Source organism: Somniosus microcephalus, chromosome 3 (assembly GCF_052327205.1).
Source record: "Somniosus microcephalus isolate GS21.2 chromosome 3, FLI_Smic_1.0, whole genome shotgun sequence".
Taxonomy (NCBI): domain Eukaryota; kingdom Metazoa; phylum Chordata; class Chondrichthyes; order Squaliformes; family Somniosidae; genus Somniosus; species Somniosus microcephalus.
In genome coordinates this window covers 32,575,168-32,719,346 of record NC_140989.1, presented here as the reverse complement: position 1 = coordinate 32,719,346, position 144,179 = coordinate 32,575,168, and the positions used below count along the sequence as shown (strand labels likewise).

The following is a 144,179-nucleotide window of genomic DNA, read 5'->3' as shown; positions in this document are numbered from 1 at the left end:
TGTGGTGGGGAAATTATTGGAAAAAATTCTGAGGGACAAAATTAATCTCCACTTGGCGAGGCAAGGATTAATCGGGGATAGTCAGCATGGCTTTGTCAAGGGTAAATCATGTCTAACAAATCTGATCGAATTTTTCGAGGGGGTGACTAGTGGGGTGGATGAGGGAAATGCTGTGGATGTGGTGTACATGGACTTCAGTAAAGCTTTTGACAAAGTCCCGCATAGGAGACTGGTCAAGAAGGTAAGAGCCCATGGGATCCAGGGTGCCTTGGCGCGTTGGATCCTAAACTGGCTGAGTGGCAGGAGGCAGAGGGTGATGGTCGAAGGTTGCTTTTGTGACTGGAAGCCTGTGTCCAGTGGGGTACCTCAGGGATCGGTGCTGGGTCCCTTATTGTTTGTGATCTACATAAATGATTTGGATGAAAATGTAAAAGGTATGATCAGTAAGTTCGCAGATGACACGAAAATTGGTGGGGTGGTAAATTGCGAGGAGGAAAGCCTCCGGCTACAGGACGATATAAACGGGTTGGTCAGATGGGCGGAAAAGTGGCAAATGGAATTTAACCCTGAAAAGTGCGAGGTGATGCATTTTGGACGGACAAATAAGGCAAGGGAATACACAATGAGTGGTAGGACCCTAGGAAGTACAGAGGGTCAGAGGGACCTTGGTGTACATGTACATAGATCCCTGAAGGCAGCGGAGCAGGTAGATAAGGTGGTTAAAAAGGCATATGGGATACTTGCCTTCATTAGCCGAGGCATAGAATATAAGAGCAGGGAAGTTATGATGGAGCTGTACAAAACGCTGGTGAGGCCACAGCTGGAGTACTGTGTGCAGTTCTGGTTGCCTCACTATAGGAAGGATGTGATTGCTTTGGAGAGGGTGCAGAGAAGATTCACCAGGATGTTACCTGGGATGGAGCGCCTCAGCTATGAAGAGAGGCTGGACAGGCTGGAGTTGTTTTCCTTGGAGCAGAGAAGGCTGAGGGGGGACCTGATTGAGGTGTACAAAATAATGAGGGGCATAGATAGGGTAGATAAAGAGGAACTTTTCCCCTTAGTGGGGGGGTCAATAACAAGGGGGCATAGATTCAGGGTAAGGGGCAGGAGATTTAGAGGGGATTTGAGGAGGAACTTTTTCACCCAGAGGGTGGTTGGAATGTGGAACTCAATGCCTGAAAGGGTGGTGGAGGCAGGAACCCTCACAACATTCAAGAAGCATTTGGATGAGCACTTGAAATGCCATTGCATACAAGGCTATGGACCAAATGCTGGAAAATGGGATTAGACTGGACAGGGATGGATGGGCGGCGCAGACACGATGGGCCGAAGGGCCTCTTTCTGTGCTGTAAAACTCTATGACTCTATGTATGAGGGCCGCAGACTGGGAGAATTAGGCGAATTCCTTAGCCCGGAAATTCTGGCCGTACAGTGGTGCTGCTGGCTTTGAGACAGGCCAGGACTCCTGTCCACCCATCTGGCCTCGATGTTGTCCCCTCCCAAATCCTGGGTCATGGTGTCCTATAAATGTTCGGGGCGCCCCGTGGACCTGATGGGATTCTGGAGTGACACCCAGCGTCTCACATTGTTTTCAGTGCAATATATCAGCCCCACAGCACCCCGTCCCACTAACTTCCTGCATAAGTGCACAAGTTTCAGTTCAAAGGGCATTTAGCTTGCTTCTGGAAACTTCCCCTCTGCTCTGAGTGCTGGGAGAAAGTTCAAATTGTAACAATCACCCACGGTAAAGTTATTAGGAATGCATGTTATTTTCTGGCCGTTTATTCAGTGGATTAGCAAGACTTGTATTTGTATTCATACCTCTACATTGTGTCCCTCAGAAGTGTCTCAAAATGCTTGACATTCAATGAATAACTTTGAAGTACAGTGACGGTTATATAAACAAACGCAGCGGCCATTTTGCACACAGCAAGATCCAGCAAACAGTAACGAGGTGGATGACCAGCTAATCGGCTATTGGTCATGTTGATTTAGGAGGGCGGGGGGGGTGGCGGGGTGGGGGAGAGGCGGATGTTAGCCAACATACTGGGAGAAACTCCTTGCTGTTTGAATAGTTGTACGGGATCTTTAACATTTAGCTGAACCACAGGAATGGGCAGAGGGGGCCATCTCAGCTGCAGGAAAGCACTTCAAACCATACAGCACATCACTGCTACACCGGGGTATGAACCTCACAACCTTCTGACACTGAGGTGGGTATACTACCAGCTGCGGCAAGCTAACGCTCAAATATGCAATAAAGGAATTCTCCTTTGACCTTAGGGACCCGGATTCAAACCCAGCACAGACTGACGGGACAATGAAAGTCTTCCCAAGCACAAAACACTCGGAGAGTTGTGGAGATCGGGAACGCTCTATCTGAAAGGGTGGTGGAAGCTGATTCCATAAATGATTTTGAAAGGGAGTTGTACTTGAGGATGAGGAACTTACAAGGTTACAGACACAAAGCGGGGGACTGAGCATGGCAGCCCTTTCAAAGTTAATTTTATTGTATACTAATTTCTGATGAGAGTCCCTGAATTAAGGGGAAAGATCACAGACAGCGGTTCTTAAAGGGACACTGCAGCCCCGAGAATACAATCGGCTATATATCCTGAATATTAAACACCAGCCAAGTTATAGGGGTTATTAACATCAGCAGAAACAAACCCCAACTGTCGGAATGAACATGGTTCCTCCAGTGCTGTAAGTTTTTGTAATTCTTAAAAAAAATATCTCTCTACATTGGCTGCAGGGTTCCTATGTGAAAGGAGTGTGGGTAGTTTCAACCCAGGTCTGAGCCACAAAATTGGCACTTGATATCAAATTGCACAGAAGCCGTGACCAACCTCTTACTGTTGCAATCCAGGAGCTCCTCTAAGTGGGGTTAACAGCATCTCGTTGGCAGCACAGTATATGTTCGACGCCTGGCCTGTGTGGTACTTGACCTGATGTCAAAAAAAGACAAGAATATTCCATTCCCCAATACTAAGACCCTTGACTTAGTTAATCTAAAAAAAAACACACCTGTAAATTTAAGGGAAGTTTATAGTTCTTGTCCAACTGAACTATCAGGTTCCCCGCACCACTGCGATCTCGGCCCACTGATGGTACAGATACTTGTTTAGCAAAAAAATTAACAGTTTTACAGTCCTAAATTATTTTATTCAGAAGGAGGTCCAGTCCATAAAAATGCAGATTGTCGTACAGTTTTCTATACTCGAGCATTGACTCCGAGGGTGGAAAACAATATCCATAATACTTGAGGGAGAAAAAAAAGAATAGAACATGCTAGAAATGCCCAGCACGTCAGTCAGCAATTGAAGGAAAAATGGGTCTTGTGGGACTCTTAATCACAAGATACATAATTTGTTCTGCTCACAAATCATCCGTACACACGTAGTGGAATAGAAAGCACAAACTCACCTTTAAGAGAATAAGAAGCTTAGTAAATTTTAATTTGGTCTTTGACCTGAGTAATAATGACTATAAGAACATTAGGAGCAGGAGTAGGCCATATGGCCCCTCGGGCCTGCTCCGCCATTCAATAGGATCATGGCTGATCCGAATCTAGACTCACGTCCACTTCCCTGCCCTCTTCCCTGCCACACCTCTATTTCATGTTTTCTTCTGTGTTCTCTCGTTTCATTTCTTCCACTTTTAACTTTTTGCCCTGCACATGATTCTTATCATCAACTGCATTTTTACTCAGGAACTCAAGAGTGGAATTCTTGAAATAAATCGATGCATTCGTTACTAAACCAGGCCCGGTGCAGTATATCAGAGAAGCCAGCAGGGGCCAGAAAAATGTCATAGAAACTACTGGAACTGTGGCCTCTTGCTCCACCAAATGGTAAAAATTCACATTTCCCTGTACAGTAGGATCACAAAGATAAGTACTGTACTGTACTGATGAGGGAGGCCGAGCTCATTTCCTTCTATAGGAACTGAAGGTTCTCCCATTGTAGCATTATTTGACTGATCCCAGAATTTTTGCTTCCACTATCCTACCCAGAAGACCATTTCAGGTCTTTGTAAAGAAGAATTTCTGACATCAGGTTGGGGTTATTTGAATCATAAGCACAGAAGGAGGCCATTCGGCCCGTCATGCCTGTGCCAGCCCTGTGAAAGAGCGATCCAAATTCGTCCCGCTCCCCCTGCTCTTTCCACATAGCCCCTGTCATTTTTTTTTCCTTTTCAAATATCTATCCAATTCCCTTTTGAAAGCTACCATTGAATCAGCTTCCACCGCCCTTTCAGGCAGTGAACTCCAGATCATCACAGCTCGCTGCGTAAAAAAAGTTTCTGCTCATCCCCCCCTCTGGTTCTTTTGTCAATTATGAAACAAATATAGAGGTATGCACCCTTTTGGAACAGGATGTATCAGCTTGACACAACCAATGCAGCCTTCAATGATTTAACTGACTTTGAGTCGGGCAGTACTTGCTTTGTACAACAGTGACAAATTGCTCGAGTTGATGCTGGAATAGATTTTACCCACTGCTTTCTTGGTTTATTGCACCTCTGGAAATGAGCAATCAACACAGTGTTGTGATTAAAAAAAGCACTCCTCATTACTTCTCCAATTTAGACTATTATCATATTACTTATAATGGAGGCTACTAATTGAATATTTAAATCTGCAATTTTAAATGAATAAATATTCATGGCATTGTTAGCTGACAAATATATTTTAACTAAAACAGCTTATTAGACAAATGTTTAGCAGCTGTACTAATCAAGTATATAATATACCCATTTTGCTGAGCGAATGCCCCATTATAAAATAGGTAACCTAGACTTAAAGACTATCGCTGGTGGCCAGCCGTAACTTCTTTGCGGTATCTTACAGAAGCAGCCTATGCTCTCCTGCAGCTAGGCTTGGACAACGTGCAAAGATGTGGAATCACAAGCGGCAGATAACAATCAAGTCACACAAGTGCCAGGCCATGACCATCTCCAACAAGAAAAAGCCAAACCATGAGCGTTCAATGGCTCCACCATCGCTGACACTCCCATCATCAATAGCTTTCAATTCAATTCAATTCAATTCAATTCAATTTTATTTGTCATATATGCAGCAGACGTGTGTACTGCACAATGAAATGTTGATTTTTACGAGTCCTCCCAACATTGGAATAAATATGGCATAACAATGATAAAAATACTAATAGAAATACTAATAGAAAAACAGTAATAATAAATAAAACAACAGTAATAAATAATAATAAATTAATCGTTCATGAGTCTTATGGCCTGGGGGTAGAAGCGGTTTCGAAACCTGTTGGTACGAGACCGTATGCTTCGGTATCGCTTGGTGGTGGGGAGGGGGTGGTGGGGGGAGTCACTATTGACCAGATGCATACATTGACTGGCAGTATCAACACCATGACTACAGGAGAAGAGCAGAGGCTCGGTATTCTGCATCGAGTGGCTCACCTGCTGATCCCTCAATGTCTCTCCACTATCTACAAGGCTGAAGTCTGGAATGTGATGCAATAATCACCACTTGCGAGAATGGGTGCAGCCACGGCACTCAAGAAGCTCCACCATGCAGGCCAGAGCCGTATACTTGATTGGCACCCCTGCCACTAGACTCAACATCCACCCCCCTCGATCACTGGCTCACTGCGGCTACAGTGTGTATTACGAACAGAATGCACTATAGCAACTTGCCAAGCTTATTTCAACAGCCCCTCAGAGCTCCACTACCTCTACTACAGAGCGGGACGAGAGCAGCAATGCCAAGGGAGCACCGTCATCTTCCAGTCCTCTTCCACAGTCACACACCATCCTGACTTGGCCATATACTGTTGCTCCTTCAACTTGGCTGGGTCAAAGTCCTGGAATTCTCTACCTAACACCATTTTAGAACACCATCACCACAAGCACTGCAGTGGTTCAAGAGGGAAGCCCACCTTCCCAGGGCAACAAGGGATGGGCAATAAATGCAGTCTTGCCAGCATTGCACACATCCCAAGAACAATTTTTTAAAAATCCTTCAGTGTGGAATAGAAAAGTTTCATACAAACACACACACGCATGCTCCCAGGAGATATTTAAATTCATAATTTAATGCTAAACATAGTGACCATAACTCCGTCATCTGCATCATTGGAATAAATGTACTCATACTTTGGCAAATGAAAGAAAACTTTGTTACACAAAATTAATTGCAAATTGCTGAATTTGCCTTATGGTCTCAATAATATGAATGTATGGTGTACAACTTGTAATCAAACAGATGAAAATGACTGAAGTTTAATTGTTTGGTTTAGAAACAATAATTTTTTTTTCCTGAAAATTTCACCTCCTGCCTTCCCCTGGCTCACCGAGTGGGTAATCATCTGGTTAGCTCAGTTGATGTGTTTCCATTAAACAGCTCATCAGTGCAGCTTATACTACATCAGGCTGATGGCGTCAGCTTTGCATTCGCCTGATACGTATACGGCAATTTTCTCCAACTAAAACATTGGCAAGACCGAAGCCGTTGTCCTTGGCCCCCGCCGCAAATTCTGCATCCTCACCACCAATTCCATGCCCCTACCTGTCTCAGCTTGAAGCAGGCTGTTTGCGACCTCAGCATCCTATTCGACTCCCAGTTGCGCGTCTGACCACGTATCTATCAGAAAGAGCACCTGCTGCCATCTTCAGTAGCCTCCACACTCACCCAGGCCCATCTGCAGCTGAAGCCCTCTGTCATTTCCAACCTCGCCTATTCCAATGCGTTCCTGGTTTACCCGCCGTAAACTTTAGCCCATCCAAAGCTCTGTTGCCCATATCTTATCCCACACCAAGGTCTCGCTGACCTACATCGGTTCCCCATTCCCCCAATGCCTTAAATTTAATATTCGCTTCCTCATGTATTGATCCCTTTATTACCTTACCTTTCCTGTTGCTGTAACCACCTCCAACCCTACAACCCCCCAAACTCTCCATTCCTTTGACTCTGGCCTCTTGTGCATCCCTCCCGCCCTTTGACCCACCACTGGTGGCCATGCTTTCTGCTGCTTCCGCCCTAATGTCTGGAATTCTCTTCCTAAACCTCTCCACTTCCCTCTCTACCTTCAGAAACTGATTCAGCTACTCCTCCTAATCTCTCTCCCCATTGTCTTTCCTGATCTCGTTATCCCTATCCCAATTAATACATGGCTCGCATAGTAATCTGGAGATAACCACCCTCGAGGTCTTTCTTTACAATTTAGCGCCTGGCTCCTGATACTTTCTGAGCAGGACCACCTCCATGTTCTTTCCTATGTCGTTTGTTCCAACATGGACTGACGTAATAAAACTCACTACGCACTTGGTTCGAGTAGAAAGCAAGGCTTTAATCAACTTGTTTCAGAACATGGAGGTCTAGTTGTACTTCACTAGTTCCTGTCTTACAAACTGTCCCTGGGCAAGCTGGGCCCACGCCCGAGTATTTATACTCCTTGGATGGCGCCACCAGCTGGCCGTCCAGTGTTATTTCATGAGTCGTTTCTTCATGATGATGAGATTTATAACATGGACCATGACAACTGGCTCTTCCCCCCTAACTTTTCCAAGTTCCTTTCCAGCCGCTTTGAGATATCCCTTACCCTGGCACCCAGGATAGACAACACACCTAGATGTGCTCTACTCGGAGCTCCGGCACGGCAAGAGAGCCCCAGGTGGGCAGAGGAAACGCTTCAAGGACACCCTCAAAGCCTGCTTGAAAAAGTGTAACTTCCCCACCGACACCTGGGAATCCCTGGCCCAAGACCGCACAAAGTGGAGGAGAAGCATCCGGGAAGGCGCCGTACACCTCGAGTCTCTTCGCCGGGAGCAAGCGGAAGCCAAGTGCAGGCAGCGCAAGGAGCGCACGTCAACCCAAGCACCCCACCCACCCGCCCCTTCAACCACCGTCTGCCCCACCTGTGACAGAGGCTGTAGGTCCCGCATTGGACTCATCAGTCACCTGCGAACTCATTTTTAATGTGGAAGCAAGTCATCCTCAGTTCCGAGGGACTGCCTAAGAAGGGGAGAAGAAGAAGATGTGGGTAGTGACAAGTGGCAGCCACACACATTTGTTTCAATGAAAGAATTAATGTGATATTGGTGCATGGACTCATTTCCCACCATGAGTCAATGGCAAGAATTGGAAGAAAATGAAAGATCTTATTTATCCCTACTTGTTAATGACTGTTCATAGATTTCCACACAGTGTCTTTTATATTGCATATTTTATAGACTGAAAAAAGCTTCTGATTTTCTCCTTTTCAAGGTCTCTCACAATGTGCATCCCAGATTTCAACTGAGTGTGTGAGCAGTTGACCATGGACCTTTCTTATGGTGCAACCTGGGCAGCCAGTAGAGGCTGCTAACAGGAATAAGAAGTGAAACATTGGTTGATTTTGCCATTTTCCTGCCGACTGTCTGGAGTGGTACATCTAACAACGCCCGCAGAAATTGGATGGTACATCTAACAACCCAGCAGGTCTGGAGTTGCCGACTGTACTTAAGCTTAAACTCATCCTAAAACTCGGCTGCCCGTGTCCTAACTCGCACCAAGTCCCGTTCACCCATCACCCCTGTGCTCGCTGACCTACATTGGCTCCCAGTTAAGCAACACCTCGATTTTAGAACTCTCATCCTGTTTTCAAATCCCTCCATGCCTTCGCCCCCTCCCTCTCTCTGTAACCTCCTCCAGCCCTACAACCCTTTGAGATATCTGCGCTCCTCCAATTCTGGCCTCTTGCGGATCCCCGATTTTAATTATTCCTCCATTGGCAGCCGTACCATCAGCTGCCAAGGCCCCAAACTCTGGAAATCCCTTCAAAACCCTCTCCGCCTCTCCACCTTTCATTCCTCCTTTAAGACGCTCCTTAAAGCCTACCTCTTTGACCAAGCTTTTGGTCACCTGCCCTAATAGCTCCTTATGTGGTCGGTGTCAAATTTTGTTTGATAATACTCCTGTGAAGCGCCTTGGGATGTTTTACTACGTTAAAGGCGCTATATAAATACAAGTTGTTGTTGTGCATCTCATCTAAATCCGCTCTGTGACACAGCAACATGTGACGTCATCTTTTTTTAATTACAGGAAAGATCAATCACACAAATACACACAGAAAGATTATATCCTACAAGATACAAGCTTTGTAATTATGTGCAAGCGTTGAGCTGCCGAATGGGAAGAATTTAATGAATTATAAATGCTGAAGTAAACATCAGCCATTACTTCTCCTTAGCGGAAAGGAGGGATGGGATACAACGTGGTTTTTCTCCTCTCTCCTACAGACTGAATGTTGTCGCTTCACACTGCAGGCAAAGAAAAACAAGATTAAAAATGCAAATTCCAAAATAAAATAAAGTGGCATCATTTTATTTTGCTTCCTGCAAACTCTGGTGGAAATTTAAAGTAAAAGAGAAAAAAAAGTCGACTGAGCTGGGCATTTGACTCCGAGCTTGAACGTCATGAGCTCAAGTTCCATAGCTGCCCCATCATTCTAACCCTGTGCTGGGTGTGGTGCTGGAGAGAGTGCTGCGAAGGGAAGGTGTTCGGTTTCAAAAGGGGGAAGAAAAAAACTTTGCCTTGCTATTATCACACCTCCCAATGGCTTCCCTTAGACTGGCACAGCTGGTCCCTCCTGGGTGCTGAATGATGTGTGATGTCAAGTTAACATGATTGGAGAGGGGAAACAGAAGTAGAAATAAGGCGTCAGTAACGTGTGCTCTAAAATGACCAAAGCTTCAATCGATTGCTGCTACAGTAATTTTAAAAGCCTTTCACTGTATCGTGTATCATTTCAATAAATCAGACTTCAGTCAGGAAGCGAAAGATAGCTGCCACTAAAAGAAAATCAGATTACACATTTTGATAAGGTGCTTGTTCGCATGATTCCCCGTTTTGTCTGGAATCTCAGGGGTAGAGTGGACTGAGGCCAAGTGTTTCCCATGGGGAGAGAGGGTGTTTAAATAAAATGCCAAGGGGCAAGTTGCCAACTACTAGTGGCTGCTTTGAGCAACATTGACGGAGCCCACAAAACAAGCCATCTGAAATAAAAACAGAAAATGCTGGAAATACTCAGCAGGTCAGCATCTGCGGAGAGCGAAACAGGTTTCAGGTCGATGACCTTTCGTCAGAACTGGAAAAAGTTAGAGATGTACCAGGTTTTAACAGGGAAAAGGGAGGAGGGGAGGAACGAACAAAAGGGAAGGTCTGTGGTGGGGTGGAAGGCAGGAGAGATTAAAAGAGAAAAGGGATGATGGTGCAAAGCAAAAGGATGATGGTAATGGGACAAGAAAAGATGGGTCTAGAAGAGGTGTAAATAAGCGAGTCATCTGGCTGTTATTGGAGGAATTGTACATGGGGAGGGAGGGGAATAGATAAAGTAATGTTCAGCAGAAAGTTGTGTAGTCATAAGACAGGATCATGAGTTCATATCCCACTCATACCTAACATTTCACTCATTGCCTAAGTTATGACAATTCTTAGCCAAGTTACTATATGGAATGTCATGCTGCAGCCATATGTTCCTTGACCAAGGGAGGTAACAACAGACGGGACCAGTCATCTGATCACGGGCGACAATGACTGTGTGACCACGATGAAGTCTGTCTTCCAGACTGTTCTGCTATCATAATAAGAAGAGGGAACAGCGGGAGGAACTAAGGCAAATAATTGAAAGCATGGAAAAACATAACTAAGGAACAAAACGTGCTCAGAGACACTATATATGTGCATGCTCCAGATAAAGAAACTGTTATATTTCAATCCATGTTGATTAGCAACTGATGTCACGTTGGGCTGTATTGATTTGTTGGTAAATGATACAGCCAACAGCTGCTTGAAATAGAAGCAATTACCCAGATTCTCTTCAAATGTTTCACTAGTCTGGTTCAATTAGCTTGGGTTTGCAGTTAGAAATGCTTATTGAAGAGCCCAACGAACCTCGTACAGTTTGCTCTTGTCCATTATATGAGGCAAGTAAAGCAGATATTATTCAGTTTATGGACAGGTTTTGACATCATTAATAATCCTAATCCATGATGGGCTGTGAAGCTTTCAATGAAGATTTTTCACTGGGATAAAATTGTTGGAAAAAGGTCAATTTTACATGAAATACTACAATACAGAACCAACTTTAAAGAGGAAAGAGGACAGAAATAACTTTAGAAAAACATTTTAAAAAACATTTGATATTGCATTTATGCTAACATATGGCACATAAGAGTAAAAAATGAGCACTTCCAGTAATATTTATTGCAAGTCATAAATTAAGCTCACTCCCTTCCTTAATCCATTACAGCTAAAAAAAGAGGCATTGCATCAGAAGTATTTTTCAGTTGGCAGTATATAGACAATAACTAGAGTGAGGTCATTTAACTCGATTGTGCAATCCTTGATCTATGCAGAATATGAGCCTGCAATAATTAGGATGTAAGTGCACCTGTATTCATCCATGGCTACTGTCTCTTTCAACGCAAATGTGGCACCGACTGTGCTGGAGTTGCCCAATGTTCCAACTATGGGTTGCCAACCTTCTGCCAGCAGCATTTGGTATCAAGTGCCTTTGAAGTCCTTTGGAGTGATCCTCAAGGAAAGGGAAGCCCTCTTGGGAACAGGTTACCCGCCATCTGTTGCTAATTCCATTTTTATCTGTCTGTCACATACCATTGGTAACCCTGAGATGTGTCATTCTCTCATCAGCAACTCAACTGTCATCATAAGGACTGCATGGTTAGCAAGCCAAAGACCACCATGATCATATTGCAGCTTGCTTTCCATTCTCCAATGCCTTACCCAGACGATTGTGCCGCAGCTGGCGATATTGCTTACCTTGATCTAGCGTTGACTTATTCCCCTGGTCAGTTGAAAACAATCAACAAAGCATATCTGACCACTACCTGGTCTGCATACAAGTAGTCTTTTGTTGAGATCTTGGAAAGGAACACCAAACACAACGTTTGCCTTTTAGACTTGGCCAACTGGAATGGTGTCAAGCAGCAAGTTGTTAATTTGGACTGGCCGCCAATCTACCGATCAAAAGTTCCACACTTTAGCTAGGCTTACATCAAACAGATCATATCAGGTACAATATGAGTGCAACATCCCATTCAAGCAGCTGGTTTAATGAAACACAATGTAGTATGGTCCAAAAAGCACAAATCTCTTAGTAGATAGAGAAGATTATGCAGCCAAAAGGAAAGGAAAGCACAGATTAATAGTTCTGGTAAGAAAAGGTACTATTAGATCTCTAGAGGTACAACTCAAAATGCATGATTCTCAGATAGTCTTCAAGGAGTGGTGGAAATTGGGTTTAACTCCATAACCCTTACTGTTCCTTCAGGAGGGAATCAATCAATCAATCAATCAACTTTATTGTCATTGTTAGTGCACAAGTGCAGTACAACGAAATGTAGGCTTGCGGCTCCCGAGAGTGTACATTTAGATTAAGACATTTAAACATTCAACATTCATTTGTCTTGTAATACATTAACATAAACATAATAAAGTGCATTGGCAGATGTGCAGGCTTTAGAGTTTATTTGTGGAGTTCAGTAGGATGACAGCCCTGGGAAAGAAGCTGTTCCTAAATCTGGTCGTTCGGGTGCGAATGCATCTGTAGCACCTCCCAGATGGCAGGAGGGCGAACAGACTGTGGCTGGGGTGGGTAGGGTCTTTGATGATGGTCCGTGACCTCCGTAAACAGCGTTTCTGGTATATGGTCGGTAGCTGGGTGCCGGTAATGCGTTGGGCAGTTTTGACTACCCGCTGCAGGGCTTTCCGGTCATAGTAGCTACAGCTGCCATACCATACTGTGATACAGTTCGTCAGGATGCTCTCTATTGTGCAGCGGTAAAAGTTAGAGAGGATCAGGGGTGACAGGTTACATCCCTTCAGCCTCCTTAGGAAATATAGGCACTGCTGGGCCTTCTTCACCAGAGAGGAGGTATTGAGGGACTAGGGCCTAGAAATTCAGTTGCTTGCGCCAGCCAGTAGCGCCTTAGGAGGAGGAGATGTTGGGCGCTAGGCGGCTAGCGGCCGGGCGCAGCGCGATCTGCGCCTCTCCCCAACTTCACTAGAGATTTAGCGTCGGCGCAAAGTCTTTGCGCGCGCTCAGCTGCGTGCGCAGACCCTGACGTCATTTCATCATGCAACGCCCTTTGTGCGCCCCAAACCGGAACTTCAGTGGTGCCGCCCTTCTTTGCGCCTGGCGCCCCCAGCGACTGGTAGAGGGGAACGGTTCCCAGTCGCTGCGGGGTGCGGGCGGCGCTATTTAAAGGGGACTCCTCCTGCATTATAAGTGACAGCCATTTTGTGCCAATCCTTCTGTGTGAGAGACAAAGGCAGAGAGCTTTCTGCTTTGACTCAGCGCTCGCACAGGTACTTCTGGCTTCAGGCCAGAGCTTTGCACTTGGATTTCACTTTCAGTGCCATAGCCTTGAGTCGCCACATATACTGTAATGGGGGCTACAATGGGTGGAAACGTTGGCTTTCTGCATTGCATTCAAAGGGATCAGAGACGCCGTGAGAGAGTGCCAGTCATGGCCAGATGGAGAAGGGCCAACAGGTGTCGGCACAGGAGGCCTTATCCACCCAGGGTATACCGCCAGCAGTTCTCATATCTGAACATGTCTGAGGAGCAGTGTGTTCGGAGGCTGCGATTCAGAAGGGAGGTGGTCACTGAGATCTGCCACCTGCTTCGCAGAGATCTGCAGCCACAGCTGAGGAGCAGGACGTCTCTGTCGGTGGCAGTGAAGGTGATGGTGGCTCTCAACTTCTATGCCACCGGCTCCTTCCAATCCGCTACTGGGGACATTGCCAACATCTCCCAGTTCGCGGTACATTGCTGCATCCGACAGGTGAACAATGCCCTTTTCAGAAGGAGACGTCAGTACATCTCCTTCCCCATGACCCTGGACAAGCAGCAAAAGCGTACAATGGGATTTGGAAGAATAGCGGGCTTCCCCATGGTCCAGGGCGTAGAACTGATGAACCAGCATTGGTCAGGCCTTGCTTCAGGGCTGCAGTGCGCAGGGCATGGCAGCCAGACAAGTCCACCCTCCCCCTTTAAGAGCTGACCGGCGCCAGAGTGTCTGCCGTCAATCAGCAACTCGCTGCACCTGCGCTGCGCCCGCCCTCGGGGGTATCGCCCCGGACCACCGGCTTAGCGCCTAATGATAGTCGTGCATCACCTGTTTTAGCGCAGCAGCAACCTCTTGGGGCGATGCGACTGAATATCAGCGAAGGTGCTGCGAACTTGCGCCGGGCGCAAACTTTAGCGGCCGCCCGACTGTAGCGCCCCGAACGTGGCTATACTGAATTTCTAGGCCCAGGAGAGGTCTTCCGTGATGTGGACTCCGAGGAGCTTAAAGCTGTCCACCCTTTCCACCACAGCCCCATGGATGTGGATGGGGGTGTGACTTCCGCCTTTAGACTTCCTGAAGTCCACAATGATTTCTTTGGTTTTCTTGATGTTGAGGGCCAGGTTGTTATCGGCGCACCACTTCACGAGATGCTGGACCTCCTCCCTGTAGGCTGACTCATCATTGTTGGTGATCTGGCCTACCACCGTGGTATCATCCGCAAACTTGATGATGGTGTTGGAACCATGAACAGCAACACAGTCGTGGGTGAAGAGGGAGTAGAGGAGGGGGCTCAGCACACATCCTTGTGGGGCCCCCGCGTTCAGGGTCGGGGGGGGGGGGGGAGGTGTGGTTACCTAATTTGACAGACTGGGGTCTGTTTGTTAGGAAGTCCAGGGTCCAGTTGCAGAGGGAAGTGTTCAGGCCAAGAGTGTGGAGTTTGGTGGCCAGCTTGTTGGGGACGATAGTGTTGAATGCTGAGCTGTAGTCTATGAACAGCATTCTGATGTAGGTCTCTTTACCGTCTAAGTGATTCAGTGCAGAGTGTAGAGCAGTTGTGATTGCATCCTCCGTTGATCTGTTTGCACGATAGGCAAACTGGTGTTGGTCAAGAGAGGCGGGAACACTGGCTTTGATGTGAGCCAGGACCAGTCTCTCGAAACACTTCATTATGATGGGTGTGAGTGCGACAGGTCGATAGTCGTTCAGACACGTCACAGCCGTTTGCTTTGGCACAGGAATAATGGTAGCGGTCTTGAAGCATGTAGGGACTACTGCCTGGGCCAATGACAGATTGAAGATGGCGGTGAAGACATCAGCCAGCTGATCAGCACATTCCTTGAGTACCCGTCCAGGGATGCTATCAGGTCCAGCAGCCTTACGTGTGTTTACTCCGCGTAGAACACCCCTTACGTCGGAGGTCGACAGAGTGAGCACCTGGTCTTCCAGGGGTGGCAAGGCTTTGGTAGCCGGCTCCCTGTTGTCCCTGTCAAAGCATGCGTAGAAGTTGTTAAGCTCCTCCGGAAGGGAGGCATCGCTGACTGGGGGGCTGGTGTTTTTACTCTTGTAGTCAGTGATTGACTGGATGCCTTGCCACATGCCTTCCACTCCTCTGTTCAGAAGATGAAGCTACTGCAAGTCATCTATTTCCCAAGGTCAGTAGCAATGACTCAATTAGGAGAATGGAAATCAAGCACAATGAAGTTAAACTTCTGTAAAAGATTGATGCCAGAAATGTTTGTGCTCCCAATGGTATAGATGACCTCCCGGCTTATAAATTGCAATTATCCCTCTCAGATGATTTTGCTTCATCTGCAAAGAAATCAATAACTTCAGACCAGTACCTTAACTGCTCATTGTGTCAAAGCTCACTGAAACCATATTGAATGAAAAACTAATTGCACATCTCAAACACAAGTAGATAGTTTGTCACCCAACTGGCTTCAGAGCAAATTGGCATACGTGGTAATTAATCCTGTACAAGGTTATGGCCAGAGCAGCAGCAGAAGACATCCGAAAAGTTAAGCTCTATCTCCATGTTTACACCAGGAACACAAGAGCTGCTGTAGATGCACCTTGACCTCCTGTACTAATTAAAAATGCCTGTACTAAATACCAGTGATGAAACTTCACACACTTCTTCGACTCACAGAATTTCACAGCACAGAAGGAGACCATGCAGCCCATCACGCCAGAGCTAGCTCACTGACAGGGCTGTCCTTGCAGTTCCATTCCTCAGCCCTTTCCCCATACCTTTTTAAATGTTTATTTTAGAAATATTTATCCACTTCCCTTTTAAAAACTACAGTGGATTCTACTTCCCCTGCAGTTTCTGGTATGGCATTTCATGTCCCAACAATTGTCTAGAGATCTTGCAGCTTTAAAAAAGTTATCTTGAAAATGAAGACATATATATTTTGGAATGTGGGCGTCGCTAGCAAGGCCAGCATTTATTGCCCATCCCTAGTTGCCCTCGAGAAGGTGGTGGTGGGCCACCTTCTTGAACTGCTGCAGTCCATGGGGTGAAGGTACTCCCACAGTGCTGTTAGGAAGGGATTTCCAGGATTTTGATCCAGCGACGATAAAGGAACAGCGATACATGTCCAAGTCTGGATGATGTGTGACTTGGAACTGATGGTGTTCCCATGCACTTGTCGCCCTTAACCTTCTAGGTGGTGGAGGCCGTGGGTTTGGGAGATGCTGTCGAAGAAGCCTTGGCGAGAATATACGATTAAGAATTACTATTGGTGATATTAGCAGACATATAGCACTCCCCTTTCCGCTCCTTTAGTAAAGATACTAATCCATTCAAAATAAACAGGTGAACTCCTGTGTTAAAATAGCTGACAAAGGAATGTCAACATATTAATCTTTTACAATTGAAGCTGGATCTTGCTAGTTGTAACAGACTGTGGATCAAATAACCATAGAGGTAACTTCAGCATCAAATATCCATACTGCCATGACAAAGGAAACAGCAACAGTTGATGCAGTCAGTGTCCTGTTGCTTGATAAAGGAGGACTAAAAGAAAATACATCACTGGGAGACTTTCCTGTGTCTTCCTCAACTTTCACAATTTTCTGCACACAAGTCGGCTGAAATCCTGGTCGTGATCTTCTCTACATAATTTTCTCTTGGAAAGGATGTCAGGACCAGGCAGGGCAATCAAGTTAAACAAATCCAAAGACCAGGTTCCCAACACTGCAAGCAACGTATCCATTAGGTGCAGTCTTTTACATTACATTGACCATTCTGGCATATTTAAAGGTCGTCATACATGGAGGTTTTTTTTTGCTACGTGAATGATATTTAGCAACCAGAAAACTCGAGGGATCAACCTGATGACTTATTGCAGTAGGCACTGTTGCCCTTGGGTGTGTCTCATCTAATTACCTACTTTTTTGTACAATTGTCTTTTTAAAACATGAATGTCTCTTTTGGTAAATAATGAGTTAACGCACGGTTGCTGGTTTAGACGGGAGCTGCCAAGTATTTAAAGACTGGACAATGTTGGGGTTAGCTTGCTGACCATGAAAATACTATTTTGATGCTTAGTCGCAGGATTAAAGTGGAGCTGTAAAGGTTTCGCTGATTTAAGAAAAAGAAAAACTCTGAATATTTATGGATTCCAAGAATGATGCAGCATTTGGTTGCACTGTGTGAGGCAGAGGGAGCGAGTTCGCAAGGGCTGCAGGGTGCCGTGAGCTGCAGCACACATTTTGCATTCAGTATCAAATTCTCTCCGTGGTTTTTGAGTGCGACAAATACCTGTCATTTTATGAGACCGTGCAATAAATTACATGTCACATACAAGAGTGTGACAAATTCCACGAGACAAAATAAGGTTACGAAAACCTTCCTTTATTAACATTAATTTATGCTCTCCTATAATGTTCGGAGTAGCACATTTAATACTTTGGGTTGCAGAACTTTAGTTAAGCACGTGGCACTTTTAAGCACAGTCTGCAGGCCACGTGTTGCCTTCTGCACGTTCGTAAGTGTTTATTTTTCCACCACCTCTAGCTTCCCCCCCCCCCCCACTCATTGCTTATTTCCTGGCTGAGGGGCAAGCAACCTGCTCCAAGGTCTCTGACTACAGCAGGTTTTTGATCACACTCAGAGCAAAGCACATGGCACACTTTCCTTCTCACCCAACAGGGGAAAAACATCTGGGGTCCAAAATTTCTGACGGCGAATTTTAGCAGGAAAATAGATGTGAGTTAAGAAGTAGAGATAGAAAGTGCAAATTGATTATTCATCTATGTGTAGCGCTGCTCTGATGGATTCAAGAACATTGGCGGAAAATTAGTCAAATGGAATTTTGCTTGATGTGGAAGCACAAATCAAAAAGTGAGTCTTTAATTACTCCGGATCGGAGCTGGCATCAGCTGGGTAGTATCACAGCAGCCAATCCCGTATGGCAGAGGAGTTTGGTGGTAGTACATTTATTTCCACGGGGAGCCAGAAGTGACTGTGTGCTTATATTTGTAAATGTGACCAAGCATCTAATGTGTGAGAGAAAGAAACTATGGCGAGTACTTTTGTTGAAAGTACTCTCCCATTTTATAGAAGATATAAATATTTTTCCTCCCCAACAGACATGTAGCTCTCAAGTTGTTTCAGTGATGTGACCAATGGGGAAAGTTCACGTGCATCCTGGAGTGACTCCATAGAAAGCAGCTCATCACTAAAATAACTCTTCTTAGTCAGTCCCTTGGAACCGAGGATGACTTGCTTCCACATTAAAAATGAGTTTGCAGGTGACTGATGAGTCCAATGTGGGACCTACAGTCTCTGTCACAGGTGGGGTAGACGGTGGTTGAAGGGGTGGGTGGGTGGGGTGCTTGGGTTGACGTGCGCTCCTTGCGCTGCCTGTGTTTGGCTTCCGCTTGCTCCCGGCGAAGAGACTCGAGGTGTTCGGCACCTTCCCGGATGCTTCTCCTCCACTTTGTGCGGTCTTGGGACAGGGATTCCCAGGTGTCGGTGGGGATGTTACACTTTTTCAAGGAGGCTTTGAGGGTGTCCATGAAGCATTTCCTCTACCCACCTGGGGCTCTCTTGCTGTGCCGGAGCTCCGAGTAGAGCGCTTGTTTTGGGAGTCTCGTATCGGGCATGCGGACAATGTGACCCGTCCATCAGAGCTGATTGAGCGTGGTCAAAGCTTCGATGCTGGGGATGTTGGCCTGAGCAATAACAATGACGTTGGTGTGCCTATCCTGCCAATGGATTTGCAGGATCTTGCGGAGGCAGCGTTGGTGGTACCTCTCCAGTGCTTTGAGGTGTCTGCTGTACATGGTCCATGTCTCTGAGACATACAGCAGGGCAGGTATCACTACTGCTCTGTAGACCATGAGCTTAGTGCCGGGTTTGAGGTCCTGGTGTTCAAACGCTCTCTTCCTCAGGTGACCGAAGGCTGCACTGGCACACTAAAGGCGGTGTTGGACTTCGTCGTTGACATCTGCCCTTGTTGACAGTAGGCTCCCAAGGTATGGAAAGTGGTCCACGTTGTCCAAGGCCTTGTCGTGGATTTTGGTAATCGGGGGGCAGTAGTGTGTGGCGGGGGCAGGTTGGTAGAGGACCTTTGTCTTACAGATGTTTAGTGTAAGGCCCGTGCTCTCGTACGCTTCAGTGAAGGTGTTGACGATGGTTTGGAGTTCGACCTCCGAGTGAGCGCAGACGCAAGCATCATCTGCATACTGTAATTCAACAACAGAGGATGGGACGACCTTGGATCTGGACTGGAGGCGACGGAGGTTGAACAGTTTCCCGTTTGTTCTGTAAATTAGCTCCACTCCAGCGGGGATCTTACTGAGGGTGAGATGGAGCATTGCAGCAAGGAAGATCGAGAAGAGCGTTGGTGTGATGACACAGCCTTGCATGACCCCGGTTCGTACGTGAATTGGGTCTGTGGTGGAACCGTTGGTCAGGATCACGGCTTGCATGTCATCATGAAACAGGCGGAGGATAGTGACAAACATTTGAAGGCAGCTGAATTTGAGGAGGACACTCCATAATCCCTCACGGTTGACAGTGTCGAAGGCCTTTGTGAGATCAAAGAAGGCGGTTGGTGCTGTTCTCTGCATTCTCTTGTAATTGACGTGCGGTGAAGATCATGTCCATTGTGCCCCTTAGTGGGCGGAATCCGCATTGTGACTCTGGGAGGAGCTCTTCGGCCACTGGGAGAAGGCGATTGAGGAGGATTCTTGCGATGACTTTCCCTGTGGCAGACAGCAGGGAAACTCCTCTGTAATTACCGCAATCGGACTTGTCACCTTTCTTGAAGATGGTCACAATTACAGCGTCTCTGAGATCCCCTGGCATGCTCTCCTCCTTCCAGATAAGAGAAATGAGTTCATGAATTCATGCCAGTAGTGCTTCTCCGCTATGCTTTAGTGCCTCGGTGGGGATTCCATCTACTCCTGAGGCCTTGTTGTTCTTCAGTTGTCGGATGGCCTTTTCAACCTCATGCCGGGCTGGGGTTGTACTGAGATGATGACGGGTATCATGCTGTGGGATGGAGTTGAGGACACTCGTGTTGAAGACAGAGCTGTGGTTAAGGAGATCTTCGAAGTGCTCCTTCTAGCGGGCACTGACTGCCTCGCTGTCCTTGATGAGTACCTCTCCGTTCTTGGCCCGCAGTGGGGTAGGACCTTGGGTGCTTGGGCCGTAGATGGTCTTGACTGCGCTAAAGAATCCATGCACGTCGTGGTTGTCGGCTAGCTGCTGGATCTCCTGCGCTTTCTCCACCCACCATCTGTTCTTTAGGTCACGAGTTTTTTGTTGGACTTCGGCCTTCAGGCTTCTGTAGAGCTGCTTTCTTGCTCTCGAGTTGTATTGCTGTTTCCAGATCAGGAATGCCTTTTGTTGTGTCTGTGTATAATAAGACACAGACTGCAGGAGAACGGTACAACAGATGTTTACTCAACGTGGCTCACACGGGAACTGATCTGTACAGATTACTACTCAGTGCTATATACAGGTATGGTCACTGCTGGTACTGCAGTATACACGAGCTGTAAAAGATAGTTCCCCCCCTTAAAGGTATATACATTACAATTCCTCTCCTTTTAGATTAACAGTACTATGTCACTCATTTAACAATTAAATATCAAACTAATTACAATTAACACTTTTAACATGCAACATTAGCTGAAAATAGTCTATTTATATATTCAGTCTTTGGGGAGGCTTCCTGATCCTTTCTGGATAGCGCCTTTCCCAAGTGTCTTGCTCTTGGTGCGGAGGCGATTCTGGCCCCCTGTCGTCGGTTGGTTCATCAGCTTCCGATGCTACTGTTTCTGGGGTAGATGCGACCTGTACATCGGGTTCATCACCAGGTACGTATGGGCAAGGCATGGGGTTGACTTGTTCCTGTGACTCTAGGATCTGGTCAGCATGGCGTCTCACGATGCTCTCCCCAACGTCCACTGTGTACATTAGTGGGCCCTGCCGTGTGCATATCGTTCCTGGCTGCCATTTTTCTGTTCGGTAGTCGCGGGCCAAGAGTGGTTGCCCTACATTGAAGCTCCTTGTTGGCTTCTCATGGCTGTGCTGGAATTGCTTACTCTCAACATCTCTTCGTACGTTTGGTCAGAGCAAATCCAGGCGAGATCTTAACCTTCGGTTAAAGAACATCATGGCTGGGGCCTGGTTGGTGACTGCATGTGTCGCATTCCGGTAGGTGAACAGGAAATTGTCCACCTTGTGCTGCAGCGGAATGTTGTCATTGTACATAGCCTTTATTGCCTTCTTAAAGGTTTGTACGAACCTCTCAGCCAATCCATTTGTGGCTGGATGATACGGGGCGGATGTGTAATGCCTTACCCCATTCTTTTTCAAGAACCTCCGGAACTCTTCGGACACAAACTGTGGTCCGTTGTTGGAGCAAATCTGTTCTGGCAAGCCATTCCTGGCAAAAATGGTCCGTAGGACTGCAATAGTTTTCTCCGTGGTGGTGGAGGACATTTTGATGACCTCAGGCCATTTTGAGTGCGCATCCACGGCTATTAAAAACATTGAGTCCGTGAATGGACCAGCAAAATCAATATGCACCCGTTGCCATGGAGATGAGGGCCACTCCCATGGGTGTAGAGGGGCCTGTGGTGGTGCATTTTGAACTTTCTGGCATCCTGAGCAGCTCTTGGTCAGGTCCTCGATTTGTTTATCGATTCCCGGCCACCACACATAAGCCCTGGCTAGGCTTTTCATTTTTACCCCTCCCAGGTGACCCTCATGAAGCTCATTGAGCACTCTATCCCTTAACTTGGGTGGAATTACCACTCGGGATCCACACATCAAGGTCCCCCGGCACACTGACAGCTGTTCTCTCCTTGTCGAGAATGCTGGCAACAGTGAGTCGCCATGTGCTGGCCATCCCTTCACCGTCAAATCATATACCCGAGACAGTGTCGGGTCATTTTGGGTTTCCTTTTCGATATAAGCGTTAGTTACTGGTAGGTATTCAACTATAGTCGAATGGAATATTTCGACAGGATCCACTGCTGGTGCTTCCTCCACAGTAGGCAGTGGCAGGCGTGATAGCCCATCAGCATTTCCATGCTGTTTCGTGCCCTTATATTCAATCTCATAGTGGTGCACCCCTAGAAAAAGTGACCATCTTTGTAGTCGTTGCGCAGTCATCACCGGAACGCCCTTCTTCGGATTAAAAATGGAGACAAGAGGCTGGTGATCAGTCAGCAAGGTGAATTTCTGCCCGTGCAGATAGTGATTGAACTTTTTCACTCCCCACACTAGGCTGAGGGCCTCCCTGTCAATCTGGGCGTAGTTATGCTCGGCTGAGGTTAGTGATCGTGACGCAAAGGCTACTGGCCTCTCTGAGCCGTCCGAGAATTTGTGCGACAGCACCGCTCCAATGCCGTAGGGAGACGCATCACATGCCAACCGAATTGGTAATGCCGGGTTGTAATGGGCCAATACCTCTTTCGATGTGATTAGTGTTTTGCTCTTCTAGAAAGCTCGTCTACATTCGTCACTCCACTTCCATGGCACCCCAGTTTGCAGTAGGGTGTTCAGTGGGTGTAGTATTGTAGACAAATTTGGCAAGAACTTATGGTAGTAGTTTACCAGCCCGAGGAACGACCTCAGTTGTGACACATTTTCCGGTGCTGGAGCCTTGACTACTGCCTCAATCTTCTCTGGGGACTTATGTAACCCCTCTTTATCGATAACGTGGCCACAATACGAGATCTGTTTTCTAAAAAACTCGCATTTGGGGCGGTTAGCTCGGAGCCCATATTCCTGCAATCTAGTGAGCACCTGCTCCAGGTTGGCAAGGTGATCACTGTCATTTTTGCCCGTGACCAGGATGTCATCCAAATAACACTGGGTCCCTGGGATCCCTTGCAGGACTTGTTCCATTGCCCTCTGCCAAATAGCCAGAGCTGATGCTACCCCGAATACCAGCCGGTTGTATTGGTAGAGACCTTTATGGGTGTTGATTGTGAGGTATTTTTTTGATGCTTCTTCTACCTCCATTTGCAGATACGCCTGGGCCAGATCAATCTTAGTGAAGCGTTTCCCTCCAGATAGCGAGGCGAAAATATCTTCAATCTGCGGAAGTGGATATTGTACGGTGTGAAGGACCGGATTCACTGTTACCTTAAAGTCCCCACAGATGCGAACCTTCCTTGGTTCCCCAGGTGTGCTGCTCAACGACTTTTTCATCACAGGGATGATGGGTGTAGCCCACTCGCTCCAGTCTACCTTGGACAGTACACCTGAACATTCCAGGCTCTCCAGCTCTGCTTCGACGGCTGGGTGGATCGCATAAGGCATGAAAAAAATTTGGGGCTTGCGTTTTCTTCAATTTTAATCGTTGCTGTCATGCCTTTTAGTGTTCCAAGTCCTTGCTGGAACACTTCTTTCGCGTCAGTTAGGATCTTTGACAGCCACCCAGGTGTGATGTCGTCATCCTTTTTGTCAGCCACAGTCAGTGCCTGTATGAAATGCCAATCCAGTTGTATTTTCCGGATCCATTCACGTCCCAGTAATGGTGGTCCTCCATCTTGCAATACATACAGGTCTAGTTTTTGGTGTTTCCTTACCGTTATATATAACGGTCACCCTTATTTTTCCTTTGGGGTAGACTTTTTGCCCCGTGTACGTCTTCAAAATAATTTTTGTGTCTCTCAAGGGTATGTGTGAGAATAGCCACTCGTAGTCCCGTTGGTTTATGACTGTTAGGGCTGATCCTGTGTCCAATTCCATCTTTACCTGGACTCCTGCTATCTTGAGAGTGACCCAAATGGTTCGGTGATCCTCCATTGTGATCACATTATGTAGTTTCAGACAACTCAGTTCCCTGCTTTTGGAGTCGTTATCACTCTTTTGTTCGTCTGAACTATTCTCCGTCATCTTATGTACCTTCTTGTACTTTTCTTTGGTAGGTTTCTTATTGCTGGTTTTCTTTCCCGACCTGCAGACTCGTGCTATGTGTCCTACTTTTCCACACTGTCTGCACACTTTGTCTTTGAACCAGCAATCATTCTGGTCATGTGTTGTTCTGCCGCAGCGAAAGCACTTCTCTGTTCTATATATTTCGTTTGTGCCATATTCTTGCGGTCTCTGTTGTATCTCTGCAGCGCCCCGTGCTGCTGCTTCATATGATACCGCAATGCTGAAAACCTTTTCCAGCGTAAGGTCCTTTTCAGATAAAAGCCGTTTCTGGGTTCCTTCACTTTGAAGCCCACACACAAACTTGTCCCTTAAGGTATCTGCCAGTCCCGCGCCAAACTGGCAGTATTTCGATAGTTTGCGCAGTTCTGTTAAATAATCAGCATTGCTTTCATCCTTATGCTGGTTCCGTTTGTGAAACTTGAATCTTTCTGCTATCAGCAGCGGTGTGGGGTTTAAATGTTCCTGTAGTATCGTTACTATGTCTTCAAAACTCTTTTCCATTGGCTTCGTTGGGGTTACTAGATTTCGTAATAACCCATACGTCTTTGCACCCATTAAATTTAACAATACCGACGCTTTCTTGTCATCTGACACCTCATTTGCCTTGCAGTATACCTCTATTCGTTTGACATATGTAGTCCAATCTTCAACTTCATTGTCAAATGCGGTGATACTGCCACTCTTCGGCATTTTGGGTGTGGTTTAAAATGGTGTCTCCCATTGGCTTAAAATGGCATCTCCCGCGCTTTCCTTCCTCCCCCGCTGCTGCCAACGCCGCTCCTGGCGGTTCTCGTAGCAATGGCGGCGCCCTGTAGGTTTCGCGCGCTTCTCCTGCGCTGCTGCCAACGCCGCTCTCGGCGGTCCTCGTGGCAATGGCGGCGCCTCGCGGGTTTCTGCGCGTCTCTCTCTCCCTCTCTTCGACGCTGCTCGGCCCCTGAACACCGGCTGCGCCCTGTGCGCTCTGCCCTCTCTCTCTCCCCTGTCGACGCTGCTCAGCCCTTTGCTGTGCCGCTCGGTCGGGCTCTAGCCCGCTGCTGTCCGGGAAGGGTCTGCGCACTACCTGTTGCCAGCCCGTTTCGCTGGACCACTTCGACTGGAAAGCCAAGCCTGGCTCTCGACAGCCTCCCCCGCAATTCTCGAGTCTCTGCTGGATGACTGGGCGGTTGCCCATGGTCGACGCCCGAGTCTCTGGCTTTGACCTCCAATCCACTGATCTCCAGGAACGAATCCCCGGGAGGTGATGCAGAGTTGCAGGTAGGTTCAAACTTGCCTTGTCGCCAATGTTGTGTCTGTGTATAATAAGACACAGACTGCAGGAGAACGGTACAACAGGTGTTTACTCAACGTGGCTCACATGGGAACTGATCTGTGCAGATTATTACTCAGTGCTATATACAGCTGTGGTCACTGCCGGTACTGCAGTATACATGAGCTGTAAAAGATAGTTCCCCCCTTAAAGGTATATACATTACACCTTTCGCTTGCGGCTTATTAGCTCCTGGTCATTCTCGTCGAACCAGTCTTGGTGTTTCCTGGTCGAGTGACCGAGCGTCTCTTCACAGGTGCTAATTATGGAGGCCTTGAGTGCAGACCAGGCGCTCTGAATCACTGGGAGTTGTCAGGTTGTTTGTGAGGCGCAGGCTGAATAGGGCTTTCTTAGTGGGGTCTTTGAGTGCTCCAGCATTAATAAGGCCATAAAACAATGCCGCAGGAAAATTAACGCAGGTTAATAAGGTCATAAAAAAGCCAGCAAAGCACTTCTAGAGGGATAGAATTGAAAAGCAGAAAAGTTATGTTAAACTTGTATAGAATGTTGGTTAGACCACACTTGGAGTACTGTGAACAGTTCAGGTCTCCATATTATAAAAAGGATAGCGAGGCAATAGAGAAGATGCAAAAAAGCATTACTAGGATGATACCAGAACTGAGAGGTTATACTTATCAGGAAAGATTGAACAAGCTGGGGCTCTAGTCTTCTCTAGAAAGGAGAAGACTGAAGGGTGACCTGATAGAGGTCTTTAAGATTATGAAAGGGTTTGATAGGGTAGACGCAGAGAAAATGTTTCCACTTGTGATGGAGACCAAAACTAGGGGCCATAAGATAGTCACTAATAAATCCAATAGGGAATTCAGGAGAAACTTCTTTACCCAGAGAGTGGTGAGAATGTGGAACTCACTACCACAGGGGGTGGTTGAGGTGACTAGCATAGATGCATTTAAGGGGAAGCTGGATGAGTAGAAGAGGGAGAATGGAATAGAAGGATATGTTGATGGGGTTAGATGAAGAGGGGTGGGAGGAGGCTCCTGTGGAGCAGAAACACCAGCGTGGACCTGTTGGGCTGAATGACCTTTTTCTGTGCTGTAAATTCTATGTAACTATGGGTGGGTGGAGAGGAGAATGCAGGTTTTCAAACTGGCCTCAGCTACAGAACCTCCCCCCAAAACCACCCTAAAGGCAGGGAAATCATCATCCCTCGTCTATAGCACGGCCTGCTGGGTTCCCATGTTCCTGGAGCAACTTTGCTCCTAAAGATTTAATGGCAACTTCCCAATCTTTGCTCCAGAGTTTTCCCTTCCCTAACATTTTATCCCATAGGCTTCGAAAGAAACCCGAGATATAAAGCCAGATGTGCCCAGGGAATGGGAATCCTTGGACAGCTATCACGATCTTACTTTGAGAGCAGTCTTTTGTAGCAGCTTGCCCACTCTTCACAAGTGGTAGTGCATTGTCCCTTTAGAACAAAGCACATTTCTATCACTTGATGCTGGAGCTGGAAGAACTTTACCCAGTTCATTTTGTATGTAGCCATCCTCTCATTTGCAAGTACAAGTACAGAGTTCATTACCTGTGCAGTGAATTTTCCAAACTTAATCTGTACTGGGAATCACGGAGGCCAGAGTTGGATGGGCTGGCATTTAGGGCTCGATGAGGTAAGCAGGGGCGTGGCTATGGAAGGATTTATGACGAGGACAAGAACAAAGATTTTGAATTCAATACGTTGGGGAATGGAAGGAAATGGAAGGCAGTCCGGACGTGGGTAATAGGGGAGTGTGACACAGTGCGGAACAGGATTTGGGTGGTGAAGTGGTGGAGTTTATGTAGCATGGATGCAGGGAGATGATTGAGAAGTGTTGGGAGAAATCAAGCTTGGGGCTGGTAAATCTTCTAGAAGCAACTTGGGAAAACTGCGAATATAACAAATGGCCTCTGCGAGGAGGCAGTAAAGTCTGATGCTGGCACTTGTGGGAAAACCTACTCGTGACAACAGTAAAAAAAAGTCAACCATCTCTTGTCTCTGGTAAGGAATCACCATCCACTCAGAGTTGTGGCTAGTTTTGTTCCAAAAAGACTAATGAAGATACAATACAAACATATTGCTCCATCATAGTCCCTTCGCCAACATAGTTATTTCTTTTGCCTTGAGTATTTGTGCTGAGGTTCAACTAAAAAACAAACTTACTGATGAGCAATAAATCCACCATTTATTTAGCGAGGTATACCCAATAATTACTCATACTTTCTTCACTTCAGTATCTGTCGAGCTATTACAGGGTACATAGTAGTAACAAACGCATGTGCACCTCTGGTCAAACATTTCATAATGGCCCTGTATTTGTGGTCGGTATGACGGCGTACTCTCAGAGTACGCCATCATACCGCCTTTGAAATTGACTGCAAGTAAGCGCTAAATCCTGACCTTGCAATCTGTCAAGTTCTGATTAGACAGATGATCCGTTGCAACTTTCAAGTCCTCATTGAAATAATGTGCTGGTGAAAAGTTGGGCTAATTACGTTAGAAAATTTTATGGCTGGTGCACACAGGCGCAGGAGCCGGTTTGCACACTGTAAGGAGGTGGGGATGCAAAAATTGTATAATTAAATACAAACAGGTAAAAGAACCTACCAGGCAGCTGCAAAGGCTCGGTTTGAGGGATGAGATTGTTTTAATCATTTAAAAAAGAAATCTTGCAGTCTTCCAGTAAATAACTGTACTTACTCCAAAGTATTCCCTGTGCTTTTTAAAGCCAATTACTGTACTTGTCAAATAAATATAACTAGTATCTAACCGTTTGATTTACAAGTTCTTTGACGTCGAGTTGAAATGTTTCCTGATCGGCTAGTGAAAGGAGCACCGCCCCATGTGATCCCAGGTGTGCTTACGCACAATGGTGCGCCCCTGGGATCTGTGACCCATTATGCTGCGCACAACTCTGCAGCGTTTCAAAGCAACTTCTCGAAGCGGGGTTCGCAGCAGTTAAGTGCGGAGGTCGGTGCTGTACTCCTTAGCTAGGCCGCCGACCGCAAATTCAGAGCCGGTATTTTGAAGTTTGGATTGTCTTAACTGCTTATAATACAACAGACATTTTGTTGTTAAGAATGTGTTAGAATCTATGGATGGATGTTTCTTATTCTCGACAGCGCGAGCCGGCATGGGAGAGATGTCTGGGGCATGTATCCTGGTCAGATAGGCCGAGTACACGTTGCTTGTTCACAGGGGAATAGGTAAGGCAACCAACGCATGTACACATCGCCCTAAGAAAGCTACAGAATTGATCCTCTTCAGAGTGTGCAAATTCAATTAGTGTCCTTCTGATAACTCAGTTGTTACTGCAATAAAAAAAAATGTAATTATCCAATAATTTTTAATTAAACAGCCTAAATAACACAGCAAGGCAGGAGTTTTGCATTTAAAACAAACGATCAGTTCAATTAAATTTAAAGACTTTGAATTAAGAATAGAAAAGGGAATTGCGTGATCTAGAATATTGCCTCTCTCTTCTGGGACCTGTGTTTAAATTCGGCACAGACAGAAAGGATGAACATCTTCCATCTCTTGGGGCAATTAAGAGCAAGTAAAGTAAGCTTGAACAAGACCCAGGCACAAACTACCTATAATTCAGCACTAATGGGACAACTTCCTCAATGAAGGCATTACGAATGCTGTGGAAACTGGAATTAGTGCAATAGTGGATCAGGTAATGCTGCACATTGTCGCCAAGGAAATTCTGAACTGTATTTGATACCTATTTATGTTAGGCTTCATTATAAACAATTTCCAGCAATAGTTTAAAATATCTGTACTCAGCAGAATTTTACAGGTTTTTGTTTTATAGGGATTATTAAGGTAGACCTCAGCAGCAGATATCACTGACTGGGTTTATTCCTAAACTTGAGTCCCAGGCTTGTCCTGCCTCAGGCCTCCAACACAGTTAAGATTTCAGAATATTTAAACGCTTACAGTTACTTACTCTTAAATGGTTAGAATTCTTTCCACTTAACCTCTCAGTTGGTCCCGCCTACATTGTCCTGGATCTGATTTGTGGACTTTTCTAACCACTTGACTGATATCCTGTGGTTAGCAGAGACCAGTCAGAAGGCAAAGAAATCCAAGAGTCATATAGAAGATACAAAAAAAAAACAGCGGGGTGGAAAATTTGCTGGACACAAGCCCAACAATTACACCAGCGTTGCCCCTTCTGGTGTTTTCTGGGTGATCGAGAGGGCACCACATTTGCATGAGGTTGACAGGCACCCACATCACCCAACCTGCTCTATGCTGCCAGAAACTCTGTCGTTTGGCCTCCATGGAGATCTCTTACAGCCTCCGCCCACACCTTCAGCCCCATGTAAGAGGGCCCTTTGAGACTAAAAAAGATTTCCTCATCTTCAAGGGTCCAGATCATTTGTTAAACTATTATGTAGAGTTACAGCATAAAAACAGGACATTCGGCCCAACTGGTCTATACTGATGTTTATGTTCCACTATAGCCTCCTTCCCCCCTACTTCATCTGATCCTATCAGCATATCCTTCTATTCCTTTCTCCCTCATGTACTTGTCTAGGTTTCCCTTAAATGCATTTATGCAAAATTTCCCTAGCCTAGACTCCTGATGGGGCCCACCTGCATTCTTTAGGAGGCTGGTAGGCCTCATCTGACTTGGCATACCAGCCTCCTGTATTATCAGGTCCCTTATGAGCCTGGGAAGTGGAAACTCCCAGTATAGGGAGTCTCAGCCCCCAGCCCCACCTCCTCCAACACGACCAGCTTTGTAAGGGAGGGGTGGAGGCTCTGCGACTAGCAAGGCCGGACAGGATTTCTCAACCAAGGTCGGGACTCTGCACATCCAGCCCTTTCCCTAGGCAGTTCCATCGGATTTACGCTGGACATTTTGCGGCAGGAAAGAAAGTTTTAACTCTTACCCCATATAATTCAGGGCCATTTTTTACACTAGAAAAATTAGAATGATCCAATGATTTGAACTAAGTAGAGTAGCAAAGTGTGATTTTAGTGCTAACAAAATGAAATTTTCAGAATTTGAATTAATCAAGTTTGAATTAAGAGTAGATTCCATTAACTAGTTATTAGTTAGTCTCTAGTCAACACCATATAGAAGTTAGCTCAATAAAATGTTCCATTATTCATGGATAAACAGTGGAAAGCTGAACTCCAAAAGTTTCCAAAGGCCAACTGTACTGAAGATTTATCAGAATTTGCCTACATCAGAATTTTGAAAGAGCAAATTAGAATCAAACACCAATTGGGATTACACCAATTTAAAAGCAGATTGTTCAGTGATCAAAGTAAATCAAATCACGAGGATTACTGTGAATCCATCTGGGGTGGACTGCACATAATAACAAGCAGAGTCAGTTTTAATATATATGCAGTTGGGACCTTTAACAAATTAAATAGCAGTTTTGCAATGGTCTATTATGACAATTTTAATTGTTTTGAAAGAATGTTGCAGATACTCGTCTTCCATTTTACTTTGATTTCAAGGACTAAACCAGCAAGTTCTGTGGTGCAGTCGCAGTTGACCAATGCAGTTAAACACGCTTGTAGCTTCGACCTGCAAACTTTACGCAATGTTCAAGTTTGGAAAGATATTTATAGAACAAGCAGCAAGCAGTGGATCCAGACAACCTACCAGGAAGCTTTCAGCTTCTATCTCAACCCTGGTAAATACAGTAAGAGTACCTCGCCTGCCTTGCAGTCTGTGTTATTTTCCAATTGAGGCAGTCTTCATGTACTGCAATAGTAAGTCGGGGCTGACAACAGGGAAGGGAGGAGAGAAGTCGTAGGACATTGTCCTTCTGAAAAAATGTTGACATTATAATTCAGGGACAGTGCCTACAGAACTCTTAGTCATTGTATCGTAACAAGGTTTCTCTCCTGGGTTGTTTTCCAAAAAGAACATAAAAACTACTTTTGTGATAAGCACAATAACACAAGAATAATGTAACCAAAGGATAGAAGCACGGGTTGGGGTGATCTTGGAATACAAAGAATGTTTACATTTGAAGGTCAGAGACAAGCCCACAAGGTAATACCCCCCAATAGCATCTTCCACGTATCACGGGAGTCTAAACCAGGTGAAAAGTCTTCTTAGCTAAGATTCTGGGCTGAAACACCCACTGTCAGAACAAATCGATCAAACTGTCGGTCAACCTTGTCTGCTAAATCCAAGTCATATAAAATTGTTAAAAGCAAAAGAACGACTCCAAGTGTTAGTCTGCAAGAAACTATGTAATGTGACCACTTTAAGGTTAGTCTAGGAATGACCCGTGCCCCTACCGGTGAATTGATGGTGATGTAGAATACACTCAACTAGCCATTTTGCCAATTCCTGAATCAAAATGGAAAAGACAAGACACTAAAAGCCCCATAAGACAAGCAAGTATCTCATTTTATAGCTTTGTTGCATCTACATTATGTTTTTCCTCCCCATTTGTATAGCAATTTTGCAGTAATCCAATTTGCATGGACAGAGGTGAAATGGCAACATGTTGACTTCCTGTTGTGAAGTAAATTAACAGCAAAAGTTTTGTATTCAGTGAGGAGTAAGCCAGGTGATAACACTGAGGGAAAACAGCAGATTTTCAGCTTATGATACTGTCTCTATAATGTGAGAAGGGACAGTTATGTAAATGCCACTATACAATCACCAAAGTAAAATGGCTCAAAGGGATTGCGCCACTTGACCCATGTTTTCAACTTGGTTATTGCTGTACATCCAAAGTGCTGCAGAAAATCAGATTTTTTGTTTTAAATCAAATTTATTTAGTTAAAATGGATCTTAATCTTGTAAACTGTGCCTTTAATTTGCAGAATGACGTACACACCGACACCACACACTGATCCTCTCCAACATTCTTAAAATCTACAAAACATCTGGTGCCCATCAACTAAGCAAAGAACATTACATTTTCTCCAAGAAGAACTTGCATGTCAAAATATGAAAATGTAATAACTAGATGTTGAAGGAAATTCTTAATATAATAACTTTACAAACTAGGATCCACAGGGCTTGCGTTTTGCAACTTGGCACCACACCATTTCTGTTGTACACTATTTAAAAGAAAAAATTATTGCATGGATAAGAGTTAACTTTTGGGCAGTTGTTTTTGGGAGATTAGGAGAAAGGTGCGTGATAGTTCCAGGGGATCCGACACATAGAAAAGTTTAAAAATCACTACCTAACATGGAGAACTTTTTTGTGCAAGTCGTTCATCTTTCGATATTGAAGACAGACAGAATATCATCTCATTTTCTGTAGTGAGTTCTTTGATGGCTGACGCATGTGATTTTTGCTGGGAGCGAGTGCCCGCAGTGAACAGTGGATCCCAGATGTAGCAGGTTGGGAATCTTGATTTTACGACCGAGTCTTCCTCAGATGGCGTTTACATTCAGCATCAGCAATGGGCCTCATGGATGTTTTCTTTGTCATGCTTTCTTATCTGGAGCAAGTTGTTCCCACTTATGGGCATCTTTAAACTAACATCATGTATCATTTGCAAAGAATGGTAAAACATTTTACCACATCAGCAGTCTAGTAACTGTGAACATTTTAAAATCTGTGCTTTTGGCACTTAAACTAGGAGGAGTGGTTCCAACAATGAACACAATATTTTCAAGACTTTTTAGTTCTTTATATTGCAGGGTTGTATTTTTCTGCATTAGTTTTAGAGGTTTGCCTGTTGCTACAGTTAAGAGTTCTGTTCTGTTTCTTGGGCTGGGGGTTCGTGGCGTGGTGACAGGTAGACTGCCGAAACAACTTATACTGGGGTAGCAACAGAAAATGCTGGAAATACTCAGCAGGCCAGGCAGCATCCGTAAAGAAACAGGGTTAACGTTTCAGGTCTGGGACCCTTCATCAGAACTGGAAAAAGCTGGACATGCAAGAGATATTGAGCAGGTGCAGAGACGGGGGGGGGGGGGGGTTTAGGAGGGGAGGAAGGAATTGAAAGAACATGCTGTGAAAATGTTGCAAATGGGAATGGCAAAATCATACTGCATGAAAAATGGGGGCAGGGATTATTACGATGCGGTCTCCTCTACATTGGGGAGACCAAACGCAGATTGGGCGACCGCTTTGCGGAACACCTCCGTTCAGTCTGTAAGGGTGACCCTGAGCTTCCGGTCGCCTGTCACTTTAATTCTCCACTTCACTCCCACTCTGATCTCTCTGTCCTCGGCCTATTACATTGTTCTAATGAAGCTCAACGCAAGCTCGAGGAACAGCACCTCATCTTTCGATTGGGCACTTTGCAGCCTGCCGGACTCAACGCAGAGTTCAACAATTTCAGATAATAATCCCTGCGCCCATTTTTCATGCAGTATGATTTTGCCATTCCCATTTGCAACATTTTCACAGCATGTTCAATTCCTTCCTCCCCATCTAAACCACCCCACCCCCCTGTCAGTCTCTGCACCTGCTCAATGTTACATTTCCAGCCTTTTCCAGTTCTGATGAAGGGTCCCAGACCTGAAACATTAACCCTGTTTCTCTCTCCACAGATGCTGTCTGGCCTGCTGAGTATTTCCAGCATTTTCTGTTGTTATTTCAGATTTCCAGCATCCGCAGTATTTTGCTATTATTATACTGGGGTAGGCTTGGTGCACGCTTGTCTCTGGAGTGCATATACAACTGAACTTAGGGTTGCTGGATGCTTTCTGGTGAGGGAGCATTTGGGAAGGTGGAGAACTGGACTGAGACTATCACTTCCAACACAAAATCCCTTCCATAAATTTGAAAAGTTTACATTGCAGTATAAAAATGTTCCTTTTGTACCAAGTGGTATCAACATAAGTGGAAATTCTCAAAATATTTTGCAAAATGATTCAACAACGCAATTGATATCCTTAAGCCCATTAGGTCCCCACCAACACAGCTCCTTCTCCAGCTTGCCCAGGGTGGCTGGGGGGTTGCACGAGGAGGAAATCACTCTGGGCTACGGGCTTCTCCGCACCAGCTGAAGTTGCTCCGATCAGCCAACAGGTTGCCCACTTCTCTCTCGGCCCAGTTGCAGTGCTGTTACAATGGCGTGCTCCTTTTTTAACCTCACTCATTCTTCAAGACCTCAAAAATCCTTACCTCCCTCAGTCTTTCTTTCCTTCTACAATCTTCAAACTTTTAAAATCTAAACTTATCCACCCAATCACTGCCTCCTGATTCATCTCATCTCTTCCCAACATTGATGTTGTCCTCTACTATGGGCCTTAACCCGTCTCCCGGTTTTCCCAATTAAAGAATAAAAATCTAGTGGACCAGCCAAAATCACAGAAATTTGTTTGGCAGCGGAGGCTGGAGTTTGAATTGTAACCTTCTGTAGATGGTCATCCAGTGACTTGGTGCCAGAGACAGAAGGCCACTTACATTACCTTACTTCTGTTCCGCATCAGCACGACAAAATATTTTCGTAAAAATGGGACAGAAATCTGTATTTTGAAAACTGGAAAAAAAACTTAAAAAACAATGTTTCCTTGATAGTAGAATTATTGAAGCAACGTTGCTGCTACTATTTCGGTTTCTCAATCCATACCCTATTTAATCATTTTTAAGTGGACTCTTGGCTTTCTTGGCGATTCTCTTTAAATAAAGTAAAGCAAGCTATTTAGACACCCTGCCAATTCAGCTGGATATGTCTGGAATAAGATTGGCGTGTTTTGATATTGAATTTGATCTCAAGGACAAGTAGTAACAGACTGGGGTGTATGCAATATCTAATACATTGCTTTTGGAGCTAGACTGTTCAGTTCATGGCAAGTCAAGTCTCTGTATGGTACAGGAAACTTTGGTTTATCCAGAGGTTAACTGTCTGGAACGCTCGAGCCACCGGCAAAAATCAGGAGCTGTTTCGTTAGCTTTTTTTTCCAACCAGTCAGGCTCTGCAAGGTCTCGCTGAAGCTGTTGCTAAGCTACAGAGACGCTTGCAAGGTACGGCCGACTGTTTAGAAGCTGAGCAACAGGGTTTGTTGCCAGATACGGAGCTCAAAATCTCCGTATGTTTCAACATTAGCGCTGGTTTGTCCGGCAGTTTTGATGGGACGGCAACAGCTCGGTCCCGTCAGTGCCGGATATCACAAAGTTTCCTGTATGTAGGTGTATTTGTATTAAAGATCACCTTGTAAAGCACTTCAAACCAATTATCCTTCTTGGTATGTTATAAATGGGATAGTATGTTTAAGAGTTATCACTGCAGTTTCCATATTTCAGACAGACACGCACGCACGTGAATATATGGTGGTTCTCTCATTCTGCGCCGTAGCTTTGGCAGAAGAGCCACTAAAACCTCAGAAAAACGATGTAAACACTATTTATACTGTTTTCCCCAGGTTTTCCTTAGCTCTTCCAAGGAATGAAAGCAGACAAGTGGGAGAATCCGCATACGCACACACATGTGCACACATACCAATATATATTATACATACATACACACACACACAAATATCTATTATACATATACACATAGTAGGTATACCCAGTTGCTCTAAAATCATTGGCTGACCTAAAACAATTAACTAATGTTCAACAAAATAAGAGGAATGACGGGAGAAAATTTACATGTAATAATTTTAGTTTCTGCAAAATGCACAAGTTGGTCAACAGCAGAATGAGAGATACAGATAAACCAATCACAAAACCAATCTGACATGGCCATTACTGCAATTAAACCCATGTACACATTTTAATGCAATCCCACCAAGCGACTGCAATGTTAAAAAGGAGCTCCAACACTTGAGGAACGTTGCTTACATAGCACAATGCAGGACATCCTTGGCTTCAAGGACCACAGGTCAAAATAAACAGAGACAAAGAGGGTTTTACGTTGCAGAATTTATTTTCTGTAGATAAGTTCTTACTAGCCTACCGAAAATTTCAATAGTTAGGTGTTTAAAAAGACAACAGTTGCATAATTTACAAAGTAAAACACTTACAGCCTGTACACATACAATTTAATCATCCATGCATATTATACATGGATCCCCACCCCTGCCCGAGAACATATCCTGCACACCAGCCGTCTTAAGTATTTACAGAGCAACAGAGTTACCGACATGTTCTTTACATTCTCCCAAAGAACAGGTCAGTAGGCAGAAACATAGGAAAACATAATCTTTAGAGAACAGTTAACGTGGCAAAGAAACTGTGCAAATCTGCATTAATCTCTTGTGTAAATCTGATGAAAACAAACCTGTGGGACAGACCAAATTGGAAGGGTTTTTTTGAACAAAAAAAGAACACGGACAAGTTTCACCGGATGAAGTTTACCAGGTTAAAAATGCTATGCAGGCTGGTGCAGGCAACTAACCATCACTTACAGGCCCCAACCGTCCTCATCTTCAAGGATACATATTTGCTGAATTCTGCAAGATTGGGAAAGTGACATGCGTACTGGTCCAGCGTTACAAATAGTACTGAAGTGTTCTTCTGCGCGAGTGCCAGTGCTGGGAAAGATTCGAATTTTTTGCAATTAAAAAAAAAAGTATACACAGGAGGCTTGTTAAAACTTGGAATACTCTACCAGAAGCTGAATCCGTAATAGCTTTTAAAACGGAAGTGGAAAAATATTTTTAAAATAAAAAAAGCTATGGGGAAAAGGCAGGGGAATGGGACTAAGTGGATAGCTCCTTCAGAGAGCTGGCACAGGCACGATGGGCTGTAAAATTTGACGATCTTAATGATTTTGAGCTGTTGTGGTTCAACACTGAACTGGGAGCACAAAAGAGCGAATGGGAAGGATTGGACAACACCACAAGCTTGGAAAGCAAATCAGTTGTTACAAAGTTAGAAGGAAAAAGGCCTATTTAAATTGGGACTTTCCCAATACATTCAATAGTTCAACATTGACCAGTGATTTGTCCATACAAAAAGGTACATATTCCACAAATGATTCATAAACTGGAAACTTTTAAGTGACTAAGTTATGTTGAATTGCCAATATTTTCCTCTCTCTCTCTCCCCTTGGTGAAACTCTGCATTGAATTCTGAATCACATTTCCACCCTCCTTTTACCTTCACTTCCTAGTTTGAGTTTCTCACCGCCATCAAACAGCACTTTGACATCAGTAAAACACCAAACAATGGGGGCCAAAAAACACTGAAGGACTACTGTATCGGGCAGGGGGAAGCAGAGACTCATTTGAATCCTTTCTAAAGGATCAAGTGCTGCCGACATCTCACCGGCAACCTGAAATATTGCCTTCTTGGAAGAACCCCCACCACTACTACCTGTGTCATTTTGAAATTTGCAGTACATTGTTATTTAGGATTTTAATAATTAACGAGTGTATTGTTCCCAGTAATCAACTGTTGACAATCATTCAGTTTATGCTGGTCATTAATCCTTCAATGCAAATGTTATTATGCTTCAATGGCATGCAGCACTCTGCTCGCTAACATCTGTCCTGACTGCTGGTGCCAGCAAAACGAAATAACAGAATTAAATTAAACCTCCCCCACGAACGACACACCAGATACCCCCACAGTTTGATCTCCACCTTGTAATCATTCCTGGTTACTAGCATAAAAGAGGGGGTCAGTTACCTTTCTGGAGAAACAGAAAGTGTGGGTGGAACAGAATTTTTAAAGAAATAAAATAGTACAATTTGCTTCTTCCTTGCACATGACCTTGAGCAAGAATCATTGAAATAAATCTGTCTGCGACAAACACATGATCCCTTTGGTCACACGTATTGACCCTCTAATCCACTGCCTATAGTCTGAAAATTATTGCAATTTGTGTCACTTGTACCATAATTAGGTTTTGCACCATTTCCCACAGTAAAAGCTCAAAAAAGGTCAATACAGCAACTGCAGAATAAAGCGAGGAAATGATAGTCAACCCCAGCCTGAGAAACCAATGTCAGAGGGGTCTGGCCAAAAAACAATCACAAACTCCTACATTCTTCCAAAGTATAGGGAATAATTTTTCATTTAGTTTGATTCAATGTTATTAATTTAATAAAAACATTCAGCAATTCGGGCTAGATTAAAAAAAAACTCCAATGTACATCTAAAAATCAAACAAGTGCCAGTAAGTTATATTGAATCTCAATATGTCAGAGCAATGAATTCTTAACACTTATTGACAGCAGATTACTAAACCATCCCCGAATAAAATGAAATGTATAAGGTTTTTGAATGTTGAATGCAGTTTCAACAAGTTACTTTTGAAATAACTCCCACATCGAAAATCAGAGCGTGTGCTTCCCTACATTTCTGACAGATACAAACAATACTAATTTTGGTATTTGAAGACCCAACATGTCCAGATCTCAACTCGCTGAAGTTAACTCTGGGGATAGCAAGCTCCTCTTGGCAAGACCAATCCTAAAACAGCTGGATCATCAACTCTCTTGACTTGCCGATCCCAATCCATTTAACTGCAAGCACAAAAGCATTATTGTATTAGAGGACACATCAGCTCTGCTCAAGTTAACACATTTTAACACGGAATGAATCTAGAGCAACAAAGAGAATGGAGAAAGAATTTGCATTTATATAGCGCATTTCACAACCTCAGTACACCCCAGATGGCTTTACAATCAATGAAGTACATTTTGAAGTGCAGTCACTCTCGTAATGTAGGGTACATTGCAGCCAATTTGCACACAGCAAGATCCCACAAACAGCAATGTGATTACTGACCAGATTATCTATTTTATCAATGCTGGTTGAGGGTTAGATATTGGCCAGGACCAGGATATCGGGGGGGAGGCCATGGAGGGATTTGAAAACAAGGATGAGAATTTTGAAATTGAGGCGCTGCTTAACTGGGAGCCAATGTAGGTCAAACAGTGTGGTTCAGCCTCAGACAGATGTTAGGGAGGGGGATGGAGTCAGTGGCTAGGGAACGGAGTTTGTGGCAGGGACCAAAAACAATGGCTTCGGTCTTCCCAATATTTAATTGGAGAAAATTTATCCTCATCCAGAACGGACAAGCAGTCTGACAATTTAGAGACCGTGGAGGGGTCGAGAGAAGTGGTGGTGAGGTAGAGCTGGATGTCATAGAAACATAGAAGATAGGAGCAGGAGTAGGCCATTCGGCCCCTCGAGCCTGTTCCGCCATTTAATGAGATCATGGCTGATCATCCAAATTCAGTACCCTGTCTCTGCTTTCTCCCCATATCCCTTGATCCCTTTAGACTTAAGAAATATATCTAACTCCTTCTTGAATATATTTAATGAATTGGCCTCAACTGCCTTTTGTGGTAGAGAATTCCACAGGTTCACACCTCTCTCTGGGTGAAGAAATTCCTCCTCATCTCTGTCCTAAATGGCTTACCCCTTATCTTTAGACTGTGAACCCTGGTTCTGGACTCCCCCGCCATCAGGAACATCCTTCCTGCATCTAGTCTGTCTAGTCCTGTTAGAATTTTATAACTTTCAATGAGATCCCCTCTCATTCTTCTAAACTCCAGCGAATATAAGCCCAATCGACCCAATCTCCCTTCATAAGTCATTCCTGCCATCTCAGGTATCAGCCTGGTGAATCTTTGCTGCACTCCCTCCAATGGCAAGAACATCCTTCCTCAGATAAAGCGACCAAAACTGCACACAATACTCAAGGTGTGGTCTCACCAAGGCCCTGTACAACTGCAGCAAGACATCCTTGCTCCTGTACTTGAATCCTCTCGCTAGGAAGGCCAACATACCATTTGCCTTCTTAACCACCTGCTGCACCTGCATGCTTACCTTCAGGGACTGGTGCACAAGGACACCCAGGTCTCGTTGCACTTCCCCTTCTCCCAATCTATTGCCGTTCAGATAATAGTCTGCCTACCTGTTTTTGCCACCAAAGTGGATAACCTCGCATTTATCCACATTATACTGCATCTGCCATGCATCTGCCCAATCACCCAACCTGTCGAAATCATACTGGAGTTTCTCAGCATCCTCCTCACAGCACACACGCCCACCCAGCTTTGTGTCAGCTGCAAACTTGGAGATATTACATCTAGTTCCCTCATCTAGATGATTTATATATAGTGAATAGCTGGGGTCCTAGCACCGATCCCTGCGGTACCCCACTAGTCACTGCCTGCCACTCGGAAAAAGACCCGTTTATTCCAACTCTTTGCTTCCTGTCTGCCAACCAGTTCTGTCATTAGCATACATGTGGAAAATGACACTGTTTTCGGATGATGTCACCAAGGGGCAGCATGTAGAGGAGAAATAGGAGGGGGCCAAGAATAGATCCTTGGGGGTCCAGAGGCAACGATGCAGGAGCGGGAAGAGAAGCCATTGCAGGTGATTCTCTGGCTACGATTAGATAGATAAGAATGGAACCAGGCGAGTGCAGCCCCACCCAGCTGGATGACAGTGGAGAGGCGTTGGAGAATGATGGCGTGGTCAACCGTGTCAAAGGCTGCAGACAAGTCAAGGAGGATGAGGAGGGATAAGCTTACCTTTGTCACAGTCACAAAAGATGGTAAAAAAGAGAAAGGGAGGCGAAATAAATCAGTGATCTTGTTCTTTGCAAAGAGCACACTGGGAAAGAGGGACGTTGGCAGCACGGTGGCATAGTGGTTAGCACTGTTGCCTCACAGCGCCAGGGACCCGGGTTCAAATCCGGCCTCGGGTGACTGTGCAAACTCCACACAGACATTCTCCCAGTGTTTGCGTGGGTTTCCTCCGGGTGCTCCGGTTTCCTCCCACAGTCCAAAGATGTGCGGGTTAGGTTGATTGGCCATGATAAAAAAAAATTGACCCTTAATGTTAGGGGGGATTAAATACGTGGGGTTACGGGGATAGGGCTTGGGTGGGATGGCTGTCGGTGTAGGGACCGGGTGCTAGGGTTTGGATGATCAGCCATGATCTCGTTGAATGGCGGAGCAGGCTCGAAGGGCCGAATGGCCTACTCCTGCTCCTATCCTAGCTTCTATGTTTGGAAAACATGGTTTTGCTGTAAAACCATCATTGGGATTTAAAATAAAAATCCCTGAAATCCCTCTGGTTGAAATCCTGGCAGTTTTGCTGGGATTGCACCTAGACAGCACCCAGTAGCACTGACACCACTAGCGTGTGCTGGAGGGCACAAGCAGGTGTAAGCACCAGCGAGGGGGAATTACCTCATGCCTGTCCTGGACCACAGTGGTGGGGGCCCACCTACACCCTCACGCAGCCTGGGATTCCTCCACTTGCTCAGCGTAGCAGCTGCCACTTATACACTAGGCCCCTTTCCAGACTTGGGTTCAAGAATTCCTGGCTGAGGGAGTCCCCATTCATGGCTCTTCCCTGTCCGTCATTTGCCTTGTAAGGGGCTGACGGAAGTTTTCCCCTTATACGGCAGAGGAAACTCCGAGACGCATTGGATCGCCTCCATTTTCCTTTTGGGGGGGGGGGGGGGGGGGGGGCGTGGTTCTGCTGGTCTTCTGCTGGAGCTACAATGGGAGACTGAAGTAAGCCCCTCTCGCTCCCTGCGAATCTCAGCCCAATGATATTTAAGCTGAAGACGCTTCTCAATATAATGGACTAAGCAAGCCAGCTGTTAGCAATTACTTCAATACATACTTAAAAATATATTGCTTGCATTAAATTATAATTCTTGGAAGAAACTTCCAACAGCATTGGGCCAGAAATTCGGGTCGGAGGCTTCCCGCGGGTGCAAGCCCCCGATCTGCACTTACCTAGCGCGCCTGCCGTTGTGTTGTGGGCCCGCGTTTTTAACGGGGCTAAAAATAAACTCACCTTTCTTTAAAGTATTTAAAAATAATAAACCTGTGGAAATTTTTTAAAATTTTACTTAATTCACCACTTACCTTGTTAAAAGCAGGCCTTGCGACTGCTTTTTAAACGCGCAGCTGCTGGAGACTTACCCTCCCGGTGAAACCTATAAAAAAAAAAATCGGAAGTTCCAGGCGTACGCGCTGGACCTCCGAACTCCTTCCGTCAAGGGAACGGAAGTTCCGGTTTCCAGCGCATGCACAAAACCGGCACTTTCGTTGGCCCGACACGTGAGTACACAGCGCGTACTCACCCACGGGGACCCGAATTTCTGGCCCATTATTGTGTCTTTCAGTAATTTGAGGGCTGTAATACTGGGTGATTGCGACACTTACCAGGCACGTCAAGGTGTCCTTCGATAAACTGGACATAGTTCTGTGCATTTGCAGGCAGATCTTCGAATGTCCTCGATTTTGCTGTGCTGGTGCTCCAGCCAGGCAGAGACACATACTGAACTTCCACCTTGTTCAAGACCTCTTGGTTAGCTGGGAGACAATTGACACACGTAATCATCATTAATGGAAAACCCGCATAGCAATTATTATTATTTTTTTTGTTGAAAAAGGTCCTCGTAACATTTCAATGAATATGTATTTTTCAGTTTGCAAAGTTGGACATTAGTGCCACTCAAAAGAGCACAATCTTCCAGAGACTGATTGCAGTCAAGAGTCAAAACTGCTTCGCATTCCAGTTTCCTTTCTTTGTGAAAAGCCTTGCATTTGCTCAGCACCTCCTACAGATGGCATGGTGGAGTTCTGGGACATACTGCATGAACAACCACCAAACATCATTTCCGATTTCAACTTCGGCAGCAGTAGAATTCCAAAGCAGCTTCAACGCCTCAGCTCATCTGCTGCTGAAACCCATATCCCAAGCCTCTGTCCCCTCCAGACTCAACTATTCCAATGCACTCCTGGCCGGCCTCCCATCTTCCTTGCTCCGCAAACGTCAGCTCAGCCCACACTCTGCTGCCTGTATCCTATCCCGCACCAAGTCCCGCTCACCTATTGCTCCTGAACAAGTGGGACTCGGTTCAACATCTTATCGGGGAACGGCACCTCGACAATGCAGCAGTCCCCCACTCTGCTGCCTGTATCCTATCCCGCACCAAGTCCCGCTCACCTATTGCCCCTGAACAAGTGGGACTCAGTTCAACATCTTATCGGGGAACGGCACCTCGACAATGCAGCAGTCCCTCGGTACTACACCGGGATGCCAGCCTAAATTCTGCGCTCGAGTTGTGATGATCTGGAATGCGCTGCCTGAAAGGGTGGCGGAAGCAGATTCAATAGTAACTTTCCAAAGGGAATTGGATAAATACTTGGGAAGAGGGAAAAAAAAATTGCAGGGCTATGGGGAAAGAAAAAAGAGTGGGATTAATCGGATAGCTCTTTCAAAGAGCTGGCACAGGCACGATGGACCGAATGGCCTTGTCCTGTGCTGTATCATTCTATGAGGCCTTGGTGTGGGGCTCAAACCCACAACTTGAAGCAAGAGTGCTGATAACTGAAGTTGTGTTGACACACAGATCCATTAAAAAAAACCTTAAGAAGGTAATATTGCTTCAAACGCCAAAAAGTTGTAATAAACAGCGAGACTGAAGCCAAATAAATCCTAAACCACACAGCGTATTTACATTCACTTACCTGGAAAATGTGGTATTACTTTCTCATCAACCTTGTAGGCCACTCCGACTTTAATCTCTGTGAATACATCCAGGATGTCCAGTTTGGTAAGTGCTAAACTACACAAGGAATAAACCAGAAAACAGAGTATTAAAATCTTACTTAGGCAAACTAATCTTAATTTAAATAAGCCAGCAAGCTTCTCTTCATTAAGTTAAAAGCCGTTTAGAACCAGCTGCACTTCAGCCTAAATTAATTACTAAATTTATTTCAATAAATTCTGCACAATCTTGATCTTTAAAGTCTGCCAAGTTTCCAAAAGAGAGAAAAAAGTCCCCAGCGAAATTACTTACGCAGTAAATCCATTGATCATGTGAGCATACTTGAGCAAGACAAGATCCAGCCAGCCACACCTCCTCTTTCGACCCGTGGTGACCCCCACTTCCGATCCTCGTGACTGCAGCAATTCACCAATATCCTACAAATTGCGACAGAACACATCACAGCAACAGGCCATTTATAAGTGGGGCAAATAACAACAGAAAATGCTGGAAAAACTCAGCAGGCCAGGCAACATCTGTGGAGAGAGAAATAGAGTCAACGTTTCGGGTCGAAACCCTTTGTCAAGACTGAAAAAGCACAGGAAATGAAACCGATTAAAAGGCCAGGCTGGGAGAGAACAAGAGAGAAGTGAAGAGACATTAAGAGGTATTCAAAACGAGACGAGATGGTGATAGGACTAGTGGAGACAAAAGACGGCTCTAGATTAGGTGTGAAATGCGCTGGCAGAATGGGAGACAGCTGCCATGCGGGAGAGAAAAAAAAGTGGGGCACGTTGGTGCTATCTCAAACAGAGAGCATTCAATGAAATGCAGTCCTGACACCTGCATCATTCCCTCACTCCCTCACCCCCCCAACCACCAAGTGCTTTAACTTAACATAAGAAAATAAAAAAGGTCAACACGGCAAGGGGAGATCCGACATCCTGTAAGGGTCACGGAGGGTGCCTAAAACATCGCATGAAGCAACGATGTATGCTTTAGTACACAGTAGACTCTAAATAGAGGCATCGTGATGAAGGGTAAATGCACGATGGACAATGTCTTCTTAGTAATGAGGACGTTACTCCAGACATGAAAAGTCTACTCTTTGTGCGCCTGGGACTGTATACCATTATATCCTGAAGTGAAGAGAGATCACATTTCTGTGACCACAGCCTCAGTCACACTGCAGTGGATGGTCTCAAGCACGTAGAGAGTAGATTTATTCTCCATTGTTATCAATACACTAATACTTTTAATGCCACTTCCAGAATCAGCATGAAATACAGAAAATACACAGTCCATTTCAGTTAATTCAAGGTCACTTTTTAAAATTCAATGTCTCAAGTTAATTTCTAATTTGAATTAAGCGACTTTAGACATAAAACAGGAGTTTAATGCTAATTTAGTTATAATCTCCAAAAAGATTGTTCTGTAAAATCTGCAGACAGCCGAGCAACATAACAAGATGGCATTTAATGAAGTGGTAGGAAATAGATTCTACAAGCAATTTTCCCCGATCTCTCACTGGGGCGACAGGAAGAGGACAAGAGCTGTCCTCAGCACCCATGGGTGAGACAGGGGGAAAAGTTCGGCGAGGTTTGCATGCCTAATGATTATCCACCAACCCACTCCTGGCAGTATACGTGTGGGGTTGTTGGGCAAGGACCAGGGTAGATAAGGCTTTTGCCAGTCGAACAGCCTGCTAACACTAGTCAACTAGTGGAGATTTGGGTGAGGTACGAGAGGATTCCCACCATCCTTCGAACCATCCCCCCCAGCAAGGAGAAGAGAGTGGGAGAGAAGGCACGAGAGGAAAGAAGTCAACTGCCAACTGTTGAATGTGTTATGGCTTGTACAAAAACCTTCAGCAAAGATGCTAGGCCATCTGACTGTTCAAATGATAATGTCTCTGTTCAGATTACTTCAACATATAAAATTACAACAGGGGGTTTGGGGAGATGGAAGTGATGAAATGCATGAGTTACAGTGGCCCGTTACTTGAAGACTTACGTTATCTTGTTCTGTCGGGAAAGCACCGATTCCAACCCTTGTTGTGTAGGCTTTCACTACTCCGTACACTTCGCCAACATTCTGAGGCGGGATTCCCAGTCCTGTGCACACACCACCCACTGTGCAGTTCGACGAAGTCACAAAAGGATAAGTACCTTTGAAGGAAAAAAATAAAGTACATTTCTGTCTTCTACAGTACAGGTAGAACGTCCCGAATCCGGCAACCTTGGGACCGAGGCCGAGCCGGTTTTTGTGTTTTTCCAGACTTCGGAACGTGTTTCTGATGTCCGAAGTCCGGAAACACCCGAGCCCAGGTTGCGAAATTTCAAGACTTCAGACATCAGAAACAGGTGCAGAGTCCGGAAATGCCTGGGCCCAGGTTCCGGTTTTTGGTAAGCCTCCCTCAGGGTGTCCAGATTCCGGACCCCGGCCACCAATCGTCCTGGAGTCCGGATCATTCCGGATTTGGGATGCTCAACCTGTATTACAATTCAGCTGTGCACACCACAAATGGTCATTATGACTTTTAACATTTAATGTGGATATACAACTACTTCCACAAAACAACAAGACCGCACTTCAAACGTAATACATTGGCTGCGAAATGCTTTGGGACGTGAAAGACGCTATATAAATGTAAGTACTTCCTAGTAAATGGCATTTTACGATTTCCCCGTGGCGCCTATTTAGCAGATACCTTTTGAAACCCATTTTTTTGGGGGGTCAATTTTGCCCTCTTTAAATGGAAGAATGTTAATGCTGGGGAATGGAAAAAATTTCCAATTCAAGAGCCCAGTGCCAGCATCAAGCCCTCCAGGTCAAGCAAAGCAGTTGAACAGCTCCCTCTACTCTGCCCCCACCAATGTCCTTTAGCCCCAAATCTCTCCCTGCTGTATTTTCCGCATCAGCCATCCCGTGGCATCCGATTGGGATTGCCAATTTAGAGGCAGTTTCTTGGTGTGGGCTCATCCCAGTCGCAACTGGTTTGAGCCGGTCTAAACTCACTTCAACTGGGACCCTTACAACCCACGGACAGAGGAATCCTTTATCAGTCTGCGCTAGATTTGAACACAAGTCCCAGAGGTTAAAGGCCGGGGATACATTTCTTAATATGCATTGCCACGCCACTGTCCTCTCCACTTGCTGGATGGTTGCCTGCCAATCACAAAGCTGAAACACAGAGGGTGCCAAGTATAATATTACACCAATGGAAGGGACCCATGCCAGAAAAACGTTAACCATGTACTGAATGGCTGGTATGAAGCATACTTCTATAGCGACAGGTTTGCTTAGCTCTTAACTACGTGACGGAACGGTTTAATTATAAGGCAGTGCAGGCTAGCCCCTGAACAAAATTGAGATAACTGAAATAGAGATCTGGAGGTAGCAGTTTGAATTCAGACACATTGGGATCGATTTTCCTTAAGCTGTCGGAAGGAGGTGGGACTACAACTTTCGTGTTTTAGTCCCGCCTACATCGACGTTCGGCCAATCCGCGTGATTTTCCCTTGATTGACCTTGTTGAGTCCGCCCAGTGGGCTCAGCAGGCCAATTAAGGGCCACCCGGCAACAGGTGACGTCACAGACTGAAATTTCATCTGTCAAGAGTTCTTGACAGATGAAATATCAGTGTTTCACAGCTGTTTGAAGCTGTCAAACACTGACAGTCTGACTTCTAACCTGAGTCCTTCTACACAGACTCAGTTAGAAATCTCACCGGCAATGAAAGCTGAAGGCTGTCACTTTTGACAGATCGCAGCCATTTTGCTTTCAGTGCCGGCTGAGTGATGGACTCCCGAAACCTAGAGGAAGAAAGGCTGTTAAGGTAAGTACAGGTAATTTAAACTTCTTTACACACATTAGAAACATAGAAGATAGGAGCAGGAGACACACCAAACACACTTACCTTTGCACTTATGCACCCATCACTCACCTGAACACCGACATCGCGACTTCAACCCGCCTGCTCTAACCTGGCGTGGTTTGGAGCCGTCGGGAATCCCACACGACACCCCTCAAAATAGGGATTAGGCTAAAAACTGCCTGTTAACTACCTGTTAACAGGCAGTTAATTGGCACTAATCCCTTCCCGCCTCAGGTCGGCGGGTCCCAGTGCGGGGCGGGTACCCGCCTCCTGTGAAACTTACGTGGAGGCGGGTTTTGGGCGGGATGGTGTCGGGACCCCCGAATTCGGGATATCCCCCCCCCCCCCCCACACGCCTGAAACCCCGCCTGACGGCTCCAGGAAATTGTACCCCATTTATAGGCCTCTCACTCATTACAATGCATGGAGCCACAGGTGTTTTACAAGGTTGTATCACCTGGAAAAAAACAAGTTAGAGGAGGAGAGAAAAAAAAAGAAAAAACTGAAGTTTTTAAATAAATCCACCCGATGCCCAAGACCATAACGTAAATCTCTAAACTACCAAATGTACTTCCATATTGCTGTCCCCAAATCTCAGTCTTTTCACAAACTTTCCTGCAAAGCTGTGCCTTGTGACGGTGCTGCTGTGGAATTCATAACAGGGGAGGAAGACAGACAGACAGAGAGGTATCCACACTATTTCAGTAATGATGTAGAGACACATCACACAATGACCAGAGCATGGGAAGTGAAATCTCACATCACAGGTAGAACTTGCGGTCAACCAGCTCTTTTAAGAACTTGGTGTATTTTACGGACATTTAATGGAATCTTACCAAAGTCGATATCCAACAAAGCTGCATTCGCTCCTTCAACCAGAATCTTCTTTTCTGGGCCATGTAAAGCTTCGTACATGAAATAGACTCCATCTCTTACCATAGGCTTGATTCGCTCCACGTATCCCTGCAGATAAGATCAATTGTCAGTGAGTGTCTGTATATCAATCACTGCTGGTGTCCAACATACTCAATCAGCTCTTTTTGCATTACTGAGATCATATCGAGAACACAAAACTTCCTGTTTCCAAGCCTATTTGTTATACTTAACTCAGACTGGCTCATGCTTCCCATGTGCAACTCTAGCTCCGGGTAACTTTAGCTCCCGACTGACAGCTCCAAGCGAGATGATGCGGTTCTGCACAATGCCACCTGCCTGGAGCCCGCCGAACAATCGAGCATTTCGGCTCTTCCCACCCTGATGAGAGTGGCCTTTCCCTCCTCCTGAGTCCATGTTACCACTCCCACCTGCTGCTTGTCCTCACTCCATTTCAAGAACCACTGCCTTTCCCCACAGCTGCCCACCCCTCCGAACCCAGAAATAGCATATTGCTAAGTTTGTGTCTTGTGACCTAGGAACCGGGTTTGAATTCTTTAAAGCATCTACTGGGCTGTAAAGTGGTAAGAGTGCAGTGGGAGCTTTAAAGAATTGGAAGCTGGTTTACCAGGTTGCAGCCAGGAACTCAGCTACATCCCCCGGGAATGCAGCTCTATCCCCGCGAATGCAGCTATATATTTTTTTAAAAATTAGTTCCTGGGATTTGGGCGTCGCTGGCAAGGCCAGTAATTGTTGACCATCCCTAATTGCTCTGGAGAAGGTGGTGGTGAGCCGCCTCCTTGAACCGCTGCAGTCTGTGAGGTGATGGTACTCTCAGTGCCGTTAGGGAGGGAGTTCCAGGATTTTGACCCAGCGACAATGAAGGAATGGCGATATACTTCCAAGTCAGGATGGTCATAGAGTCATACAGCACAGAAAGAGGCCCTTCGGCCCATCGTGTCTGCGCCGTCCATCAAGCCCTGTCCAATCTAATCCCATTTTCCAGCATTTGGTCCATAGCCTTGTATGCAATGGCATTTCAAGTGCTCATCCAAATGCTTCTTGAATGTTGTGAGGGTTCCTTCCTCTACCACCCTTTCAGGCAGCGAGTTCCAGACTCCAACCACCCTCTGGGTGAAAAAGTTCCTCCTCAAATCCCCTCTAAACCTCCTGCCCCTTACCTTGAATCTATGCCCCCTTGTTATTGACCCCCCTACTAAAGGGGAAAAGTTCCTCTTTATCTACCCTATCTATGCCCCTCATCATTTTGTACACCTCAATCAGGTCCCCCCTCAGCCTTCTTTGCTCCAAGGAAAACAACCCCAGCCTGTCCAGCCTCTCTTCATAGCTGAGGCGCTCCATCCCAGGTAACATCCTGGTGAATCTTCTCTGCACCCTCTCCAAAGCAATCACATCCTTCCTATAGTGAGGTGACCAGAACTGCACACAGTACTCCAGCTGTGGCCTCACCAGCATTTTGTACAGCTCCATCATAACCTCCCTGCTCTTATACTCTATGCCTCGGCTAATGAAGGCAAGTATCCCATATGCCTTTTTAACCACCTTATCTACCTGTTCCGCTGCCTTCAGGGATCTATGTACATGTACACCAAGGTCCCTCTGTACTTCCTAGGGTCCTACCACTCATTGTGTATTCCCTTGCCTTATTTGTCCGTCCAAAATGCATCACCTCGCACTTTTCAGGGCTAAATTCCATTTGCCACTTTTCCGCCCATCTGACCAACCCGTTTATATCGTCCTGTAGCCTGAGGCTTTCCTCCTCGCAATTTACCACCCCACCAATTTTCGTGTCATCTGCGAACTTACTGATCATACCTTTTACATTCTCCTCCAAATCATTTATGTAGATCACAAACAGCAAGGGACCCAGCACCGATCCCCAAGGTACCCCACTGGACACAGGCCTCCAGTCACAAAAGCAACCTTCGACCATCACCCTCTGCCTCCTGCCACTCAGCCAGTTTAGGATCCAACATGCCAAGGCACCCTGGATCCCATGGGCTCTTACCTTCTTGACCAGTCTCCTATGCGGGACTTTGTCAAAAGCCTTACTGAAGTCCATGTATACCACATCCACAGCATTTCCTTCATCCACACACCTAGTCACCCCCTCGAAAAATTCAATCAGATTGGTCAGACATGATTTACCCTTGACAAAGCCATGCTGACTATCCCCGATTAATCCTTGCCTCTCCAAGTGGAGACTAATTTTATCCCTCTCAATCTTTTCCAATAATTTCCCTACCACAGATGTTAGGCTCACTGGCCTGTAATTCCCTGGTTTATCCCTGCTACCCTTCTTGAATAATGGTACTATGTTAGCTGTTCTCCAGTCCTCTGGTACATCCCCTGTGGCCAGAGAGGTTCTGAAAATTTGTGTCAGAGCCCCTGCAATCTCCTCCTTTGCCTCACACAGCAGCCTGGGATACATCTCGTCCGGGCCTGGGGATTTATCCACTTTTTGGCCTGCTAAAACCGCTAGTACCTCTTCCCTCTCGATGCTAATATGTTCAAGTATATCACAGTCCCCTTGCCCGATTTCTATGTCTACATCGTCTTTCTCCATAGTGAACATAGATGCAAAAAATTCATTTAAAACCCCGCCTACATCATCTGGCTCTACACACAGATTGCCACTTTGGTCCCTAATGGGCCCTACCCTTTCCCTGGTTATCCTCTTGCCCTTAATATACTTATAAAACATCTTAGGATTTTCCTTTATTTTGCTCGCCAGTGTTATTTCATGGCCCCTCCTCGCTCTCCTAATTTCTTTTTTAAGTATGCCCCTGCACTTTTTATACTCCTCTAGGGCTTCCTCCGTCTTTAGTCTTTTGTAACTGCCAAAAGCCCCCCTTTTTTTCCTAATGCATTTTTGTATATCCCTCGTCATCCAAGGTTCCCTTTGCTTGTTGGTCCCACCCTTGACCTTTACGGGAACATGTTGGCGTTGTACTCTCTCTATTTCCCTTCTGAAAGTCTCCCACTGCTTTGATGTGGATTTTTCTATAAGTATCTGCTCCCAGTCCACTTTTGCCAGATCCTGCCTTATCGTATTAAAATCGGCCTTCCCCCAATTTAGAACCCTTATTTCCGGGCCGTCTTTGTCTTTTTCCATGACCACCTTAAATCTCACCGAATTATGGTCACTGTCGCCAAAATGCTCTCCTACTGACACTTCCACCACTTGCCCGGCTACATTCCCTAGAATTAGGTCCAGTACCGCCCCCTCTCTTGTAGGACTTTCTACATGTTGGCTCAAAAAGCTCTCCTGGATGCACTTTAAGAATTCTGCACCCTCTAAGCCTTTCACACTCTGACTATCCCAATTTATATTGGGGAAGTTGAAATCCCCCACTATTATTACCCTATTATTTTCGCACTTCTCTGAGATTTGCCTACATATCTGTTCCTCTATCTCCCCCTGACTGTTCGGGGGCCTATAGTACACTCCCAGCAAAGTGCTTGCCCCCTTTTTGTTTTTAAGTTCTACCCATATGGCCTCATTAGAGGAACCCGCTAATATATCATCCCTCCTTACAGCAGTAATTGACTCCTTAATTAATATTGCAACACCCCCTCCCCTTTTACACCCCCCTCTGTCTCGCCTGAAGATTCTATACCCCGGAATATTGAGCTGCCAGTCCTGACCCTCCCTCAACCATGTCTCCGTGATAGCAACAATATCGTACTCCCATGTGTTCAACAACTTCAGTTCATCCACCTTATTTGCAAGACTCCTTGCATTAAAATAAATGCCTTCCAGCCTTGCCATATTGCCTTTTGCCTTCACATATTTGCTCTGCCTTCCCAGCTGACTTGTTTTTTCCTTCGTATTTGGCTGTAAATCACCCCCTACTATAGCTCCACTCTGTATCCCATCTCCCTGCCAAGTTAGTTTAAACCCCCCCCAACAGTGCTAGCAAACCTTCCCGCAAGGATATTGGTCCCCCTCTGGTTCAGGTGTAAACCGTCCGACTTGTACAAGTCCCACCTTTCCCAGAAGCAGACCCAGTGATCCAGGAAACTAAAGCTCTCCCTCCTGCACCATCCCTTTAGCCACGCATTCATCTGTTCTATCTTCCTATTCCTATACTCACTAGCACGTGGCACCGGGAGTAATCCAGAGATTACAACCTTTGAGGTCCTGCTCGTTAATCTTCTATCCAGCTCCCTAAATTCTTGCTGCAGGACCTCATCCCTCTTTTTACCTATGTCGTTGGTACCAATGTGGACCACGACCTCTGGCTGTTCGCCCTCCCCCTCCAGAATGCCCTGCAGCCGCTCAGTGACATCATTGACCCTAGCACCAGGGAGGCAACAAACCATCCTGGATTCACGTCTACGGCCACAGAAACGCCTATCTGTTCCCCTAACTATAGAATCCCCTACCACTAATGCTTTCCCACTCTTTTCCCTCCCTTTTTGGGCAGCAGGAGCACCCCCAGTGCCAGGAAGTTGGCTGCTGCCGCCTTCCCCCGATAAGTCATCCCCCCCAACAGTATCCAAAGCGGTAAACCGTGTGACTTGGAGGTGAACTTGGAGGTGGTGGTGTTCCCATGCGCCTGCTGCTCATGTCCTTCTAGGTGGAAGAGGTCGCGGGTTTGGGAGGTGCTGTCGAAGAAGCCTTGGCGAGTTGCTGCAGTGCATCTTGTAGATGGTACACACTGCAGACATGGTACACCGGTGGTGGAGGGAGTGAATATTTAAAGGTGGTGGATGGGGTGCCAATCAAGCGTGCTACTTTGTCCTGGATGGTGTCGAGCTTCTTCAGTGTTGTTGGAGCTGCACTCATCCAGGTAAGTGGAGAGTATTCCATCACACTCGTGCCTTGTAGATGGTAGAAAGGCTTTGGGGAGTCAGAAGGTGACACACTCGCTGCAGAATACCCAGCCTCTGACCTGCCCTTGTAGCCACAGTATTTATGTGGCTGGTCCAGTTATGTTTCTGGTCAATGGTGACCTCCAGGATGTTGATGGTGGGGGATTTGGCGATGGTAATGCCATTGAATGTCATGGGGCAGTGGTTAAACTCTCGCTTGTTGGAGATAATCATTGCCTGGCACTTCTGTGGTGCGAATGTTACCAGCCACTTATCAGCCCAAGCCTGAATGTCATCCAGGTCTTTCTACATGCGGGCATGGACTGCTTCATTATCGGAGGAATTGTGAATGGAACTGAACACTGTGCAATCATCAGCGAACCTCCCCACTTCTGACCTTATGATGGAGGGAAGGTCATTGATGAACCTTGGGAAGGATATATTGGCCTTGGAGGGAGTGTAGCGTAGGTTTGCCAGAATGATACCCATACTTCAAAGGTTAAGTTACGAGGAGAGATTACACAAACTAGGGTTGTATTCCCTTGAGTTTAGAAGGTTAAGGGTGATGTGATCGAAGTTTTCAAGATATTTAGGGGAACAGATAGGGTAGAGAGAAACTATTTCTGCTGGTTGGAGATTCTAGGACTAGGAGGCATAGTCTAAAACTTAGAGCCAGACCTTTCAGGAGTGAAATTAGGAAACACTTCTACACACAAAGGGTGGTAGAAGTTTGGAAATCTCTTCCGCAAACGGCAATTGATGCTAGATCAATCGTTAGTTTTAAATCAGAGATTGATAGTTTTCTGTTAACCAAAGGTATTAAGGGATATGGAGTTAGGTCACAGATCAGCCATGATCTCATTGAATGGCAGAGCAAGCTCGAGGGGCTGAATGGCCTACTCCTGTTCCTATGAAGCAGCTGAAGATGGTTGGGACTAGGACACTGCCCTGAGGAACTCTTGCAGCGATGTCCTGGGGCTGAGCTGATTGGCTTCCAACAACCACCTTCCTTTGTGTTAGGTATGGATCCAGCCAGTGGAGAGTTTCCCCCCTGATTCCCATCGAGTTCAATTTTACTCGGTCAATGCTGTCTTGATGTCCATGGCAGTCACTCTACACTCACCTCTGGAATTCAGCTCTTTTGTCCATGTTTGGACCAAGGCTGTAATGAGGTCTGGGGCAGAGTTCCTGGAGGAACCGAAACTGAGCATCGGTGAGCAGGTTATTGGTGCGAGTAGACTGATGGGGCAGAAATTGGCCGGATTAGATTTGCCTTGCTTTTTGTGGACAGGACATACCGGGGCAGTTTTCCACATTGTCGGATAGATGCCAGTGTTGTAGCTGTACTGGAACAGCTTGGCTAGAGGCGCGGCTAGTTCTGGAGCACAAATCTTCAGCACAACAGCCGGGATGTTGTCGGGGCCCATAGCCTTTGCTGTATCCAGTGCGCTCAGCCGTTCCTTGAGATCACGTGGAGTGAATCGAATTGGCTGAAGACTGGCTTCTGTGACGGTGGGGACCTCAGGAGGAGACCGAGATAGATCATCCATTTGGCACTTCTGGCTTAAGATGGTTGCAAATGCTTTAGCCTTGTCTTTTGCAATTGTGTGCTGGGCTCCGCCATCATTGAGGATGGGGATGTTTATGGAGCCTCCTCCTCCGGTTAATTGTTTAATTGTCCACCCCCATTCACGATTGGATGTGGCACGACTGCAAAGCTTTGATCTGATCAGTTGGTTGTGGGATTGCTTAGCTCTGTCTATAGCATGTTGCTCCCGCTGTTTAGCATGCTGCTTCTGCTGTTTAGCATGCATGTAGTCTTGTGTTGCAGCTTTCCCGTAAGTGGCACCTCATTTTTGGCACGCCTGATGCTGCTCCTGGCATGCTCTTCTGCACTCTCACCACCTGCCGTAGGCCCAGACTGGCAGCTATGTCCTTCAAGACTCGGCCAGCTCGGTTAGTAGTGGTGCTACCGAGCCACTCTTGGTGATGGACATTGAAGTCCCCCACCCAGAGTACATTCTGTGCCCTTGCTACCCTCAGTGCTTCTTCCAAGTGGTGTTCAACATGGAGGAGTACGGATTAATCAGCTGAGGGAGGGTGGTAGGTGGTAATCAGCAAAAGGTTCCCTTGCCTATGCTTGACCTGATGTCATCAGACTTCATGGGGTCCGGAGTCAATGTTGAGGACTTCCAAGGCCACTCGCTCCAGACTGTATACCACTGTGCCGCCACCTCTGGTGGGTCTGTCGTCGGTGGGACAGGACATACCCAAAGATGGTGACGGAGGCGTCTGGGACATTGGCTGAAAGGTATGCTTCTGTGAGCGTGACTATATCAGGCTGTTGCTTGTCTAGTCTGTGGGACAGCGCTCCCAATTTTGGTACAAGTCCCCAGATGTTGGCGAGGAAGACTTTGCAGGGTCAACTGAGCTGGGTGTGCCATTACCGTTTCCGAAGCCGGTGCCTAGGTCAATGCCAGGTGGTTCATCCGGTTTTATTCTTATTATTGTTTTCCGTAGCGGTTTTGAACAACTGAGCGACTTGCTGGGCCATTTCAGAGGGCAGTTAAGAGTCAACCACATTGCTGTGGGTCTGGAGTCACATATAGGCCAGACCAGGTAAGGGCGGCAGATTTCCTTCCCTAAAGGGCATTAGTGAACCAGATGGGTTTTTATGACAATCTGGTAGTTTCATGGTCACCATTACTGATACTAGCTTTTTATTCCAGATTTATTTAATTAACTGAATTTAAATTCTCCAGCGGTCAGTGTGGGATGTGAACTCATTAGTCCAGGCCTCTGGATTACTAGTACAGTAACATAACCACTATGCTACTGTACTGGTATATCCCCGGGAACGCAGCTATATCCCTGGGAACGCGGCTATACCACCATTCTGGAAACAGGCTGCAGACTGCCTGACCTAAGATAACTACTAGGCACTTGGTCTAAGCGTTAAACAAAGCTTTAATGAACTGTTTTACAACATGGAGGTCTAGTTGTGTCCTTCACTAGTTCCTGGTAATGTCCTGCGCAAGCTGGGCCCGTGCCAGAGTATTTACTCTCCCTGGACAGTGCCACCCATAGGCTGCTCAGTATTATTTCATAAGTCTTTCATGAATGACTGATTCGTGTCACTGCCCACAAGCAGGAGCAGTGCCAGTTACTTAAAGTACCCCTAAGGTAACTGCGGACCATTCAGTTCAAGCACGGAACACGATTCGTTCCTGTGGGAACTTGGCGTTAATAGGAATAGGACAAAGCAATTTTCTTGTCCACCTCCAAGAGTGGGGAGAGCTTTTAACTGCACCTTGGGGGTGGATCTGAAAACCAATATCTGAAGTTATTTTTCCCCATTAAGATTTTAGCTGTTGTAAGGTTAGTTTTTGCTAGATAGGGGGCTTGCATTGGGTGCAACAGGTGGGAAGGAACGATTAACTCCAAGAGCATGGCAGTACAGGTCTGTGGCCTGTGGCAGGAACAGTCTCAGTGGACTGCATGGCCTTTTCTTGTTGCATACTTAGTTAATCCCGCAGAGTGCAAACCCCTCGAGAAACAAAGTTTCCCTGCCAATCCAAATTGTAGAATGAAACCACAATTCACTTCCTAGTCGGCTGCACACAGACACTGCTAAAAAAAAACATTCCATTCAGTGTTCAACAACAAAACCTGGATTCCATCAACTTAACAAGTTGGCTGTGAAACCTGGAACACCAGTACTGGAACAAAACGACGCAAAATTCATGGGACAAAACTGTAGATAGTTGAGAGGGATGCAAACATTTTTATGGTGTTAATCCCTTTGCTTTATTTTGATATAAGTTACCTATAATGACATAATTGCATCCACTATAGTTTAAAATGTCAAATCAGTTTGAGTGTGAGCTTTGAAGATAATCTGCTTATCTCCATTAATTTGAACGGCATTGTCATGTTTGCAGGATTGCTGACTTAAGCTTTGAAAGGCACATTAAAACTAAGCCACGTTCTGAAAAAATTTTAACTTGCAAATCACAAAGTCGACCGTGTCACCCTGCAGTCGAGGGAAACCAGCTACACTAGATGTGGGTCCGATCCAGTTTGTGGGCCTCCTGACATCTTCGATAACTCTACATAATGGCATCATTTAAAACAAAATAGATTCTTCACACAATGCCACTGTGCACTAATCGAGCCAAGAGCAACAGACACACACTCACCCAACAGCTTTTTGTACAAGGATCTGCTATGTGGGTTTTTTTTGGGTGGGGCTGGTGGTAGAGGAGGATATTCAACTTTATAATCGTGCCTCAGCTGCACCAGATTCATGATGATGATGATGATTTGCGGTCTTCCATTTGTCCTAAACGGTTCTTGGATTATGATCAAAGGTTAGCCCATTGCTGTTGGGTGCTGGCAATGCCAAACATGTCAAAGCACAAAATAAAATAAAGCCAAGTTCTGATCAGTTTACCTTGAGCTTCTCCAGTTCCCCATCCACATCAACATCCAGAGTAGGATACATTGACATGTGCTGATTTGCCAAGACTTTAAACCTGAGGAAAATAAGTGCATTTTAAAAATGTGAAGCAATGCAATGGAATAAGCGTATGAACTTCCATGGATGAAAATTTGCAACAAGAGAATTCCCTCATTTTAAGGCCACCTCTACTTTTGAAATCCAGATGAGAATGAACTGTGAATGAGTACCTTTTTATTACTGGAGAAAAATATTTTTAATCTGGCGTTAGACTGCACTGGCCAAGTGACCTACGAGGATGCCATTTTGTAACAGTATGTGGACTCCTCATATAGATATAGGTGCATTTAAGGGGAGGCTAGATAAACAGATGAGGCAGAAGGGAATAGAGGGTTATGCTGAGAGAGTCAGATGAAGAATGATGGGAGGAGGCGCGAGTGGAGCATAATCACCAGCATGGACTGGTTGGGCCGAACGGCCTGTTTCTATGCCATATATTCTATGTAATCCTGTTTTGGGATGAAAGAGGTGGCCAGATTCTGCAGCTGCGCAGGCTGTGATATAGAGGCCCTCCAAATTCCTGGGCAACATTTTAAACGGATAAAACAATTGAAAAGAATGGGCTGTTCGAAGACAGAATGGCAATACAGATGGTTAACTGAGTTAAACTGGAAGGCTTCATTTTATATTGAAGTCACTGAAAATTAAAATTCATACAAGACCACCTTTTGAAAGTACTGTAGTCTCACTTGTCAAAAGCACCGACACATCCGGCCAGTACAAGCAGTCTTAGGCACTGCATTTTAAGAAACAATACCAGCACAGCACCTGTGTAGTACAACAGCTATTATAATCGATAGCACCAATTTTTATGCGGTTTGAAATTTCACAAGTTTTCCATTCAGCCTTACCACTTGCTTTATGGCCCCAATGCTCTGGGAGTCGGGAAGAATGCAAGTAGCGCATTTGTTGGATCAGCTGACTAGTTACTATACGCACAAGCAAACTGTGAAATGAGCAACCAACTAGATACTGTCAACAGTGGATTTCATGTGCATCATGTGCCGAAAGCTTATTTAAAATGCAATTTGTATAATTTTGCAAATCAGTACTCCAAACCCCAATTTACACCTTCTGATATCAGATATTTAGCTCGAACACAGCAAACAAAAGCTAAGCTGCAATTAGTAAACCACTAACGTTTAATGCATCGAGCTGAAGTACAACGGGGTTAACACTTATAACAGAAGCAATCTGTCTGGACAAATCGGGTAAAATGGACAAACCGTGACCACCTGAAGCAAGTAAGTGCACAGGATTGGTTGGTCTAATCAGAGAGCTTATGCAAATCTCCATACAAAGGGATAGCTGGTGAAACGGTGAGAAAATGATAAGGGCATGTGTTGAGGTAGCAAAGTACCAGAGTTCCCCCCAGAGGCACACTCCGACTGCGAAGCACACATCCTAGCAGCAGGTTACACAGTGGGATCTGGCAGGAAACCAAGACCTCGCAATCAGGGAATGGTGACTGGCATGGGCGCACCGTGACAGAAGAAAATACAAAAGTTACTTAATAAAAGGGCAGCTAATAAATCCCCTGCTGTTTCAGTCCCCAGTTTGATCACTGGTCTGCACTGAGGGTCCGCACCAAGGTCACTAGATAAAGACTGATGAAGGCGGTTCTTCGGCCCATCATAGTTCACCCATATAGAAAGGCCCTACTCTTCCCCCCTTATTGCAGCATCTATTGCTTCCTAAAAATGATTCCAGGGTGTCCCTTCTGCTACTCTATACTCTTTGTATGAAGAGCTTCCAGGCAGTGGTCCTAAATTTATTAACTTGACTCAGTGTCTCCTTTTCCTATTATTTGGTTTGAAGTAATATTCCAGATTTACCTTTTCCATTTCCTACCTTGCCCACCTCCAACATGCCCTCTGAGATTCCACTTTACAAGCCTGAAAAGTCCAAGTATTTCCAGTCTTTGTTCATAACTCAGACTCTGACACTGGCCAATAGCTTTATGCCTCTTCTCTGACCTGCTTGAATGTCTCCCTGGTGTCACTGTGATCTGAACTGGACACCATTCCCATGGTGTGATCTGGCCAGGTCTTTGTGAAAATGAACTTTTTCACACCATGCTAGTGATCATCAACTCATAAATCACCACCAATGCCTCACAGATCTCCTATGTCTGTTTTTCTTACTAGTTTGCAATAAATACCATCTAACTTTCGTTTTTAGCTTTTCTAGGACTTCCACCTCAAGATATTAATTCTACTTAGGTTATTGTGATTTGGGGAAGGCATGTTACTTGTGCTCTCCCTCGTGAATACTAGCCGACTTCATCCAGGTTTCTTATTCCCAATCGCTACCCAGTGACTCCCGGTAGGGACAGGATCGGGGCTCAGCTGCAATGCCCCTCCCCAAATTGGGGAATAGCTCATTGGCACCACCTAGAATCACACGCAAAGAATGGCCACATGGGCGAGCTGCTGGATGGCTGCCAGCCACCAATGGGACCAGATCCCAGAATCCATCACTCCCTTCAGGAGAGGTGGTGGAAAAAAAGCAGACTGGAAACGTCAATTTGGGCCGACAGCCAGAAAAAGCATTTAATTAAATGTGAAAGTAACTCAGGCACATTGTATTTCAGAACGTAGGCTGCGCACTAATACAACGGCATACATCAAAGCTGGAGTTTTTTGCTGACTGTGATGTAAATGACATTGATAAGACAGAAGAGAAGGGAACTAAAAATCAGTAATATGCATCAAGAAATTCAGCGATGATTGAAACTGCAGATTAACAGCAGCTATGCTTAAGAGACTGGTGCAGTCTGCCTTCAGGAAACAGTAGGGCAGAGGGACCAGGGGGCAGTTGTGGTTTCTGCGATGATATTTCACAAGCTCCTTCTTTAGATTCTCTCTCCGTTTGCATTTACGCAAACAGTCAAAAACAAAAAGCAGAACCGCACAAGTCATGGAGAAAAGGGACAGAGAATTCGATGTTTGGACATGGAATTCAGACCTGGGTTCCTGTTTTCAAGTAGTTTGTTCAGAACCAACCCTTAAATGGATGAAATTACATTATTTTGGACTACAATAATTAACAAAGAACTAAACAAGTGGGGCTATTCACACCCAATTATCTTGCAAACATCACTTCAATTACAGAAATAATAACAAAATGCTGGAAATACTCAACAAGTCAGGCTGCATCTGTGGAGAGAGGAAGGCAAGGTTAACATTTCAGGTCGATGACCTCTCATCAGAATATGATACGTTAACTGTACCTTTCCCTCTACATAGATGCTATTTGGCCTGCTGAATATTTCCAGCATTTTCTGTTTTTATTTCAGATTTCCAGCATCGCCAATGGTGGGGTAAAGGCGAGGAGGGATGCACATGGTCAGACTCATGATGTTACCAATGGACGCCATGTAGATGAGGAAGAGGAGGTGACCTAGGATGGATCCTTGTGGGACTCCAGAGGTGATGGTGCAGGAGTGGGAAGTGAAGACATTGCTGGAGACACTCTGGCTATGATTGGATCGGTAAGAGTGGACCCAAGCAATTTAAAGCAAAGGCACCTTTCTTAAATAAGTGTCACAATAATAGCACCAGAGATTCATTCCTAAATGAAGCTTTGAGTGGGTAGCTTTGAAAACTGTTATTTTCAGATAGTTCATAATACAAATTTAAAAGCAGGAATTCCAGGAATATATTCAATCATTTACATCTTCTGTTAAACATAAACACAGTATTTGTATTATACGCACAAACACATAGAAGAATAGACATTGCAGGGGAACTTGAGGAAAAATAAATAATAAAGTTAATAAAATGAATTATATTTGTACTTGTATAGCAACTTATCACATTAAAACATCTCACAGCACCTCACATACAATGAATTAGTTTGCTGAGGGTTACGTAGGTAAACCTTTTGGTGGTGTTTAAGAAGTATTGTAGATTATAATATTGTACGTGTGATGTACAATGGGTTACACTTCAAAAAAGCAGTAATACCATCTTACATCAGTGAATTATATTAATTTGTTTCTCCAAAAAACATTGAATTTCAAAGACTTATATTATCCAAGTACTGAAACATCTAAGATTCAGTCACGGGGCAATAGAAGCACGGCTACTGAGCACCTTTAACGTGATCAAGTTGTGCTTCACTGCCAAACAATGAAGTCCGTGTTAGCAGAAAGCCACATATAAAGTTCAGGGATCAACTGAACATTTTCAACCTTAGTCATCAGGACACAGAGGAAGTGATCAGTGCTCAATAGAGGGCGCTCTTACCAAATGTTCAATAACATAAATGATTAAATCATGAGTTAGACAACATTATATAGAAATATCAAAGAAACATCAAATTAAAATTTTTTTTTTAATTTTTTATAAACAGTGTCTTAAAGGTAATTTTTCAAAGTCACAAAAGGCTGAGACAACTTGTTAAGTTCCCTTTACTCGGATGAAAGTATGCTCAGTTTTGGAAGTCTTTGTTCATACCCTTGCGGCCTGAATGCACCTTCATCATTCTTCTCTGAACTTTCAGGAATGGCCTTAAAGTCATACAGGTTTAAACTAATCTGTTTCGACCTATAAGCAAATGCTTCCATGTGCATCAAAATTAGCCTTGTGGTTAAGAGGGTAACATTATGCTCAATGATCATTAATCACACATATCCTTTTACAGCTTTGCTAACTGGTTCCTTGGGCACGTTTCACGTTCATTGTTCCAGTGTGCAAAACTCACACTGAAATCTGCCATGCCCCCTGGCTCCTCCACTCAATTTGGGCACATGCCATCAGTCTCCCTTACAATGGTCACCTTGAAAGCAGCATTATACACCCCTGGACAAAGTGCACTTGTCATTAACTCTTCCATGTCAGTCATCTCCTCCTCCTCCTCCCAACTGTTCAGCTAATTTTCAATCCAGCTAAATTTGCCTTTAATTCCATGAGCTGTCCTTACTGGTAAAGCAGATATCAACATCGATAGCAGTGCAATCCAGATGTGGCGAATTGCATTTCAGATTAGTAAATAAAAAATGAGTAATAGACACCGTCATTGACAATGTGATCTCAGTAGTCATATTCGCACGGCGTACGCGTGTGTACTTTAGCCTTTCTGTGCGTTTGTTGGTAAGATGAAAAGCAGAATGTGCAAGTGTTTTGATTGTTGCATGTGATTTACTTCCTTGGTTATTACTTATTGTTTGTTTATCTGCTAAAATGGTGCGCAACACAGGTGAAAACGGCAGACTTCAGCACCATGGAAACGCCAGCAATAATGTATGAAGAGGGGAGTCGTCACCGTGGCCAGCTCGAGCAGCGGGAATAACCGCACCAGGCCGGCAGAAAGCAAGCTCAGCCAGTAACGTGCAGCTCAACAGTGAATAAACAAACCGAAATCTAGCCAATTAAGAGCTCATGGAACATTCAAATACCTTTCAGAAAAGTCATCAAAGTCAGTCAGGAGATCACATATCCTGAGCCCGCTCCGAGCAGCTTTTGAAGAATACACTGGACCAATTCCCTTCTTTGTGGTGCCCAAGCTGTAAAAACAAAGTTACATTTTATTTGATTCAGCAGTCGCTAATTCTGTGTCCAATAAATATATCTATTTGGGTAGTGAAGTACAGGAAACACAACTTGTTTCTCTAGGTAGCCCCCCACCACTTAACACATACTGAAGTGGTTAAAATTAAAACTTAAAAAAAAAGTGACAGTAAAAATGGACAGGAGCTGGTCAAAAATAAAATGGGCTATGGCGTGGTTTAATAAAAACGTTAAAACTACGATTTTAAACACAGTGGGAAACGTACCGGTATTTTATGTCACAATTAATTTGCGACGATAAGTGGTCCTTATTAATAAGCTGCCTAGAATTTTAAAAAAAAGGGAACTAGAGACAACAACAATGATTTTAACTAACCGGCCATGAACAGTAGATATTGTCAGATTGATCTGAAACAGGATCTAAATGCAACAGAAACTGGGATCATTTTAACCACAAAGCACTTTATAATAGTTCAGAAGCAACAAATCTGGCTATTGTTCAGCTGTCCAAATGCAGATAGATTTACGCAATCAGAAGCAATCAACTGCTTGCCAGTGAAAGGTGCTACAAGGTACAGAAACTGAGAACATGTAAAAGGCTATAATTTGGTATCACGTTTAAAAACATAAGTAGTAGGAGCAGGAGTAGGCCATACGGCCCCTCGGGCCTGCTCCGCCATTCAATAGGATCATGGCTGATCCGAACCTAGACTCACGTCCACTTCCCTGCCCGCTCCCCGTAACCCCCAATTCCCTTATCAGCTAGGAAACTGTCTATCTCTTTTAAATTTATTTAATGTCGCAGCTTCCACAGCTCTCCGAGGTAGCAAATTCCATAGATTTACTACCCTCTGAGTGAAGAAGTTTCTCCTCATCTCAGTTTTGAAACGGCAGCTCCTTATTCTAAGATTATGCCCCCTAGTTCTAGTCTCACCCATCAGTGGAAACATCCTCCCCGCATCCACCCGATCAAGCCCCCTCACTAGTAAATTTTACTCAGAACTAGTAAAATTAGTAAACAGAACTAAAAGCATAAAAGTTACAAAAGATTTTGCATGTCTGCGCAAACTCCTTGTCAATATTTTTCCATGATAAATTCCTGTCTATATTGATATTGGAAACTGCCTAAGTAAATTTCTCAAGCTGTAATTTCCACCCCCCCCCCCGCCAGTTGAGTTATATAAAAACAGAATCTAACACTTTAAAATGGGAACTGAATTACGTCTGCATTCCCTGGGCCAATTGCTCTTTGACCCCCTAACCAGAGACTAAATTTGGTCTCAAATTCGGTACTAGGACCACTTGGGTGTACAGGGCACAATTTCAAAATTTGCAGATGACACAAAATTTGGAAGTATAGTGAACAGCGAGGAGGCTAGGGATAGAGTTCAGGAAGACGTAGACAGGCTGGTGGAATGGGCGGACACGTGGCAGATGAAATTTAACGCAAAAAAGTGTGAAGTGATACATTTTGGTAGGAATAACGAGGAGAGGCAATATAAACTAAAGGGTACAATTCTAAAGGGGGTGCATGAACACAGAGACCTGGGGGTATATGTGCACAAATCGTTGAAGGTGGCAGAGCAGGATGTGAAGGCCTTAGAGAGGGTGCAGAAAAGATTTACGAGAATGATTCCAGGGATGAGGGACTTTTACGTGGATAGACTAGAGAAGCTGGGGTTGTTCTCCTTCGAGCAGAGAAGGTTGAGGAGATTTGATCGAGGGGTTCAAATCATGAGGGGCCTAGATAGAAAGAAGCTGTTCCCATTGGAAGAGTTGAGAACCAGAGGACACAGATTAAAGGTGATTGGCAAAAGAACCAAAGGTGATACGAGAAAAAACATTTTTTACGCAGCGAGTGGTTAGGATCTGGAATGCACTGCCTGAAAGGGTGGTGGAGGCAGACTCAATCGTGGCTTTCAAAAGGGAGTTGGATAAGTACCTGAAGGAAAAGAATTTGTAGGGCTACAGGGAAAAGGCGGGGTAGTCAGACTAGCTGAAGTGCTCTTGCAGAGAGCCAGCACAGGCTCGACGGGCCGAATAGCCTTCTTCTGTGCTGTAACCATTCTATGAACTTCCTGTGTGCAACGCCACAGTGGATCAGCTGGTCTAAATATAAATGTGTCTAGCCCCCATCCATTTCACACCAGACATCACATTCTTTTAATGCAAAAACAATCTTTCTTAACCCAAAAAAAGCAGTAATTGACCTGGAATTTGAAACTTACAGGCACTTTCCAATTTGCAAAGCTCCCTGACCAAACAGCAATTAAATTCCGAGTGACCAGAGGCTGCATTTAAATCAACAATTAGACTTTGCGGTCTTGAAGAGACACTGCTGCACCTTAACAACCAAACAGTAAATTCTGATCATGTGGTGTAACAGCCCAATCCTTCGGAAACAGCACAATCATCCTAATGACCAGAACCGGTATTATTGGAGATTTGCTAATGTATTGAAACAAACATTTCATGCAGCCCACTTGTTTACCAACATATGGCACAATGAGGTGTTGAGATGCTAGTTTGCTTCTTTAAATTACCTAATTAAAACCTTGCACAACCGGCACAGACACAATGGCCCGAATAGCCTCCTTCTGTGGTGCAAGGTTCTACGATGCTATGATTGTTAGATACATTCACAGGTTCAGGAGTCAGTCAGTCAGTCCCGTAAGCAGATTCCACACCTCTGCGTTCCAGAGTCCACTCGCACTGACTAATTAAACAGTAATGTAATGCGGGGGATGTAATAATGCACCCACCTCCTGAACAATGGGACTAAACAGTGTAAACCTGCCATGTGCCCATACGTGTGCTTCTTCAATATTTTGACACTCTGGTAATTACGAGGTCAATTACAAATCAAGAAGCTTGGCACTCTTGCCTCAGAGTCAGAAGGTTGTGGGTTAGATCCCCACCCCAGAGACATGAGCACATAATATAGGTGGACACTTCAGTGCATTATGTTGGACATCTTGGGGAGTTAAGGTTAACAGTCAAACTTCTTTGTATCTTAAAGCAACAGGGTGACGTTGAAGTGTCATGAGGAGAAAGCATGGCTTGCCTTCTGATATGTAAAGTGCTTGTGTAAGGAGATAAGTGTAGGGTAATAAAGGAACTGCAAACTGCTTTCAAAGGATTTGGGAAATACAGGAAACTTTCGATTAACCGGCCCCTAAATAACCGGAACGCTCTATCCACCGGCAAAATTCAGGAGTCGGTTCAGGTAACTTTTTTTACTCCATTTGTTGCTGTGCAAGGGTGTAGCTGAAGCTGTTGCTAAGCTACAGAGACGCTTGCAACTTGTGCCCATTGTTTTGAAGCTGTTGCTAAGGGTTTGTTGCTTTATACGGAGCTCTGAGCTCCGTATCTTTTATTATAGCGTTCGGTTATCCAGATTTGTTGATGAACCGGCACCACGTCGGTCCCGTCCGTGCCGGATACCAGAAAGTTTCCTGTAGATACTTCATACAGGCTTATCTATGACACTACAAAAAGTCTCGTGCTTACTCGAAACGTGTTAGTGAACCAGAGGAGAAAGGAGGTTGACTGATTAACACATTACTGAGTGAGTGCTGCATAGACAGAGGTGCCGTCTTTTGGACGAAGCGTTAAACCGAGGCCCCGGATGTCCCCTCAGGTGGGCGTAAAAGATCCCACAGCACTATTCAGTGTGTGCCGGGGCAGTTCTCCCGGTGACAGATCCCCCGCCAACATTTACCCCTCGACCAACACCACAAAAACAAATATATTGTCATTTATCTCAAAATTAGGGGACCCTACCGAGCACAAATTGCCTGCCGCATTTCCCTAAATTACAACAGTGAATATACTTCAAAAATACTTCAGTGGTTGTAAAGTGCTTTAGGACATGAAAGGCACTATATAAACAATTTTTTTTATTTTGCAAAATACAAATGACTCATCAAAAAGCTGCAATTATGGACTTTTTAAACTTCTCCTGCAATGTGTCCCCTAGTAACACAAAACAACAGAATAGCAGCTGGAATATTTTTTTTCCCTTCTGGTCAGCTTCTAGCTGGGATATTCAATCCGAGTCTTACCTCCCAGCTCAGGCCAAGAGCTTCTTTCTCGCAGTTAGACCTGACTGAACCTGAACATTGGTGTTTCTCTTAGTTAATTCTGACTCCAGGAAGGGTGGGCAGAACAGTGGCAAATGGAATTCAATCCGGAGAAGTGTGAGGTAATGCATTTGGAGAGGGCCAACAAGGAAAGGGAATACACATTAAATGGTAGGACACTGAGTAGCGTAGAGGAACAAAGGGACCTTGGAGTGCATGTCCACAGATCCCTGAAGGTAGCAGGCCAGGTTGATAAGGTGGTTAAGAAGGCATACGGAATGCTTGCCTTTATTAGCCGTGGCATAGAATACAAGAGCAGGGAGGTTATGCTTCAACTGTATAAAACACTAGTTAGGCCTCAGCTAGAGTACTGCGTGCAGTTCTGGTCACCACATTACAGGGAAGATTTGATTGCACTAGAGAGGGTACAGAGGAGATTTACAAGGATGTTGCCGGGAGTAGAGAATCTTAGCTATGAGGAAAGACTGGATAGGCTGGGTCTGTTTTCCTTGGAACAGAGGAGGCTGAGGGGAGACTTTATTGAGGTGTATAAAATTATGAGGGGCATGGATAAAGTGGATAGAAAGGACCCATTTCCCTTAACAGAGGGGTCAAAAACCAGGGGGCACAGATTTAAAGTAATAGGGGGAAGGTTTAGAGGGGATTTGAGGGAAATTTCTTCACCCAGAGGGTTGTGGGGGGTCTGGAACTCACTGCCTGAAAGGGTGGTAGAGGCAGGAACCCTAAACATATTTAAAAAGTACTTGGATGTGCACTTAGGATGCTCTAACCTGCAGGGCTGCGGACCAAGAGCTGGGAAGTGGGATTAGGCTGGATAGCTCTTTGTTGGCCGGCGTGGACACGATGGGCCAAAATGGCCTCCTTCCGTGCTGTAACTTTCTATGTTTCTCTGATTCAAACGCTCACCAAACTACCCGACAACTATACTCGCTGAGCTCGAATGAATACAATTCTCCCGACCAGAATGGGTGCGAAAGATCACTGAACTATCAAGACTCACTTTCATCGTCTGAAATACACCAGTACAAACTCCCCCATCCGGGTCAGAGTCGGCATTTCCACACACTGTTATCTTGTGAATTTGACCCGTTGGGATATGTTTAGCTCAGTAATAGCAGATATTACAGGAAACTTTGCGCTATCCGGCACCCACGGGACCGAGCTGCTGCCGTTGCCTCAAAACTTCCGTACTCTCCAGAGTTAATGTTGAGAGATACGGAGATTCTTATCTCCGTATTTGACAACAAACACTGTTGCTTAGCAACAGCTTCTAAACACTCGGGTGTGGCCCTAAAGCTCTGTAGCTGAAGCTGTTGCTATAGCTACAGACCTTGCACAGCTTGACTAGAGTCATAGAGTTTTTACAGCACAGAAAGAGGCCCTTCGGCCCATCGTGTCTGCACCGCCAAACTGTTCAAACAAAGCAAAAAAAACAAAAAAAGAGAATAAAAAACGGCTGCTGATTTTTGCCAGTGGCTCCAGATTGCCGGATAGCTCACCTCCGGATAGCACAAAGTTTCCTGTACATCAATGCCCCCCATGTGGCCAGAGTCAGAAATCCTGAAACTTGACACAGGGGAGGAAAATGGCAAATAAAAGCAACATTTTGTAGAGAATGACAGGTCAGTAAAGGTAAAAGACTGACATTTCAGGTGTGTAATGTGACTTTCAATTTTCTCACATTTTTGTTTGTGTCTTTTCACCCTCCACTATTTTCACGTCTCTGCATTCTCTGTGATAATCTTTTATGTCATCTAACGCTTTTCCATTAAACTCATCCCTCTGTGATTAGCATATCTAATGATTCTCTGCCTTTCTCCCCTTCCTCTCATTCTTTTCCAACTTTATTAAATGCCTGCTTTTCTCAGTTTTAGTTCTAATGAAGGGTTAGACATATAAAGCAATAAATAACCTGTCTTTTTCCTTCACAGATGCTGACAGACCTGTTGTATAAATCCAAGACTTTGTTTTATTTCAGAATTTCAAGTCTTTGCAGTTTTTCCCTTTTAGTGCAAAGAATGACATTCACCAATTAGATAGTTTGCATTTATTCATCAAAAAATCCTTTTCTAATCACCTACATAATTTACAGTAATAAAAATTAAACAAGTCTGTTGAACATAGTAACTAGCTTGACTCTTTTTCCTGTATTTCTCTCTGGAGTTTACATGGATTCTAGGTCAGTTGTCACTCAGCATAGTTTAAGCATTAGCAGTTCAAAAAAAGGGAAATTATCACTTAGAGTTAACAATAGCACTTCCTGTCTTACATAAGCATCAACGACTTGCATTTATATAGCACCTTTAATATAGTAAAACATCCCAACGCGCTTTGCAGGAGTGCTATCAAACAAAATTTGACACCGAGCCACATAAGGAGATATTAGGGCAGATGACCAAAAGCTTGGCCAAAGAGGTAGGTCTTAAAGAGTGTCTTAAAAGGAGCAAGAGAGGTGGAGAGGTTTAGGGAGGGAATTCCAGAGCTTAGAGCCTTGGCAGCTGATGTCACAGCCCTCAATGGTGGAGCGATTAAAATTGGGGATATGCAAGAGGCCAGAATTGGAGGAGCGCAGATATCTTGGGGGGATTGTGGGGCTGGAGGAGATTACAGAGATAGGGAGGGGCGAGGCCAAGGAGGGATTTGAAAACAAGGATGAGAGGTTGTTTTTGTTTAAATCGAGGCGTTGTTTAACTGGGAGCCAATGTAGGCCAGCGAGCACAGGGGTGATGTGTGAACGGGACTTGGTGCGCGTTAGGACACGGGCAGAGTTTTGGATGGCCTCAAGTTTACGGAGTTCAAGTTTAAGCAGTTAAGAAATGAATAATGCATGGTTGTGCTCGCTGCAAAACTGCTGAATGTTTCACGCTAATCACGAGGTTTGGCCGTCGACACAGAAGCAATGCTCTTTCAAAAAGTCAGCACAGGCACAAAGGGGCCGAATGATCTCTATCTGTGCCAAAAGATTCTATATCCCCAAGCAGCAAAAAAAGAAAGTGATAACTCTTAGTTTAAATTGTAGGGGTGAGATTTATCCAATTCCACTTCAGAAACATATTGGATAGATTTCCATGGAGAAAATATAGAAGCCTTACTTTTTCCCTGCTTGTTGTTGCCTCTGTTGCTCCTGAGCGCCATCAGCAGCTTGGTGGAAATCAAACACTAAAAACAAAGAGATAAAGATTTGATATTGCTGCGCTAATTGACGTAGCACATAAATTATTCCAAGTCTCGCTGTGATAACTGTCGTCAACTGCCTGTTATGAGTCAGAGTTGAACTAACATCTGGGCCACTTCCAGGCACTATCGGAGGCTACAACATTCACTTTCAAGCAAATTGTGGAAAGTGGCATATTGTCATTGCACACATCCAGGAGATGGAAATACTTGACCTCAACTTCCCACCAACATTGTCAGTGCATCCTCAGCACAATATGTGTTTGGCGTGCTCATCAATACAGCAAGATGTATTTAGCTATTTCTTTGGCATTTCTAGCTAGAGTCATCTAATTTGCTTCAACCAACTCTGTCCCTTGCAATTCCGTCAAAATGACCGTGACTGACTCCTGCAAGAGATTTTTCAGCCGGGGAACTAATTTTAATCAAAGCAAGTCAGATCCTGAATGAGTACAACCCAGGCTTGGAGCCAGGGTTTGCGCAACTATCAGTTAAAAAGGTAGGAGTGTAATATACTAGAACGTGATGTTTATTTAACATGTGATGGAGCAAAGACCCTGCAATAATACAACTGATAAACTACGCAAAGTAAATAACATTTAAAATTCTATTGGAAAGTACAATGACTTTGGCCTCTCAGCGAGTCTGAAAACTTTGCCGAACTATTTACAGTTCGGTGTTGTGGGCCCATTAGGCTCTGTTCTAATTCTTTTTACGATCGGACCTTTACAGCCAACACAAGGGGGAAACTATTATCCCCATCAGCCTGGGCTGGGTTCAGACACAGGTCCTGGCAGGATAGAGCACCCAATCAATATCCCAAATGCAGCCTTTAATTAACTGGAGGTTATAAAAACAGATCAAGCAAGATAACGAGTTGTGGATCTATTTGCAAGAAAAAAATTGAGGGAAAGGGGGGGGGGGGGGGGGGGAAACCTACAAAATTTGCCAGCACAGTTGGGAAAGAAGTGCCTTGGTAACTCACCGGGCACGAAAAGTACTGTGCATGATCGTTGTGTGCACCCAACAAACAAATGGTGTTTTATTTAAATGAGCAGCAAGGTAACATAGGCTATATACAAAGCAAGCAGAGTGCTGTTTTTGTAAACGATGCTAACTTGCCATTTTAATAGCCATGATTCAACTTACCAATATGGGCTCTGTCTGAAATGATCAGTCGATCCTCCCAACCTTCAAGACCTGAAGATGAACGGACTGTTATTACACTTCATTAAAATGGCACCAAGAAGAAATGCCTGTATTGATGTGGCACCTTATCACATCGAACCACCTCTAAGTGGGGAATGACTTTTGGATGCAGCAACTGTTAGTCAAACTTGGCAGCTATCTTGCATCACTGAAGTCCACAAACACTAATGAGATTCTAGATGAGGGCGAAATATTGGTCAGGACATGTAGAACTCCCTGCTCTTCTTGGAGTAGTACTAGGGAATCTTTAACATCTATCTCAACAGCCAGGCGATATCCAGCGTTCAAAAAAAATCTCATCCGAAAGATAGCACTTCAGAATATGGCGCACTACCTCGGTACTACACTGGATTATATTCTCATGCCCTAGAGTGGGGCTCGAGTCTGCAACTGACTGACCTAAATGTGAGAGTGCTATTAACTGAGCCAAGTTGACACCTAACCACTTCTGGGGAAAAAAAAATTGTTTTGGCTCATCATAGAATTTTACAGCTAAGGCGGCCAATTCGGCCCATCGTGTCTGCTTGCCGAAAGAGCTTAGCCCCATTCCCGTGCCCTTACAAATTTTTCTTATTCAAATATTTAGCCACGTCCCTTTTAAAAAATGTACGGATTCTGCTTCCACCACTCTCTCTTTACATAAAGTTCCGAACCTCTTTCTTCATTCTAGTCATGATCTTAAATTTATAGCCCCTAGTTACCAACTCGACGACCAGTGGAAGTAATCTTTTTACCTCATCAAAACCTCACACAATTTCAAACAGCTCTCTTAACCTTCGATTGAAAAGAGCCCCGATATCATCTCTACCGTACCATTCCCACAGCGGCTTTCAAGACAAAGGACACAAGTGCTGGGAAATGAAACTTTTCTCCCCCATCCCTACTTTTTGCACCTTATTGCACTCCCAGGTATGGTCCAGGCTATATGCGAAGTCAAAGGTCTCTACAATGCTACTGCACTCCATGTACCTTAACCCCAAGGGGAGAGCAGCAGCGTGCCACACGCTTACATTCATATATAAATGTGACGGACATAAGAGTGCCAAACATTGTCCAGTTCTGACGAAGGGTCATCGACCCGAAACGTTAACTCTGTTTCTCTCTCCACAGATGCTGCCTGACCTGCTGAGTATTTCCAGCATTTTCTGTTTTTATTTCAGATTTCCAGCATCCGCAGTATTTTGCTTTTGTATTGTGCAGTTTATACTGTGGACTGACACACAATAAGAGCTAGGTTGAGAAGGGCCAAACTCATTTTATTTAGCTATGATACACTAAAAGGTACTAGAGTGCTAGTTCTCTTTATTTTAAACATGTACATATAACATTAGTATGCCAAATGCATTATTTAAGGAGGTGGGAGAATTGGAAGAGAAATAGTCATTTGTTCCAGCAAACACTTGAAAAAGATCTGAAAATATTTACAGATCACCACTTGCCTAAAGTAATGTCAACACACCAGCACTTATTGAGAATACAAAGGTCAATGAAGAAGAAACGAGAAACTGTAAAGGCAGCAAAGAAGTAAAAAGCTAACCTGACCTTTAGTTGCTAAAATGGCTGGTGCCTACGATGTTGCACCATGCTGATAAGGAACAATGTAGGGCGGCGTGCAAAAATTGTACAGACAGTAAGTAGTCTTAACCGCATCACGGGATCTTTACTTAGCTGTAACTCAATCACAAAATGCAGCTTGCCCAGCTCGAACTGCCAGACAAGGAAATCAAGTTAAAAGTATATGTGTACAGCTCATGATTGGTGCAGAATGTATGCTGTGTTAATGCTTTCGCAATGCATGTATAAATATGTAGCACGCTGTATGTCAAATTGCTTACTCTGTTGGACTCGTCAGACTCTTGCAGGAGTCGGTGCCGATATACCAGAGTAAGACTCCGCAGATAATAAATCTGTTGAACTCTCTAGTTGTATTCGACTCAGTGATTGCTGAACCAGACTGAGGGTAAAAGAATCCGAATTATCATTATCATAACCTTCAGTACCAACAGGCTTCCCAGCACATTGATGAAGAACTGACAAAAGTGTGCAATAAATTTATTGTAGAAAAATTCTCTCCAAGTTGTATTCACTGAAGTAACACAAGGTAAAGCGTAATATAATGTATGGCACCTGTACTTTTGCCCCTCCTGAAGTCAGTGGCTCACATTGTGCAACACTTCCACAGCTGCTGGCTGCTCTCCAGAACTTGGCACAAGGAGCTATTCTTCCTATCTGTGCCTACATCCTTGCACTATTCAACAACAATCAGCACATACATAAAATAATGTTAACATAATAAAATGACCCCAAGCGCTTCACAGACAGAAATAACCTTGGAGCCGTGGGGAGAGAAGCATTGGAGAAAGTAAATGAAGTCAAAAATCAGAAAGGTAAAATTTGAGGCAGCTTTGGAAGGGAGAGAGGGGGTTAACGAGGGAGGGGCGCTTTCCTGAGCGTGGGGCAGAGATGGCTGGCTGAGGTCTCCCTGTGGTTGAAAGTGGAACAAAGAAAAGGAGATGCCAAGGAGGGCAAAGTCAAGGAGCAGAGGGCTAATGCAGAAACATATGGCTGCAGAAGTAGGGAGATGCAAGGCCGTGGAGGGACTTGAGAGAAGTACAAGGGCTTTGAAATTGATGCATTGGGAGATATGGAGTCAATAAAGACGAGAGAGCTGGACAGGATGCGGGTGGCAGAGTTTTGAATGATTTGCAATTTATTATAGCCAGAATTTGGAAGGTCACCAAGGAAAGTGTTTGGAGCAATCACTTGGAAGTGTTGCAGTGGCAGTGGAGGGGAGGCAGGCAGGCAATCTTGATGGGAGGTAGGATATGGGCTATGAAGCTCAGCTCAGGGTCAAACAGGACAGTGAGGTTTTCTACCATTATACTCAGCTTAAGGAAGCTGCCAGGGAAAAAGGATGAAGTCATGGGCTACGGAGCAAAGGCAGGAGCTAAACAGGATCAGTAAGTCACTGGATTACAATCATGAGCAACAACTCTTGCTCATTTTCCGTTCCCCAGCACAGAGGCACGAGGGCCAAATGTATCCCCTATATTGTCACTCTGGCCAAGATCAGCTAACTTCAGCAAAGACCAGAGATTGAATCTGGGATCACACCACACCAACTGATGAACCTATACAGTACAATGAACCAGCAAAAAAAAACCAACACAGCTCTTATCCTTGTTTAGACATCAGGGTCAGGAAGGCTTTAGTTTGTCTCCTTCTTGCGTGTGGCTCCTTCCCAATTGGTACAAATTCTGTTTGCACAGCTCCGCAGATCACAAGCTGCCTGGAAAGCTGCATATAAAACCTAGCTGTAAAAGGCGAGCTAGAAATACAGACGTGATTTGAGAAATTGCTACATTGCTCGTCTGCTGATCAGCAGCCACCTTAAATCGTTAGGGAAGTGCAGAATTCAGACTACCCTGAATGGCAGCAGAGACGACTTAATGGGTTCCACCTACTACTCAAGAAGGCTTCATCATCAATAAACAAATTATACAACACCTTTAACATAGGAAAATGTTCCACGGTGGTAACCAGAGGGCACAGATTTAAGGTGATAGGCAAAGGAACTAGAGGGCACTAGAGGCAATATGAGAATTTAAAAAAAATAAATGGAGCGAGTTTTTGTGATCTGGGATGCACTGCCAGATAAGGGTGGTGATGGTCAGATTCAATAGTAACTTTCAAAAGGGAATTGGATAAATACTTGAAGGGAAAAAAATGACAGCACTATGGGGAGAGCTGGACAGTGGGACTAGTTGGATAGCTCTTTCAAAGAGCCAGCACAGGAGCAACGGGCTGAATGGCCTCCTCCTGTGCTATCATTCTATGATATAAAATTCAGTGCGTCTCACAGCTCGCTTCAATTCACATGTGCAGCATGAAATGCTGTAGGCACAGGAAAAAAAAGCAAGAAATTCTAGCAAATTTCTGCAGTTCACTCCATAGCTCAGGTATGTAGATTGCTTAGTACAGAACTAAGGAAGACCCTGGGTTCCTTCTCCATCTTTATGAAGTTAGTTAGTTGATCTGACCTTGAGACAGCTAGAATTGAACTGGTCTTGGCGAAACTCCAGCAATGGGTTAGATAGACGACACCTGGGATATAGAGACTTAGCCATGATGGCAGGCTGGGTAAATTTCGGTTATATGCCCTGAAAGTGAGAAGGTTAAGTGGTTGTCTGTTTTACGGTGTTTAATAATGAAAGGAACCGACAGGGTAATGTCTCTTCACTCTAGAAGGGCATATCATTTTTTTGGTTTAGGCTTTCTCCCAATCTTTAGTCTTGTGTTTAAGGCAAAAAGATAGTTCAACAACTACAACAACAACAACAAGTACTTATGTAGCATCTTTAATGTAGTAAAATGTCCCAAAGCGCTTCACAGGACTGTCATAAAACAAAATGTGACACCGAGCCACACGAGTAGAAATTAGGGCAGATGGTCAAAGGGATACATTTTAAGGAGCGTCTTAAAAGGAGGAAAGAGGCAGAGGGGCGGAGAGATTTAGGGAGGGAATTCCAGAGCTTATTTCACACAATTAGACCAAGTTTCCCGTGATTTGAAACCTGGACCGGCATCAGCCGTGGTTCAGTGGGCCACACTCTCACCTCGGAGTCAGAAGGTTGTGGATTCGAGGCCCACTCCAGAGACCCGAGCATAAAAATCTAGGCCGGCACGCCAGTGCAGTGCTGAGGGAGTGCTGCACTGTCGGAGGTGCCGTCCTCCCAGATGAGATGTTAAACCGAGGCCTCGTCTGCTCTCTCGGGTGGATGTAAAAGATCCCATGGCACTATTTCAAGAAGAGCAGGGGAGTTCTCCCCGGTGTCCTGGCCAATATTTATCCCTCAATCAACATCACTAAAACAGGTTATCTGCTCATTATCACATTGCTGTTTGTGGGAACTTGCTGTGCACAAATTGTCTGTCGCGTTTCCTAAATTACAACAGTGACTACACTTCAAAAGTACTTCACTGGCTGCAAAGCGCTTTGGGGCGCCCGGAGGTCGTGAAAGGCGCTATATAAATGCAAGTCTTTCTTTTTTTCCTACATGTCATGTGTGGAGCAATGTGCCCAGAATTAATAACTGCCCCCTAAATACTCTATACAGCAGACTAAAGCTTACTTGGGATACTGATGCTGTTCCCCTGCCGCCTTCAGAACAAAGAGCAAATTAGTTTAACTTATAAACAAGTTGAACAATACATAAAGCACTGAGACACAGCAAGATACCAGAATACTTGAAGTCAATAAAAATAGAAATAGTTCAGAAGCAGTTTCAAGTAAGATTTTTCTTTTAAAAAGCACATTTTAATGAGCAACAGGACTTTTGGATGAGACTGTCTTTCATAGACCGTCACGACATGGTGCGCTACATAAATAATGCAAATTCCCATTCGGATGGAGTTTGGATCGCCAATCAGAATTAAAGACATGAGCACACCAAAGAATTGTTTCATGCTTCAGGCAGTTCTTTGTACTCACATTTGGTGAGGTGGGCTGTTAACATTCAGGTATTGCTGCCTTACTGCAGTTCAGCAACTGGAAACAATAAATGAACTTATCCCATGGTCTTTTAATCCACATATCAACATTTTAAATAGTCTAGTTTAAAAAAAAAATATGGGACAGTAATTAAACCACTTCTGATTGGGATGAGATGACGATAACAGATAAAATGCTCTTCAATGGAGTTTCCTCCCTTATCTGCTGTCCTCCATGTTGAATTTTGGCACGGAAAGACAACCTCCATCTTAAGTCTAGTTATTTTGAAATATTTGGAACAAAAATGCAAATTATCCATTTTTGTCAGCATGACAACTTTTCTTTTGTCGCAATAGTCTTAAAATCTGATCAAGATAGTTCAGAGTGAATCCAGAAATAATTTTTTCACACAGAGTATTGAGAATGTGAAAATCACAGCACCAGAAAGCCACAGATGCAGAATCAACTCGAGTATCTCAACGGAAGGGAGATAAAACCCTTATTTCCCGAGTAAGTTTCTAAGGGATATGGGGAAAAGGGGCAAGGAACTGTGACTAAAACGATAAACACCTGCCACAGCGAACAAAATGGCAGAGCACATTTGACGAGCTAAATGGACAACATAAGTAGACGCCTGAAGCTGAAGAGGACAGAAAATTAGAAGGAAGAGAAAAAGAAAACAACCATCACTTTCAAACAGTGAGTTTCCTGCAGGAATATGGGAAGCCTCTGCTTATTAAATCAACAGCTACTGCAAACATGAAATCAAAGTCACAAAGGACTCCTGCTGGCATTTTTGCACTGAAAGTTACCACACTGCTGTTCTCCTATTACAAGCAATACCAATATACTCCGGTTCCTAGATCAGCCTGAAATCCACTGTACTAACCTTTTCCCTTCTTCACGTTTTTCGCAGCTTCTTCAAAGAGACCCGGTAGATGAACGACCACTCCATTACCTACAGAACATGAACAGTTAGCTAAGAAAAGAAAAAAAAACAGCACTTCTTAAAAAAATACACAAGTTAACCAACTGCTCAGGATGCGAACAAATGAAAATGAAAGGAAAGAAAACGAGCTTGGTGTCAATAATGTTGCAGAATGGGTAACCCTTGTTCAACTCCCAGTCTCCAACGGCAATGATGGTTGGGTTTTCCTTGAGGGAGACCTTTATTAATTCTGACTAAGTTATTGGAGAAAGGGGGAAAGTTTATTGCGCACAGGAAGGAAGCGCAGCAGCCACAATTTCTTGGAATAAATCACTAGCCAGTTTTCTCGATTTGGCTTTAGAAGTAGCCAGTCAAACAAATAAATAAATGTACAGTACAACTACTTTCTTTTCCAAGACTTTGATTCTATTTGCCAATTAATGGTACTACTTAAAAAAAAAATCTTTTAAGAACTTTCTGAATTCTTCGGACACAAATTGCGGTCCATTATCAGAACAGATCTGTTCAGGCAGCCCATTCCTGGCAAATATGGTCCTTAATACTGTGATGGTTTTTTCCGTGGTGGTGGAGGACATCTTTATTACCTCTGGCCACTTGGAGTGTGCATCAACCGCGATTAAGAACATTGAGTCCATAAATGGACCAGCAAAGTCGATGTGTACCCTTTGCCATGGAGATGAGGGCCGCTCCCATGGATGTAGAGGGGCTTGTGGTGGGGCGTTTTGGACCTTCTGGCATCCTAGACAGCTCTTGGTCATTTCTTCGATATCTCCATCGATACCTGGCCACCACACAAACGCTCTGGCTAGGTTCTTCATTTTCACTCCACCCAGGTGCCCCTCGTGAAGCTCCTTTAGCACTTTATCCTGGAGTTTGGGTGGAATCACCACTCTGGATCCACACATCAAGGTTCCTCGGCATACTGACAGCTGTTCTCTTCTTTGCGAGAATGCTGGCAACAGTGGTTCGCCATGTGCTGGCCATCCCTTCACCGTTAAATCGTAGACTCGTGAGAGAGTCGGGTCATTTCTGGTTTCCTTTTCAATGGTAGAATTTGTTACTGGTAGACATTCCACTATGGTTGAGTGGAACATCTCCACTGGGTCCACTGTAGGTGCCTCTTCTATCGTTGGCAACGGTAGGCGCGATAAACCGCCAGCATTCCCATGCTGTTTTGATCCTTTGTATTCTATGTCATATTGGTGTGCCCCTAGGAAAAGGGACCACCTCTGTAGCCTTTGCGCTGTCATAATGGGAACGCCCTTTTTAGGGTTGAATATGGAGACGAGGGGTTGATGGTCAGTCAACAAGGTAAATTTTTGTCCGTGTAGGTAATGGTTGAATTTCTTCACTCCCCATACCAGGCTGAGTGCTTCCCTGTCGATCTGGGCATAGTTACGCTCAGCTGAGTTCAATGAGCGTGACGCAAAAGCTATCGGCCGCTCCGAGCCATCAGGGAATCTATGCGATAGTACCGCTCCTACGCCGTAAGGGGATGCATCGCACGCCAGTCTGATTGGCAGTGATGGGTTGTAATGAGCCAAAACTTCCTTAGACGTGATCAAGCCTTTGCATTTATGGAAGGCATGTTTACAGTCTTCGCTCCATTTCCAAATTACTCCCATTTGTAGCAGTTCGTTAAGAGGGTGCAGAACAGTTGACAAGATCGGTAAAAATTTATGATAGTAATTTATCAATCCCAGGAACGACCTTAATTGTGAGACATTTTCAGGTGCTGGGGCTTTTATGACCGCTTCAATTTTTTCAGGTGACTTATGCAACCCTTCCTCGTTAATTATTATGTGGCCACAATATGATATTTGTTTCTGGAAAAATTCGCACTTGGGGCGATTTGCTCGTAGGCCCCGTTCTCTCAGCCTAGTGAGCACCTGCTCCAAATTGGCAAGGTGCTCGTTGTCGTTTTCTCCTGTTACAAGGATGTCATCTAGGTAGCATTGAGTCCCCGGAATCCCTTGGAGGACTTGCTCCATAGCTCTTTGCCAGATAGCTGGAGCTGATGCTACTCTGAAAACCAGTCGATTGTACTGGTACAGGCCTTTGTCTGTGTTTATCGCGAGATACTTTTTAAGAGGCCTCTTCAACCTCCATCTGTAGATATGCCTGTGCCAAGTCAATTTTGGTGAAATGTTTCCCTCCGGATAGTGAGGCGAAAATGTCTTGTATCCTCGGAAGAGGATACTGTACTGTGTGAAGGACCGGGTTTACAGTCACCTTGAAGTCCCCACAGATGCGAATTTTTCTCTGTTCTTCAGATTTATCATTATTCAAAGTTTTCTTCATGACCGGGACGATGGGTGTTGCCCACTCGCTCCAATCTATCTTGGATAACACGCCTGTCCTTTCCAAATTCTCCAGCTCTGCCTTGACTGCTGGACGAATTGCGTATGGCACCGGCCGTGCCTTAAAAAACTTGGGAATTGCCGCATCTTCCACTTTTATTGAGGCAGTGATGCCTTTCAAGGTTCCTAGTTCCTGTTGAAACACTTCTTTGGCGTTCGCCAAGATGTCTTTTAATCGTTCAGGTATGACGTCATCATCATTTTTTTTCTTACTGGTCACCGTCAGTGCCTGAATGGAGTGCCAGTCTAAACGTATCTTCCTGATCTATTCACGTCCCAACAGCGGTGGACCACCATTTTGCAGAACGTATAAATACAACTTCTGTATTTCCTTGCCGTTGTATACAACAGGCACCCTTATTTTCCCTCTGGGGTATACTTTCTGCCCCGTATATGTTTTCAAGATAATGGATGTGTCTTTCAAAAGGTATATGCGGAAATAGCCGCTCGCAATCCCGTCGACTTACGACGGTCAGAGCTGATCCTGTATCTAGCTCCATTTTAACTGGGGACCCCGCTATCGTGAGGGTAACCCAAATGGTCTGGTAATCTTCTTTGGCAATTACATTATGTAATTTGAGACAGCTTAGTCTCTTGTTTCCGGAGTCGCTATCACTGTTCTGGTCTTCGGAGCTACTGTCCGTCATCATTTGTACCTTTCTGTACTTTTCCTTATTGATTTTTTTTTGTCAGTGGATTTTTTTCCCCCCAGATCGGCATACACGTGCAATGTGTCCCATCTTTCCACATTGCCTGCATGCTTTGTCCTTGAACCAGCAGTCCCTCTGGTCATGGGTGGATCTGCCGCAGCGATAACATCTCTCGAAACCCTGTGTCATTTCATGGGTGCCGAAGTCCTGTGGCTTTTGCTGTATCTCTGCAGCTCCTCTTGCCGCTGCTTCGTATGATACAGCCACACTGAAAGCCTTGTCCAGTGTCAAATCTTTCTCAGAAAGTAGCCTTTTCTGTGTTCGTTCACTTAGGAGACCGCAGACGAATTTGTCTCAAAGAGAATCTGCCAGTCCTGCCCCAAATTGGCAGTGCTTTGACAGCTTCCTTAATTCGGTGAGGTAATCAGCATTACTTTCATTCTTGTGCTGATTCCTCCTGAAGAATTTGAATCGTTCTGCTATCAGCAGCGGTGTTGGGTTTAAGCGCTCCTGTAGGGTATCAACAATCTCCTTAAAATTCTTGTCCATCGGTTTGGCTGGAGTGATTAAGTTTCGTAACAGCCCGTATGTCCTTGCGCCCATTAGATTTAGAAGTACCGATGCCTTATCATCCTCTATTTCATTTGCTGTGCAATATACCTCCACTCTTTCCACATGTGGTCCAATCCTCTATATTACTATCGAAAGCAGTAATATTGCCAGTCTTAGGCATCCTGAAAAAAAAATGGCGCCTCCCGCGCTTTCCTTTCTTCCCTGCCGAGAAAAAATGGCGCCTCCCGCGCTTTCCCGCCGCTGCTAACAACACTGTTCTCCGCGGTTTTTATTTACACGGGTATTTTTAATAGTTGGGAGACTCGTTCCCGCCGGACTCTCTGGGACTTTTCCCTCCCTCCGCTTGGTCCGAACGCCGACCTGCTTTGTAGCGCCGGCCGTCTCCCGAGTGCTCCACCCTCCGTCTTCGCTGCTCGGCCCCGCTGCAGAGCCAGCCGATCGAGCCCCAGCCCGCCGCCCAGGAAGGATTATTGCAGTACCTGCCACCAGCCCGGCTAGCTGGTGAAACCAGAGTTTTTTTTCTTTTTTTTTTTCTTCGACCTTCGTCTGAGGAATCGATCTCCTTGAGGGGCTGCCGAATTGCAGGTAAGTCCGTTTCCAATTCGTCGCCACTGTTGTATCCGTGTGTTAATGGAGACACGGAATGCAGGAGTTGGTTTAACAGGTGTTTACTGAACAAAGTCTGGAGGTGAACTAAAAGATACAAGACACTATACAGGCTTATATAGCCCGAGTGGCCACTACCGGCATTACAGTACACAGGGGCTCTTAAAGGCACATACACCACACAGGGCAGTAAGGAACTATACAAAAAGCACATTCCCACCACCCAGTATTTTGCTGTGCAGCCTTTGTCCCAAATGTTATAAGAGGCAATCTAAGAACATGCAGTCATGAACAAGTAGCACCTTTATGAGAATTCCAAACTCAAAGTGTAGGCGTCATTAACCAAAAGCATAACCGAGATACAGATGGCCATGATTTACCAAATAATGTAGTCATAATCTCCGTCAAGATTTTACTGCAGTAACAAACTAGATATTTATCTCCAACATATATATCTTCTGTAACCACAGACTGCGGTAGCTAAATAAACAGCTGTTCTTTGCAGTGAAATGTTGAATGAAGTTCTTTTAAAAAAAAAAGAGGTTGATAAGGTGGTTAAGGCAGCATACGGAATGCTTGCCTTTATTAGCCATGGCATAGGATACAAGAGCAGGGAGTTTATGCGTCAACTGTATAAAACACTAGTTAGGCCTCAGCTAGAGTACTGCATGCAGTTCTGGTCACCACATTACAGGAAGGATGTGATTGCACTAGAGAGGGTACAGAGGAGATTTACAAGGATGTTGCCAGGAGTAGAGAATCTTAGCGATGAGGAAAGACTGGATAGGCTGGGTCTGTTTTCCTTGGAACAGAGGAGGCTGAGGGAAGACCTTATTGAGGTGTATAAAATTATGAGGGGCCTAGATAAAGTGGATAGAAAAGGACCTATTTCCCTTAGCAGAGGGGTCAAAAACCAGGGGCCACAGATTTAAAGTAATTGGTGGAAGGTTTAGAGGGGATATTTCTTCACCCACCCAGAGGGGTGTGGGGATCTGGAACTCACTGCCTGAAAGGGTGGTGAGGCAGGAACCCTAACCACATTTAAAAAGTACTTGGATGTGCACTTGGGATGCTGTAACCTGCAGGGCTACAGACCAAGAGCTGGGAAGTGGGATTAGGCTGGATAGCTCTTTGTTGGCCAGTGCGGACACGATGGGCCGAAATGGCCTCCTTCCGTGCTGTAACTTTCTATGATCGCACATCTGCAGAAGCACTGGGTAAATCACGAAATCCTAACTCCACCAAATAACTAACTCCACCGTCAGCTTAATGAGACAATCAACATATCCACTTATTGCAATACATTAACAATCAGATTTATAGCTTTAATACATAGAATATACAGCACAGAAACAGGCCATTCAGCCCAACCAGGCATTTATGCTCCACTCGAACCTCCTCCCATCCTTCCTCATTTAACTATCAGCATAACCCTCTATTCCTTTCGCCCTCGTCTGCTGATCTAGCTTCCCCTTAAATGCATCTATCCTATTCGCCTCAACTACCCTTTGTGTTAGCAAGCTCCACATTCCCACCACTCTCTGGGTAAAGAAGTCTCTTCTGAATTCCCCATTTGATTTCCTGGTGACTATCTTATATTGATAATCTTTAGTTTTGCTCTTCCCCACAAGTGGAAACATTCTCTCTGTGTCTAAAATTATGAAAGGTTTTGATAGAGTAAAGACCTTTATTAGGACACCCCTCAGCCTTCTCTTTTCAAGTGAAAAAGAGACCCAGCATTTTAATCCTTTCTTGATAGGTATAACCTCACAATTCTGGTATCATCCTTGTAAATCTTTTTTGCACCCTCTCCAGTGCCTCTATCATTTTTAAAAGATGGTGACATTAATTATTATACATATTTATTCATATTATAACATTTATAATACACAGCCCATTAATATAAAGGTTAGTGTTACCACTTGGATTTTAGTAAAATGCAATGTTGGGCAGTACTGCGTTCACTTGAATTGTAAAAAAGCCATAATGCAGTATTATATGCTTTGTCCTTCCAAACTCTGGAGAGCATAGGGCAAAGTATTGTTGGCCACAGGTTTGCCACTGGTAGAGGCATTGATGGGAGCAATTTAAAATTGATAAATTAAGGAGCATCACACGCGTACATCGGCCCAGGTGCCATTCTTCCTACGGTGGCAAGATATTTAGCCCAGTGGCAACTTGGTAGTTTGTCTATGAACCTTAAAAAATGCCGGACAAAGGATCTGCTATGACTGCCAGAGCTATTTATTAGGGTTAACGAAACACGTGTATAATCGAATTTCTCGAATATCAACTTCGAGTTTTAAAACAACAGCACGTATGCACTTTTCTTGCTGCCGATTCCACTTCTGCCCAGTGCCGAGCTCGGCCAGCTGGATATCTATAAGTGGTGCAGGCCTGTGTAGCCACACTCTCCCAAAACCAGCACTGCAACCTCCAACTGCCCAATGTGTCTTACCTTGTTCACCTGCCTCAATTTGGCAGAAGACTCCCCACCAATGCGCTCTTTAAGCTGTGTGGCCTCGCAGCTGTCTGGAGATCACACGCAGCCTGGGACCGGCTTTTCAAATCGGAGATTTTGCACATGCCCGAAATTTTGAATGGGCCGTGTCGTCCGTTAAAGGCACCGCGGGATCCAAAACAAAAATTAGGGGGCGGGGGGGGGGGAAGAAAAACATTGCTCTCTACCTTCCATTTCTATGCTAATTCAGGAAGTTAATTCTCCAATTATAAATATAGACTCCTGACATTCCCTCACACTACTTTAAAAATGCAAAGTGTCAGCTGAACAATTTCTGGTATGGAATTGAAGAATAAAACAGAAATCCCCTCCACAGCCATTCTGAATTCCCCGAGCACAAGTCCAATCTAAAAAGAACAATTAGTTGTACTGTCCCTGCACAGTATAGGAAGAGAGCAAGAGAAACAGAAGGGAAGAGTGACTCAACGTCGTTCCTGGTAACTAACTACAGTGCAATTTTAGTTCTACATCTGAGCCGCCAGGGGTGCCTTTAAACTCTTAGGGACGCCTCCAAACCAAACCAGAAAATGATTAGATACGCAATTCAGGTTTAGTGCTGTCGACTCGAACACTACAGGCAAAAAGAAATGCGAAAACTTACCAATGAAGGCAACGACATTAGGGTTGATGATTCCACTGGGTAAAAGGTGAAAGTCATATTCAACAGAATCCACTACCACAGTGTGGCCAGCATTGTTTCCTCCCTGTGTGTGACAAAAGATGTATAATGAAACAAGTATATTTGTCTGCTCTACCCGCCTTGCATTTCCAGCGGCTCGCTCGCACATTCCTCGGCACCTTGCGTGGGCCGGGTGTGCACGCGCTTGCGCGTTTGTGGAAGCAGCAGTTTGAAGACTTGACATGTCTCGCTTCTCCTCCAGATCACAAATTTCACTTCATGCAATAGTGTATCCTGACAGAGGCTTGTAAAATTACAAAAAGTTAGTTTATTGAGGTAGGGGAGCTCTAGTGTCGGGCAACTGTAGGATTCAAACTCTCAAAATCGCTGGTTGACGCTTCTCTAGTGGGTATGGGGAATGTGTAGTTGAGCCATTTGGAACAGCAAGGTTCAGGTCTGTGTTCAGTTTGCTGATCTCATAGAAAAATAGGAGTAGGCCATTCGGCCCTTCGAGCCTGCTCCGCCATTCAATATGACCATGGCTGATCCTCTATCTCAATACCATATTCCCGCTCTCTCCCCATACCCCTTGATGCCTTTTGTGTCTAGAAATCTATCTATCTCCTTCTTAAATATATTCAGTGACTTGGCCTCCACAGCCTTCTGTGGTAGAGAATTCCACAGGTTCACCACCCTCTGAGTGAAGAAATTTCTCCTCATCTCAGTCCTAAATGTCCTACCCCGTATCCCGAGACTGTGACCCCTCGTTCTAGACCCCCCCAGCCAGGGGAAACATCCTCCCTGCATCCAGTCTGTCTAGCCCGGTCAGAATTTTATATGTTTCAAGGAGATCCCCTCTCATTCTTCTAAACTCTAGTGAATACAGGCCTAGTCGACCCAATCTCTCCTCATACGACAGTCCTGCCATCCCAGGAACCAGTCTGGTGAACCTTCGCTGCACTCCCTCTATGGCAAGTCTATCCTTTCTTAGGTAAGGAGGCCAAAACTGCACACAGTACTCCAGGCGTGGTCTCGACAACAATTTGCATTTAAAAAGAGCCTTTAACATAGTAAAACGTCCCAAGGCACTTCACAGGAGCGTTGTCAAACAAAATTTGACACCAAGCCACAGAGAGATATTAGGGCAAAAAAAGGCAAGTTTTAAGGGAGAGAGATAGAGGGGTTTAGGGAGCAAATTCCAGAGTTTGGGGCCTAGACAGCTGAAAGCATGGCCAGCGAAAACATGGCTGCCATTGGTGGAACGATTAAAATCGGGGATGCGCAAGAGGCCAGAATTGGAGGTGTGCAGAGATCTGAGGGATGTAGGGTCGGAGGAGGTTACAGAGATTGGGAGGGGCCAAGGCCACGGGCAGATTTGAAAATAAGGATGAGAACTTTAAAATTGAGGTTTTGCCAGACTGGGAACCAATGTAGGTCAGCAAGCACAGGGGGGGAATCATGGGTGAACCGGACTTGGTGCAAGGGGCCACTACAATTAGTCTCAGCAGTCTTAAGCGACTGGGGCATGGGAGAGGGAAGTAAGTCACCCAGGGTTCCTGCTCCTGACCACCAGCGACGCCTACTGGAACGTGGAGACATCAGGCGAGGGATAGGCAGGATAAGGGCCTTGCTTGTGGTGCCTCCCCAGTCAACTAGCCTGTTGAAACCTGCTGTTCAGATTCACACATGAAAAGTGGACCAGGCAGCACTCGTGTAACCACAACCCCAGCACTAATTAACATCTCCAGGAAAGCAGGGGACAAAATTTGAAGGGAAAATTTAATTTAAAACTGGTGGTTGAAAGCCAAATTCTGACTCCAGCATGATGAGTTACCAGTAAAAAGTGAACCATCATGCCATGTCCACTTGACTGGTGGAAAGCACCCAATAAAGTAAATGTACGGCTAGATAATCTGTTTTTCTGTGGTATTGATTGAGGAGAGAGAATAGTGTTTCATCCTCTTTCCAGACTCCCAAATTTGGAAGGATAGAATCTGTAATCTAATTGTACTTTGCAGTTTAAGTGGACATAGTACAACAAAATTCACATTCTGGCTCGATACAATCCCAGTGATAGATAGTGTCCTTCAAAACATCTTGTGCCTGCAGAGAACATTTTGAACTATAACTATTTCATACGGCAGGCAAGTACTGGTGTTTATAGTCTGTCACCAGTGGAGGGATCAATTTGAGGTGATGAATTCAGAGCATTGCGTACAGCATTAGCCGCTCAAGTTTGTTCTCTCGCCACCCCCGCCCCACACACACAACACGAGGTTAGTCACACCACCAGCGAACATTATGAAACAGCTGCGCTGCAAGTCAGAATCCTCTGGCACTGACCAGTCATGCAGCGCGGTAGCGATACAGGTAAAAACCAAGTCAGCCACACATTCAAACTCATTCAGCAAATGCGTGGCGTTGATGAGCAATAAATCCCATTGCTCAACACTTTTTGCACTGACACTGGGCAGCTGCGCATCAATCGGACATCCCGTGCCTGTGTACGCTGCCGGCAATCACAATGTCGTAAACCCTGCTTTGTCTTTCTCCAGTTACATGAAGAGCTCGAGATGAGAGGATATTTCGGGCCTTCAGCAGAGCACATGACAGTAACACTCCCTTAAAAAAAAAACAAAACGCTTTTGATCCTGGTCCATGTGAATTATGACCTGCACATGGCTCTGCACCTGATCATATGGAGATAACCGGACTTTAAATACCACAACGGTTGTTTTCAGCATTTATGGAAACATGACAGGCCTAGTACCACAAAACTAACCTGCACGCACTGGTAAGGCTCAAGTGTCAGTCCACAGTATCACACAAGCCAAGCTTGTCCATCTGTCAGCAAGAGATAATAAGGATAGGCCTGAGCTTCTCCACAAGGCTGGGCCAGGGTCAGGAAGAAATAGGAGGAGTCAAGATAATCAACTATCATCCGGCAGTGGGGGTTGTTCCCCCAAATGATCTTTGCAAACAGCTAGTTACCTAATGGAATTGGCAGAGCACGAGGAACAGATTTGCTGTCCCGAGCCAAGGAATGCAGTGCTGTCACTGGGATTTTAAAAAGCTTAAATGGTCAGCATGCGAAATTTTTGTGCAATGTCCACTTAAACGGCAAAGTACCCAGGAGTATAATTAGATTACAGATTCTATCCGTCCAAATTTGGGAGCCTATCTGGTAAGGTGATGAAGCACTACACTCCCTTCAATCAATAGCACAGAAAAACAGATTATCTAGCCTTTCATTCATTTACTGTTTGTGAAAATTTGCTGGGTGCAAACTGGCTGCCGTGTTTGCCTACATAACAACAGTGACGACACTTCAAAAGCAATCCATTGGTTGTAAAGTGCGTTGGTACGTGATAAAATGCAACTTTTTTCTTATTGGAGTAGCAGGTGTGTGGTGGAAGAAGCAATACGGGTTGATGGATTAAGAACATTACACCAGAGGTTTAACAGTACAGCATTGGTGGCTCAAGTCAGAATTGTTCTGTAGTGCTTTGGTGCCAATATATTAAGTCTGTCCAGTGACAACACTGGGACCACTAAATTTTCTTGAGGGCAAGCAGTTTTTTAAAAAAAATATTGGAACGCTCCTTAAGAATGTCAAATACAGTTTATTCGCAACAAAGCTTGGTTGTAAATGTTTACAGGAAACTTTGTGCTATCCGGCACCGACGGGACCGAGCTGTTGCCGTCCCATCAAAACTGCCGGACAAACCAGCGCTAATGTTGAAACATACGGAGATTTTGAGCTCCGTATCTGGCAACAAACCCTGTTGCTTAGCAACAGCTTCTAAACAGTCGGCCGTACTCTCTGTAGCTTAGCAACAGCGAGACCTTGCAGAGCTTGACTGTTGAGAAAAAAGCAACGAAAAGAAAAAAAACCTAACGAAACGGCTCCTGATTTTTGCCGGTGGCTCGAGCTTGCCAGACATTTAGCCTCCGGATAACACAAAGTTTCCTGTATTAGATTTTATTCACTTGCTGCAGATAATAAGAGCTGAGGAGTCAGTAACATGGGAATTAGGGCTCGAAGAAAATCAAACCTGAAGCAGCAGCAACAAACACTTGCATTTATATAGCGCCTTTAACATAGTAAAACGTCCCAAGGCGCTTCACAGGAGCATTATCAAACAAAATTGGACACTGAGCCATACATGGAGGTACAGGAAATACTCTTAACTGGCACCTAAATATCCGGAAATCTCTCTTAACTGGCAAATTGCAGGAGTAGGTTCAGGTAAGTTTTACTATATATTAGTGGCCGTGTAACCAAGGTTCCTGCACCTGTGGCTGTGCAACAGGGACTCCTGGATCTGTGGCCGTGTAACCGGGGTTCCTGCACCTGTGGCCGTGTAACCGGGGTTCCTGCACCTGTGGCCGTGCAACAGGGACTCCTGGATCTGTGGCCGTGTAACCGGGGCTCCTGCGGCCGTGTAACCGGGATTCCTGCACAAGTGCCGTGTAACCGGGGCTCCTGCACCTGTGGCCGTGTATGGGGCTCTTGTACCTTGGTTAAGTATACCTCGCTGTAATCCAGACTTTCTGATCAACCGGCAGCATGCCGGTCCCATAGATTTAAGGCGCGTCTTAAAAGGAGGAAAGAGAGGTAGAGAGGTGGAAAGGTTTAGGGAAGGAATTCCGCAGCTTAGGATCTCGGTGAGAATACAAAGGTCAATGAAGAAGAAACGAGAAACTGTAAAGGCAGCAAAGAAGTAAAAAGCTAACCTGACCTTTAGTTGCTAAAATGGCTGGTGCCTACGATGTTGCACCATGCTGATAAGGAACAATGTAGGGCGGCGTGCAAAAATTGTACAGACAGTAAGTAATCTTAACCGCATCACGGGATCTTTACTTAGCTGTAACTCAATCACAAAATGCAGCTTGCCCAGCTCGAACTGCCAGACAAGGAAATCAAGTTAAAAGTATATGTGTACAGCTCATGATTGGCGCAGAATGTATGCTGTGTTAATGCTTTCGCAATGCATGTATAAATATGTAGCACGCTGTATGTCAAATTGCTTACTCTGTTGGACTCGTCAGACTCTGCCGATATACCAGAGTAAGACTCCGCGGATAATAAATCTGTTGAACTCTCCAGCTGTATTCGACTCAGTGATTGCTGAACCAGACTGAGGGTAAAAGAATCAGAATTATCATAGGCAGCTGAAGGCACGGCCGCCAATGGTGGCACGATGAAGCCAGGGGTCAAGCCCCTTAAGCATTTTTATAGTTAGCCAAAAGCTTGGTCAAAGAGGTGGGTTTCTAAAGGAGGACGACAGGGTGGTGGAGGGGTACAGGTATCTAGGGAGAGAATTCCAGAGAGCATGGAGGGGGCTAGGTGGTTGTAAAAAATTCTAAATGGGCACCATTTTTATTCTTCATGTACAATAGCGAGGACAACTTTATTGCAACTAAATTTTATGCTGCAATGTTCACATTTCATCAGCTGGTTTATTTTAGTTAGAAGGATCTCTTCCGTCTCAAGTGAACAGTTAGCAGTAAAACTACCGTCAGCTGAAGGACACTGCCACCAGTTTGCAAACTGAAACGTATACTTTGAGCAGGTTGTTAGGAGAGATTTACAGTGGCTATCATCCTGGCAGGAAAAATTAGCAAATAATATCCCTGGCAGCTATATGCAAGCACTTTAATGCATAAATATTTAACTTGTTAAAAACAATAACCCAGTGGCTCAAATTCATCAAACACACACAGAAAAAATGTACGCATGGGAGTGGTTTTACCAGCACTTCTGGAGAGGAGAATGGAGGCTGTGCACAGAACTTTGGTGTTATTTATATTCTGGAAGGCAAGGAGGTAGGCCAAAGATAAGCAGCAAAACACCCAGGCACTTCTGATAATGAGTTGTTACAATTTGATAAATATATCTGCGCCCTTTAAAAAAAACCCACACATGCTACTGCATAGAGGCAGCAGAAAGACTGAGGGCTTTAGAATTAGCTGATACAGGAAACTTTGGTTTATCCGGAGGTTAACTGTCCGGAATGCTCGAGCCACCGGCAAAAATCAGGAGCCGTTTCGTTAGGTTTTCTTTCTTTTCGTTGCTTTTTTCTTCTTCCACCAGTCAGGCTCTGCAAGGTCTCGCTGAAGCTGTTGCTAAGCTACAGAGACGCTTGCAAGGTACGGCCGACTGTTTAGAAGCTGTTGCTAAGCAACAGGGTTTGTTGCCAGATACGGAGCGCAAAATCTCCATATGTTTCAACATTAGCGCTGGTTTGTCCAGCACTTTTGATGGGACGGCAACAGCTCGGTCCCGTCAGTGCCGGATAGCACAAAGTTTCCTGTAGTACAAAGAATCAATCCAGAGGGGACGGCAAACTAATGTGCGTTAATACTAAAGCAGACATCCAGGATATTTTGAAGCATGCGCGTTTAGAAGCATCAATAGGGGAGAACATTTCTTCTTTCACCTTTTCGGCAGATAATGCTCAGCAAAAATAAAACGGGCAACAGTTTTCTGAATAAACTAGTTAATGCCACACTGGCGTATATGTGAGCTCATCAATTCTTCTAAACAACAAAGAGTAACTTAAAAAAAAACCTCTAGTACAAATGTGATTCTGCAGCTTCAGAGACGCACAGGTGCAGCTGCAGTATAACAGAGCTAGGCATGATTCAGTGCACTGGAAAATCTTTGGACACAATCTCAATGAGGCCAGCATAATTGCCTCACAACTTGTGCTGATTTGAAGTCAGCAACTGGAACCTGCAAGATCAGCAAGTATAGTGAGGATATCCAAGTGCCGGAGAAGTATTGTGCAGAGATTTTTTTGTAAACCCATTTATAAAAAAAAAAATTAGACTTTAAGGGGGAAAAATTCAGTTGTTTGCGCCTCCCGTTAAGGCGCCTTGAGGGCGCAAAGCAACTAGAGGCCAGGCGCGGCGATGATTGTGGCGCTCGCGAAATTAACTAGACATTTTGCGGTGGCGCTAAACACTTCCGCCACAATCTCCTGCGCCGGCAGAATGTGACGTCATTCGAGTGCGCAACGCCCCGTTAGCGCCCCGGACCGGATATCGAGTAGCGCCCCCTGCTTTACCGCCTGCCGCTAGCAACGACAGGTTGAGGGGAGCGTAGGTAAAAAGAGGGATGAGGCCCTGCAGCAAGAATTTAGGGAGCTAGGTGAAGGATTAAGGAGCAGGACCTCAAGGGTTGTAATCTCTGGATTACTCCCGGTGCCACGTGCTAGTGAGTATAGGAATAGGAAGATAGAACAGATGAATGCGTGGCTAAAGGGATGGTGCAGGGGGGAGGGCTTTAGTTTCCTGGATCACTGGGTCTGCTTCTGGAAAAGGTGGGACTTGTACAAGTCGGATGGTTTACACCTGAACCAGAGGGGAACCAATATCCTTGCGGGGAGGTTTGCTAGCACTGCTGGGGGGGGGGGGGGGGGTTTAAACTAACTTGGCAGGGGGATGGGGTACAGAGTGGAGCTATAGTAGGGGGTGATTTACAGCCAAATACAGAGGGAAAAACAAGTCAGCTGGGAAGGCAGAGCAAATATGTGAAGGCAAGAGAGAATATGGCAGGGCTGGAAGGCATTTATTTTAATGCAAGGAGTCTTGCAAATAAGGTGGATGAACTGAAGTTGTTGTTGAACACATGGGAGTACGATATTGTTGCTATCACGGAGACATGGTTGAGGGAGGGTCAGGACTGGCAGCTCAATATTCCGGGGTACAGAATCTTCAGGCGAGACAGAGGGGGGTGTAAAAGGGGAGGGGGTGTTGCAATATTAATTAAGGAGTCAATTACTGCTGTAAGGAGGGATGATATATTATTGGGTTCCTCTAATGAGGCCATATGGGTAGAACTTAAAAACAAAAAGGGGGCAAGCACTTTGCTGGGAGTGTACTATAGGCCCCCGAACAGTCAGGGGGAGATAGAGGAACAGATATGTAGGCAAATCTCAGAAAAGTGCGAAAATAATAGGGTAATAATAGTGGGGGATTTCAACTTCCCCAATATTAATTGGGATAGTCAGAGTGTGAAAGGCTTAGAGGGTGCAGAATTCTTAAAGTGCATCCAGGAGAGCTTTTTGAGCCAACATGTAGAAAGTCCTACAAGAGAGGGGGCGGTACTGGACCTAATTCTAGGGAATGTAGCCGGGCAAGTGGTGGAAGTGTCAGTAGGAGAGCATTTTGGCGACAGTGACCATAATTCGGTGAGATTTAAGGTGGTCATGGAAAAGGACAAAGACAGCCCGGAAATAAGGGTTCTAAATTGGGGGAAGGCCGATTTTAATATGATAAGGCAGGATCTGGCCAAAGTGGACTGGGAGCAGCTACTTATAGGAAAATCCACATCAAAACAGTGGGAGACTTTCAGAAGGGAAATAGAGATAGTACAACGCCAACATGTTCCTGTAAAGGTCAAGGGTGGGACCAACAAGCAAAGGGAACCTTGGATGACAAGGGATATACAAAAATGCATTAGGAATAAAAGGGGGGCTTTTGGCAGTTACAAAAGACTAAAGACGGAAGAAGCCCTAGAGGAGTATAAAAACTGCAGGGGCGTACTTAAAAAAGAAATTAGGAGGGCGAGGAGGGGCCATGAAATAACACTGGCGAACAAAATAAAGGAAAATCCTAAGATGTTTTATAAGTATATTAAGGGCAAGAGGATAACCAGGGAAAGGGTAGGGCCCATTAGGGACCAAAGTGGCAATCTGTGTGTAGAGCCAGATGAGGTAGGCGGGGTTTTAAATGAATTTTTTGCATCGGTGTTCACTATGGAGAAAGACGATGCAGACATAGAAATCGGGCAAGGGGACTGTGACATACTTGAACATATTAGCATCGAGGGGGAGGAGGTGCTAGCGGTTTTAGCAGGCCAAAAAGTGGATAAATCCCCAGGCCCGGACGAGATGTATCCCAGGCTGCTGTGGGAGGCAAAGGAGGAGATTGCAGGGGCTCTGACACAAATTTTCAGAACCTCTCTGGCCACAGGGGATGTACCAGAGGACTGGAGAACAGCTAACATAGTACCATTATTCAAGAAGGGTAGCAGGGATAAACCAGGGAATTACAGGCCAGTGAGCCTAACATCTGTGGTAGGGAAATTATTGGAAAAAATTTTGAGGGACAAAATTAGTCTCCACTTGGAGAGGCAAGGATTAATCGGGGATAGTCAGCATGGCTTTGTCAAGGGTAAATCATGTCTGACAAATCTGATTGAATTTTGAGAGGGGGTGACTAGGGGGGTGGATGAGGGAAATGCTGTGGATGTGGTTTACATGGACTTCAGTAAAGCTTTTGACAAAGTCCCGCATAGGAGACTGGTCAAGAAGGTAAGAGCCCATGGGATCCAGGGTGCCTTGGCGCGTTGGATCCTAAACTGGCTGAGTGGCAGGAGGCAGAGGGTGATGGTCGAAGGTTGCTTTTGTGACTGGAAGCCTGTGTCCAGTGGGGTACCTCAGGGATCGGTGCTGGGTCCCTTGTTGTTTGTGATCTACATAAAGGATTTGGATGAGAATGTAAAAGGTATGATCAGTAAGTTTGCAGATGACACGAAAATTGGTGGGGTGGTAAATTGCAAGGAGGAAAGCCTCAGGCTACAGGACGATATAAACGGGTTGGTCAGATGGGCGGAAAAGTGGCAAATGGAATTTAACCCGGAAAAGTGCGAGGTGATGCATTTTGGACGGACAAATAAGGCAAGGGAATACACAATGAGTGGTAGGACCCTAGGAAGTACAGAGGGTCAGAGGGACCTGGGTGTACATGTACATAGATCCCTGAAGGCAGCGGAACAGGTAGATAAGGTGGTTAAAAAGGCATATGGGATACTTGCCTTCATTAGCCGAGGCATAGAATATAAGAGCAGGGAGGTTATGATGGAGCTGTACAAAACGCTGGTGAGGCCACAGCTGGAGTACTGTGTGCAGTTCTGGTCGCCTCACTATAGGAAGGATGTGATTGCTTTGGAGAGGGTGCAGAGAAGATTCACCAGGACGTTACCTGGGATGGAGCGCCTCAGCTATGAAGAGGCGCTGGACAGGCTGGGGTTGTTTTCCTTGGAGCAAAGAAGGCTGAGGGGGGACCTGATTGAGGTGTACAAAATGATGAGGGGCATAGATAGGGTAGATAAAGAGGAACTTTTCCCCTTAGTAGGGGGGTCAATAACAAGGGGGCATAGATTCAGGGTAAGGGGCAGGAGATTTAGAGGGGATTTGAGGAGGAACTTCTTCACCCGGAGGGTGGTTGGAATGTGGAACTCAATGCCTGAAAGGGTGGTAGAGGCAGGAACCCTCACAACATTCAAGAAGCATTTGGATGAGCACTTGAAATGCCATTGCATACAAGGCTATGGACCAAATGCTGGAAAATGGGATTAGACTGGACAGGGATGGATGGGCGGCGCAGACACGATGGGCTGAAGGGCCTTTTTCTGTGCTGTAAAAAACTCTATGACTCTATTATGCTGTCAGAAAGGGACTAGGGGAGCGCTATTTAAAGGCGACCTTTTTTTGTCGGTGACATTTTTGCACCACGCAGTCAGAGAGAGAGAGAGAGACAGACAGACAGACTTCTGGAGAGATTCAACGCTGTGTGAAGGAGTTTTGAGTACTGAGCAGCACGTTGCAGGTTTATTTTGATTTGCCCTTCCTTGCTTCGCCAGCACTCTGAGGTAGCGCCTCACTCCTTGGCGTTTGCGCCTTAAGACAGGTGTGAAGCACCTGATTTAGCGCTCCAATCACCTCCAGGGGCGATAAAAGCCAAGTTTGCTGTCGGAGGCGATAATTAGCTCCAGGCGCTGAACTTTGCGCAAGGCCGATAACGGCGCCCCAAATGGGGCGATACCGAATTTTTCCCCCTAAAAATTATTAGACACAAAATGTATTTCTTGAATTGTACATAAAGACGGAGTACAACTGATAAGCAAGTGTAATTATTTGACTTCCCATAATCGGCAGCTAAATCAATGCATGATGAACTATCGCAGTGTTCTCATCACTCTACTATGGTACATATATCCATTTCCCACATTACACCAGTGACTACACTAGCTGTAAAGCGCTTTGGGACATCCTGAGGGTGTGAAAGGCGTTATATAAATGCAAGTCTTTCTTTTCTTTACAGGTTAAATCTCACTTACTTTATTGCCAATTTGTTTCATATGCCACGCTCACCTCAAACTGCTCATCAGCAGCGACAACTCAAGTGGACAGAGCAGGCAAATTTCACCCGACCATACTTTACTGAAATCCTAATCGTTCTTTTTGGGACATCTGCACTACGCCCAGCCAATTTGAAGTCATGGACGTACAGATTACATGCTATCAAATGCCCATTATATACATAGTTAAAAGTCTGGTCATTGCTAAAGTTGCTCTGTTACAGCGTATAAAAGGGTATGTTGTGTGCAATCATATGCAATGGCAGACTGGAGGAACATCCTGGAGCCAAAGCATGCTGCAGTGCAATCACTGGTGTTGAAGCAATTAAATGCTGTAACTTATACAGTCCGTAAAAGTCAACTTTAGTAACGGCAAGTCTTTTAAACTATCTATCACAGGACACGCACATGCTGCAGATCCACTCATGTTCCGTTGCTAAGTTTAGGAATGTATTAATGCCTCTCCTTTTTTGTTACCTTGCCAGTACTAAACATACAAAAATTTGGTAACAGAGCCAGGTTTAAAGCATACAGCACTACAAACTTCATCTCCTGCTGCAGTTTACCCAAACATACGAAATACTGAAAACACTGGTGTTTAAGGAGGCAGCAACAAAAATAGAATAAGGTTAAAGATAATTCTCACGAGGCAGGTACCTCACAAATTTGTCTCTGGTGCATAATGAGAGGACCGAGATGTGGTACTGGGGACATTGGACAAGTTACAAATTTCCCAAAAGCTTAACCCAGCTCTAGCAACACGGGGGTTCAGGACGCGATGGTTAACTCAGCTTCCTAACTATAATTCCAGATGACGATACAAGAACAGGTTACATAAACTTGGCTTGTAATCCCTTGAGTTTAGAGCTTGAGGTGTGATCTAATTAAGGTATTTTAAATGATTTAAGGGTTTCACTAAGGTAGATACAGAGAAACTATTTCTTCCGGTGGGGGAAATCCAGAACAAGTGGGCGCAATCTTAAAATTAGAGCTAGGCTATTTAGGAGTGAAATTAGGAAGCATTTTTCCCCACACAAAGGGTAGTGGAAAACTCTCTCTCCCCGCCCCCGCCCCCCCCTCCCAAAAAGGCTGTGGATGCGGAGTCAATTGGAGCTTTCAAGACCGAGATCGACAGATTTTTGTTAGGTAAGGGTATCAAGGGCTAAGGAGCAAAGGAGAGTAAATGGAGCAGCTTTTGGGCGGAGGCAAGCAGGGGAAAAAAAAAATTCCGAGCATTGAGAGGTTAGACAGATCCTACTACACTGGAGGCAAACATTCCAAATAGGCTTTTATGCAGCATCACTGTGCCTTATGATCTGAATCCAAGAAGTTCGAGTAACTTACTAAAAATAGGAGTGGACGGTTCAATACAACGTGCAAATACTCACGAGATCTCTTCATTTATAGGCAAGTAATTGGGTGAACTCAAAATACTGGAACAAAGAACATCACTACTCTGGATCAACTTCTACTCCCAACCAACTCAATCATGTCAGGTCGTAACACACAGGCTCAGCCACATACAGTATAACGGAGAGCTAGTGCAGTGTTGTCCAATGTGTTAGCCACATGTGGCTGATTGGGAACTCGGATGCGGCTAATTGCATTTTCGATTAGTAAACAAAAAGTGAGAACACCGTCATTGGGCATGTGATCTCAATACTTGTACTCGCACAGCGTAAGCACGTGTACTTTAGCCTTTTTGTGCATTAGTTGGTACAGGAAACTTTCGATTTACCGGCACCTAAATAACCGTAAATCTCGGTTAACCGGCAAAATTCAGGAGTAGGTTCAGGTAAGTTTTACTTCATATTGTACATGCCTTCCTCAATCTGTTGCTGTGCAAGGGTGTGGCTGCAGCTGTTGCTAAGCTACAGAGACGCTTGGAACTTGTGGCCATTGTTCTGCACTTGTTGCTAAGCAACAGGGTTTGTTGCTTTATACGGAGCTGTCAGCTCTCCGTATCTTTTACTATAGCTTTCGGTTATCTGGAATTTTTGATGAACCTGCACCACGTCGGTGCCGGATAAAAAAAAAGTTTCCTGTAAAATGGTAAGACGAAAAGCAGTGTGTGAGCGCACGTGTTCTTTTTGATTGTTGTGCGGGCCTTTCCTCCTTGGTTATCTGCTAAAATGGTGTGCAACATGGATGAAAACGGCAGACTTCAGCACCATGGAAACACCAGCAATAACGTATGAAGAGGGGAGTTGTCACCATGGTCAGCTCGACCAATCAGAATAACCGTACCAGGCCAGCAGAAACAAGCAAGCCAAGCTGTGACGAGCAACTCCAACAGGAAACGTCATGGCAAAGGGCAAGCAGCACCCAACCGTGTTTTGGATGGAAAGCAGGGCAGTTCTGGTGCATCTCGTTGTGCGAGTCAACATTCTCAGCAATCATTCTGAAGAAGTCAAGAGTACCGCTCGTAATTGCTGGGACAGAAAGCCAGAAACTGCACCAAGATGTGCTGTTCCTGATGAGTTCATGCTACTCCAAACTTTGGTGAAAGAGAAAGACTGTAAAGTTCCACACTGGGTAGTGGCGAATATTTGTTAAGTAAATGCACAGATGAAGTACATTTACCTGCATTGTATGCAAGGCATTTTCTACTAAAATGGTGTCATGTAGCCACACACCTGTGCTAGTCAGCAATTTCTATTGGACAACACCGAGCTAGACCAGGTTTTGTGCAGTCTACACCAAATCCAATTTGGATAATATTTTGTAGAGGCATTTGTTGATTTTTAGTACAGATTGGGAAAAGGGGAAGTGCAACGAGACCTGGGTGTCCTTGTGCACCAGTCGCTGAAGGTAAGCATGCAGGGGCAGCAGGCAGTTAAGGAGGCAAATGGTATGTTGGCCTTCGTAGTGAGCGGGTTCGAGTACAGGAACAAGGATGTCTTGCTACAGTTGTACAGGGCCTTGGTGAGACCGCACCTTGAGTATTTTGTGCAGTTTTGGTCGTCTTCTCTGAGGAAGGATGTTCTTGCCATGGAGGGAGTGCAGCGAAGATTCACCAGACTGATACCTGGGATGGCAGGAATGACGTATGAGGAGAGAGTGTGTTGATTTGGCTTATACTCACTGGAGTTTACAAGATTGAGAGGGGATCTCATCAAAACCTATAAAATTCTGTCAGGCCTGGACAGACCAGATGCAGGAAGGATGTTTCTGATGGCCAGGGAGTCCAGAACCAGGGGTCATAGTCTAAGGATAAGGGGTAAGCCATTTAGGACAGTGATGAGGAGAAATTTCTTCACCCAGAGAGTGGTGAACCTGTGGAATTCTCTGCCACAGAGGGCGGTGGAGGCCAGTTCATTAAATATATTCAAGAAAGAGTTGGATATATTTCTTAAGGCTAAAGGGATCAAGGGGTATGGGGAGAAGGCAGGGACAGGGTACTGAATTTGGATGATCAGCCATGATCTCATTGAATGGCGGAGCAGGCTCGAGGGGCCGAATGGCCTACTCCTGCTCCTATCTTCTATGTTTCTATACAAGTCAGAAAGAAAAAAGGAGAAAACGGGGAAAGGGAAAAATAATATGAATTGTGCAATGGATTAGATAACCTTTGAGATAATAGCACCAGCTACTGTGGGATACTAAGGAACACACAAAGCAGTCACGCTGCTACAATTCGGCAACATGAAACAAATTTTGAGCATCTGTTTGCAACAAGGTCACTGACGCAAGAAATTCTTCTAGCTCCACTTTGACTGATGAACTACTGGTAGTCAGAGCAACAGCAAATCCACATCCAGGACTATGGAACTATTCAATGATTCTGTCTGAAATGAGAAAGAACTCGTTGCAGTGTTGTCTCGATAACCACATTTTTATCCACACAGGGACAGGACTAGATAAGATGTTAATAACCAAGCAAAAATCCGGTTAAGTTTTTAAGAGAAAATGCAATTTTGCTGGTTAGTCTTGTCTACCCACTCCTCAGTCCAATTCTCCACGACATCTTTAACCTCTTCCTTTCAAGCATGGTTTCCTTCCCTCACTTCAAAACTGCCACCATCACGTCACTTTCTCAAACAGCCTATTCTCAATCCTCATCTCAAATTGGTCCCATATCCAATCAGTCGTGGCTCAGTGGGCAGCACTCTTGCCTCCGAGTTAGAAGGTCGTGGGTTCAAGTCCCACTCCAGAGACTTGAGCACAAAAATCTATGCCGACACTTCAGTGCAGCACTGAGGGAGTGCTGCACTGTCAATGGTGCCGTCTTTCGGATGAGACGTCAAACCGAGGCCCTGTCTGCTCTCTCAGGTGGACGCAAAAGATCCGATGGCACGATTTCAAAGAAGAGCAGGAGAGTTTATTCCCGGTATCCTGGACAATAGTTATCCCTCAATCAACATCACTAAAACAGATTATCTGGTCATTATCACATTGCTGTTTGTGGGAGTTTGCTGTGTGAAAATGGTCTGCCGGTTTCCTAAATTACAACAGTGACTACACTTCGAAAGTACTTCATTGGCTGTAAAGCACTTTGGGACATTTGGGGGTCATGAAAGGCGCTATAGAAATGCAAGTCTTTCTTTCTCTCGCTCCTCTCTGCCCAATTCCATGCCCACCTTGGTCATCACTCCTTCAAGTCCCCATAGTCTGGATTTCGGCCCATCACATTCCGTTCCACAGCACCAAGGATGCACTGGTCAAAATCGGCAGTGAAATGCCGCTTGACGAAAATTGTGGCACGTGTTCCTCTTTGAACGCTCTGTAGCCTACGGTACAGCCAGCTATTTCAGATTCAGCCCATGCCCACCTCCAAGGAGCTGCCCTCTTCTGGTTCTAACTCGGCTTGCTTCAATGACGCCAGTACATCGCTTCCGACAGCATCTTACAAGGTGTGCATAAGTTGCACAATGACAGCATGAGACAGGCTTCATGGTCTTTTCTTGTCCTCGTTTATTTTCTCCCTATGCCACGTGGTCACGTCTGGCATGCTCCACGACTCCATCCTTGCCCCCCCCCCCCACCTCCTACTAATTACATAGAATTACAACACAAACAGGCCATTTGGCCCAACCAGCTTGTAGTGGTGTTGATCCTTTACACAAACTGTGGTCCTAAGCCCATGTGCCTACCCTGTTCCCAGATCCTGTTGCTCCCCTTTCCTATAACCACCCGTCTAACCTATTCTTAAACAATGGGCCAGAAATTCCAGGCCAGAAGCGTGAGTGCGCTCGGGGTACTCACGCTTCTGGCCGTTGGAAATGCCGGCGTTCAGCAGGAACAGCGCATGCGGGGAACGCCGGCATTTCCAGACCTCGAGCGCGTGCGACTGCACAGGCAGCGCTTGCGCAGTGAACTTCGTGGATTTCGTTCATGAAATCCGTGAGGGTAAGTCCTCAGAACTTACACTGAAAAAAAGCAAGTGTAAAGTGGTTCATTGGCTGCGGAGGAAGATATATTTTATCGTGGAGCTTTTGAAATGCAATATTTTTGTTTGGGAAAGGGAGGGAAGTTATTTTAAGAAATTTTAAGTAAGTTTTAAAGTTAAATTTTTTTTTTTTTTTTTTTTTAAAAAGGGTTTTCAGAACGGTAGGTAGAAGGAGCAATTGTGGCTGTGTGAATGGAATGTGAGAATGAGTTATGTATGTATGTCCACATGTATTCCTTTACGTATATGTATGTATGTTTTATATTCCTTTACTATGAATGTATGTTTTTAATTATGATTTTCCAATAAGTTACTTTCTCTGAAAGTTATAATTAAATAATACATTCATACACATAAGTAAAGGAATATATACATAACACGCAAAGGAATATATACAGACATACATACTTTCAGAAGCTCCACGATAAGAAATATCTTCTTCCGCAGCCTCTGTAGCAACTGTACCCATGCTTTTTTCATGTGTAAGTTGTAATGACTGGACCTCACTGAAAGCATTAATGAAAGCGGCGAATTATACTGCGCACGCGCTGCATGTGCAGTCGCACGCGTTCTGCCCCTGAACCCCTTCGTTCATAGGACAGGAAATGCCGGTTTTCCCCACATGCACTGTGCATGCTGAAAACCGGCATTTCATCCGGCCAGATGCGTAAGTACCCCGACCGTACTAGCGCATTTGGAAGGGAATTATTGGGCCAACATTTTACATGTCAATAAAATAAAAAATTTAACACTTGCACGACTTGCCCCCTTGCATCTGCGACTGAGGGTCCAAGGAGGTGCATTGCGCAAGAGGTCATCATCGGACGTATCCTCACACTGTTCCCTTTGGGGAACTGTATGAAGTGGTGGAAGGATTTATGGCCGTGATTAACGCTCATTCCGTGACCGTAACCACCTTTGAACCAGCCATTAGGGTGGTTAGTCCTATGGCGGGAGGGTTTTACGGGCTCCCACAACCCATCTGAGGGGGGGGGGGGGCCACCAACACCCACGGACGCAAGTATCCCGCTGGATGTCCACCCAGAATTTAAAGTTGGAGCTCCGACTCCACTTGCCGGGACTGTCTGGAGTGGGGTTCAAAACCCTACTCCTTCTGGCCCAGCGGAGGGGATGCTTACTGCTACGCAAAAGGCCCACTCCGCACAAAAGGTGACACCCATACGTTTCCTGCGCCTTTTCCCGCCCCGTGACTGGAGCCCTATGCTGCCATTTCACGTTGCTAATCGGATTGGGCGTTTGTCATAGCGGTAGGATCCCCGCCGCTGGGCCAGATCAGGGTAGGGTTTCGAACCCCACTCCAGACAGTCCCGGCAAGTGGAGTCGGAGCTCCGGCTCTAAATTCTGGGTTGACATCCAGTGGGATATTTGCGTCCGTGGGTGTGGGTGGCCCCCCTCCTTGTATAGCTTGTGGGAGCCCGTAAAACCCTCCCGCCATAGGACTAACCGCCCTAATGGCTGGTTCAAAGATGGTTACGGTCACGGAATGAGCGTTAATCACGACCATAAATCCTTCCACCACTTCATACAGTTCCCCAAAGGGAACAGTGTGAAGACACGTATGACGACGACATTGCTAAATAAATAAATGGAATTAAAAAAATTCTTTTAGGGCTTTTAAAAGTCTTTAAATTGCTTTAATTCTCTTTAAAACTACTTCAGATTACTCAAAATAATGTAAACATTTTAAAAATTTTATAAAAGTTACCAAAATCTTGAAAAAACTTCCAAAAACCTATTTAAACTGCTGCTTTGCATGTAAAAAAGCAAAGCAGCTTGACAGAAACATTGGGGGCGTGTCCAGTGAAACTGAGACCTCAAGGGGCGTGTCTCACTTACACTGCACGCTCCTGGGTCCGCGCTGGCTGCACTCCTGGGCGGCGTGACGTCATACGCTGCCCGGGATTCTTGTTTCAGTTTCTGGAAGTGCAGGCGTCCCTGGAGCTGATTGGCAGGAGCGCGGGGTAAGTGCAAATACGGGGCTTGCACGCGCTGCAAGCCCCGTTCTGGAATTTCTGGCCCATTACAATTTACAGTGAAGTAAATGTCGGAAGAGCCATTCTGGCACTAAAATGATTTTTGCTGTACCATTTTGATACCAATACCCTAAACAACCCAGGTGACAATTCACGATTATATTGGGCCAATTTGCCAAAACACATCCTTTGAAACATTGCATTTGTAACAACCTTGAAAGAGAAAAAATTACAGCTCCAATAATGCCCTCTCTCAGCCCCTGCGGAGTGCGAAAGAGGGGTACTGGGCCCAGATAACAAAAACGTCACAGTGCAACCAAGACACATTGATGACAGGTGTGTAATACCCCTGCCGGGTGTATAATGCCCCTGCCAGCATCAACACAAGGTAATAAAACTCTGTACCTCCAATGCTAGCTGGGCCCGGACCTGGCCTTTCGTGCTTGCACAGCACCCTCCTCTGAAAGACACTTCAATAGGGACACAGCTACAGTCACCAGGAGAATGTGGCATTTGCCGAGAGTCCCAGCACCAATAAAACAAGTAACAGTCTCGGATTGCCTGGTGCCACCTCATTACAATGGCACCGTTTAATAAGCTTCTCAGACACAATGCCATGTTTAGACCAACAACAAACGTTTTTGAACAAAAATATTTGGCTAGTTCCTTGTGCTAACATCCGGTGTAAAGTAAACAAAACCTGCCACTAAGCCGATCAAATACTCGAATCATCAGGCCTTAGCAAAACTTTGAGGTCTGGCAGGGATCCAGATCTGTACTCAGTCAATCGTGCAACCCAAATTAATATAATTAGCATTTGTACTTTGGTTTCAGCAAAAAAAAACGTGGGGAAATTCGGCTCGTTAAAAAAAAAAAACTACATACAAAAAGCAGGCAGCTTTTTTTGAAAAAGAATTAGGATTTCACTGGACAGCAATTGGGTTATGTCCACTTGGCAAGGTGCAGAGGAGATTTACCAGAATGGTACCAGGGTGAGAGACTTCAGTTATGTAGAGAGACTAGAGAAGCTGGGGTTGTTCTCAGAGCAGAGAAGGTTAAGGGGAGATTTAATAGAGGTGTTCAAAATTATGAGGAGTTGTGATAGAGCAAATAAGGAGAAACTGTTTCCACTGGCAGGAGGGTCTGTAACCAGAGGACACCGACTTGAGATAATTGACGAAAAATCCAGGGGGAAAATGAGAATTTTTTTTAACGTGAGTTATTATGATCTGAAATGCGCTGCCTGCAAGTATGGTGGAAGCAGATTCAATAGTAACGTTCAAAAGGGAATCAGATATATACACGCGATGAAGGGAAAATTTTGCAGAGCTATGGAGGAGGAGCAGTTGGATCACTCTTTCAGAGAGCCGGCACAGGCACGATGGGCCAAATGGCCTCCTGCTGTGCTGTATGATTCGATGAACCGTGCCGGAGTCAGACGGAACAGACAGAAGGAAAAGGAGGGAGCGAAGAATCCCCCAGTCACACCCCACCAAAAGACAACTGTCGACCACAATAGGAGCTCAAACCCATGATCATAGTAATACTGGAGAGGATACACAGGCACAATGCCCGAATAGCTCAAAGTAGATGCTGCCAGGTTGATGGGTACACACAAAAGTGAATGGGGGGGGGGGGGGGCGGGGGGAGAGGATAGGCAGCACAAATAACTTACATGGGCAGAAACAGAAGCAAATTCAGGGTCTGCAATCCCCAATTCAAACAGTCAAAATATTCATAACGAGCTTCTCCCCAGAAGAACACTCTTCATTTACCCTCCTGAAAACTGATCAATGTTGTTAAAGCAAAGCAAATCAAAGCATTTGAATACAGTCAGAGGGGGGAGCAGAGGCTCCGGCACCAATATTCCTTAGATATATGTGGTAAACCACTTTTATCGTTCACTATCGTTACACTATGGTTATCACTGTTTACACTGTTGTATCACTACACAAGGTCACCTCTTGTCACGCTGTTATACCTGGGCTGACCACAGCTGACTCCGCCCATGGCTCCGCCTGCTTGCCCAGGTATAAAGGTGGTCGACTGGCTGGTATTCCTCCTTGTTGGACCCGATCACCCAAGAGGGGGGGCTCTGTTATTTAGCCAATAAAAACCTATAGTTACTATCTTAACTCGTCGCTTTTCATTGGATGAATTGATAGGTGTATCAATTTTATTGGCTAAATTTTGAAATGAATGGATCGGAGCAGCCAAACGACCAACTACAACAGCCACAGCAGCCGGCCTGGCTGCGAGCCCTCCGACCGCCGTACCTGGATCTAAACCCTCAGGCAGCGAACTCAGCCCTCGACTTCGAACACTGGCTGAGCTGTTTCGAATCCTACCTGGGAGAATCCGGCGTGCCTCCAGGATCCAAACTAAGAGTTCTGACCGCCCAGGTGAGCCCTAAAGTATTATGCATTCATCCGGGACCTTGCTACATACGAGGACGCCCTCAACCTGCTGAAAGAGCAGTACCGGAGCCCGGTAAATTCTATGTATGCCAGACATCTAAGATCCCGCTCGCAGCAGCCAGGAGAGTCTGTAGATGAATTTTTACGGGCGCTACAAACACTCAGCAGGGACTGTGACTTTAAAGCTGTAACGGCTGCAGAAAATACTGAAGGGAATATCCGCGATGCCTTCGTGAAAGGCCTTCGGTCCGACTACTCACGGCAAAGACTACTCGAATCAAAGGACCTCGACTTGAATACAACTGCAGCCCTCGCTCGCTCTCTGGAAGTGGCCCATCGGGACCTCGAGGCGTACTCCAGGTACTGTGCTGCGCGGCCCTGGGACTCGGGCCCGACCCCGGCCGCAATACCCCTCGCACCGCCGCCTCCGGGACCTACCTCAGCGTCGGCGTCCCAGAACCGATCGGGACCGCCACCCCCGGTACCGGCTGCGACATCGGAGCCCCCCGATCGGGCCGCCGGCTGCTTCTTCTGTGGCCAGGCGAAACACCAGAGGACGCGCTGCCCTGCGAGAAACGCGACTTGCTCCGACTGCCACAAGAAAGGCCACTTCGCGAAGGCCTGCAGGGGGAGAGCCACAGACGCCAGCAGTGCCTCATGCGAGTTGTGGGGGCGGCCATCTTTCATCAAGGCCACAGATGCCCGTATCCCCTCGTGTGAGCGGCCATCTTTGATCAAGGCCACCGGCGCCAGCAGTGCCTCATGTGAGTTGTGGGGGCGGCCATCTTCTCCGCCATTTTATTCAACGTCGTGGGCGCCGCCATTTTGTCCACCACACTCGACCGCCACCTTGTCTCCAGACCCGACCACCGCCTCACCCGCAGACTACAGCAGCTCGCTCAGCCATACACTAGCCTCCGTCACACTGGACCAAGCTCGCCCGCATCACCTGTCCAAGTCCATGATGGACATCAAAGTAAACGGCCACGCCACAACCTGCCTGTTCGACAGCGGAAGCACGGAGAGTTTCATCCACCCAGACACGGTGAGCCACTACTCCCTCACTGTCCGGCCAACGCGCAACCGGATCTCGATGGCGTCGAGGTCCCATTCTACAGACATCAGCGGCACTGTGTTGTGACCCTGTCGGTTAGGGGCACGGAGTATAAAAATTTTAAACTCCTCGTCCTGCCCCAGCTCTGCGCTGCCGTCCTACTAGGGCTGGACTTCCAATCCCACCTTCAAAGTGTCACTTTGGCATATGGTGGACCCCTCCCCCCACTCACAGTCAACAACCAGCAGCCTTTAAACCGCCCACTGCGTACCACCTGCGGCCTATCCACCCTCAAAGTCCCGCCCCCCTCCCTGTTCGCTAACCTCACCCGCGACTGTAAACCCGTCGCCACCAAGAGCAGGCGGTACAGCGCCGGGGACAGAGCTTTTATTAGCTCTGAAGTGCAGCGTCTCCTGAAGGAGGGCATCATCGAGAGGAGCAACAGCCCCTGGCGTGCCCAGGTCGTAGTCGTTAAGACCGGCAATAAAAACCGCCTGGTCATCAACTACAGCCAAACCATAAACCGGTACACCCAGCTGGACGCATACCCCCTTCCCCGCATATCTGATACGGTCAATCAGATTGCACAGTACCGGGTATTCTCTACCATCGACCTTAAGTCGGCCTATCACCAACTCCCTATCCGCCCTGAGGACCGCCAGTATACCGCCTTCGAGGCGAATGGCCACCTCTACCACTTCCTTAGGGTTCCCTTCGGCGTCACCAACGGGGTTTCGGTCTTCCAAAGGGAGATGGACCGGATGGTTGACCAGAACGGGCTGCAGGCCACGTTCCCTTATCTAGATAACGTCACCATCTGCGGCCGCGACCAGCAGGACCACGATGTTGATCTGGAGAAATTCCTCCGTACGGCCGAACGGCTGAACCTCACTTACAATAAGGAGAAATGTGTGTTTAACACCCCGCGTCTTGCCATCCTCGGCTGCGTAGTAGAGAACGGAGTCATCGGCCCCGACCCCGAAAGAATGCGCCCCCTTATGGAGCTTCCCCTCCCCCACTGTCCAAAGGTGCTGAAGAGAACCCTGGGGCTCTTCGCCTACTATGCCCAATGGGTGCCGAATTATGCGGACAAAGCCAGACCCCTCATGAAGTCCACCTCCTTCCCCCTGACGGCAGAAGCATGCGCAGCCTTCTCCCTCATAAAGGGAGACATTGCTAAGGCCACAATGCACGCGGTGGATGAGTCTATCCCTTTCCAAGTGGAGAGCGATGCATCTGACTTCGCCCTAGCTGCAACCCTTAACCAGGCGGGGAGACCTGTGGCCTTCTTCTCAAGGACCCTCCAGGGCCCTGAGATCCGACACTCTTCGGTCAAGAAGGAGGCCCAGGCGATCGTGGAGGCAGTACGACGCTGGAGACATTACCTGGCAGGCAAACGATTTACCCTCCTCACCGACCAGCGTTCGGTCGCTTTTATGTTTAATAACAAGCTGAGGGGCAAAATCAAGAACGACAAGATCTTGAGGTGGAGAATCGAGCTCTCCACCTATGATTATGATATCTTGTACCGGCCTGGTAAACTGAACGAACCCCCAGATGCTCTATCACGAAGTACATGCGCCAACGCGCAAATTGATAGACTGCAGACCCTCCACAACGACCTCTGCCACCCCGGGGTCACCAGACTTTACCACTTCATTAAGGCCCGCAACCTGCCCTACTCCATCGAGGAGGTCAGGACCATGACCAGGAACTGCCAAACCTGTGCCGAATGCAAACCGCATTTCTTTAGGCCGGACAGAGCAAGCCTGATCAAGGCCACCCGCCCGTTTCCCCTTTGCCTTCCCCTGCCCAGACATGACTAGTACCACGGTCATCAAATGCCTGAACGACCTCTTCGCCTTGTTCGGGTTCCCGAACTATATACATAGCGACCGGGGCTCATCCTTCATGAGCGAGGAACTTCGCCAGTTCCTACTAGCGAGAGGTATTGCTGCAAGCAGGACCACCAGCTACAACCCCCGAGGGAACGGCCAGGTGGAAAGAGAGAACGCGACTGTCTGGAAGGCCGTTCTCTTAGCCTTAAAGTCTAAGGGCCTCCCAACCTCGCGCTGGCAGGAAGTCCTCCCGGCAGCGCTGCATTCCATCCGGTCACTGCTTTGCACGGCCATTAACGCCACCCCCCATGAACGAATGTTTGTTTTCCCCAGGAAGTCGACTACGGGAACCTCGCTACCAACATGGCCGACTTCCCCGGGGCCCGTCTTGCTGCGAAAGCACGTGAGGGCCCATAAAACGGACCCCCTGGTCGAGAGGGTGGACCTCCTGCACGCCAACCCCCAGTACACCTATGTGGCATACCCAGACGGGCGGGAGGACACAGTCTCCTTACGAGACCTTGCACCCTCGGGCACCCCTGAGACACCACCGCTACCCCCCACCACTCCCCCAAATCCAGCCCAGGTAGACGGCATGCCGGAACCCCACGAGCCTTCGCCGACCACGCAGACACCAGCATTAACATCGGATACTGCACCACCGCCGCCGCGCCGATCAGAAAGACTTACGAGGCCTCCGGACAGACTGACATACCCGAACTGGTAGTACACTTCACCCCGCCGGACTCAAATCTAAACAAGGGGTGAATGTGGTAAACCACTTTTATCGTTCACTATCGTTACACTATGGTTATCACTGTTTATATCGTTACACTATGGTTATCACTGTTTACACTGTTGTATCACTACACAAGGTCACCTCTTGTCACGCTGTTATACCTGGGCTGACCACAGCTGACTCCGCCCATGGCTCCGCCTGCTTGCCCAGGTATAAAGGTGGTCGACTGGCTGGTATTCCTCCTTGTTGGACCCGATCACCCACGAGGGTGGGCTCTGTTATTTAGCCAATAAAAACCTATAGTTACTATCTTAACTCGTCGCTTTTCATTGGATGAATTGATAGGTATATCAATATACAAATCGCATCAGGAGACTGGTGGAGAGTAGTCAACGTATCGCCTCTGTTAAAGAAGGGGAGAGAAGGATAAGCCACTTAATTATAGACCAGCTAGTCGAACGTTAAGACATCGCCAAACTATTTGAAACTGCGTGCTCCAGTTTAACTACGGGGCGGGAGGGCTGGGAAATCGATGGGAATCGGCTGCCCGGCCGTTATAATCGGGCGGCAGGAGGCCACCGTGAATGGTCCCCAGCACAAGATGTGTGCCATGAGGAGACTCCCGGTCGGGGAAGGGAGCCTGGGGTGGGGGAGACCCAAGGTTTCCTTGTGGGGCTCTATCCTGGCCCTGGCAGGTTTGGCATGGACTGCACCCCAATGTTCCCTTAATTTTTTTTTGGGGTGCACAGCCCCTTTAAGGGGCATGCGCGGTTTTTCCCCATTGAAAATCCGGTGAGCCGGCTGCACAGGAGGTCCAAGGGCGCTGTGCGGCTGCACAGCTTAAAGGGAACATTGCTGCACCCCACCGCCCCCCCCCACCCAAACACTCAGGCCTCAGGTTAAAATAGCAGACCGAGCCCTCAATATGCCTTAGGAGAAATTAGATTTAAACCAATATACTGTAACAGTGCCAATACAATGCTTGTATGCTACTCAATAATCACTTCATAATTGCTCCTGCTGTCTAGCAACCATGATCATCCTGTTGGTTGAATGTATTGGGGGGGGGGGGGGATGGAGAGGTTAATGAGAGACAAGAGGGACAAGGGTAGTAGGAGCTACCCTTGGAAGTCTTAGGAAGCCTCACATTATATACATAAGGAGTGTCGGAATATAAATGATTCCGAAAATAAGGCAAACTGCAATAGCAGTAAATCAGATCCGGTTCGCTAATCCACAAATATTCAGGACATTTGAAGCAGCAAACCAACTAAGCAAACACAGCTGAATGAGAACCTTCCGCACAGGGCTCCTCTCCGGCCACAGCCCCCCTTCGAATGGCTAAATATGGAAGCTGCTACCACATACCCTGAAGTCCAAGGACTACACAATCAAACAGCAGCCAACTTTCACTCAAAGAAAAAAGCCTTTGGTGGGCTGGCTGATTAGACCTTCAATAAGCAGCTTGTTCAATCGGTTCGCTTTTAAGATACCTGAAATTCTAACAACTTGCATTTACATAGCGCCTTTCATGTATAAAACGTCCCAAGGCGCATCACAGGAACGTTATCAAAATTAGGGAATGAACCTGATCCTAGGCCGAGTGGTATTTTCAAGCGCATCTTGGGTTTCTTTAGAAGTGATAACTGAGAACCAATTACTCAAGTGATCAAGTTTTCATGGAGCAGCAACCCTGGATTTCAGGGAAATGTATTCTTGGGCCGCCTCGTTACCTTGAACCCTTTCGCAAAGATGAATCAAGGATGGCACAGGCCGATCCCAGATGGACGAGACGGAAGCTGAGAGAGAGAGAGAGAGAGAGAGAGAGAGAGAGAGAGAGAGTTTGGCCACTCTCAATCCAGCTCCGAGTGGCCATGGCCACAGGATGACTGGCGTAAGAAATAAAAACAATACCGCCCTGGTGCTTTAAAATTTCTTTGAAAAGAGAACTAAAACATGGAAACCCTTACTTAAATTTGAGAATTTCTCCCCCCTGCTAAGACGAACTCAAATGAGATCTGCATTTCTTATGAAGATTGTAACTAAGATTTGAAGTAGTATCTACTCCTGATAATTCAGTATCACTTGATTCAAATTACTGGATAATTGAAGACTTTTTAGTGCATAACAACTTGCATTTTCCAGCCTTTAATATTTCTAAAAAAACACCCAAAGCGCTTAAAAAAAAAAAAGGCCACCCAGCTAAAGGAGAACATATTAGTAGAGGTGACCACACGCTTGGTCAGAGGTGGGTCTTAATGGAGGTGAAGAAACTCCAAAGCATGGGGTCGCGGTGACTGAAGGCACAACAGCCTACATTGGGGTGAAGGGAGGTGTTTTGCACTCGAGGCCAGAATTAGAGGGATGGAGAGATGTAGAGCTGGCTGAGGTTAGAGATAGGGAGGGGCAAGACAAGCAAAGGGATTTAAAGACGAGGTTGAGTGTATTAAATTTGGGGTGTTCGGGGACGGTGAGCAAAGGAGAGGGGTGATGGGTGAGCAGGACTTGGTGCCGGATAAGATCAGGCAGCAGAGTTTTTGGATGAACCGAAGGTTTTGGAGGATGATAGGCAGGCCAGGAGAGCATTGGAATAGTCGTGTGTGGAGGTGACAAAGGCATGGATGGGGTGGTTCAGCAGCAGATGGGCTGAGGCAGGGAATGAGGTGGGCGATGTTACAGAGGTGGTTATGGGGTCGGAAGTTGAATTTAGGGTCGAATAGGGCATGGAGGTTGCAAACAGTCTGATTTCGCCCGAGAGTGACGGGAAAGGGGATGGAATCAGTAGCAAGCAAAACAGAATTTGTGACGGGAGCCAAAGACAACGGATTCCATCTTCCCAATGTTTAACTGGAGGGAATAGTGGCTCATCCAGGACTGAATGTCAGGCAAGCAGTCTAACAATGCAGAGGCAGTGGAGGGGTCAAGATAGGTGGTGGAAAGATAGAGCTGGGTGTTGGTCAGTGTACATGTGGAAGCGGACCTCATGATTGCAGTTGATGTCACCAAGGGGCAGCAAGTAGATGAGGAAGAGGAAGACGCCAAGGATAGATCCTTGGAGGGCTCAAGCGGTAACAGTACATGGGTGGGAAGAGAAGCCATTACTGGAGATGCACTGGCTGTGATCGGAGAGGTGTTGGAGAATCATAACATAAGAAATAGGAGCAGGAGTAGGCCATTTGGCCCCTCGAGCCTGCTCCGCCATTCAATAAGATCATGGCTGATCTTCTACCTCAACGCCACTTTCCTGCACTATCCCCATATCCCTCGATTCCCTTAATATCCAAAAATCTATCGATCTCGGTCTTAAATATATTCAACGACTGAGACTCCACAGCCTTCTGGGGTAGAGAATTCCAAAGATTCACCACCCTCTGAGTGAAGAAATTTCTCCTCATCTCAGTCCTAAATGGCCGACCCCTTATTCGGAGTGTGATATCCCTGGTTCTAGACTCCCCAGCCAGGGGAAACATCCTCCCTGTCGAGCCCTGTAAGAATTTGGTATGTTTCAATGAGATCACCTCTCATTCTTCTAAACTCCAGAGAATATAGGCTTAGTCTACTCAATCTCTCCTCATAGGACAATCCCCTCATCCCAGGAACCAGTCTGGTGAACCTTCGTTGCACTCCCTCTATGGCAAGTATATCCTTCCTTAGGTAAGGAGACCAAAACTGTACACAATACTCCAGGTGTGGTCTCACCAGGGCCCTATATAATTGCAGTAAGACATCTTTACTCTTATACTCAAATCCTCTTGTAATAATTGCTTGCTGTACCTGCATGTTAACTTTCAGTGATTTGTGTACAAGGACACCCAGGTCCCTCCGAACACCAACATTTCCCAATCTCTCACCATTTAATAAATACTCTGCTTTTCTATTTTTCCTACCAAAGTGGATAACTTCACATTTCTCCACATTATATTCCATTTGCCAAGTTCTTGCCTACTCACTTAGCTTGTCCATATCCCCTTGAAGCCTCTTTGCATCCTCCTCACAACTTACATTCCTAGCTTTGTATCATCAGCAAACTTGGCTATATTACATTTGGTCCCCTCATCCAAATCATTGATAATAGATTGTGAATAGCCGAGACCCAAGCACTGATCCTTGCGGTACCCCACTAGTTACAGCCCAAAAATGACATGTTTATTCCTATTCTGTTTGTTAACCAATCCTCAATCCACGCTAGTATATTACCCCCAATCCCATGAGCCCTAATTTTGTTTCATAACCTCTTGTATGGCACCTTATCGAATGCCTTCTGAAAATCCAAATACACCACATCCACTGGTTCTCCCATATCTATTCTGCTAGATACAATCTCAAAAAACTCCCAACAGATTTGTCAAACTCGATTTCCGTCATGAATCTGTGTTGACTCTGCCCGATCCTATTATTATTTTCTAAGTGCCCTGTTACCACGTCCTTAATAATAGATTCTAGCATTTTCCCTACTACTGATGTCAGGCTAACTGGTCTGTAGTTCACCGTTTTCTCTCTTCCCTCCTTTCTTAAATAGTGGGGTTACATTTGCCACCTTCCAATCCACGGGAACGGTTCTCGAATCTATGCAAGATGACAACCAATGCATCCACTATCTCTATAGCCACCTCTTTCAAAACCCTAGGATGTAGGCCATCAGATCCAGGTGATTTATCGCCTTTCAGTCCCATTAAATTCTCCAATACTATTTTTTAAAAATAATTTCTTTCAGTTCCTCATTCACGCTGGACCCTTGGTTCTCCACTATTTCTGGAAAGTTTTTTTGCGTCTTCTTCCGTGAAGACAGATAAAGTATTTGTTTAATTTCTCTGCCATTTCCTTATTCCCCATTATAATTTCTCCTGTCTCAGCCTGTAAGGGACCCACATTTACTTTTGCTAATCTTTCCCTTTTTACATACCTATAGAAGTTTTTACAGTCTATTTTTATCTCTCGCTAGTTTACTCTCATATTCTATTTTCCCTTTTATCAATTTCGTGGTCCTCCTTTGCCGAATTCTAAAATCCTCCCAATCCTCAGGCTTACTGCTCTTTTTGGCAACATTATAAGCCTCTTCCTTTGATGTAATATCACAGAATCACAGAATCCCCACAGTGCAGATAGAGGCCATTTCGGCCCATCGAGCCTACACCGACACATATCCCACCCGATCCCCGTAACCCCACGTATTTAATCCCCCTAACACTAAGGGTCAATTTTTATCATAGCCAATCAACCTAACCCGCACATCTTTGGACTGTGGGAGGAAACCGGAGCACCCGGAGGAAACCCACGCAAACACGGGGAGAATGTGCAAACTCCACACAGACAGTCGCCCGAGGCCGGATTCGAACCCGGGTCCCTGGCGCTGTGAGGCAACAGTGCTAACCACTATGCCACCGTGCATAGTATCTTTAACTTCTCGTTAGCTACTATTCGACCACTTTTCCTGTGGGGTTTTTGTGCCTTAAAAGGAAAGTATATTTGCTGTAAATTATGTATTAATTCTTTAAATACTAGCCATTGCTTGTCTACCGTCATATTTTTTAATGTAGTTTCCCAATCTACCTTAGCCAACTTGCCCCTCAGACCTACATAGTTTGCTTTGTTTAGATTTAAAACCCTAGTTTCAGATTTAACTAAATCACTTTCAAACTTAATATAAAATTCTATCATATTATGGTCACTCTTCCCGAAGGGCCCCTTTACTACAAGTGGCCCTCAGTGCCATTGCTGCAGAGAGGTTGATGAGAGATAATGCACCACCGTCAGTCACAAGAGGATGTCAAAACCACTTTGAATTAAATCAGAAATATAGTGCAAAGAGAAAAGACTATAACTATTTCTAGGACAAACACTCGCACAGCATGGACTGATGCAGAGCTGTTCTGGGCTTGTGGAGTGGGACGAGGAGAAAACGCTACAATGCATACTTTGCAAAGCCTGCCATTTTAATTTAGTGCAGGAGAAGTTTACTGTTGGTCCCCATCAACTCGCTCCCATGCAGCACGTAGTAGTAGTAAAAATGTACATATTCTTCTAGCTTAATGAAAGTATTCAGCACGCTTCGCCACACAGCAGTAGTCTAACAGATAGCAATGGCATTGTTCGATTGCCAAGTGATCGAAACGCAGTGGTGGAGGTTGACTGAACTCAAATTGCAATTGCATTTCTCAAAACATCTGCCCGGGGAGGGAGAACAGCCCAAATTGCTGTGCAGAATTTGTGTTATGTCATCTACTAACAATGGGATTAGTTTCAAAAAGAATTAAGGTCATCACATTGTGAACTAATCCTGAAGACAGTTCCCTTGTGAACAGTATTCAACGCCAGATCAAGCGGTCCCACGCTATAATTAAGACATTGTTACCGATGCAGAGAGTCCTAATATCAGATTATTAGTACGGCAACTCCTTTAAAACGCAGATAACATTTCATAAGAACAATTAAATCATACTTTTAGCTGACAATTTGGGATTCCCCCCCCCCCCATTCTATTTCTATCCACAGGACCCAGCTGTCTCAATTTAAAATGTGCTAAAACATATCCGCAAGAGCATCAGCAACAGGTGAAATGTGACCTCCACTGCCCGGCACCATTTCCCGCTTTACAATTCCAACTCCTGCCCATTCCCTACACCCCCGCACCCCCCCCCACTCTTATATCACCAACCCTCTCACATTACACTTAAAATACCAGGGAGTTTGGCACCAATTAGTGACAATGCTTCAATACTGTACAAACACAACAGGAAGCTACAGTACAGCACAGAATAAGGCCATTCAACCCACCGAGTCTGCGCCGGCTCTTTCGAAGAGCAATCCAGTTAGTCCCACTCCCCCCGCACCCCCGCTCTTTTCCCCATATCCCTGCTATTTTTTTCTCCTTCAAAGTATTTATCCAAGTCCCTTTTGAAGGCTACTATTGAATCGGTTTCCACCACCCTATCAGGCAGTGCATTCCAAATCCTAACCACTCGTTGAGTAAAAAAAGTTTTTCTTCATGTCGTCTCTGGTTCTTTCACCAATCACCTTAAGTTATCCACTGTCTTTTATGTAATGCAGAGCAGGAAATTTAAAAAGGGCCACACGGCAAAGACAAGAGGGCCATGTACCCGTCCATCCAGCCCAGACCGACGGGGATGAAAGTGGTATGATTCAGGCAGCTTTTCACCCTTTACTTGTGTTCACTGCAAAAGGCAGCTTCGGTAAGCAGGCCCATGTCTCTGAAATGTAACCTATGTAAATATGGTGAATGTGATGTATTGTGCCTCAGAGTCAACAACATACCTTTCATCACTGGGTTTTACTGGATATAGTACAGAAACGCTCATCACACTGACAGGCTGCATTTGCAGGCTAACCCACAAATTGTTTATTACCCAGAAAGAAATATACACGGGAGCAAATTAAAATCGGTGATTTTTTTTTTTTTTTTTTTTTTAAAGCAATACAGTACTTTCATGGGCACGTTAAACTGTCCAACGTGACAAATTATTGAGTTTTAGTCGTGTTGCCGAGTCCCTTTAAAATGGGGTCATTTGACTTGGTCTATTAAAGTGCATAATGTTCACAGAGTTCTGTCTCACCGTAGCAACCCAGCTACACAGTAGATCGGAGGGAAAAGAACTGGCCATTAGCGTCTTGTATCCGTCACAGACCTTTGAGTTTCAAAGACAGAAATGGAGCATCTTGAACATGCCACCCTTTGACTGAAAAATGATTCACTTCTTGTCTTGGCCTTTGCATACCTTATTAATAACTTGATGAGGCATAATCTGATCAGTCCTGGAGGATCATTCTGCACTTGTCTGATTTTCAGATCAAAGCACCTGGCATGTGTGGAACCTATAAAACAACCATTGCCTTCACAAGTTCCACAATTTGGAGGACCCAGTCATTCTTTTTGAACCAGAGGTGATCAAAGTTGCAAATGACTAAATATAGCCGATTGACAGTCCGACAATCAGTATTATTTCTATCACCTCAGGTGAACAGGAAGTGAAAAAATCGTATCTTCCAACTTGCCAGATGAGTTTTTATTCACTTTAACTACATTTATGTTGCGACAATTATAACTTCCATTTTAAACAGTTCAGTCCCCAGGCCCAACTACAAATTCATATAAAAAAAAGACAAGCACACTTTCCTCAGCCGTTCTCCCAGTCAACTGCCGTAACTTCAGCGAAAGCCTCATTTACACCAGCAATCTTCTGCCAAAGTGACGGTGGCCGATCAAGAGGATCGCTGAGGAGATTCCTCTCCAGTCCCACGGCACAATTTGCACTTTTAAGAAAGACTGCAAAATTGTGGCCAGAGTCTCTGGCCTATAAATTCAGCCAGGCATCGCCGGTTTTTCGGGCGCTAACTGGCCTACTCACACCCCCCCCCCCCCAATATGGCAGGTAGGAAGCATGTGCGTGCATTTCAGACTGGAAAAGCGCCGTCTGCCATATTGGGAAAGGAAAAAAAAAAATAGGTGTTCAGGGCCCATGTCTGAAAGGGACATGGGGGCCCCCCCCCCGCCACACTTCAAGGTCAGCTTACTCCGAGGCAGCCGGCGTCACCTTCACTCAGTAAAACCAGAATTTGGGATTGTCAGCGACCTACAAGTTTTTCCACTTACTTACCCGAGCCCGGAGGCATACAAGTGCTCCTCCCCACCCCACATTTAAAGAACGTTCACCGCCAATCCCGCCCCCGGCCTCCCAATTTGTTTAAATATAGTTTATGAACATGTATTGAACAAAGTCAGCTTCACACAACTGAAAAGCATTTAAAAGTTTCCTTAAGAGCTGGTGGCGGGTGTTTAGCAATAATAAAAAAAAATAAACATTGTACTTGGAAATAAAATAAGCCAAACTGTACAAAATGAATGCAAAAGAATATGCAGCATATATAGAACAGGTGGCTTGCTAACATCTTCAGATGACGGAGGATAAGCTGGAGTGTAGAAAAAATCAACGGCCTGAGCAATTTGTTAGGCGGGTAGCGTCCAACTGAACACCTGTTCAGCATAAGCAGCAAAAGGTCAATTGGGAAAAATTTAAATAGTCTCCTAAGCCCCGTTTACATTGCAAATCGCAAAGTGGGATTCATTACATTCCTTCTCGTTCCTCCTCCAACTCCCTAGCCCCACCTCCCCCCAAACCAGAGTTAGCTCTGCCACCAGAGGGCAGGACTCGGGGAGACATTTCCACAGACCTATTCAATGTCACTCCTCGGAGGAGCTGCCACTTTTGGACCATTGCTCTGCTTTGCTTCATAAGTTTCTCTGCTTCTGACCAGGGGCCAGGCCAGTGTTGAGGAAAGGTACGCCTGCCCTTCCACTGCCCCTCCCCAACCCCATGTTTACATCACAAAAATCGCACTGCTTTAAAAACAGATGCCACTTCCGAGAATATAATTCCATTAGTGGGTTTTTGAATTGAGGAAAAAAACTAGCGTTTTCCATTAAAAAGTTTAGATCTCTAGCGTTAGCAACAAGCACACCAACTAGAACAGTCAGAAGCAGAGTAGAACTCCCTCCACTCTCTTACGTCTTAACCACAACCTTAGACGAGAATTCCGTGCCACATGATCAGCTTGACATTTCTATTTCTCACACCAGCCACAATTGTAGCAATTAGAGGAGACTTATTTAGCTTGGAATTGCATGCTTGGATCAATACGGTCCAACTTCACTTTATTAACGACCCCTATGGTCAGAAGAGGCTTGCATCCTGTGAGTCTGGGCTGGAGCCGAACTCCAGACTTGGAGGTAAAGACAAAGCACTCTGGCCTACTGCACCAGATAACCTGTTAGTTGTGTTTCATTCACGGAATCAAACAGATGAGTGCCGTCAAATGGGTTACTACTAACTTGATCATGTCACTGTAAAGAAAGAAGGAACCTGCATTTATACAGCACCTTAACACATCTTTCAGGATGTCCAAAAGCATTTCACGTGCAATACATTAATTTGAAATGCAGTCATGGTTGCAAGCACGGCAGCCATTTTGCACACGGCAAGGTCCCACAAACAGCAACGAGATGATTGACGAGTTAATCTAGCTTTGTTGGCTTTGATTGAGGGAGGAAAGCTGGCTAGAACACACTGTTCCTCTTTGAAGACTGCCGTGGGATCTTTAATGTCCATTTGATAGGCAGATGCGGCGCTCCCTTGGTTCTGTCCTGAAGTGTAAGCCTAAATTATACACTCAAATATCAGAGCCAGGCTTGAAATCAAAACCTTTGGACTCTGAAGTGAGAATACTAAAACAGAGCCAAGCTGACATTGGTATTCATTAAGCGTACTCTGCAAATCATGTTTTTAAAACTGAGACTGTCATAAAACAATGAATAAATTGTGCTTTTTAAAAAAAACGATAATTAACTCCAAGCTTCAAAGAAAGAAAGACAGACTTGAATTTATACAGCACATTTCACGACCTCGGGACATCCCAAAGCGCTTTACAGCCAATGAAATACTTTTGAAGTGCAGTCACTGTTGGAACGTAGGAAACGCAGCAGTCAATTGCACACAGCAAGGTACCACAAACAGCAATGTGATAATGACCAGATAATGTTTCTTTAGTGATGTTGATTGAGATAAATATGGTCCAGGACACCAGGAATAACTCCCCTGCTCTTCTTCGAAATAGTGCCACGGGATCTTTTACATCCACCCAAGAGAGCAGACGGGGGCCTCAGTTTAATGTCTCATCCGAAAGACGGCACCTCCGATAGTGCGGCACTCCCTCAGCACTGCACTGGAGCGTCAGCCTAGATTTTTGTGCTCAAGTCTCTGGAGTGGGACTTGAACCCACAACCTTCTGACTCCGAGGCGAGGGTGCTGCCCACTGAGCCAGGGGTGACATTTCATGGTTCCATGGGCACTATTCAACAAAGCGGAATGGAAATATTTCCACTTCATTCAGTTCCTAGCCCGATTCGTAGTTGAAATATTTTCCCCCACTTGGGTTACCTTTCATCTGAAAGCAGACTGCAGAGATCATGCTACCTTACAAAATACTAATAAACTTTGTGTTTACAAGGTACATTTAATCCACAGATTGGCCAAAAAGCACAGGCACCATCAGTTTACTCAAGAAGTCAGTATGTGTAATACCACTTTAGGTTACTAAAATAGCTTTCATGGAAAAACAGGAACTTCTTAGGAAACGTAAGTTGTGCACGTTTCTTTTTTTTTTAATAAAAAGATTAGTAACTGTTAAGGAGCAGCAAATAGTTGTACAGTCTCTTTTGTCCCAGGGTCATCCACAAACAGAGTTCCAGGTCTCACGGTTGCCTTTGTAAATTACTTTACGGCTTAGAGCAATGATTCTGCATCTACAGGGAACTCTCTAATAACCGGCACAATGCTCACTATGAAAACTACAGTATACAGTCGTTTATAAGTTTTGTTTTACTGTTAAGTAATTAAAGAGTTATGGATTACCCTCAACTGGCATTACTGTACTTAATCAAGCATCTTCCACCATCCATTTAACACAACATTCTGTAGGTGAGTACCCAATTATACTGCACATTTATTGATTTTTTTTATTTTTGTTTGTTAAAAATAGCCTCAGTAGATATAGCTCTCCGCTATCCGGAATTTTTTATCAACCGGCACCATCCCGGTCCCGTCGGTGCCGGATACCAAAGAGTTTCCTGTATGATGAACTACACCCAAATGACTTGGGAGCTTCGAGGCTCCTCCAGTTATGGATTGCACTTCTCACTTAACAGCTTATGGACTTGGGGGACAAAGAGAGCAGCGTCGTGGCTGTAAATCTATTCCATCAGCTGGCTCAGTGGTAGCACTCACCAGTCAGGCAAACAAACAGTGCGGGTCCAAGTCTGACTCCAGGAACTCGACCACACAATCTAGGCCGACAGTTCAGTGTAGCACAGACTCGTTGGAGGTGCCGTCGTTTGGATGTGGTTGAACCAAGATCCTGTCTACCTGTTCAGCTGCATGCAAAAGATTCCATGGCACTATTCAAAGAGGAGCAAGGGAACATTTATCCCTCAACCAACACTATCAAAAGAAATTTATCTCTGCGGTTTGTGGTGGTGCACAAATTGGCTGCCAGTTATTTGCCTACAGAACAATGGCTATTTTTTAAAGACCAACAGCGCTGCGCTACTAACTAAGCCAAGCTGACAATATGCACCAGCTGACACAGCAGGGTCACAAATTGCATGCCCATGACGCACACAGATGTGCATACTTTGCAGATAAACTTATAGGAGTGAAGGGGAGAAAACTGGAAGAGGTGGAGGAGATGGGGAAATTACGACATTAATCTTCCATTGAATGCGCCATAAAATCAGCAAACATTCAGGAGTCTAGTGAAATATTACTGGCCAAACATTTCTGAACTAAAAAGCATGGATGGACTGTTCAACCATCTTGGGGGGCTTTCCATGCAAGAAAAAAAAAGTCTCAATTGGAATGTATGCATGCCATGACGATAAGTGACTCCCAGAGTGTGATTCTAAAATCAGTTGCCTAATGGGGCGGAGGGAGAAAGACAGACGAGAATTGTAGATGATGCCTTTCCCCTCCTGAAGGCATCAACTCCCCGATCACCCTGCAGTACCACATGCAAATTTGGATCCGGACTGCAAGTATCGGCAGGCTCTCCGGCTGTGGAGGACAGCATAGCTGAAGGCTGAACCCGTTCTCATGCAGACACATCCTGTACAGCGAATGTACAAATTTCCCTCTCTTAACCGAGAGGGGCGGAAAGAGATTGCAACAACCTTATCTCTGCCCCAGCTGAGATGAGCCAACCTGATCTCTATGGCTAAAAGAGAGCAACTTTATCTCCGTCATCAGCGGAACGTAGATTACCTATTTGGGGAAGTGGGGTGGAGAGGAGAGATAAAGGTAGCGTGTGGAAGGAAAACAGCCGTCAGTCAAGGCTTGATTTTCATACTGAACCATTTGGTATCAGGACGTACTGTAACTTTGCACCTTGAAAATAAAATGTCCAGCCCATGGGATAACCTGTAACGACTTCCATTTCTCCCAGAAATAGAAAGCCTCATTGGTGCGTATGTGGTATAATTACTGCTCTCGTCTTCCATTGCAACAGCACTTTTCTGTTTTAAAGAGGCACCTTTAATCTGTATGTTAAAAAGACATTCCTTAAGCCGTTATGCGAGAAGTGCAATCCATAACTGGAGGAGCCTCGAAGCTCCCAAGTCATTTGGGTGCAGTTCATCAGACCACGAACACATCTGAACTACAGAAGCATGATTTTAATTTACCGTGCAAATGAAACTTTCCCCACATTAATGCTTTTCTACTGCACTTTTGGGAATGGTGCAATCTCTCTCGGGCATCAATCCATTGCAGACGTACAGCACAAGGCAGAAGGCCCATCAATGTAGTCAGACCACCTGGAAGAGATGTTCTTGCATTACTACCAATGTGCACAGACTACAGTACAAACTCGTGTCAAACAGGTGGCAGGCTGCTGCACTGCCTTGTCGACTATTTCCACCCACTAAATATCAACAACTTGTATTTATGTAGCGCCTTTAACGCAGTAAAACGTCCCATGGCGCTCCACAGGAGCGTTATCAAACAAAATTTGACACCGAGCCACATAAGGACATATTAGGGCCGATGATCTTTTTTAAGGTGTTCCTTAAAACCTGTGAGGTAGAGAGGCAGAGGGGTTTAGGGAGGGAATTTCAGAGCTCAACGCCTTGGCAGCTGAAGGTATGGCCACCAATGGTGGAGCGATTAAAATTGGGGATGCGCAAGAGACCAGAATTGGAGGAGCGCAGATATCTCGGAGGGTTGTAGGGCTGGAGTAGATTAGAGATAGGGAGGAGCGAGGCCACAGAGAGATTTGAAAACAAGTATGAGAATTTTTAAATCGAGGTGTTGCTTAACCGGGAGCCAATGTAGGTCAGCGAGCACAGGGGCGATGGGTGAACGGGACGGTGCGAGTTAGGACAGCAGAGTTTTAGATGACCTCAAGCTTACGGGAGGGTAGAAAGTGGGAGACCAGCCAGAAGTGCGTTGGAATAGTCAGGTTTAGAGGTAACAAAGGCATAGATGAGGGTTTCAGCAGATGAGCCAAGGCAGGGGCGGAGTCGAGCGATGTTATGGAGGTGGAAATCAGCGGTCTCAACAATGGCATGGAGAAGTGGTCGGAAACTCATCGCGGGGTCAAATACCACGGTTGCGAACAGTTTGGTTCAGCCTCAGACAGTTGCCAGGGAGAGGGATGGAATCGGTGGCTAGGGAACGGAGTTTGTGGTGGGGACCAATGAAAATGGCTTCGGTCTTCCCAATATTTAGCTGGAGGGAACATCGTGCCAACAGTTGAGACCTTTCGCATTGGGCTGAGCACAAGCAGGGTTCTACCTCCCGCCAACTTCACAATGACGTAGGCAGGTGGGGAAAAACACCCAGCTAAATCCACATTCATCAAAAATGGTGCCACAGACCGCCTATTTTCACAGCTATTTCAGAGGCTGGTGACAGGAAAGCTGGAGACTATCAAATCGCACAAGTGATCACTTGCTTAAAAATCTGTTCCATTTCCTCTTTTTTCCAGTTCTGACGGAAGGTCAGCGACCTGAAACGTTAACTCTGTTTCTCTCTTCACAGATGCTGCCTGGCCTGCCGAGTCTCTCCAGCATTTTCGGTTTTTATTTCGGATTTCCAGCATCTGCAGCATTTTCTTTTTGACTCACTTTCTGGTCTTCCAGTCAAATTCCCATTCTGCTTTTGTTTATATTCGAGGGCACAAACAAAATATATTACACCAACACATTAGTCAGGAAACCAAAGGTTCAGTTTTAATGTACTTGTGCTATTGCAATGTCCCTGCACTGAACCTCAAGGTGGTTGTTTATTAAACCTTTGCAACACCATTTTCAAATACTGCAATTATAAACCTTGGTCACTTCTATCCCCATTGAAAGACCAGCTCGGATTTCAAACACACTCTAATCCTCCCCCTGATGTAGTACTGCGCCATATCGATCAGGAAGATCCCAGGTTTGATCACAGCTGGGGCTGTAGTGGGAGCACCAAATGAGCCTCAGTGCCCCAAGAGGTGAAAGATCAGCCAGGTTTCCTGCTCCCGATTACTATTCAGTACCCCTGCTGGATGGTGGTGTTCGACATCAGGGAAAAACAGAACTAGGTTTTAACCACGATGTCTCTCTTCCCCCTCCCACTCCATAATAAAATAACCATGCCAACACTCACCGTCTAAACTCACAGAAGAATGGCAAGTTAATAAAAGAAAAAAGATTTCCATTTATATAGCGCCTTGCACGACCTCAGGATGTCCTAAAGCGCTTTACAGCCAAAGTACTTTTTGAAGTCTAGTCACTGTTGTAATGTAGAAAAGGCGGCAGCCAATTGTGCACAGCAAGCTCCCACAAACAGCAATGTGGTAAGGACCAGATCTTTTTTTAAATTTTTTTTATTTTATAAATGATGTTGATTGAGGGATAACTATTGGCCATGACACCGGGGAGAATTCCCCTGCTCTTCTTCGAAATAGTGCTGCGGGATCGTTTACATCCACCTGAGCGAGCAGATGGAGCCTCGGTTTAACATCTCATCCGAAAGACAGCACCTCAGACAGTGCAGCACTCCCTCAGCACTGCACTGGAGTGTCAGCCTAGATTTTTGCGCTCAGGTCTCTAGACTGGGACTTGAATAAGGGATCAGAGGGCTGCCACTGGCCAAGGAACACGAGTCAGTGGCTTCAGCAGAGGTTGAAAGAGGAATCTGGTCAAGGGAATATATTACACACACACACACAATATATAAATAATAAAAGGAGTATCATCACAGATCCCTATCTGTTGATGTATTTAGCCTAATTGTTGGTTGCCTGCACACACAGACAACTGGCACCAGAAAATACTGGATATACCAGTGAACCCTTTGCGGCCTTGCTCACAGTTGGTCCAAGAAAATGTTTTTAGCCGTGTTTATTGTAACAGGACAAAATGGCAAGTGGACCCAGGCGGCTCAAACCACAGCGCCACCAGTGGTAAGAAATGTTAGTGCCACCTTATTAAAGAGAATAACAGCGAGCATTACCGTTACATTGTCATAACAGGATATAGGTGTGACAAACAGAAAGCCTCAAGAACGTATATATTAAAACGTCTCGTGTTTGTGCTTTATGGTATAGGATTCGTACATTATATAAATACCATACCAAATCGGTCCCAAACATATCAAAGAAAGACTTGCATTTATATAGCACCTTTCACGGCCACCGGACGTCTCAAAACGCTTTACAGCCAATGAAGTACTTTTTTGAAGTGGAGTCACTGTTGTAATGTGGGACACGCAGCAGCCAATTTGTGCACAGCAAGCTCCCACAAACAGCAATGTGAAAATGGCCAGATAATCTGTTTTTGTTATGTTGGTTGAGGGAGAAATATTGACCAGGACACCAGGGATAACTTCCCTGCTCTTTTTTGAAATAGTGCCCTGGGATCTTTTACGTCCACTTGAGAGAGCAAACAGGGCCTCGGGTTTAACGTCTCATCCGAAAGACGGCACCGCCGACAGTGCAGCACTGCACTGGAGTGTCAGCCTAGCTTTATGTGCGCAAGTCCCTGGAGTGGGACTTGAACCCACAACCTTCTGACTCAGAGGAGAGGGTGCTACCCACTGAGCCACAGCTGACACGATCATGGCAATCAATACCTTTTTTGGGGGGGAAAAAATACCTCTCAATAGCTTTTCGCTGTTGATAAGTGAATGCTGTGGTCTTTATGCAGCCAAAAAGATACTCAACATTCAGTGAGACTAAAAATAGCATGACAAACAGCGGCTCACTTGTGGATTACCTTGAAGGTCAAGCCATGTAGTGGCATTCCCAATACTAGCAAAATTACTACAGAGAAAGTTGGCAATGAGATTAACCAGCCCAACACTACCACCTGAAAGTATGTCCAAGTCCAGCTCATCAAGAACCTCAAGAGAACCACAGCTTTTGTTACCAATGATGGTTGCTAGAACTATATTGTAGTTCGTATTCTGTTGCTGACATTGGTTGCAGAGAGCAGGCCATTGGTCTGGTATCCACTTCAAGCTAAACAAAGTAGCTAACATAACTCTGCTAACCCTGTACAAAGACAAGTAAAGGCTGTGGTCTTAAACATTTCAACGTTACAGCAGAGATGAAAATAGGTTTCAATTATTATAAGCATATACAAGGGTGTGATCACCAATACGAGATGTGGAAAGAGTTAGAGAGATCAGTTTAACTGGTTAGTCCAGGTCTTCTGATTAATGGTAGTTGTATTCGTTGAGTGCCCGAATTTCTCCAAGGCGTGAGACAAAGGAGAGTTTAAATAGTTTGCATGTTTGGTTACGCCTATAAGCAGAAACAGTGCTACGAAAACATATCAATAGGGTGAATAGTGCAGCATGCGCTATATGGTTAGTAATTCACTCGTGTGGACAGTAGACTGCTTTGTGCCAACCACAATCCTCCCCATCGTGTGGTTCCTGATCTCCACTGTATCACTGTGGGATTGGTGGGGGGGTGAAGCAGAGACCAAGTGGGTACAAGGACAGAAGAACGTGTCTAGACTGCTTTCATGCATCTCCCAGCAGAGTTCATCTTCCTTTGCTTCAAACACAAGTGTATCAAGGATGCGTCATTACTGGAAGGGACAACCGTCATATTCAAGTTGCAGGCACAGGATAGCAGGGGTCTGAGCCCGAACTCTGCAGCATTAAAAACACCCATATATGGCAAATAAAGTAATACATAATTATACTGCTACCTGTTCAAAGCAAATAATTTGGACATTAGCACACCCAATTGCATACTTTGACAAATAGTAATGTAATCATACTAGTATTCAGAACTGTACTTTGTGTTTCCAATGCATTTAACTTGACTTAATTACCAATTACAGAATTGGCAAGTTCATAAGCCGAGCTTTGGGTGTAGATCCCAGCACAGAAAACATTTCAAGTCTAGTTACAAGTTTCAGTCCTCCCGTCTGTAATGGGAATTCCTGTATTCATGAGTGAAAGAGAAAGAATGGAGTGAGTCAGACAGAATGAAAAAAAAGCAAATACCAAAAAAAGAGTAAAACTAGAAAAGCTAAGGGACTGAGAAAGAAACAAAACGCCAGCAGCACTATTGGAAAGATACTCAAACACTAGTTAGTCTGTTGCTCACGGATGAAAAGTTAAAAACTGGGTCTCGGTCTTTAACTGTCTCGCTCCCCATTTCCCAATCTCTAATTTTTCTCCTTGGGGCTCGGTTTGTCTTCCCGGCTTTCTACTTGCCTCTTCTTCCATCATTCTCTCTCTGTGCTAGTCTCTCTCGTCACCTCTGCTTTTTTTTCTCTCTTGCTTTTTCTGTCTCTCCTTCACACTTCTCCCCTCTCTCACAGCTTCTGCATGTCTTCTACTCTTTTTTTTAAAACCTTCCACAGACACTCTCTCGATGGGCAGATGAACGAGCGCCTGGATACCAAACCATGGCTTTCCTCTCACGCGCGTGTCCAATCCTCAAACTCCCTTCTGTCTCCCTTGGCAAACTAGAAGATCACTTCCATCACCATCCTGGATAGCAGTGTGTAGTCCCATTTCCAAGGCCACCTGGTTGGTCTGTTTGGGAGATGGGTTTGCCAGAGTAGAAAATGTCCATCCCAAACCCAGTGCTGGCTCTGAAGCCTCCTTATGTTGAACTCCTCGAAGGAAACGGAATGCTATACAGCAGTGACGTCTTTCAGTCAAAAATTGTAACGTAGTTTGTAAATAATGCAGGATTTTCAGATGCTAGTATTGTAGAAGCTAAAACGTTCAGTTGCTTTCCAAAACCATGTTCATTTATTTGTTCATTAAATTTGTATTCTTAAAAAAAAATGTTTTAAAGCCCAGAGCATGCAAGATGGTAGCCAACACATACTGGGTCAGAAGGGGCTACCAGCATGGGCAATGCAGGTGGGGCATGGATAGATCATCTAGAGCTGTGGAAACAGACTTCAGAGAGAAACATGAGAATGAAGAACAAGAGCTGGTTTGGGTTTGGAGTGCAAAAGCATGGGGCCAGAGGTGAAGAGGTAGCAAGCAGGTCCTACATTGTGTTCCTATTGCTGTTGAGCTGGATCCTAAGTGGCAGCACGGACATGTCTCAGAGCTTTGGCGTAACACGCAGGCGAGGCCAAACCGAAACCTAGAGAGACTGGTGTCTGACTGGGAGGGATCACGGGACTTGCTGTAGAGCTGGAGATTAGTGGTCAAACAGCTTGCCTGGGGCACTCAAGATAACTGAAACATGTACACAATAACATACCTATCTGTTAAAGGAGACTGCATAGGGGAGCAAATATCTCCTTGCTCCTCAGAAATCAAAAGAATTGCAAAACAAATGTGTGAAGACTTATCTTGAGGAATTATCATTACTGCAATTTTAAATAATTTTATTAGTGAATTTTCTTTCCATATTTTGTACAAATTGGCCAGGTAGTGCAGTTTGCAGATGAGCTGAGGAACGGCTGCATAGAGCAACCAGAAAGTCGACGATTCAACAATACCTGGTGCCATCCAGGGAATAAGTTAGTTTGAGGTGATAGACACATCAAAGAGCCAATTTCCAAGTAACTGGGATGTTGGTCTCGAGGTGCCTTTTAAAAAAAAAAAGTGAATGATCGGTCTCGAGGTGCCTTTTTTTAAAAAAAAAGTGAATGATCAAAACCTTTACTGCAGGACAGCTGCACGATTGAAGAGTGCAAGAGAAGATGAGAGATAAAAACACGACGACGGCAAAAGAAGATTGAAAGAGGAAGGCAAGTCAACAGTTTTGAAGTTCTGGGAAAGAATGAGTTAGAAAATAGGCTGAGCCAAGAGTCTAAATTTCAACACGGTGAGGGCGAAGGGAAGAAATGATCCAAGTCTTGGATAGATTTGGGTTTGAGAGAGTCAAGAGCATTTGTGACTTGCCATTGGAACATTCTCTAGAATAAGGGGAGACCCAAAATGGCAGATCTTAATGGGCTTTAAATTCAGTAATTAGGGCCTGTACTTTCTCAAGTTACAGGCTTAGGGTGGGGAACGCCCATGTGTAGGCTATACTGTACTGGAAGCATGTATTACACAACACAGGAACACTGAAGGCTACATTTGACAAACAAATACAAGCAGGAACAAGTTTCACTAAACAATGACACACACAGACACAAGCAGCTTTTATTTAAACTGAGTTACATATGTAGCCTTTGGCTGCAAGGAATGAACATTTGAAATGGATGACTGGAGATCAAGGTACAACTAGTAGCATTCTTTGGGAAATGGCAGTCTGCATCCTTGAAAATACAAAGCAAGTATTTATTGGGAACTTGCAAATTTTGAAAGTGCCTGCTAGGGACTCCATCTTTGTACAGCACTAGAACTTTGCTGATTTAAAGCTTTAAGTATTGGTCCATCTCCCAACATATTTGGGAAAACAGAGAAAGGACTCCTAAACATTTAACCCACAAAAATGATCCTGCTTTGGGAAAAAAAAAAGCACCATGTTCATGTTTTTTGAGCGTGGGAATACTTGGAAAACTGCAGGTACGGTGGAGTTGGTCAATACTTTATTCAGAATTACAATTGATAAGCTGATCTCGGGTGACATTGTCACTGGTAGCCTGGGGTCTGCAGTACGATTGTGATGTTTACCTACATCAAGGAGGGAGCTGTGGTTAATGTTACTTGCCCCTTTAAGACCACCACTACTCAAGTACCCTAGTAGGGAAATGGGTCAAAATAGGCACATCCCAACACCAAGTAGAGAGGCATTGCTGCTCATAATCCATGGCTACGGTCATTGGGGAAAGGCCAGGTTACTGAGGTCAGCAAAAAAAAAAACATGGCCACTTCCTCCCCCAGAGTAGATTCCACCAAATCCGTGCATCAAAACCCTACAAGGATAATTGAGTTTAAAATTAGAGCACTTACATAGGATATACGGCACAGAAACAGGCCATTCAGCCCAACCAGTTCATGCCGACGTTGATGCTCCACTCGAACCTCCTCCTGTCTTGCCTCATTTAAAATCGATCAGCATAACCCTCTATTCCCATCTCCCTCACATGCTTATCTAACCGGCACTTAAATGCATCTATACTATTCGCTTCAACCTCCCCCTGTGGTAGCGAGTTCCACATTCTCACCACTCTCTGGGTAAAGAAGTTTCTTCTGAATTCCCGGTTTGGTTTCTTGGTGACTATCTTATATTGATGGCCTCTAGTTATGCTCTTCCCCACAAATGGAAACATTCTCTCTGTATCCACTCTATCAAAACCTTTCATAATTTTTAAAAACCTCTATTAGGTCACCCTTTAGCCTTCACTTTTCAAGAGAAAAGAGACCCAGCCTGTTCATCCTTTCCTGATAGGTATACCCTCGCATTTCTGGCATCGTCACTTGGTCTCCCTATCAGAAGGAATAAGAAGCAGAGTTGCTGTGGAGCAACCAGTGATTTATACTTAAACTAGCTGGAGTGCCCGGCGGTGCCGAGGCTTTTTCGAGGGCATGTTGTTGTTGGAAGAGAGAGAGAGCGAGCGACTGGGGGGGGGGGGGGAAAAGAGAGCGAGCGACTGGGAGGGGGGGGGGAAGGGAGGGGGGGGGGGAAGGGAGGGGGGGGGGGGAAGGGAGGGGGGGAAGGGAGGGGGGGGAAAGGGAGGGGGGGGAAAGGGAGGGGGGGAAAGGGAGGGGGGGAAAGGGAGGGGGGGAAAGGGAGGGGGGGAAAGGGAGGGGGGGAAAGGGAGGGGGGGAAGGGAGGGGGGGAAGGGAGGGGGGGGAAGGGAGGGGGGGAAGGGAGGGGGGGAAGGGAGGAGGGGGGAAGGGAGGAGGGGGGAAGGGAGGGGGGGAAGGGAGGGGGGGAAGGGAGGGGGGGAAGGGAGGGGGGGAAGGGAGGGGGGGAAGGGAGGGGGGGAAGGGAGGGGGGGAAGGGAGGGGGGGAAGGGAGGAGGGGGGAAGGGAGGAGGGGGGAAGGGAGGAGGGGGGAAGGGAGGAGGGGGGGGGAAGGGAGGGGGGGGAGGGAAGGGGGGGAAGGAAGGGAGGGGGGGGGGAAGGAAGGGAGGAGGGGGGGGGAAGGAAGGGAGGAGGGGGGGGGAAGGAAGGGGGGGGGAAGGAAGGGAGGGGGGGGGAAGGAAGGGAGGGGGGGAAGGAAGGGAGGGGGGGGAAGGAAGGGAGGGGGGGGAAGGAAGGGAGGGGGGGGAAGGAAGGGAGGGGGGGGAAGGAAGGGAGGGGGGGGAAGGAAGGGAGGGGGGGGAAGGAAGGGAGGGGGGGGGGAAGGAAGGGAGGGGGGGGAAGGAAGGGAGGGGGGGGAAGGAAGGGAGGGGGGGGAAGGAAGGGAGGGGGGGGAAGGAAGGGAGGGGGGGGGAAGGAAGGGAGGGGGGGGGAAGGAAGGGAGGGGGGGGGAAGGAAGGGAGGGGGGGGGAAGGAAGGGAGGGGGGGGGAAGGAAGGGAGGGGGGGGGAAGGAAGGGAGGGGGGGGGAAGGAAGGGAGGGGGGGGGGAAGGAAGGGAGGGGGGGGAAGGAAGGGAGGGGGGGGAAGGAAGGGAGGGGGGGGAAGGAAGGGAGGGGGGGAAGGAAGGGAGGGGGGGAAGGAAGGGAGGGGGGGAAGGAAGGGAGGGGGGGAAGGAAGGGAGGGGGGGGGAAGGGAGGGGGGGGGGAAGGGAGGGGGCAGAAGGGAGGGAGGGTGTGCCCCCCCCCCCCCCAGGTGAAGATCGCCGATTGCGGCTGTGCGAGACAGCCGGCGGACCCGGTTGCCAGGGTAACGCTGGACGCTCAGCAAGCCCCGCCCCCCGGCCGAGCCAGAGAGAGACGCCGCGTCTCAGCTCCTGCTGCGCGTGCACCCTAGCGGCGCTGGGCTGAGGCTTGGCCCTCCAGCCTTCGAGTGGGGCCGGGAGGTGCCTAGCTCGGGCGTGGGTGCGGAGGAGACGCCGAGGCTTCTAGGCCTACCTGGAAAAACGGGGAAAGGTAGGAAAATTAATGAGATTAGATAAGTTAATTACTTTCTAAATCATTTTTTTTTAAAAACAATGTGTTTTAAAAGCAACGTTTTTTTTTAAGACGCAGAAAGCGGGAAAAAGGAAAAGTTTGGAATCAAGATGGCGGCGACTCACCTCGGTTCAGAACGATAAGGCCCAGCCCCACACGCACCGATTGGCCCGGCGGCACACGCCAGCAACCTGGTGTACGATTGGTCGAGCTCGAGGTCGAGGTCACTCTGTCGCTAATAAGCGGATAATGAGATGCTAATGAGCGGAACGTTGAAGGTTTTTGGGATACCGCGGGCGCGATTTTAGAGCCCGGCCGAAACGTAAATACGCTTAAAACCGTCTCGGAAGCGTAAGCTTTCTTTGGAGGTAACGCGCGCGTAGGTACGCCCTGTAACTTTCGAGCGCATTGCCAGACAGAATGACAGACAGATGTATCGATTTATATATATATAGATATAAGATACTCCAGACAGCACTACCTCAGAGATTATAGGAAATTGTAATTTACTGAAATATTGTGGGTTAGTGCACCATTCTCACACTTCTGGTCTAAAATCCAAACTAGACTGACGAGATGAAAGTCTTCATCAGTCTTGAAGGCTCCTTGGTGAAATGGGTTTGGGCAATTTCAATGGGTGTGTGAGCTCACGGTAAGACTTGCAGCCTCACTCTGTAAGGTTAAAGAACATAGGTCAAGCCTGCTCCGCCACTCAATTAAATCATGGCTGATCTGTACCTCAACTCTATTTATCCGTCTTTGAGCCCTATCCCTTGATACCCTTACCTGACAAAATCTCTCAAGCTCAGTTTACTTGATTACTTTTTGTACCTGTGATTGGCGTACCTGGACAACCAAATCTCTTTATTTCTCCACAATTTCTAGTCTCTCATTAGTGGATTACTTCACACTTCCCCACATTGAACTCCATCTGCAGCAGTTTTGCCCACTCACTTAATCTGTCTCTGTCCCTTTGTAACTTCCTGCTCCCATCTACACAACTGACTGTTCCTCCTAACTTAGTGTCAACTGAAAACTAGGATATACAACTCTCTATTCCTCTATACTCGCTGGAGTTTAGGAGAATGAGAGGTGATTTCATTGACTGGTGACTGCCTCGGGCGACTGTCTGTGTGGAGTTTGCACATTCTCCCCGTGTTTGCGTGGGTTTTCTCCGGGTGCTCCGGTTTCCTCCCACAGTCCAAAGATGTGCGGGTTAGGTTGATTGGCCATGATAAAAAAAAATTGACCCTTAGTGTTAGGGGGGATTAAATACATGGGGTTACGGGGATAGGGCTTGGGTGGGATGGCTGTCGGTGTAGGGACCGGGTGCTAGGGTTTGGATGATCAGCCATGATCTCGTTGAATGGCGGAGCAGGCTCGAAGGGCCGAATGGCCTACTCCTGCTCCTATCTTCTATGTTTCTATGAAACATACAAGATTCTGAAGGGGATTGACACGGTCGATGCTGAGAGGTTGTTTCCCCTGGCTGGAGTGTCTAGAACTAGGGGGCATAGTCTCAGGATAATGTGGTAGGCCATTTAAGACCGAGATGAGGAGGAATTTCTTCCTTCAGAGAGCTGTGAATCTTTGGAATTCTCTGCCCCAGAGGTGAATGCTGAGTCTTTAAGTATATTCAAGGCTGAGATCGATAGATTTTTGGACACTAGGGGTATCAAGGGATATGGCGATCGGGCAGGAAAGTGGAGTTGAGGTTAATGATCAGCCATGATCTTATTGAATGGTGGAGCAGGCTCGCGGGGCCATATATTGGCCTATTCCTGCTCTTATTTCTTATGTTCATCTAGGTCATATATAGAGGCCCCAGTACAGATCCCCGAGGAACACCACTTGTCACAAACAGCCAATCAGAGTACATTCTTTTTATCCCTACTCTTGTGTCTCCTACCTCCCAAACTATTATCAACCCATATCCCAAGGTTACCTCCAACGCCACGTGTTCTCATTTAGCTAATAATCTCGTGTGGAACTTTATCAAATGCCTGCTAGAAGTCCATATAAACAACATCCATAGTCACACGTCTGTCCACTTTTTTTAGTGAGCTCTTCAAAAACTTCAACTACATCAGTCAGACATGACCTACCCTTCACAAATCCATGCTTAATCTCTGATCAGCTCAAACTTGGACAGTGTAACTGTAGATTTGTACATGATGATAGATTCCAGTAACATCCCCACAACTTATGTTAAACTGACAGGTCTGTAGTTTCTCCCTCCCTCCAGTCTTAAATAATAGGAGTGATATTTGCAATTTTCTAATCTAAGGGCACACTCCTGGACTTAGAGCTCTTTGGAAAATTATGACAAATGCATCTGCAGTTTCCCCATCTATCTGTTAATACCCTAGTATGGAAGCCAGGAGGTCCTGGAGATTTGTCTACTCCAAGTTCCATTACCATTTTTTTTTTTTTAAATGGTTAATAGGCAGTGGAAAAGTCCCCAATGATGCATTCGGGCACTCTTGTGGGTCTGTAAATAAGTCACATTGTTAAGGTAGAGCAGAGGAAACATTACCTGCACCTGGCTGTGTTATCCCTGAGTGCTGAACTCTTGCATTTAGTGCTCAAACTAGTAATGTGTGCAATTCCCCAGCACTCTCACCCCAATCTTTGACAAAAGAACTCACCCAAAAAAACTTTAAAGTAACACAGTATTGTCCAGAAATGTTACATTCAAAGCACAGATTAAGCAAAGCTACACCCTGTACTTGAGCACAACCTGCACGCTACCAGAATATTTTTTAAATGGCAGTGCTGATGTGGAAACTCTGTAGTGTAGTTATACTGCAAATCTATGGGAGCAGCACACTAGACAGACAGCATTGCCACAGGCACATTCGGAAATCCTCACTAGGGTAGAGTACACAGCAGTCTTTTTCAAAAGAAAAAATGTCACTAAAACAGGACATGGAATAATCAGATTATTCACAGTCTTTTAGTTTTAGACACACGCATTTCTGGGAAATACTTAATGTGGAGAGATTACAGGCAGGAAAAAAAATTTAACCTAAAAAAAACTATATTTAGCGTTCACACACAACAACAACTTGCATTTATTTAGCACCTTTAAAGTAGTAAAACATCCCATGGCGCTTCACAGGAGTATTATAAGACAAAAAATTTGACACTGAACCACACAAGGAGAAATTAGGGCAGATAACTAAAAGCTTGGTCAGAAAGGTAGGTTTTAAGGAACGTCTTAAAAGGAGGAGGGGGAGGTAGAGAGGTTTAGGCAGGGAATTCCAGAGCTTAAGGCCATGGCAACAGAAGGCACAGCCAGCAGTGGTTAAGCGATTATAATCAGGGATGCTCAAGAGGGTAGAATTAGAGCGCAGATATCTCGGGGGTTGTGGGGCTGGAGGAGATTACAGAGATAGGGAGGGGCGAGGCTATGGAGGGATTTGAAAATAAGGATGAGAATTTTGAAATCAAGGCGCTGCTTAACCGAAAGCAAATGTTAGTGAGCGAGCACAGGGGTGATGGGTGAACGGGACTAGGTGTGAATTAAGACACGGGCAGCCGAGTTTTGGATGACCTTAATTTAACGTAGGGTAGAACGTGCGAGGCCAGCCAGGAGTGCGTTAGAATAGTCAAGTCGAGGGGTAACAAAGGCATGGATGAGGGTTTCAGCAGCGGATGAGCTGAGGCAAGGGCGGAGACGGGCGATGTTACGGAGGTGGAAATAGGCGGTCTTAGTTGTGCTGCGGATACGTGGTCGGAAGCTCATTTCAGGGTCAAATACAACACCAAGGTTACGAACAGTGTGGCTCAGCCTCAGACAGGTGTTAGGGAGAGGGATGGAATCAGTGGCTAGGCCCGAAGACAAGTCCTCCCAATACTTAATTGGAGAAAATTTCTGCTCATCCAGAACTGGATGTCGGACAAGCAGTCTGGCAATTTAGAGACTGTGGGGGGGGGGGGGGGGGGGGGGTGTCGAAAGAAGTGGTGGTGAGGTACAGCTGGGTGTCATCAGCGTACATGTGGAAACTGACTGTATTTCGGATGATGTCTCCAAGGGGCAGCATGTAGATGAGAAATAGGAGGGGGCTAAGGATAGATCCTTGAGGGACACCAGAGGTAACGATGCGGGAAGAGAAGCCATTGCAGGCGATTCTCTCAAATGAACACCAGCCTCTGCTACATGCCAGAATTACCAGGGTATTAGGAGGGTGATGGGTGAATGGAACACCCCCCATTCTCCATCAAACAGACCACAGGGAGCTACGACACAGATGCGATACAATTTGGAACTCTCTGGCAGTAGCTTGGTGATGTACTTGAACACAACCTTGAAAGATTATCTTCTACTGCAGCAGTGAAAGTTTTCCTCTGGTTCATGCTTATCTCCATTATCGTCTAACTCATGGTAGCTGTACAAAGTCTGTGAGGAACTTTGTGCTGTGGACTGATAGCCACTGGAAATGGCAGAAGCTAATTTGATTTGCAGGATGTATGCAAATTTACATAGGCCACAGTTTATGGAACTGCTTTTACCCAGACAAGTTCCAGCACACCCTGAAGTTTAATGTTGTGTTAATAAACATAAGCACATAAGAAATAAGAACAGCAGTAGGCCATACGGCCCCGCGAGCCTGCTCACCATTCAATAAGATCATGGCTGATCATCAACCTCAACTCCACTTTCCCGCCCGATCGCCATATCCCTTGATACCCCTAGTGTCCAAAAGTCTATCGATCTCAGCCTTGAATGTACTTAAAGACTCAGCATTCACCGCTGGGGCAGAGAATTCCAAAGATTCACAGCTCTCTGAAGGAAGAAATTCCTCCTCATCTTGGTCTTAAATGGCTGACCCCTTATCCTGAGACTATGCCCCCTAGTTCTAGACACTCCAGCCAGGGGAAACAACCTCTCAGTATCTACCCTGTCAATCCCCTTCAGGATCTGGTATGTTTCAATGAGCTCACCTCTCATTCTTCTAAACTCCAGAGAGTATCGGCCCATTCTACACAATCTCTCATCATAGGACAGCCCTCTCATCCCAGGAATCAATCTAGTGAACCTTTGTTGCACTGCCTCCAAGGCAAATATATCCTTCCTTAGATAAGGAGACCAAAACTGTGCACAGTACTCCAGGTGTGGTCTCACCAAGGCCCTGTACAATTGTAGCAAGACTTCCTTACTCTTATACTCCAACCCCCTTGCAATAAAAGCCAACATGCCATTTGCCTTCCTTATTGCTTGTTGTACCTGCATGCTAGCTTTCTGTGTTTCTTGCACAAGGACACCCAAATCGCTCTGCACACCAACATTTGAAAGTTTCTCACCATTTAAAAAATATTCTGTTTCTATTCTTCCTACCAAAGTGAATAACCTCACATTTCCCTACATTATACTCCATCTGCCACCTTACTGCCCACTCACTTCGTCTATCTATATCCCTTTGCAGATTCTTTGTGTTCTCCTCACAGCTTACTGTCCCACCTAGCTTTGTATTGTCAGCAAACTTGGATACATTACACTACAATAAAGTGCTTCTCCAAAAGGAAGCATACATTTTTTTTTAAATGCTGTGCTAGGGTGAAAGACCAGGGGTGTGGAACTAATTGGATAGCTCTTTCAAAGAGCTGGCACAGGTACGATGAGCCAAATGGCCTACTACTGTGCTGTATGATTCTATGATATCAGCAGAGAGCTACACCGTCCAGCTCACTTTTACACTGCACTTACTTCAGCAGTAGTGCCACAATGCTACAGTCTCCAGGGCAGCCGGCACCCACCCAAAGAGGTGGTTTACCGAGGCTCTTCTGGAAGCAGCAACGTGAACAGTTTTTTAAACAAATGCGCAGGTGTTGCCAATGCATGGAGTCTGAGCAATGGAAATGGGTGGCTTCTGCCGCACCAGCGGCCACGACGATTACAAAACTGCTGCACGCATCAGTTCTAGCAATACGAATGCAACATCATAAGTCAGAATGTACTGACAAGTGGCTTGGTCCCGCCACCTGTTCCCTCAGCCAAAGAGCATTTCACAACCAAGGTTACCTTGAAAAAAGGGAGAAGAAAATAGTTGGCTCCACTTTCAGTGACAAATTCAGAGCAGGTGAGAGCCAGTGCGTTGTACCCCAGAACTGTTAAATGGTAATTATATTGCCTGAAAGTACAAGGTTTGGCCTGAATATTTGTTGCTATGACGCTTTGAGGTGGCTCTATTTTGTGTTGGAATGCATAAAGAAGAATATTGCATTAGTTCGTTGCCAAGTGTCAGCAGAAGTAGTTAAACTTCAGAAGAGAAGTTGCTTGTTTTGTTGATAGTTTTGAATAGTTGCTATGGGGCGCGAAGCAGCAAAACATTATCTGCTTAAGTTCTACTTCTTTTACCAACTACATGTTAAAGTTACATTACCAAGCCCCAGCATTTCTGTTTAGTCTGCATATCTTGTGATTCGACAAACCGTCAAAGAAACAGAATACAAACGCAGATAATGTTTTGCGTCTCTCCCTCTATAGCGACGACAATAACCCAGTCAAGAAAACAAGCACCTCCTCTTCTGAAGCATTAACTTGCTGTACAGTTGATAAGAGTAATTCCAAAAACAGCAACTAATGCCCCGATCCATTCCAACACGAAACAAAACCAACTCAAAAAACCCACAGCAACTCCGCGCATTGTCTTCCGCAGACTCACCAAATGAAGTCATTATATAGGATCAGCCAATGTGCTTTGTAGGCCATTAACAGAAGAAACATATTATGCGCTGTTGCGGCAATAGCCAGAAAGGTTTATGGACAATGAATCGGTCCAGTAAGGAGTGCTGTACCACAACACAATCACAATAGTTATTTCTGATCATGAAGATCAGGAATTCCAGCATAACAGCTTCAGTAAGAGATTAAAGCTGTTCCAAAAAAAAGACACAGTCTCTTTCAATGTACCTGGCTGGCTGCAAATCATACTACTCTTTCTTTATTTCCATAGTACCCATTTATCCTCTCAAGACAGCATACTACAATACTTAATTCTGTGCTTAAAGTTTGACACATCAGTGCTAGTGATAATATTTTCTCCCTTTAAGCTGAATGCATCATACATTCCTAAATCACATACAGGAGAGACTTACGTTTAAATAGCATCTAATCATGTCTCTTGGAAATATCACAAACCACTTCATATTTGATTATTTACTATTAAGCGCATAGTTGTACAGGAAAATGTGACAGCCATTCCATATGCAGCAAGAGCCCACAAACAAAAATTACGTTGAATGACCAAATAATCTAATTTTGATGCTGCCGGTGGAGCGAGATATTTTGGCCAGGACGCCACAAGCACGCCCTGCTCTTCTACAAATCGTGCCATGGAATATTTTATCTTGTACGAATTTAATGTCTCATACAAAGGTCAGCAACACAACACTCCCTTAGTACAGTACTGTATTGGAGTATATGTTAAAGGCGCTATATAAATGCAAGTTGTTGCTGTTGTAGTACAGACTAGATGCAAGTGTTTTAGGAGGGCAGAGTTTTGTGAAAGCCAAACACAATCTTCATTAAAAAGGAGAATCCTGCAACATTTTGGGCAAAACAAATAATACTGACATTTACACTGTGCTTAGTCACATTGAAACATCTCAATACCTCACAATTATTTTTTTTAAGTGCAGTGACTGCTATGTAAGAAGACTTAAAGTTCTGCGCATATTTTTTAAATGCGATAATACCATCACAATGGTGTGCTTGAATGAAACTTGTTAATCATGTTTTTTATTAAAAAAAACATTTTGGCAAAACCTTTTCTCAATGTGGTTTTTAAGTAGGTACAGCAATTTCTATTGTCTTCTAATGTAGAGTGTGCGCCCATGGCCATTTAAAAGAACTCTTACATATAAAAGGGGTGATCAAATATCAACTTCCTTTCACATCTGTACCTTTGGTAGAAACAAACAGCGAAGGGGCTTTATTTTTAAACGGAATGTTGTGCCTGGTGTTTTCTTCGTCAAAGAATGTAATTACTGCGACTTTAGGATATTGGAAACAGTGACAATGAGGCCGGAGGCCAGGGTTCAAGACAGGAGGAAGTGGTCCCGTTACTCACACTCTAGCAATGAGTCAGGAACATGCGGCTGTCTCTCCGAAGTACTCCTCCCGCCAAGGACAGTATAAACCAGAGTGAAGAAACAAGGGCGAGCTTCGAATAAAAACATATTTCCCCATTTGTGCTTTAACCAACAATATAACAAAAGCAGCAACTCCCCCACTGAAAAGACACACAACATATACAGTTGCCTCACCGCTTTGCAAGAACACGAAAGAGAGAATGAAAGAGGAAACAACGTGCTCGGTATCGAGATCCAAACACATCGCACCCAGGGCAGAATCCGCTAAAAAATAACCCGGGATAGAAAGAGGTTTAAAGAGAGAGGGAGAAAGAAAGAAGGGGAGGGGAAAATGATCAGAAAGGAAAGGAGAGAAGAAGTGAGAGAGAGAAATGGGTGAGAGGGGAAGAGAACGGAGTGAAAGGGGTGACAAAAAGAAATGGGGGAAAGGTGAGAAAGAGGGGGGAGAGGTGAGAAGAGAAAGAAATGGTGAAGAGAAGGGGAAGAAAGGTGAGGAAAATATGAGAAAGAAACAGAAATGAGTGAGGAGAAGGATGATAGTAATGGGTGAAAGAGAAAAGGGGGAGAGAAGGAGAAAGGTGAAGAGAGAAAGGAGGGGTGAGAGAGTGAAAAGGAGAGAAGAGGCTCTGGCTCCCAGGTTAGGGAGGTTTTACTCAGATTTGCCCGTCTTCAGGCGCCTATTTCCCCGCCGCTTCTACAAACACCGACACATCCTGAAGGGAAGGAGCGAGGGCCGGACAACGCGGCCTCGGCAACAGAGTGCGCCAACTGTGGGGGTTATATTCTCACCCCATGGGCCTGGCACCAGCAGCCGGCCTGGGGGGGGAACAGGCATCGTGATTCCCTCAGCAACCCACCCCCACTAACTACACTCCGAAAAACAAAGACTGAAGCCGGCAAAGCCTGCGACCACCGGCCCAGAATGAGGCGACACACAGCGGCGGGTAACCTCGCCAGGCCCCGGCTCTCCCCCCACCGCTCCCGCTCCCCAGGCCCTTCCTTACCTGGCACCTGCACACCATGTCGGCGTCCTGCGCGAGCAGATCCACCACTTTGCCTTTCCCCTCGTCCCCCCATTGCGCGCCCAGCACCACCGTCACCCGGTTGCCCAGCTCGGCCTTCTTGAGCCGCGGCCTCAGCCTCTCGCCCGGCTCCAGCTCCCCGTTGTGCCCCAAACCACCGCCACCGTTCTCCGTCATGGTCGGGCCCGGGTGTCTGAGTCGCTATCGCTGCGACTGAGGCGCACGCCTGGCCGAACTCCTCCCTTTCCCGCCCTCACCCCATCCCGCTCACTGTGCTTCAGGATCCCGCCTCTTTCTACCGGATCTCAATCTTCAACATACTCCTAAATATCTCACTCTTCAACATACTCCTAAATATCTCACTCTTCAACATACTCCGAAATATCTCACTCTTCAACATACTCCGAAATATGTCATTCTTCAACATACTCCGAAATATCTCACTTTTCAACATACTCCGAAATATCTCACTCTTCAACATACTCCTAAATATCTCACTCAACATACTGCTAAATATCTCACTTTTCAACATACTCCGAAATATCTCACTCTTCAACATACTCCTAAATATTTCACTCTTCAACATACTCCGATATATCTCACTCTTCAACATACTCCGAAATATCTCACTCTTCAACATACTCCGAAATATCTCACTCTTCAACATACTCCGAAATATGTCATTCTTCAACATACTCCGAAATATCTCACTTTTCAACATACTCCGAAATATCTCACTCTTCAACATACTCCTAAATATCTCACTCAACATACTGCTAAATATCTCACTTTTCAACATACTCCGAAATATCTCACTCTTCAACATACTCCGAAATATCTCACTCTTCAACATACTCCGATATATCTCACTCTTCAACATACTCCGAAATATCTCACTCTTCAACATACTCCGAAATATCTCACTCTTCAACATACTCCGAAATATCTCACTCTTCAACATACTCCGAAATATCTCACTCGTCAACATACTCCGAAATACCTCACTCTTCAACATACTCCGATATATCTCAGTCTTCAACATACTCCGAAATATCTCACTCTTCAACATACTCCGAAATATCTCACTCTTCAACATACTCCGAAATATCTCACTCTTCAACATATTCCGAAATATCTCACTCTTCAACATACTCCTAAATATCTCACTCTTCAACATACTCCGAAAGCTCTCACTCTTCAACATACTCCGAAATATCTCACTCTTCAACATAGTCCGAAATATCTCACTCTTCAACATACTCCGAAATATCTCACTCTTCAACATACTCCGAAATATCTCACTCGTCAACGTACTCCTAAATATCTCACTCTTCAACATACTCCGAAATATCTCACTCTTCAACATAGTCCGAAATATCTCACTCTTCAACATACTCCTAAATATCTCACTCTTCAACATACTCCTAAATATCTCATTCTTCAACATACTCCGAAATACCTCACTCTTCAACATACTTCGAAATATCTCACTCTTCAACATACTCCGAAATATCTCACTCTTCAACATACTCCGAAATATCTCACTCGTCAACATACTCCGAAATATCTCACTCTTCAACATACTCCGAAATATCTCACTCGTCAACATACTCTGAAATATCTCACTCTTCAACATACTCCGATATATCTCAGTCTTCAACATACTCCGAAATATCTCACTCTTCAACATAC

At 45.5% G+C, this 144,179-nt stretch overlaps 1 protein-coding gene and 1 long non-coding RNA gene across 2 annotated transcripts; one reads left to right on the top strand and one right to left on the bottom strand.

Moving 5' to 3' along the window:
• The first annotated feature begins 31,039 nt into the window (after positions 1-31,039).
• Positions 31,040-32,821, top strand: LOC147120958 (uncharacterized). Its single transcript, XR_015075369.1, has 2 exons — positions 31,040-31,208; positions 32,359-32,821. It is a non-coding gene; the product is annotated as an uncharacterized LOC147120958 (long non-coding RNA).
• A 3,531-nt stretch (positions 32,822-36,352) lies between these two features.
• adss2 (adenylosuccinate synthase 2) lies at positions 36,353-142,737 on the bottom strand. Its single transcript, XM_085979808.1, has 13 exons — positions 142,470-142,737; positions 85,784-85,886; positions 78,413-78,481; positions 71,973-72,023; positions 70,742-70,808; positions 63,435-63,542; positions 57,968-58,049; positions 48,639-48,765; positions 45,939-46,093; positions 44,238-44,362; positions 43,906-44,003; positions 42,595-42,744; positions 36,353-38,916 (listed from the first exon to the last, which is right to left on the bottom strand). Exons 1-13 carry the CDS (start codon positions 142,662-142,664, stop codon positions 38,864-38,866), a joined length of 1,383 nt encoding a protein of 460 aa, XP_085835934.1. The 5' UTR covers positions 142,665-142,737; the 3' UTR covers positions 36,353-38,863.
• Between the last annotated feature and the right edge of the window lie 1,442 nt (positions 142,738-144,179).

Coding starts and splice junctions, on each gene's coding strand:
- adss2 (XM_085979808.1), bottom strand. CDS start 142,664: ATGACGGAGAACGGTGGCGGTGGTTTGGGGCACAACGGGGAGCTGGAG. Junction 44,363..45,938: donor TCCCGACAGAACAAGATAAC/GTAAGTCTTCAA, acceptor CGCAATTTGTAG/GATATTGGTGAATTGCTGCA. Junction 38,917..42,594: donor AGGACACCTTGACGTGCCTG/GTAAGTGTCGCA, acceptor TTGTGCTTGCAG/TTAAATGGATTGGGATCGGC.